The sequence below is a fragment of the Hemiscyllium ocellatum genome, chromosome 19 (assembly GCF_020745735.1).
Source record: "Hemiscyllium ocellatum isolate sHemOce1 chromosome 19, sHemOce1.pat.X.cur, whole genome shotgun sequence".
Classification (NCBI taxonomy): domain Eukaryota; kingdom Metazoa; phylum Chordata; class Chondrichthyes; order Orectolobiformes; family Hemiscylliidae; genus Hemiscyllium; species Hemiscyllium ocellatum.
The window spans coordinates 56,888,874-57,033,052 of NC_083419.1; the positions used below are offsets into that span (position 1 = coordinate 56,888,874).

A 144,179-nucleotide genomic window follows, 5' to 3' on the forward strand; every position below is an offset into this window, starting at 1 on the left:
ATCATAGGTGGCTTCTTATTAAGCTTGTCAAATTGCACCTTCCGCAGGGGATGGGAGGTTTGGATTTCCCGGACTTTAAAAATTATCAATCGAGTTCCTTACTATCCTCTGTGGCTGACTGGGCCTGCCAGAACCTGCGATCAACTTGGTTGGACATTGAGGCCTCCCAGACAAAATGCCCCCTCATCAATTTGTTGTTTATGGACAAGATGAGGACTGTTCTGGACCATTGCAGAAACCTGATTGTCCTTAACACAGTTTAAGCATGGAGAATGATGCAGCAAGGGGAGGGCAACTTACAAAAAATTTCCTCTTTCACACCCGTGGGAATGTTATGATTCTGGCCGGGGTTGATGGACTCTGGCTTTAAGCTCTGGGAGTCTAAAGGAATCTCCTGGGTGGGAAAATTATTTGATGGGGAGGTCATGATGTCTTTCAAGCATCTGAACCAGAAATATGAGCTATCTAGGAAGGACTCTTTCTTTATTTTCAGGTTAGGGACTTTATAAGAAAAGAGACTACATTGTTGATTAGTCCTATAAGTTGGATATGGAGAGGAGTACACTCCGGTCTACAGGGTCTCTCTCAGCCATACCCTTTTTCACTTGTTAAGAAGTAATGTTTTGAAGAACGTTGATCAGCTATAGAGAACCTGGACTCCAGAATTGGAGGTGGACATCTTGTCAGAGGTATGGGAGGATATTTGGGAGAGAGTAAGGAAGATTTTGATCTGTAACAGGACGCAGGCCATGCAACTGAAGTACGCCACAGGGCTCATCTGGCACCAGAGCAGCTTGCAAAGTTTAAATTAGGAGTGTCCCCCATGTAAAACTGATGTTGGTACTCTTACTCATTGTTTGTGGTCATGCCACAAGCTTCATGGGTATTGAGGTGCATGGCAAATATGTTGGAAGAGGTTTTGGGAACGGAGGTTAAGTTGGATCCGGTATCCCGCCTCTTGGGTCTTCCAAATCTCCCCTCTTTGGACTTGCATGGGAAGAAATTGTTCAATATTCTTTCATTCTGATTGAGGAAGAATATTCTAATGAACTGGATATTGGAGAATCCCCTGGAATGTTCAGATTGGCACAGATTAGTAATGGAGCACATACGCTTGGACTTCCTTACAAGTATGGTGCACCAGAAAAACAGAACTGTTTTATAGAACACGGCAGCCCTTTCGGAATGATATAGATGAAGAATTATCAGCTATATTAGTCAGGGCCTTTATGTAGGCATGAGGACTATATCTAGTGCTCCAGCGGGGAAAGAATCCTGAACAAATACGGTTTGCTTACTAGTGCTCCCCCTGGCAGAGAGTATAGTAACTTATGTGAATATGACTTGTTACCTTAGTTTTTTTTCTCAGTTATTTATTGAAGGAGTAGAGTAGTAGTTTGTTTCTGTTATTGTCATTATATTATAAAGTTGATTAGATTCCCTACAGTATGGAATCAGGCCTGTCGACCCAACAAGTCCACACCAACCCTCCAAAGAGCAACCCACCCAGACCCATTCTCCTATCTTCACCCTTGAATAATATGCCTACATTTGCCCCTTCACCAAACACTATGGGCAATTAACATGGCCAATTCACCAAACCTGCACATTTTTGGACTGTGGGAGGAAACCTATGTAGACACAGGGAAATGTACAAACTGCACACAGACAATTGCCTGAGGCGGGAATTGAACTGGGGTCCCTGGCGCTGTGAGGTAGCGGTGCTAACCCTTGGAGTAATTTTTTTAAAAATTCAAACTTTTTTTTATACAAATACTTTTATTGAGAAAAAAAAGTATTTACAAAAATAAAAGGTACCTGAGAGTACTTAACGTCATCACACTCAAGTCTACAGGCCTAGCATTGGAAAGCGAGACTAGTGTTGATGGGCCAAAGGACCTCTTGTGATTCTAAAGTATTTGTCTTCTGGCATTTGCAATTCTACTTTTATAAAAATGATATTCAATTACTGACTTATAATTAGATGTTACTTTTGAGAAAAGTACCACACAGCAGCAGTAGCCATCTCAGTAAGTAGGTACAATGTGAATCACTTTGAATTACACACAGCAACCAGAAAGTTAAAATCATTTAATACCATCATTAACAATTTATTTCACTATCTGAGTTTTAAGCAAATTCTGGTGGTCAATTAGCATTTCCATGATGCAAATAAGTTTGGAGTTGGAGAAAACCCAGGCAGAAAAGACTGTCAATGAAGTTTGCTATCAATGAAAAGCTGACGTTAGCCTTGTGTATCGAATCCAGGGGAATTTAGCCCCAGAAAAGAAAAAAAAATGGTGCAGTTACTGATCAAAGCATAACAAGTAATAAGGAATTGTGATACCTTGTAGGTTTGTTAACCCATCATGTCAGAAATTGTAGTATGTCTTAATTATATTAGTGAGTGTGGTACTGATCAGGCTGTTCCCCATGAACCACATGTAATTCAGGTTGTTAGAATAATTGTACATATATTATGGTCTAATGTACATTAAAGATTATTGCTTTTTCAAAACCATGTAACCTTGGGACTTCATTCTCCAACTTTTCTGAATCTTACATTTGAATTCCTAGCTAGATCATAACAATTTGAGAAAACTGATTTTCTTTAAAGTTGGTCACAGATGAAATACAATGATAGTCAGATGTTTTATGATGCATTGGCTCAGTGTTCACTTTAATAACTCAGGATTACATAGCACTGGCGTTATGGCAGCAACTTCTAGACCAGCTGCATATACAGTTAAATTTAGAAGGTTAGATTATCAAGTTGCCCAGAGGGCTATGAAAGATAGTTCTCAGGAAGGAGGAGAGGAAATTTTGATGGTGATACATAAACTTACAAAGCAAAAAGGATATAGGGACATTACAGCAACAATTTGATAATGATAGCCAGAGTGGAACAGGAAGGAATAGAACTTAGAAACAGCAGCATCGATAGTCAAAGGAATGGTGGGTGGATGGGAGAAGGGAGGTGAAATTAAAGCTCTTTACTGAAATATGCTAAACATTTGGAACATGATAAATGTATTAATGGGTATGCCCCTATAGCCAATATGGAGACATGGTTACAGGGAGATCATCAAAGCTGGGAGTTAAATGTTCAAGAGTAAAGGACAGCAGACAGTCAGGGATGTGGAGTAGTTTTGTCAGTACAAGAAAATAAAAAAGTGTAATAGCAAGAAATAACTTGGATTGGAAGATGTAGAATCATGTGGACAGAGGTAAGAAATAACAAGACAACAAAACTAATAGGGGTAGTCTATAGATCCATAACAGAAACTTTTCTGAGAATAAACTAGAAGATAGCAAGGGGATATCAAAAATACATTAATCACAGGTGATTTTAATCTTCATATAGGTTGGGTAAATCAAATTAGTAGATATCCATAAGGAAGAGTGCATTTGGGACAGTTTCCTGTAATGATATGCTTAATGGTGAAGGATCAAAGTTAAAAATCACACAACACAGGTTTATTTGGAAGTACTAGTTTTCGGAACACTGGTCGAAAACCACATGAAGGAACAGCGCTCCAAAAGCCAGTGCTTCCAATTAAACTTGTTTGACTATAACCTGGTGTTGTGTGATTTTTAAAAACTTTGTACACCCCAGTCCAACACTGGGGTCTCCAAATGGGGAGGGATCAGGTTATTTGAATCTAGTATTGCATATGGGAGGCAGTTTTAATAAATGTTCTCAGAATACAAAGATTCCCAGGGCAACAGTGGCCACAACATGGTAGTATTTAGCATTCAGTTTGAGACTGAGCAACATGGGTCAGACACAACTGTGTTAAATTTAAGTAAAGACAATTACATAGGGATGAGGGCAGAGTTGTCGTCATGTGGATTGGAAAAGGAGTTTCTCAGAAAAAATGAGAAACAAAGGAAGGGGCTTAAGAAAATAGCTCATGACTGATAGTAATTGAAGGAGGAGGATACTAGCATAACTACAGTTAACGGAGTAATTTAAGGATTGTCATCAAATCACCAATCAGCTATTAGTAAGTCAGATTCGTCATGTGTTCTGTGGTCCTTGTATGATATGAGCCAAATCTCGAACCACACGTGGCAGGAATTTCCAGGAGGTAGAATTGGTCCTCCGTTTTCTCGAGTTCTTTTTTATACTTATTCTTACTGATGGATGTTCTCAATTAATTATATCCTCTCACACAGAAGTTTCTTCAAAGCTGATTTGTTCTGAATGAGGGTCTCCCATGCATTGATATATACATTGCTTTTCTTGACAGAAACTTTCAGGGAGTCTTTGAAAAGCTTCCTTTGTCCTGCCAATTGAGAGTATTCCTTGAGCTGGGCTATGATGATTTGCTTTGGCAGCCTAAGCATGTGGCTGATCCAGCAAAGTTAGCTTTGGATGATTGCAGCCCCAATGCTGGTATTATTAGCCACTTCAAGGACACTGGTGTTAGCACACCTGATGTGGAGAACATTGATGGCATTTCTCAAGAGTTTTAAGGTGCACATATATAGTTCAAATTTCAAAGCCATATAGGAGAGTCAGAAGGATACAGCCTTACCCTCAAGGATCTTGGTAACAGGACTGATGTTACAGTTTTCAAAGATGCTCATCCTTGTTCAACTGATGTTCACAGATGGTCTACAACGTTTAGCCTTAGGAGGAGAGATAGCTTCCCAGGTAAGGAAAATGTTCCAGGTTTGGAGAATTTCCCCACTGATCTTAATAGTGGTATTGACTAGAACCTGTGACTGGTTCATTAAGGATTTGAGTCATCTTGAAGTGGAGGCTAAGACCAATTATTCGGTGTGCAAGGGCATGAAGCGAGGCTTAAAGATTCTATTCCAAGAGAGCAGCAATGATGGTCATCCACACACTGAAGTTCCACAAGCGAGGTCAGTATTATTTTATTCTTAAATTTCAGCCAGTTGAGGGTTAAAAATTTTCCATTCATCCTATAGACCATTCCCACATCATGGACAAGTTTGTTCTCTCCAAGACAAAGAATGATGACGACAATGGAGAAAAAGGTGGGAGCAATGACACATCCCTGCTTGACCTTAGAGAATTCTTCATATTACAGTCAGTGAGGACTAACACTGGAGGAGGCAGCAGCAGAGGATGGCAATGTATATTCAAGACAACCAGTTGTCTAATCAGGACATGGCGAAAAAGGGAATGGAAGTTGAGTTGAGGATTATTAGATCAGCCATGATCTTGCTGGATGGCAGAGCAGACTCAATAAGCCAAATGGCCTACTTCTGCAACTAAATCTTATGGTCTTCAGCTTTGCCACACTTGTATTGGATTTCATTGCTGAATCTGTTAGCAATGAGGCAAGTACTTGATGTCTACCCATTTAACACTAGAAAAAGTTGGTTGCTGGTGCGTTACCTACTGCCCAAATCTCTGCCATTGAAAATTTAATTTTACAAGTGTGAAACACAGAGAAATCTCGATTACCCGGCATTCAATTATGCAAGTTTCAGATTACCTGAACAAGATCGCAATGCTTGGCTAAACTGTTATCCAGCATTCGATTAACTGAACAAAATACTCTTTGCCAGTGTCCTTCGGATAATTGAGGTTCCTCTGTACTACATATTCAGATCAGGACCTAATTAGGTGTACATTAGAAATCTGAGAAGCTACGGAAATGATTGCTGGGTTATTTGTATCATCTATAGTCACAGGTGAGGTGCTGGAAGACTGGAGATTGGCTAACATGGTACCACTACTTAGGAAGGGTGGTAAGGACAAGCTAGGGAAATATAGACCCTGGCTTGATGTCAGTGATGGGCAAGTTGTTGGAGGGACAGGATTTACATGTATGAGGAAAGGCAAAGACTGATCAAGGATAGTCAACATGGCTTTGTGCAGGGAAAATTGTGCCTCACAAAATTGAGTTCTTGAAGTAGTAACAATAAGGATTGATGAGGGCAGAGCGGTGGGCATTAACTTGTATGGAATTCAGTAAGGCATCCAACAAGAATCCACATGGGAGACTGGTTAGCAAGGTTAGATCTCATTGAACACGGGGAGAACGAGCCATTTGGATCCAGAACTCGCTCAAAAGGTAGAAGATGGGGGCAATGGCGGAGGGCTGCTTTTCAGACTGGAGGCCTCTGACTACTGGAGTGCCACAAGGATTGGTGCTGGGTCCACTACTTTTCATCATTTATATAAATGATTTGGATGGGAGCATAAAAGAGGTATAGTTAGTAAGTTTGCAGGTGACACCAAAATTTGAGGTGTAGTGGACAGTGAAGAAGGTCACCTCAGATTACAATGGGATCTTGATCAAATTGGCCAATGGGCTGAGGAGTGGTAGATGGAGTTTAATTTACATAAATGTGAGGTGCTGCATCGTGGGAAAGCAAATCTTAGCAGGAATTATACACTTAATGGTAAGGTCCCAGGGAGTGTTGCTGAACAAAGACCTTGGAGTGCAGGTTCATAGCTCCTTGAAAGTAGAGTCACAGGTAGACAGGAAAGTGAAAGCAGCATTTGGTATGCTTCCCTTTTTTGGTCAGAGTATTGAGTATAGGAGTTGGCCATGTTGCAGATGTACGGGACATTGGTAAGGCCACTTTTGGAATATTGCGTGCAACTGTGGTCTCCTTCCTATCAGAAAAATATTGCTGAATCCTTTCAAGTTTCACAAAGATTCACACGGGTGTTGCCTGGGTGGAGGATTTGAGTTATAGGGAGAGGTTGAACAGGCTGGGGCTGTTTTCCCTGGAGCAGAGGCTGAGGTTTATAAAACCATGAAGGGTGTGGATGGCGTAAAAACAGCCAAGGTCTTTTTCCTGGGGTGGAGGGAGGCCAGAACTAGAAGGCATAGGTTTAGCAAGGACCGGGTGGGGGAAATAGAAAAAAAGACCCAACGGGCAACGCAGAGGGTGGTGTGTGTATGGAATGAGCTGCCAGAGGAGTGCTGGACTCTAGTACAATTGCTACATTTAAAAGGCATCTGGATAGGTAAATTAATAGGAAGGGTTTGGAGGGATATGGGCTGAGTATTGGCAAGTGGAACTAGATTGAATTGGGATATCTGGTCAACATGGATAAGTTGGACTGAAGGGTCTGTTTCCATGTTGTACATCTCAATGACTTTATAACAAATGATTGGAGATTGTTTCAATTTTATTTTTGGTCTCATTTCTTCAGCTGATCTTACTTTCCATGAATACATTATATGTTGAATATTCTGTTAAGACATGTCAATGCTTACCTTGATCATACACCAAATCCTCTAAGTCAAGCTCCATTGAATGAGATGCCAAACAACAGCCTGTAAAGTTTGCAAGTATTGTGAATGGCAAATGCAACCTGGACAATCCAAATCATTAAGCTTGATTAAAATACATTTAATGTTTCTGCTATCAAAAATATATTTTTCTATTAAATTTTACCTGAATTAAGATGGATGATTTCAGATATTTACAGAACATACTGCCCACACCAAATCAAAATGTAAGTTGGGGTGGTACTAACAGCAACAAAGAATCAGCATTTTTAAACAATAAGATTGTCTAGATAGACTTTAAGGGACAAACAAAATTTATAAGCTTCATCAAAAAATCTTCAGGCTCTTCAGCAATACACAACTGCACACAAATTACAGACGTAGTAACAATGTTTTCTTATCTAAAAGCAGAAAGCATACATGGCTTTTACACAAAACCGTAGAAATTTATTTGAAATTCCTCAGACATAATATACACCATGGAAATCGTAGGAAATCAAAGAGCTCTCTTTCAAAAGAGAGCTATATAGGACAAACTGACAACTCCAAATATAGTATGGAGTAAGACACTAGGGAATTGTACAGCAGTTGTTATATACTAGTGGAAGGGGAAATGCTCAACAGGATTCAAAAGTTGCAACCAATATCCCAACCAAGATTTAAAACTATGGAAAACATGTGTTCACAGAAGCCTACAAGAATTGCTGAAGGATAAGCAAGGAAGTATTTTGTAACATTCCATTTGAAAGCTTTGAAAGGTTCATTCAACCAATACTAAACTACCAACGCAAACCACTCCCAATGAGAGACGTTCCTCAGTCAGGTGATAGTATGTTACTTTGTGAACTAACTCAAATTGTGATCAGCATCTGCTAGTTAATACAATTAAAGATAACAAGGCTTGTAATTAATAGTGCTACAACTCTTGAGGCATGTTGGGCCCACGGAAGAGTCTGAAATGAGACATTAATTAAATATTTGGTTGCTATGCTGGATGTTTTATTCATGGTTATAACTGACATTCACTTCAATTCCTAGACAGCTTCGCCCAATAGTTATTCAGTTTTTGGATTTAGTTGAATCATGAATATTTGCATGACTTTCCAAAATCCATGATATAACTTTGAAATAATTGGCACATTGAAGTCATTCTTCAAAGTTACTTAATGGCAATAATTTATCTTCAAGTATCGACTCAAAATTCACTTCACATGTTAATTTATACATTAATTATTTGTATCTAGAGAGCAAAAGAATTTATTTCAATTTGTCGTATTCCATGCTTGTGTCTTAGAAATGTAAAGCAGCCCAGTTTGGAAACAGAAACTGGCCACGTAAGTCATGAAAACATTAAATAGTAGGTTGAGTATTAAACAAACTTATAGTTTTTTTTTAAAAAACTGTTCCACTGAGTACCTGTCATTTTGCTTTCTCCAACATTTAATGCTCCCTGCCCCCACTGCTCTCGAACATCTGGGAAGTCCACCCCTGATTAAATGATGATCCCAGACTTAGTTTGTTGATATTTCAAAGGAGAAAATATTAACACATTCAAATTTAACAAAACATTTAAAATTAAATCATTATGTCTGTAATTTGTATCATAGTAACATTAATGTTCTTCCTGTTTCACACTTCCCACAGTGGGACAAAAGCAAAATTCATGATATCTGGAAATGGCTTATTTTCATAAATCTTGTCTTAAGTCTTCAAGCCATTTCAGCATAGGTATATGAACCAATATATTCACTTTTCATGTTAAAAAAAAGAAATTCCTATTGCATAGTCTAACAATCTGTTTTACTGTTTAGGTATATTGCTGTAGTAAGGAGTATCAAGAAACACAGTGTCATTGAAATTTGGGGACATGAAACAATGATAGAGCACAGGAAACATACATTTCATCTGTTGTAAACAGCAGTCCCAGGAAATTAATTTTCTACAGAAAACTACAACATGGTGTAATATAGAAATTAAAGGCCTAATCTTTCTTCTATTATAAAATGTATACTTTTATAACCTTCTCCCCTCATAGGAAGAGATGCTAGGTTCATTTCATTCTACTGGGATAACTGTGTCTAATTTTCCCTTCCATTTCCAATTTCCAAATTTCACCGTTACATTGTTGTGGAAACATTTTCTTTTGGAAAAGCTTTCTCAATTTAAATCATGCTAAAGAAAAAAGGTAGAATAAACTTGGTATCTCAAGGAAAGAATTCTTATCAAATTTGGAAATGTGAAATAGAAGGCATAGCTCAATAAGTGCATCAAAATTAATTAATATTCTTGACAAACCACAGTCTTTCAAGAATAAATTCATTTTTGATTGTTCCATTAAACCACAAAGTTAGTTGCGTGATTAGACACCTCTTTCCTCAGTGTTTAATGTTCTATAAAATCCGACATCTTTCAGCACACAACTAGTTCTATAAAAAAGTGCACTATTAACTACCTCGCCTCCCACCCCCCCCCAATTCTAAACACACTTGTGTGCAAAGGCGGCTTTGTTCATCATAATACCAAATGGTTGTACTACTGCCATTACTTTTCATTCCTATTCAGCAAAACTGTCCCTACTTCCAAGCCAGAACAAAGTCTGGAACTATAAAATTGAACCCCCCGTTCATTAAAAGAAAAAAAACCTTAATAGGAAGATCGAAAAGGAGTTTGGAATATGTACACTAAAAATATATATTTAAATTAGTTCCAACATTGGCCAACATTTTCTCTGTGAAGTAGATTATCCAGTTCAAACACATGACCAACATTTGCACATCTTCATAATTTCTTGTTACCACTATTATACCCCACAATTTACATATTACAACACAAGCAGCAGCTGTTCAAAGCAACACAATGTTAAAATTTGTGTACAGCAGGCGTCAGTTAAAAATGCAAACTGCACTTGGATGATCAGGGTATGGGTGGACTTCATTTGCTGTTTTATATGTGACTATTATAAATTTTTTCAACTTCATAGGCAAATTTTAAAATCATATATACATCTGTGCATTGAACCCGCGACAGACTTGACTTCATTGTGTACATATATATATATTTGACATGAATTTGAATTTATTGAAGTTCTCCACATCTACTCATCTTCAGCTGAGCATTTTCCCTCACTTCATCAAAAGTATAAGCCTTTATAACTTTGCCATTCTTGAAAACTGTATGCAGAAGATCCTGTAAAAAAAATGTAAAATCTAAATACAACTGTAACAGATTTAATGTCAAGACAAAAAGCTGACATGGCGCCATTTATTGGACAAATCAATGAACTGCACCCTGCCTTCCTTCTCAGGTGAATGGAAAAGATCACATGACAACTGTATTTTAAACAGCAACTCCAGCCAGTTCTTATCCCTCAAATAACATCTGGAAGACAAATCATCTAGTTATTGTACCATCAACAAGGCGCATTGCAAAATCTAGATGGAAGTGATCATGGACAGCACCTTCCAAATCCATGATCACTTCCATCTAGAAGAAGGGGACCAGATACCTGGGACACTACCACCTACAAGTTCACCTCCAAACCACATACTGACTTGGAAATATATCAGTTCCTGGGTAAAAATCCTAGGATTCCTCGTCAACCTGTAGCAAGTGGACTGCAGGGGTTCAAGGTGGCAGCTCACCACCACCTTCAAGGGCAACTAAGGATGGACAATAAATGCTGGCCAGCCAGCAACATTCACATCCCACAAATTAATTTTTTTAAAAATCTGAATGTGGGAACCTACATTGCTCCTGCTGGCTGCGACATTTCTTATACTATAACAGAGATTGCACTTTAAAGCATTTTATTGCCTGAAAATACTCTGGCACTTCCAATCAGTCCCTTTTCCTTCATTAGAGAATACAGTAACTCAAAACAGACGTTAGCAAAAAGACAGCAAGAGAATAGGAATAGATTGCATGAAGTACAAGGCTTTCGTATCAAATGGATAGCATAACATGGATTGTTTTTTTAAAACAGAAAAGCATTAATGATTAGAACAGCCAGTCTAGATAGACAGCAGATTCACTCAGTCCTGCTTTTCAATAAAGTGCCTTGACTCAAATCACATTAGAGGTAGGTTGTATTTGAACTTTTGCCTCTGATGTTCTCAGTTACAACTATAAGCTTGAAGTTGTCAGTAATTGCATATTTAAAAAGATCTTATTTAAATCCAGAATATTTCTATTATAGTTAGACAAAATCAGAGGCAGAGGCAAAGACAGAGAGAATGTGACAGTTAGGGAGACAAAAGGGATGGATGATTGTCTGCCAAAAAAGAAAAAAAACTGAAATTAGTGGTGGGGACAGCAAGTACGTTAAGTAAACATTTTCATCTACTTATGGTCCCCATTAACAGCTTTTCTTTCTTCCCAGCAGACTCCAATTATTGCTTGCGCTCTCTCTCTCTCTCTCCACCCACCCCCCACCCCCACCCCCCCCACCCTCCCTCCCCTCCCCTCCCCAGCTCTGCCTATCTGCTCATTCCCATCTCTTCCCTACCCCGATACAGTTCAACCTTTTTATTTCACATTTCCTCATCTTTTTCCTGAAAAAGGAGCATTAGCGCAGCAATTCACAAAGCCCCTCTTGCTGCTTTTTCGCAAGCTACTGACTGAGACATTGTTTCCCTTTACTATTTGGGAATCTGTTAAATAATATAGATCCTTAGTACAGCAAGAGCTAGCTACTTCTGCCTTTTTCCACCTCCATTCCCCACCCTTCCCTCACACTTAATGCCAGCAAATGCCTGTAAAGCCAACCCTGTGCCTATACTGAAAGTTAACAAAGTAACACAGCCAATGTAAATATCACGTTCTTTTAAACCTGCTTTTTGCATCACTCCCTCTAACTGTTTTTCTAACCACATTCTCTGCTGCATCATTTGTAACAAGTCATACGTTCCTCACAATGCTGACTGCATATTCACACTTGCATGCACGTAACATAATCTTCACGTGCACAGTGCTCGAGAAATATTATTTTTATTTATACTGCTATTTTGTTGACATATTCTGCTGGAGGAAAATCTATGCTGTTTGATAGAAGAGCTTTGATACAGTTCAAGGTTCAGACATATGCTTTAAAACAAGAACCCAGGGTACAGTACTGGATTGCTTTTCTTGTGGATTAAAACTTTTATTATAATACTGGACTGAGGAGAAAGAGTAAAATTCCACAAATGTTAACACCTTGTTCTAATCAAATGAATTAACATCAGCACTCTATGTTCAACTTTCCATGTTTTTGTGATAATAGAAAAATTAAATTCAAGTTTACTTACAGGACCATTTTCTTCCAGTTCTCCTTTACCCTCTTCAAGTGTGACATAATGCCCTGCAGGAGTACAATGCAAAGATAGACGTCCTTTCTTGGATCGCTTGTTTGGATCCATGACTGGATCTTTGAAAACATTTACCTGAAAATGAGAAAGGTCAATCTATATGTGTACAAATTGCAATTCTTAACATGAACGAAAAAGCATCTGTTATCATGAAAGCACCCACACAAATATCAAGAGATAAATTCATGATGTCAAGCCACATTAGGAGTAGCAAAGTTCCAGGTTCATAAATGCCAACCGATGATTACCAGTGGAAAGTGCATTGATAAATAACAGTTTGCCAGCACTCAGTGTCTGTTCTCATATTGAAGAAAGGCAATGTACTGATGCCATTTTAATCATAATACGCAAGCATTAGCTTTGGAGCACAGCAGTGAATCCATAAAAAGAATTAGAAAGTTTCTTCAAAAAGGGGAATATTAAAAAGGACATGTAAAGTGGGGAACGGTTAACTTATATTAGGAGTCACATAGAACAATACAGCACAGAACTGGCCCTTCGGCCCACGATGTTGTGCCGAACATCTATCCTAGATTAAGCACCCATCCATGTACCTATCCAATTGCCGCTTAAAGGTCGCCAATGATTGTGACTCTACCACTCCCACGGGCAGCGCATTCCATGCCCCCACCACTCTCTAGGTAAAGAACCCACCCCTGACATCTCCCCTATACCTTCCACCCTTCACCTTAAATTTATGTCCCCTTGTAACACTGTTGTACCCAGGGAAAAAGTTTCTGACTGTCTACTCTATCTATTCCTCTGATCATCTTATAAACCTCTATCAAGTCACCCCTCATCCTTCGCTGTTCCAACGAGAAAAGGCAGAGAACTCTCAACCTATCCTCATACGACCTAGTCTCCATTCCAGGCAACATCCTGGTAAATCTTCTTTGCACTCTCTCCAAAGCTTCCACATCTTTCCTAAAGTGAGGCGACCAGAACTGCACACAGTACTCCAAATGTGGCCTAACCAAAGTCCTGTACAGCTGCAACATCACTTCACGACTCTTGAATTCAATCCCTCTGCTAATGAACGCTAATACACCATAGGCCTTCTTACAAGCTCTATCCACCTGAGTGGCAACTTTCACAGATCTATGTAAATAGAACCCAAGATCCCTCTGTTCCTCCACCTGACTGAGAACCCTACCGTTAACCCTGTATTCCGCATTCTTATTTGTTCTTCCAAAATGGACAACCTCACACTTGGCAGGGTTGAACTCCATCTGCCACTCCTCAGCCCAGCTCTGCATCATATCTAAGTCCCTCCTCACTGTCCACAACTCCACCAATCTTCGTATCATCTGCAAATTTACTGACCCACCCGACTCCCTCATCCAAGTCATTAATAAAGATTACAAACAGCAGAGGACCCAGAACTGATCCCTGCGGAACTCCACTTGTAACTGGGCTCCAGGCTGAATATTTACCATCTACCACCACACTCTGACTTCGACCGGTTAGCCAGTTTTCTATCCAATTGGCCAAATTTCCCTCTATCCCATGCCTCCTGACTTTCACATAAGCCTACCATGGGGAACCTTATCAAATGCCTTACTAAAATCCATGTACACTACATCCACTGCTCTACCCTCATCCACATGCTTGGTCACCTCCTCAAAGAATTCAATAAGACTTGTAAGGCAAGACCTACCCTTCACAAATCCATGCTGGCTGTCCCTAATCAAGCAATGTCTTTCCAGATACTCATAAATCCTATCCCTCAGTACCCTTCCCATTACTTTGCCTACCACAGAAGTAAGACTAACTGGCCTGTAATTCCCAGGGTTATCCCTATTCCCTTTTTTGAAGGTAAGATAAGATAAAACTGGCAGAAATGTCTATGTATGGTTACACAAGACATATCTAGTTATACTGTTGCTCGTCAATAGAAATGTGTAAAATCTAAAGTTTCATACTATAATTGCACAATCCTTTATCAGAAATGCTCGGGACCAACTGGTTTTCAGAATTCAGAATTTTTCGAATTTCAGAATAAGTGAGTTTGATCGTGAAATTTAAAAAAAAAAATCTCTCTGAAGGATTAGAGTTATGAGTAAAACAGGGCCTTGAAACAGAATCAAGGCCTGCCAGTGCTGGGCCATGCCCCACACATCGTATCCAAGTGACACACACCGAGTGGGTGTGACTGGGTTAATTGTTACACACCAAACAACCTTGTTAATGAGAAAGAAAAACTTCACAAAAACCTTTGTACTTGAGCTTTTTGGATTTCGGATAAAGGGTTGTCTACCTGTACAGGATTGAAGTATGTGATCTGAGCTGAGAACTCAAAGATTTGGAGGCCAAAATGAACATTAAAAATACTGGCCTACTTAAAATTATTCAGGAATTCAGCTCAAACAAGTTTATACATTCATGCCCTTAGTTAATCATTTACATATTGGATACTGAGACATAACATTCAATATCAAACCTAAAGTCATTTCTCTGCCCAAACCTAGAATGATTTCATGTACAATTCAACAAAACATTACATACCCCAAGTCCATTGGTTACAACATAACTACATTTGAATGAACAGTTCAGGAGGTCTCTGGTCATTTTCTGCAACAAAGCACCACCAGATCCAAAGGTAATGTTCTCAATGCTCCACTTATGTGCTTGCATTCCCTGTACGATCTGAAAAACAACATACACTACTTCTTGAATTGCTCACGGATAGCCCCATAAATGTAGCTACTGATGAAGTCTGCATGTCTTAGTTCATTTTTCAGTAACAATCCTCCACTGACTCCACAGATAGATCCAGCCAAGGACAGAAATTTTGTGTTGCAGTGGTAGTGTTCCTACCTCTGAGCCAAGAGGCACAAATTGAAATCCCACCTACTCCAGATTTATGCCATAACATCTGAACAGGTTGATCACAGATATCTGGATGCATCTAGTTTTTTGTTTACAACTAAGCAGACTTCCTTTCCAATTTAATCAAAAACACTCCGATTTAAGACAGACATTCTTCAAAATACCTTTACCGTTTGAACTCGTGTCAGAGTGTCTCATTTCTATGGTTTAACTCTGGATTTATTATTTCAGTACTATATGCAATTCATATCTAGAACAGCCACAATGCCAGCACTTTAATATCTACCCACTACAACCACCAAAACTGGACATGGTATTCGAGGCATATCCAGACCAATTCACTGCATAGTTTAATCTACGTTTATTTTGATTTAGAGTTTGTTTTGAATTTGTACAGCCACTGGCATATCACAATTTTCTTGTCCAGGGAATAACTTTATTTAAATTGTACAAAAATAGTGGAGAACACACAGAAATTGAACAGAAACAGAGCAGGAGTGGGTCAGCCACCTTTTGAGCCTGGCCTGCATTCAATAGGATCATGGCTGATCATCCAACTCAGAACCTTGCTCCCACTTTTCTCCCGATACTATTTGACTCCTTTGGTCCCAACAACTGTATTTAACCCATTCATGAAAACCCATTCAATATCTTGGTCTCAACCAATTCTTGTAACAGAAAATTCCTAAATTGATAGATAAATACAATAAAGTGTTGAAGAGGAGTTTAAAAACTTTCACTAAGTTCAATGCACCGATCATTACTTGCCAGCTTATATTGGCTCCTAGCCTCGGTTTAAGAGGAGTGTTTAAAGTTATTCAATGGCTTCACTCAAGTGTAATTATAACTGTTGCAGTTAAGTGCAACAAATTCTGTTCTACTAACTCAGATGCCTTCCACAATGCTAGCTATAAATTCTCTCCAGTTTCGTCTCAAGGTTCTCCTTAAAACCATTCCAGCTTTTTGGTCATCCCTTCTAACATTTATGTGTGAAAAAGACATGCTATTGTAGTTCACTTAGCTTTAAATGGTGATTTTTCAATCATGCAAGCAGTTTAGGTCAGAACAGTCAGTCATCAAGGCATTTTGAGAGAGAAAAAAAATCTAGTGCTAGCAGTTATTTTGCTAGACTGTGGACTCTTACCTCTTGTAGAGTGTTTATATCCACACCATCTCCCTGAATAATTCTCAAGAAAGGAGGAAGCACCTTATAACCTTTAGAGTTCTCTGTTGGTGGAAATTTCTTTCCCAGGATTTCAAGAACCTGTTCATCAGAGCATGGACATTTTAATAATTCTGCAACATAAAGTCAAGGCTTACTTCTCCCCAATACAGCTTGAACAAGGCAGAGTCCAAACAGATCAGAGAGAAAATTTGCATCTGAGATAGAATCCAGCAAAGAATAATGACACTCAAAAAGCTCTCCTAGTCTGCTAACACTGTCTGACACAACTCAATCCAGATCAGCGTTGGCAAGCTAGCTAACATGACTGCCAACACCTGACAGCATTCATCGCTAGTCTCAACATAAACAATTCTCATGAAGGGTACATATCCAGTGGCAGAATTGTTTTTGAAAAATCACAGTGCGAAAAGGAGACCATTTGGCTGATCATGTCTACATGAACTCTCCAAATGAGCATCATGCATTAGGGCCATTCTCTCATGCTTTCCCTGTAATACTGCAAATGATGTCAATTTATAATTGAAAGCCCTCGACTCACTTCCAGGCAGTAGATTCCAGACCTGAATCACTTGTTCCACGAGAAGGTTCTAGTCTCACATTTAGTCTTTTGCAAATCACTTCTAATTTTGTCCTCCCGATCTAGTCTAACGTTACTCCACATGGTTTTGAGCAGCTCTATCAAGTCTACACTCAGCTTTTTCCTCAGCTAGAATAGAGTCAGAACTGAAGTCTCTCATTCCTGGAACCATTCTTGTATATCACTTCTGCACTCTCCCCAATGCATTCACAAAAGGTTTAGAGGGATATGGGCCAGATGTAGGTAAGCGGGTTGGCATGAATGTGTTGATTGGAAGGGTCTGTCTCTGGGCTGTATGACTAATTGTGCATGACACTCCAGCGGAGGTCCACTAGTGTCTCATACAAGTTCAGCAAAACTTATCAATCATAGCATAGAATACAAGAGTTGAGAAAGTCCAGAATACTGCATGGTTTGTTGCCTGCTCTCTCCATCTATCCAGCCACTTTTATGTGCATATGCACATATATACCCAGATTACTCTGCTCCAGCATCTCTTGAAGAATCCTACCCTTTATGTTGTATTGAATATTCATGTACTACCTACCATAATGTATTATGTCACTTCTTCACAATGAACTTCATTTGCCATCTAACTGCCCAGCCTATCAACTTGCCAAGTAATTTTGAACTCCACTGTCCTTCTTCCAGTTTGAAAAATTTCCTAGTCCCACCTTCACATTGGAGAATATTCTTTATTGCATTGCATGGTATTATCACCATGCTAAATGGGACAAGGCTTCAAACAGACCTAGCAACTCAAGACTGTGTGCCATCAACAGAATGATCCTCCAACACAACCTGCAACCACACGGCTTGGCACATCTCCCACTCAATCATTACCATCAAGCCAGGGCATCAACCCTGGTTTAATGGAGTGTAGAATGGCATGCCAGGAGCATCACCACACACACCTAAAAATGAGATGTCAACCTGGCGAAGCTACCATACAGGACTAACCTAAGGCAAGCAACATAAGCAGCAACTGATAAACTGAACTAAGTGATCTCACAGCTAATGTATCAAATTCAGGTTCTGCAGTCCTGCCATATCTCCTAGTGAACAGCAGTGGACAATTAAATAGCTCACTGGAGGAAGCAGCTACACAAATATCTGCATCTTCAATGATGGGGGAGTTGAACACATCAGTGCAAACTTTAACTGAAAACAACCAATATTGGAGATCACAGGAGGTCAAGTAGCATCCATGGAGAGACAGCAAGATAACAGAGTCTAGATGACTCTTCACCAGAGATAAAATGAAGCTTTTTGGGGGGGGGTTAGGGAGCTGATGGTGAAAAGATGTTGTTAACAGTTTACACTAAGTGGTCAAGATGTGAGAACAGTAGAAGTTAAAGCTGAAGCATTCATCTTGGCCTCCTCCAATGGCTCCCAGCATCACATATCAGTCTTCAGAAAAGTTGATTCACTCCATGTGATATCAAGTAGTGGTTAGCCTTTGCAGTATTCAGTGCAACTATGAGCCCTGACAACATTCTAGCAATACTACTGACAATTTGTTTGAGCTTGCGGTTACAGTTATAATACTGGCATCTACCCACATGGAAAACTGGACTGGTATGTTCTGTACACCGAGCAGGTCAAATTCAATTACCAGTTCGTCAGTCAGTAAAGTGATGGAAGACGTCATAAGTGCTATCAAGCAGCACCACTCATCATTAATCTACTCATTGGTAGTCAGTTTGGATTCAACCAGAGCCACTTATCTCCTTACAGCCTTTGTTCAAACATAGACAAAAAAGATGAATTCCAGATACAAGGAGAGAGTGACAGCCCTCAACATCAAGGCTGCATTTGATGGAGCCCAAACAAATTCATATTTGAGGCAAATGGCAATCTTTGAAACAAATAGTCAGGAATATTGTCCACTGGTTGGAGTCATATTTGGCACATAAGATGATGGAAGTCAGTCATCTCAGCTCCAAGAAATCTCTGCAGGAGTTCCTCTGGTTAGTGTCTAAGGCCCAACCATCCTCAGCTATTTCAATGACCTTCCTGCCATAAAGTCAGAAGTGGGGATGCTTGCCAATGATTGCACAATGTTCAGTACCATTCATGACTCCTCAGATACTGAAGCAGTCCATGTTCAAATGCAAAAGATTTGGATAATATCCAGGCTTGGGCTGACAAGTGACATTTGCACCACTAGGCTATGACCTTCACCCATAATAGACGATTTAAGCACAGACTCTCAACATTTAATTGTGCACTGACAGTCCTGGGGGGGGGGGGGGGGAGAAAACAGGCGGCGTCATGGCATCATCATCTAGAAACATCCACTCTCTCCACACTGCTGTTACTATTATCTACAAGGTTACAAGGTGGTGAATTTCTGCAAAGATCTTAGAGATAGGCAATAACTGTTGCAGAGCCAGTGACACTCCCATCCCACAAGTGAATAGAATAAAAACAAAGCTACCAACTGGCTTCTGCAAATTTCCACCACAAGCCTTCAGCCATGTGAAGATTCATGAACCATTGCACTTGAGACTACCATTCAATTTTGTATGTCACTGCCCCTTCTTTTCTAAGCTAAGCTATAATCACCTTTATTGTTGTGGTTCTGTTCACCGAGCTGGGAATTTGCATTGCAGACGTTTCGTCCACTGTCTAGGTGACATCCTCAGTGCTTGGGAGCCTCCTGTGAAGCACTTCTGTGATCTTTCCTCCGGCATTTATAGTGGTTCATCTCTGCCGCTTCCGGTTGTCAGTTCCAGCTGTTTGCTGCAGTGGCCGGTATATTGGGTCCAAGTCGATGTGTTTGTTGATAGAATTTGTGGATGAGTGCCATGCCTCTAGGAATTCCCTGGCTGTTCTGTTTGGTTTGTCCTATAATAGTGTTGTTCCAGTCAAACTCACATTGCTTGTCATCTGCATGTGTGGCTACTAAAGATAGCTGGTCATGCCGTTTCGTGGCTAGCTGGTGTTCATGGATACGGATCATTAGCTATCTTCCTGTTTGTTTTATGTAGTGTTTTGTGCAGTCCTTACATGGGATTTTGTACACTACGTTGGTTTTGCTCATGCTGGATATCGGGTCCTTTGTCCTGGTGAGATGTTGTCTGAGAGTGGCTGTTGGTTTGTGTGCTGTTATGAGTCCTAGTGGTCGCAGTAGTCTGGCTGTCAGTTCAGAAATGTTCTTGATATATGCCAACGTGGCTAGTCCTTTGGCTTGTGGCATGTCCTCATTCTGTTGTCTTTCCCTTAAGCATCTGTTGATGAAATTGCAGGGTATCCGTTTTTGGCGAGTACATTGTAGAGGTGTTCTTCCTCTTTTTGCAGTTCTGGTGTGCTGCAGTGTGTTGTGGCCCTTTTGAACAGTATCTTGATGCAACTTCTTTTGTGTGTTGGGATGTTTCATAGTTCAGGACTTGGTCTGTGTGTGATTTTCCTGTAGCACTGAGGATGTCACCAAGACAGGGGGCGAAACATCTGCAACACAGATTCCTGCGGCGGCGGTGACGACTACAACAACAACCACTCGAGCTACAAATCTTCTCACAAAACTTGAATAATCACCTTCAGCAAACCACTGTTCACAGAATCCCTCATTCAGCCTATAGAGTCTGCACTGACTCAGATTCCACAGACAGTTGCCCAAGGCTGGAATCAAACCTGAGTCCTTGATGCTGTGAGACAGCAGTGCCACTGTGCCACCCCACCTACAGCTTTTTAAGTTTGCTCAAAAGAACTTCAACACACTAGTTACACATGATTTACTCTCATTAAAAACCAAAGCAGTCTCTTCTCAATTATTTCAAAATTTATCCAACTGGCCATTACTTTTATCCCAAATTGCTATTTTTAGACCCTTTGCAGAGTTCCACATTAACTACTGGGCTTGTCTTTAAAAAGAATGCAATGTTTGCAATTCTGCACCTCTCTGACACCAGCCCCATGTCTCAGGAAGACAAGGATCATTGCCGGTATCTCTACAATTTCCAATCTCACTTTCTTCAATAAACTCTAACCACCAATAACTTATCCAATACTTCCTCACGAATTTTGAACTGAGTACTTTGTTTTCTACTGTCCCATAGCCTTGATAACATCTGCATTTTTGGTAAAGACAGATAAAAGATATGCATTTAGCCGAGAGGTGGCTTAGTGGGATGTCCCCCAGTAAGAAGGGATTGTCTGATGAGCAAAGGTTAAACAGGTTGTGAATTTAGAAGAATGATAGGTGGTCTCATTGAAACACAAGATTTTTTTTAAGGGCTTGATAGGATAAATTTTTCAGAGGATGTTTCCTCTCATTGGAGACTCTCGGGCATAGTCTCAGAATTAAAAACCACCAATTTAAGACGGAGATAGGAATACATTTCTTCTCTCGGAGAGTAGTGCTTCTTTGGAACTCTGCATCAGAGGGCTGCAGAAGCAGAGCCCTTGTGTGTATGGAGATAGACTGATTCTTGATCAGTAGGGGAATCAAGGTTATGGGAAATGCAGGAAAGTGGATGCGAGGAATGTCCAATCAGCCACTGAATGGGACAACAGCTTGAGGGTCAAATGGCCTACTCCTATTCCTATTCCTCATGATCTTACCTTAGCCGTGCCTTCTACATTAAGTAAAATTTTGATCCCAACTTTTCCTTTTAACTACCTGTTCACTTTACCTGCCGACAGAAAACTCCGAAATTCCTCTATTTTAGAGATTTTTTTTCTCCCCTCTCTCTTCACGCTCCCCCACCCCCTTCCCAATTATTTTGTAGGTTTGCTTCTGAACACTTGCTAAGAGTTGGTGGCATGTGGACCATACAAAGCAAAGTAACTGCATTCTTGTCTGCAAACTCGATCCAAAATGGATTCAGTCCTTGAACTCAAGAGTCACCCTTTCTCCAGCACTGCAATATTCTCCTTAACGACGGTCATCACTCGTCCTCCTCCTTTCCTACCTTTTTGATATTTTCACTATTTGGTGCTTTCCATTCAAACCTCACATGGAGTCTGTAAATGTGTCCTTCTAAGTTAGTCTAGTAAAGCTTTGCAAATAATGTTATTACGCTTCACTACGTAGGGAAGATCTGTACAAGCATGGAAGACAACTGGTAGACTATCAGCTTGAATTTGGGTTGCAATTCGGCGGGTTGGTGTGGACTTGTTGGGCCGAAGAGCTTGTTTCCACACTAAGTAATCTAATCTAGATATTTAGTTTAGAACGTTTAGCTTTCAAAATCAGTTGCAATTGGAACTACACAGTTGGAAGGATCAGGTCATCTGAGCTGCTGAAAACTTGATTTAATTCTTTGAAAATAAGCACCAAATATAAGCTATGAATTTCTTTCACCAGTCTAAATGTATTAAACTTGGACATGCACATCAACAACTCTGTTGTCAGGGGAGATGATAAATGGCGCTCTATACTTTTAAAGGAGAACGAACAGTATACCTGTAAAACTGTATCAAGTGGATTTCCTGAATCTGGTCGTATAATAAGTGGAGCTTCAGGACTCCGTAACTCTATCAAACTTCTCAGGTCCTCACCCCAGATTTTTTCACAAGCATTATAAATGTCGTAACTGTCACTGACGATTGATACTGGCACGGTGGAAAACTTCTTCATAATGTGTTCAAAGGCATCTTTTTCACAGTCTTTTCCCCAAGCTGTAATTGTACTGCTCAAAAAAAAAATGAAATTAAGAAACTATTCAAGTAGTAATTCAAATGACAAGTCAAAATAAAATTGCAAACTGCTATAATTGTACAAAAGCTCTAAGTTCAAAACTATCAGAATTAAGTCAACAAAGCTCGTCAAAACTATATGGAAAACAAAATAAGAACCAAAAGAACGGTAGATGCTGTAAATCAGAAAGAAAAATATAAGTTGTTGGAAAAGCTCAGCAGGTCTGGCAGCATTTGTGAAAAGAAATCAAATTAAACATTTTGGATCTGGTGACCCTTCCTCAGAGGTGATAATAGCTAGGAAAATGTTGGTTTATGAGGGTAGGGTGGAGGAGGGGGGGTAAGGAATAAAAGATAGGGGAGGATAGAGCCCAAACAGAGACAAGAACAGTTGGACAGGCAAAGTAGTCGATAACAATGTGGCTGGGGGAGGGGGAGAACAACTAGCTGTTAATGGAGACTGTTAGTGGCTAACAATAGGTAGTGTGTAATGGCAGACTGTCAGGTAACAAGGCCTAGTGAGTGTGGGGTCAGGGATTATGACATGGAGGAGTTCAGGCCCTAAAGTTATTGAACTTAATATGGAGGAGTCCAGAAGCAGAGCAGATTGCCAATTGTAGAGATGACATTGTGAGCAGTGAATGCATTGTACACTTCTCACAATCTAGTCAAAGTGCTACAACGCCAATGTTCAATATCCTCAAACATGCATTCCAAAACAAAAGGCGGAGTTAAAATCATATTTTATTTTGCAGAGAAGTAAAACAAACCTTATTCTATCAGAATGTAAAATGAGAACCAAGAACAGGAGTCTTTAATCTTTAAACCATTCTTTAAACTAAAAATAAACATTAAGTAAAAAGGAGACTTAATAGGCGAGTGATATTTAAAGATTCAATTGATGAGGTAAGTGTCCACAAGTGATCACAATACTTGATTTATGCATCAAATTAAGTGGAGGGCAAGATCTTAGCACTCCTCTTACTTTAGGGTGTTCCTCAGACCATGTGGCTGAAATTTGCTGCTTTACAATTAGAAACTTACATTTCAAAACTCTGAAGTTAAACTAGGAAAGCACTCACCTGTGTTCTGCTGCTGGTACTGAAAACCCTGGCACAGGATCTTTCGTTCCATAATATTTCTTGATGACTGTGATTCCTGCAACTGTGTCTGTTCCTTTGAAGTTTACTAGATGGGAAGATGCCCCTATTCCTGCCGTCTAAAGGAGATCTTAAATTATGACATGCAGGTGATTAAATTGAGCTGAATAAAATTGTCAGTTTTGTTATATTTGCAAATGTGTTGCTGGTCAAAGCACAGCAGGTCAGGCAGCATCTCAGGAATAGAGAATTCGACGTTTCGAGCATAAGCCCTTCATCAGGAGGAGCGCCTCATCTTCCGCCTGGGAACCCTCCAACCACAAGGTATGAATTCAGATTTCTCCAGCTTCCTCATTTCCCCTCCCCCCGCCTTGTCTCAGTCGGTTCCCTCAACTCAGCACCGCCCTCCTAACCTGCAATCCTCTTCCTGACCTCTCCGCCCCCACCCCACTCCGGCCTATCACCCTCACCTTGACCTCCTTCCACCTATCCCACCTCCATCGCCCCTCCCCCTAGTCCCTCCTCCCTACCTTTTATCTCAGCCGGCTTGGCTCTCTCTCTCTTATTCCTGATGAAGGGCTTATGCTCGAAACGTCGAATTCTCTAAAATTCCTGAGATGCTGCCTGACCTGCTGTGCTTTGACCAGCAACACATTTGCAGCTGTGATCTCCAGCATCTGCAGACCTCATTTTTTACTCGAAGTTTTGTTATATTTATCTATTTACAAAAATAGATTATTGCATCATAGTTTAATATATTATAGGAACCATTATACTTAATTCAGTAAAGTTAACCCTTATCCCCAAAGTGCACGTCTTGGTCATGCAATCTTTCCAACAGTAGTAAGGTAGGAAATTATAATTTCCTCCTGGAAAAGACTTTTGATCACAACCATGCACCTTCTTATGCCAACATACTAGACATAATCTGGGATTGAAAGCAAATGTGTAAACAAGACTGCACCTACTTCACCAATCCACTTTCTTGGGGAGAAGAAATACATTTTCTTGCACTTAATACCTTTATTTGCTAATATGGCTTACAACTTAGCCAAGTCATTGTGTTTTCTCCAGTTAAACATCAACTGGTAAAAACACATGATTGTAACTGCACACAGTCCTTACCTCTTGCGATGAGACCCCTCTGTAACCAAAGTCATGAAGCTTGTATTCCAGACCATTTAAATTACCAGCAGTCTCCATCAGGTACTTAGCTAAAATTTTCTTTTGCTCTCTGGAATTTGTGGCCACAGAGATTGGATACCAAGTCTGAACAAGGCTGGTCTGGAAAGCAAAATAAGAAAAAAAAAAGTAATTCCAATGTGATTATTTACCCCCACATTACTACAACATGAACATGTCAAAATCGCAGGATATGTTTGGGGAGATTGCATAAAATGTGACGAGATAGAATATTCTGCACATATTTACCTACACTCCAAGCAGACAAAAGTATATACATACCTCAACCCAGTTGGTTAGCCAATAGCACTCTGGATCTGTATTTTCAACCGTAAAGAGAACATTTCCCCGAGGAATGACACTTCCTTCAGGAACAGCTTTTATTTCTATTGGAAGGTGACCATCATGTTGCTAGAGTGGAGAATCAAAGTTCAAAAATTGTAATTAAAAAATGCTGACTTAAGAAACAGGACATTAACATATTTGAGTTTTTCATATGAAAAATAGAAACTATCCAAATTCTCCCACTATCCACATCTGCTTTACTGTATCAAGGCCTCCAACTCATTTGCTGATCTAGGGAAGGCAAGTAACAAATCTTTATAGTCAAATATTCTAAATTTCACAACATTCAAAAGGGCAGGGTAAAAAAAAACTTCTGATACAAGACTTCAGTCCTAGTCAGAAGAAATGATATTAATAGGTCCTGCAGCAATGTAAAAAACTTTAACTGGCCTATATCATCAAGACATCTGTGTATTTTTCAAAAGGAGCGTGAGGGTAGAAAGAAAGCAAAGCAAAATCATTTTAAGTATTAACATTATGCAAAATATCACACTGCAGAAGGCAAAGGTTCTAAGACAAGAGAATGTTCACCCCAAACATGTGCTCAATAAAGTAATGTTTTTTAAGAAAAAGTTTCCTGTTGTTATAAATGCCAAGATTTACAAAATTTTTTTTTGGCTGGGTCTCACCATTGCTATTTTGGTCAGTGTCCCAAAAGAAGCTGGCCCAATCTTTGTCAGATATGGCATTTTCAAATTATGAATATTTCAACCTTGCTATTTAAAAAGGGCACACTAATCTTCAGCATCTCTTTGAAAGGAAAGGAATGCAAGGTAACCAAGCTTGGGTGGAGGTGGGGATGGTGGGTTTAGAAAGTTGTTTTAGAATGATTGCTGCCCACTTCACTTTTTGGTATGTCTCTCTGTGGAATTTTATATTGAAAATCAAGACTGCAACATAAAAAGTGCTCCTTTTTTTTAATATCAGAAAAAAGGTTTTGTACACTTTCTTCATGGGGATATTTTCTTTCAACTTCTCACAAACTCAAGGGGTGCTGATAGATGCAGTTAACTCTGGAGCATTTACTGATCAATACAACTCTTAAAATGATTGACCTCGTAGTCTGTGGCCAGGTGTTCTCGATTCACAACCTACACTTTACCATGCCTTCACAACCTTGTATATTTCAATTAGATTTCCTCTCATTCTAAATTCCAATGAACAGCTGTCCAATTTACTCAGCCTTCCTTAATAAGGCAACCTTGTCAACCTAGAGCCCAAATCGAAGGAACTGTTGTTGTACCACCAACAATACGGTTACACTCTTCCTTAAATATGGACACCAAAATTCCAAATGTGGTCTTAGCAAAACTTTGTACAATACAATCATGCCTTTCTTTATCTGGTCCTTTATTGCAAGGGGACTGGAGTGCATGCATTTCCTTCCCCTGTTGTATGCTGTACCTTTATGCTCAAGTTGTGCTCCTTGTACAAGTACACTTAAGTCTCTCAACATCCAAAAGTATTACATCATTTAAAGATGCTTTTCTAACACTATCAAAATTGAATAACAATACATTTCCACAACAGTAGGCTCCAACAGGCACCTTTGTTAACCATTCACTTTACCTAACTCCATCGCGGCACGGTGGCACAGTGGTTGGGGCGGCACGGTGGCACAGTGGTTAGCACTGCTGCCTCACAGCGCCTGTAGACCCGGGTTCAATTCCCGACTCAGGCGACTGACTGTGTGGAGTTTGCACGTTCTCCCCGTGTCTGCGTGGGTTTCCTCCGGGTGCTCCGGTTTCCTCCCACAGTCACAAAGATGTGCGGGTCAGGTGAATTGGCCAAGCAAAATTGCCCGTAGTGTTAGGTAAGGGGTAAATGTAGGGGTATGGGTGGGTTGCGCTTCGGCGGGTCGGTGTGGACTTGTTGGGCTGAAGGGCCTGTTTCCACACTAAGTCTAATCTAATCTAAAATCTCGCGCAAGCATCAGGCTTGACCTCCTTATAGCTTACAAGTCAGCATTGGTAAGTAAACAAGACATAGTAACATGTCTACATGATTAATATGGATAAGATCAACACTGGGATCTTGCTAGCACCACACTCCTAAATTCCTTATCCATGTTAATCTATTACACAACTTCAGAAACTCCATTTTGCATGCCTGCCTTTTGGGTAGCACTTTATCAAATGCCTTTTGAATATCCAAGAATATGACATTTACCTGCTTACCTTGATCTTGCCCTACGAAACATGTCCTCAAAGACATTTTTATAAATTGCAAAACAGAAAACGATATTAACTTTGCCTGACCGTAGAATGATGTTCTAAGTGCAGTGTTAAGATTTTCAGATTCCAATAATTACCTGACATTTGCCCTGTAGTTCCGAGCTAGACTAGCTATATTTGCCAAGTTACCATTTTACCAAGCCCTTGGACGTAGGCTATCAGGCCCTAGGAATTAGTGGAATTTTAGAGTCCCTCAAGATCCTCGAATAACCTTTTTGCTGCTGTTATCGCTCTTTTTATTATCTGAAGTCCCTAATCTTTTAAGCCATTGGTAAACCTATATTTCTGGATTTCTCTATTTCATTTCTTCTCTTCCATTATGAAGACAAAATATTTGTCCCAAGCGCTACAGTCAAGGGACAGGGAGACATCCAATTTTTAAAATTTTTCTCCTCTTCTATTCATAAAGATGGTTCTTTTCCTTTTTTTCTTATTCCTTGTTCCTTTTAAAATAAGCTGTGGTGCATTTCCCTCATATCCTTTGTTAGTGAAGTCCAATTTTTGGATGAGCCACAATAAACAGAAAAAAAGTTTATTCATGTATTCAAACCACAGGGGTGGTTCTTGCCATATATACAGACACTTAAGTTTGTAAGGAAGAAGAAAAATAGTTAGAAAAGGTATTTAGCTTACAGGCAAGCTTATCAAAAAAAACCAAAAATTCTGGTCTGCTACAGTGTCGCCATTAAGTTTCTTAGTAGATTGACTCCATGTTAATAGCAGTTTGTTTCTTATCAGACTTCAGCAGGGTGGTTCAGAAATTGCAGTAGGGTTCGGGTCTATTGTAAAAATGCTAACATTTTGGTCATGTGACAGGATTCAGAGTTGCATCATTTAAGTCAACAAGGTACTTTCTATGCAATAACTGACTGCTCTTCTGGTCAAGAACATTACTTGTTTTTAGGAGATCATTGATGAGCCATTAGTACCACCTCTTGTTAATGAGTTTCATTACCTCCCCTTTGTTCAGAGCTAGTTAGGCGATGCATCTCATCTGCTAAGCATTTTGTTTTTGTGTTCTAGAAGGTCTAGGCATTCCAGACGGATGAGTTCTGTCCTGGTAAGTGATGATTAGAATCCTTACAGGAATTGTGAACAATTTGAAAGATAAAATTGGTGCCAACCATGTTCTGGTCCAGCAAAGTTAGTTTTAAAACAAGTTATGATCCTTCACACCTTGTGAAGATAGGATTCCTCGGTCATGCAGAAAAAAAAGGAATCCTCTACATTTTTTCCTAGTAAAAGACAAAAAGAGGTCTCCACTCATTCACTCTTGAAAATCAACCACACTAGTATCAGATCCATGCTGTACTTGAGTCAAGGCAATGGTGAGGATGTTGTTCTTTCCTGCAATGAGTGCAATATTTTCGTGAGATTTAAAGGCTACAGAGGCAAACTCAAGCATGACAATCTGGAACTGTTGCTGTGCAAATTTTCTTGGAATTTCTAAAGGCTGACATCTGCATAGCAGAGTGCCTTACAATTTTGTACCCTATCTGTCCATATCAGCGATGATTTTTTAAATAATTAGGCAAACTATTAATCATGCAAGAACATCTGACTGCCCCACCTAATCTAAATAATCCTGTGAGAGAGACTGCATCAGAGTCCTTCCTGATCACTACACTTCCATGCCAGTAGTAATTGGGGAGGTGTTTTGATCTGTCCAGCTTAGAGTCAATGAAATGGGTGCTCCAGCTGCTATGGCTAGGCTCAACTATTTTGTGGTCCAGCTTGTGCTGGACTTCATGTGTGACCTGTGCCAGTTTGTTAGGATTCAGATGGTCAAGTTTTTCATTTACTGGTGAAGATTCTCCCACATTTACATCAAGAGCAGGATGGACACATGCCCTTTGGCCAGAGTGCTAAATGGGCATTCATGTCCAAAATTCCAGATTCTATCAATCCTGGGTTAATCTGAGGAAACCTTCACATACTCTTTAGCAGTCGACTCCTCCTGGCTACCCCGAGGTGTCCACCCTCTGGAATGCATTTTACTCGTTGACAGTGTTGTACTTTATTTTATCTGCATCTGAACCCCACGCAGCGGTCACAAAAACTGCTTCATAACTTCAGGGTTACTAAACTTCCTTGTTGTTACCTTGCAAACAGTTTGATCTCCAACTTGTCCCCTCCAGGGATATTATTGCCCTCAGATCACTGACCAGCTCTTGCTGTACTGCCCTGCCACTCTTCTCTGCCCTGCTAGCTCAGCATCACCATGTCTAAATTGGAATTTTCTTATTCTCCCATTTCCAAAAGCAGGAAAGTGGGCATTAGATAGCCAGACCTCCTGCTCATTTAGTGCAGGTACAGGTTCCTTTTTCTTAAGTCTGGCACAGTTATTTTTCTAAATAACTGTATAATTTCAGAATTTCCTTTGTCTGCTCCTAAAATTGAAAAGACGGTTTCAGTTAACCAGATACCCTGCTTAGTTAGCAGGCCCCCTTTCTTTCTCATTTCCCAGTCTGCCTGGACACCTTTTCTGTGCTGCTATCTATTCCTGGGAAGGAGGAAGCATCTCTTTCTATTTGTGCTACTCATTTTGGCACTTTGCTTCCATCTGGCCCCACAAATAATTACTGCATGTAATTTGGCAAGTCTGGGAGTTATGGCCAGCACTTGACTGCTTTTGCGTGGTTGCAAGTGCTGTCTTACTTACAGGATAATGATTTTCCCAATTCAGCTACTGTGGGGGTGGACTGATCCCCATTTTATCTCATGTCCTTTGGGATAGCTTTGATCAACTGAACAGGCAAGCTTCTACTGTCTTGCCATGTCACTCTTTGACTGTGTGAGGCTTTTCTCACCAGTTGATCTACACTTAAATTGTGCTAGTCCTAAATTCAGCAATATCTGCCATTTGATTTCTCATTCATTCTTTCAGTTCTGAAGTCTGCATTTCATGACACTTTTCAGGATCCCTTCTGTTTTTGCAGTCTCCTTCTATAGCTGAGTAGTAACTGAGGCTTACCAAACCATTTCCCAGAAAAAGAGTTAATTCTATCTGTCATATTTGTACTTTTAATTCTATGTCCTGCATCCTTTGTTCTTCCTTGAAAGTTTAGCCATACAGTCCTCTTTTCCAGATTAATCAGTGGTTGTGTTTAGCTTGAGGGGATGAATCCCCCAATAACTTTTAGGTCCTCACTTTTAGCTATTCCAAAACTTGGCCAATATCTAAATGCTTGAGAAGCACTTCATTTTTTTTTGTCTCACTTGGTACTTTCATCTGTATTCTCTTAGCTAAAATCGTAACAGTCCAATGTTTTGGGCGGCACGGTGGTTAGCACTTCTGCCTCACAGCGCCTGAGACCCGGGTTCAATTCCCGACTCAGGCGACTGTGTGTGGAGTTTGCACGTTCTCCCCGTGTCTGCGTGGGTTTCCTCCGGGTGCTCCGGTTTCCTCCCACAGTCCAAAGATGTGCGGGTCAGGTGAATTGGCCATGCTAAATTGCCCCTAGTGTTAGGTAAGGGGTAAATGTAAGGGTATGGGTGGGTTTCGCTTCGGCGGGTCGGTGTGGACTTGTTGGGCCGAAGGGCCTGTTTCTACACTGTAAGTCTAATCTAATGTTCAGAAAGGCCAGTGTTTCAGCAATGAAGTTTTCCTTTCCTACACACATCCTTGCACATATGAAATTCCTAATCACTATTAGAATTAAATTTGTTCACTTTAAAAATTTCAGCCACCGATTTTCCTTCTTGGCTTCCAATATGTTTACGTACCAGATTTCGATTCTTTTTTAAACTTGGACTCTGGTCAAATTTGACTTATTTTAGTGGATTAATCCTAAACTCAAGACCCCAAGTTGTGTTACAGATAGGAGGCAGGGAGGTAAAATTGAACCACTTTATTGGTCTCTTCTTCTGCCTGTAAGAGTATTTTTTTTCTTGTTTCTTTTCCATTTTGAAACAGGCTGTCATGTATTGCCCTAAATCCTCATTGAAAGTCAATTATTCAATAACTCACAACAAACTAGCTCTAGCTTTATTCATACAGAGACACTCTTCCAAGACTGGAAAAAAAGTGGCATGATTAAGAATAATTCAGAATTTTTCTGACTAAATCCAGAAAGTCAGTGCCTAGTGAATGTCTCCTCCCATAGATGTTCAAGATCATGTGGTTGAAGTCAAGAATTGTTTAAAGATTTTCCACTGCTCATTTACCTCCATCCCTTTTAATCAATTTACCCAACCAACTTTAACCAGCTGCATCCTCATACCTATGCAACCAGCTTTGAGTTGGAGATTCTTGTTCAAGATAGCAGATTACTGATCAACCCTGCTTCATTGTACAATACTAGGTCTAAAACAGCTTTATCCCAAGTTGAATCATAATGCATCATTCTAGAAAATATTGTAAAAGCATTTCAAACTCAACCTCCAAACTATCCTTGCCAAATTTTTGTCCAGACTAAGATTATATCCCTCTGCCAGCCACCCCCCCCCCCCAACAATAACTGCATTACTTCAGTCACAACCATGGATTACTTTTGAAGGCTTTGTCCAATGGGGTGACTGTTGCTTCAGGGCCCAAAAACTATTTCCAATGTTTTCTGACCTTTTCACTAATCCCCCCCACCTGTTTGATTTCCTGATTTTCTGAGCCAAGATCCTTGCTCACAAATGTGTGTTGTCCTTTAACATGGACCAATCTCCTCCATTTCCACTCACCTGTCTTTTCACAATGCTATGTGTCCCTCGTTACAAATGTAGCCACATCCATACGTGGTGACTGGATCGAAAAACTATTCGTTTTAATTTATGCTGTTACTTCATCTGAATGTCCAAAGCATTCAAAGTGCTTTCAATGGTGTAATTATTTTTGTTTGAACTTCAGTCACCAATACCTTAAAGTTCAGTCTTTCCGAACAAATTAACTTGAATAATTGTTAGTATACTGTAACCAACTTAGCCATCCATCAAGTCTGACTATATTCAAAGCGCTCTACTGGGCCCAATTCTAAAATTGTCAAATGTCAATATTCCCAGAGAGCAAAGATAAGCCAGCGTTTTTCCTCCATCATCACCTGTATCTTTAAGTCCCTTTCACTCTCTCTGCCTTTTTAACAAATGTAAAGAATTCAAGGATTTCTGTCACCAAGTTAGGGAGCATCCATTCAGCTCTTCATCTTACCCTTTCACAAACAAAAACTACCTCCATTCTACTCTGAACTTCCATCTCTTGTTTCTCTCCCATCTGACATCCTTTTAGACGTAACTAATACATGGGATATGCTTGTCGATCCATTCTAACAAATCAAGTTCCATTCTTGGCCCCTGCAGAAACTGACATGTATCATTCAAATCTCCACAACTAAGTTCAGCTCCCCTTCAGAAAATGAACATTTCCAGCCCTTCAATATTTACAAATTGCTGCACCATTTTCAAGTTCCATTTCTTAAAATATTGCTGCACCTTCAAGACTCTCCTTAAAAGTTACCTCTTTAACCAAATCTTATGATTATCTTTCCAAATGTCTCTTTTGATTCAACATCTTTTTAAATACCTGGCTGATTTGAATATTTTCAAATCTTAAAAGGCAAGACATATATGCAAGATGTCTTTGTATTAAGGAATATACATAAGTTCATTATTCAAATTCTTTTCATATGGGCATTTTGTGCTAAACTCATAATAAACACACAGCAACTCTACTTTAGCAAGTGAATTTTACTAAATGCCTGCAACAACTCGGAGGTAAACAAGTTAGCTGAGCAGAGAAACATATGTGCTTGAACTTGGCAGTTGAGCTGACAATACTCCTGAACTCAAGACTCAGTGGATTTGAGTTTCCATCAATAACAACAAAGAAATCTAACTTGTCCCAAAATGGTGAATGAGGTGCTATTATTCAATTTCTCACACAAACTGAACAACTGCTCAAGTCTCCCCCCTCAGGTATTTTTTAAAAAGATACATTATTTGCCAATGTAGATTATATTCAGAATGGGCACATTAATTCAAATATTTCATTTAAATTCCCAGGTGTCCCATATATTCTCTGACTGACTGGTGTTCAACTGGGGGAATGCCAATCATCTTGTGAACATAAAACATTTCAGAATCGACCATAGTGCACTTTGCTTTTCCACTCAACAATTATGGGAAAGTAAGCTTCTAAACCTTATCACTGTACAACAAATTGCTTATTAGGGACATGGAGGTATGAAGATGCGGTATCAAAAAGGAAAATTAGCCAGAACCCAGCTACCCAGAAACCATATTCAGAAATACAAGTACAACAGGAAAAACTTTGTTGGAATGTGAAATCTCGTGGTCAAAAAGCCCACTATATGCATCAAGGCTCATACATTATGACAACTGAAACCATATCCTAGCAGTAATTACATACTATGCCAGGGGCTTGGAAAGTAAAGCCAAAATGGCTAGTTCAGGGGAATAAACTTGATACTTCCAATTCCTGGAGAAGGCAAAATCTTAAATCTCCTACCTCAAGAATATAATTCCAACCACTCTCATTAAATACATCATGTTGAAAATGTTCTCTGTAGACCTCTTTGGCCTCTTGAATTTTCTCCTTTGTTACTACTTTGCCTGTTTAAAATTTAAGAGGAAGCAATTTTCATTCAGAGATTAAACAATTCATCCAAGTTTGAGATTTTTCATCAAGTTCTTGTGACAAATCTATTCAAAAGAATAGCAATTGCATTTATTTCCTAAAAGACTATTTTGTAAAAGCTTATTCAGAACCTAGTTGACCATTTCTAATGGTCAAGGAATTATATCATACCAATTTTCCACTTTAGAGGTATATCATGATCATCAGATCCCCAAACTTCCGGAAATGAAGAGGTAACCAAATAATTCCCTTCATCCAAATGAAGACAGTAATTTGTCCAGGTCAGAACAAAACAACATTTAAATTCAATCAGTATCTCTTCTTGGGTAGTGAGATGAAAGTTTCTAGATGACATTAAGAAAGAAGATTCAGAGGTAGTAGCCAAGATATGAAAGACCTCACATTGGGCCTGAACATTTAACAATGATCAACCAAGTGACAGTATTCCAGACTAAAGGAGGCATTTGTATTCTAAGGGCAAGAAACAATTTATAGTAAATTTCAATCAAATGAGTTCACACACTGCTCAGGCTGCGTCGGCTGCACTCTGTATAATTCTGGCCACTGTAATATTCATGGAACATTTGGGCAATTGACGGGATACAGAGTCGACAACTTAGTTGCATTCCAGTGTCAGAGGCAACAGGTACTGGATAAGCTATTTATCCTCAAAAATTTCTAACGGGATAGAAAAACCAAACCGGAACTTTCATTTATCATCAAGTATATAATTTAAAACATTAAATTTAAGATGGATGTCAATAAGAGAATGACAAGAACAGTGACACAGATTTTCAGAGCACAATGGAGAGGCTATTACTGTTCATTATTGTAGTGGAGTAAAACAGATAACTGCTTCCAACATCCAAAAATGCATCACTAAAAACCATAAATTACATTGATGATGTCAAAAACACCCTGCTCTATGGGATGCATTGTAAGTTATCACTGACCAACATGCCATTGAAGTCAATGCAATGGAGAGATTTGTGGTATGTACTCAGCATTAGTCTACAGAGGTGCCAGGAAAATGTCTCTCATCAGGTATATAGATGCCCCATTAGAGCTGCATCACACCCAACTAGAGCAAGTTACTGCTGTAATTTTTGATTGGAAAGTTGCCAGAAGGATATGCAGCAACCACTATTTCTTTGATACTGACAACAAATTCTGGGGCAAATTTCATGAAAAGTTAATGTATATATACAACCTGCTTCATACACACATCTTTCCTAAATGTCAAGAAACAAAATCCTGTTACTGGATATACAGTTGAAATTTGCATTAAAGAACATTACATAAATGTTTTCAATGTCCGAATGAACCCACATTACTATACACATCTACATACTATAGTTCACATTAATAAAAAAATGAATGAGCTGGATTACACCTTAGAATGGGCATTAGTAAATCTTAAATAAATATAATTTTGCAGTAGAGATATAGTGATCCAAACACCAGCTTTTAAAATTTGATTCATATGCACACCAGAAAATGTTCAAAAAGTCACCTGCTAAATATTTCTTGAGTATGTACTGTAAACCATAGAACACAGTCTCATCATATTGCACCTTCCTGGATTTGATATCTTCCTTCCTCTTCTCACGACATTCAAAATAAGAATATACCTTGCTTGTATTAGGTGGATACTGCAGGTAGTGAGTTACCTTCATAAATAGAGAAAGTGCAACAGTAAATACAGTAAAAGGATTAATTGAAAACCAATTTTAAAATACATTGAGGTACACAATTAAATGCAGTCAGAGATGTACAGCATGGAAACAGATGCTTTGGTCCACAGTCAGGTCAATAAAACATCAAAAATTGCTGGCAGATAACAGTATTTCAGCTCAATACATTGTACATCCTCCAGACGGAGGACACAAAACTCAGTTAGCAATTTCCCACTCTGCAAGCATCACTGAGGTTTCATAAAAAGGACAAAAGCAAGTCTGAAATCACCAGTCTTGAGGAGAGTATTAATCAGATCAAAATTGTATGCAAAGGTAAAGTTGCTATAGACCTGAAGGACTATCGGGCTGCTCCGAGTTAACTGATGCAGAATTTAGATGGTAAAAACAATGACTGCAGATGCTGGAAACCAGATTCTGGATCAGTGGTGCTGGAAGAGCAGCATCCAACGAACAGCGAAATCGACGCCTCATCTTCCGCCTCGGAACACTTCAACCCCAGGGCATCAATGTGGACTTCAACAGCTTCCTCATTTCCCCTTCCCCCACCTCATCCTAGTTTCAAAACTTCCAGCCCAGCACTGTCCCCATGACTGGTCTGACCTGCCTAGCTCCTTTTCCACCTATCCACTCCACCCTCCTCCCTGACCTATCACCTTCATCTCCTCCCCCACTCACCCATTGAACTCTATGCTACTCTCTCCCCACCCCCACCCTCCCCAAGCTTCTCTCTCCACGCTTCAGGCTCACTGCCTTTATTCCTGATGAAGGGCTTTTGCCCGAAACGTCGATTTCACTGCTTGTTGGATGCTGCCTGAACTGGTGCAGAATTTAACCTGATGGCCATGTTTAAGGGGCAAGGCCGAGAGGACAGTCCTTTAAAGTGCTTCACTAATACTGACTTCAGTGGTCACATCTGACATCTTGAAAAAGAATTGCAGTGTTACATTTTAAAAGAGGTGCACCATTACATTTTCTCCCCCTACACGATATGGGGCTTTATTGGCTAAGCCAGCATTCGTTGCTCATCTCTAATAGTTCTCAAGTTGGTTCTTCTTGAAATATTGGGTATAGTTATTTATACCAAATAAACTGCAGAGTACTATTAGGTAGGGGGTTTCATGATTTTGGACTAGCAACAGTGATGGAAAAGCAAAATAGCTCTAAGTCAGTATGCCGTGAGACTTGGAGGAGAACTTGCTGGTAGTGATCCCCATGTATTTGCTGCCATTACAATTATTATAGTAACCTTAGCCAGTGTGGGGAATTTTTGGCATCACTGCACCACATGCCAGCTACCCAGCTCAATAAGCTACCTGGCTTCGAGGTAAAATAACCATGTACCATTACCAGATTAAGGACTTATTTTTAAAGAGTTGTCTTTATTTAACAACACATGGCTTGTGAAACAGTAACTTAAAACTGGGGTAGTGAATAACAACAGTTATGATTGAAATATTTAGTTCTGAATAGAAACGGTCATAAGAAACGAGTGCCTACATGGGGACCATCACCTGCTGAGCTCAAACCATAGCAAAACAAAATATTTAAACATGGTTGGCACATACTGATAACCATGCTCTTTGCATTTTTTCAATATGCTTGGGACATCAAGAACTTTGCAACTTCCACTATTTGCTGCACTTTAAGAGCATCCATTTGATAAAATACAATTTTAAACCTATGAGATTTCACAAATCAATAGCAATAAACCAAGCACATTTTTTGATATAGTCACATCTTGGTTATGATGAACTTTTCCTTTGACCAATTTATCAACAATTGTAAGGGTCCTTTTGGGCTAATACACATTACTAAGAAGTAAACTCAAACAATTTTGATAAAAAGGTGCTACAGATAGTTATCACCAAATCCAATAGGCATTACGTATGTAGGGCAAGATAAATGGATGATCTACAGATCCAAAGATTAATAAAGCAATTTAATAGACTCTTGTGAAGGTTATACATATCTGTCATCCTACAAAGTCCAAAAAGCGAATTGTGAGCAAGTTGAGGAAGAGAATCATGATGTTGGGAAAAACAGTGAATAGGGGATTCCGTTTATACAAACAATATTTTCTTCCAGCAGTACAGAAAATAACCAATAAAATCATGTTTTAACCTAGCATTGGATGCTTAAGGTACAAGTAAATTATACAAAGCAGAGCATTTTTCACTTATAACAAACACGTAGTGCAGTTTCTGATTTTATACAAGATTGCAGAGTTATTAATTGCAAGATACAATCAAGTGTGCCCAACTTTTGATTCTAATGGGACTAAAACAGTGCTCCTGGCAAATGCCAACTTGGTTTGTGCAATCCTTTTAGAACATCTAAGAAAAACTAGCAAGAATTTATATCAATAACAGTTAAGATTATGACTCATTCACTAGTCAAAATGGTTTTCCTCCTTGAATAAAGTTCACAGATACAAATACTTGACTCTGTCTAGCCGACATCCATTCGCAGGGATAATCCTACAAGATGCAAAAGTCACAAAAGAGTAATGAGGATCACATTTGAAGATAAAAAGCAGTGACAATTTGTCTTAAGCTGGAACTATGTCCTTTGGATAGAGCGCCAATCTTATCAGCAGGTTTCTTTGCCAAAATTTCCAACTAGAGAGCTAACCTAAACAGTCAGTATCACACGAGTTTGATTCCAGACTTTGGAATCAGACACCTAGAATACCAAAGTGACTAACAGAAGATTCTCAATGCTAGCATTTGCAAATACATATATCAATCCAATGGTGGTGGGAAGGCAATTTGGGAGAACCAATGAAAAATATTATCAGAAGATAAGTTATAAGTCTGTTCTCAAAAAGCTGGATTTATTTCTCACGTGGGAAGAACAGCATAAACTGCAAGTTTCACACAAATTGTGGAAATTACAACAAAATTTGAAGAATCCAAAGACAGGACAATGATTTTCCACGATTCTGGTGTGCTGCTCACCATGCCAATCAAAGGAGTCCTGGTACTTAATGTCCATTAACAAGAATCCATATCCATTTGTCAAATCAACCTGAAGGCTGAAATTGAAATTTGCCACCACAGTATCTATAAAATACCTGACAAGGATTTCAAACAGACAGTAGAAATGAAACTGTTGGAAATACTCAGCAAATCTGGCAGCATCTGTGGAAAGAAAGATACAGGGATCATTTCAAAGGTGATGACCTTTTGAGCAACTATTTGACAAAAATAACCCTGAAATGTCAGCTGTGTCTGTCTCTACGAATCAGACTACCAGGTCTAATAGATATTCCCACTTTCTTTGTTTCAGTTTCAAATTTGCAGCAGTATTTGCTTTTGTCTCAAAGTTAACACTCCCAGGAAAGTGTATGTCTAATATCTCAGGGAGAAGTCCTATCCTCTACTGATGCTCAAGGATTTTAGCCTTTAAATGAAACCTCCAGGAATAAAGCTTTGGTTTTGGACAAATTTCTCATGTTCTCTACTCAAACCTCATTGATAACCTGAGAACTCCAACTCTCTTACTCTATCAACAGATGCTGAATTCTCTGCAGTTACCCCCCTCCTGCTCTGCTAGAAACTATTTATATACTTTTGAAGTGGCTAACTTGAAGAACATGGCAATCAGATTCAACCGATCTTGTGTTTGAAATGACATGCATGACCTCATTCTAAGAAACACCAAATAAAAATTAGGAACAGGTATAAGAGTCATTCAGTTCTCTTTTAACAACCACACAGATGTTACGGTTGCATTAATTTTAAAAGAACAATTTTATTTAGGTTAGTTGTTATTTGAATAGACAAACAGTTAAGGCACTCATGACAAAATGAAAGTCAGTCCCATAAGTTCCTGGAATGATAAAACAGTTCTGGTTACAGGGGAATCTTGGACACATAACTGGTGAGTAATTTAAATGTATTTTTCCCTCCAGTTTTGGGTGCAAGAAAAGCAAGGAATTTCAATATCAGCTAGATGCTTCCAGACCTGCAGGGTTTTTCCAGTCATTTCTGATTTCGTTAAACATAATACAAAAAAATTCATTAAATATAATTTGCACTTTTTTTTGTCTGAATGCTTCACCTCGCCCTCTCTTATTATAACCGATGGAATGTCAATCAATTTCCTCTGTGGATGAAATGAGGCATTTCCAGTCAAACACTGCCTCCTGTCGGTTGAATGAATCGGAATTTCGGTTAGAAGAACTGAAGCAGAAATAAATTTAAAACCCGAGCAATGCTAGCTAGCACTCAAAACAGGTTGATAAAACGAGAGGAAAACCCAGTCAGTCACAGGGAAAAATAAAGAACACTATCGAGGAGTTATTACATTTCAATTCGCCAATTGCACCTAACCCGGACTTAGGTTTAATAAGCCGTGAACTTCGATAGGTGTAGCACGTAAGAAATGGAAAGCTGCCCAGTTATGAACAGCAGCAACCAAGGATAACCAGAAGTCACGCTGTGTCATTAGAAAGTCAGAGCAGAAAATACTCGTACGCCTATCCAAACTAACCCAAATAACATTACATTCATTTTCAATGATTATGCAGCCTTGACATTTGGAACAAAAAGACGTCTCTTTTTCTGAAAAAGAATCTTTCAAAAGAAATGTCAAGTGTGCAAGTGGCGAGAAACTGGAGTCGCATCATTGAAAAGTATCTACAGAAAATCCCCACCAACCACCCTCCTTCAGTTTCATTTCCTTGACCAGAAAAAAAACGAGAGGAATCGAAAAGAGTAGAAATGCTTTCGATTTCGTCTGAGCTGAAGCGAAATGGTTAAAACCTCGGGATGGACAGCTCTCTGGGGGAGGGTAGACAGAAACCGGAGAGGAGGGAAGGGAGACGGTGATTACAGGTGCGTTTTACAGGTGGAAAGACTGACTCTCAGGCTCTGCTGGAAGGTGGGGGGGTGGTGGTGGGGAGTAAATTTCCTGCACTCACCCACTGCCGTGTCCAAAATAGGACGCGCTGAAAGGGTCGGTGACAAGAGCCGGGGTTTCCCACCATCACCACCTCGGACAGCGGCCCTCCCACATCCCCCCTCACTGCCTGCACCAACCCCTCCACACGCCCCCTCTCTGGTCTACATCACTGAGAAACCCCAGGCTCACTCACCCGGGCTGTGGGGGCCGGCCGTGCAGGGGAAGGAGGGGGGCAGTCTGGCCTGGATCTCCCTCCCTCCCAGGGGAATGCACCCGTGTATAAATAGCGCCTGGATGGCCGTTTAACCTTTACCAGGACCGCGGCCTACGGCGGGAGTTGAATGAGCACCGCGCCGTGGAGGTGATCACCGGGAGTTGACGGTGGGGAGCGGCCGCTTTACCTTGTAAGAATCAGTGCCCAACAGGATATTGAAATCGCCGTTGCGACTGTCCATCGTATGCCACTAACGTTCCCCTCTTTCCCGAGGTGGGGTGGGGGGGAGGGGGGCGCGGTTGACCAGGAGCCCGAACAGCGATCCGACTCCACCTCGTCGTCGCACCCTCCCACCGCCGCTGCTGCCGAATGGCCCACTAGCGGCGCGCGTGCCCCTTTTTTTTCCCTGGCGCCCGGGGCAGCGCGGCAGCACGAGTAAGTCTCGCGAGACAAGGGAGGCGGGGTTAACGTCCGCGCGGCCCCCGGCACCCGTCACACTGGGGCCGTGATGACGCGCCGTAGGATCACGTGATGTGGAGGTGGCCCGGCCCACCCCACCCCTGCGCGTGGGCCGAGATTTCGTTGGTGTGGGGCTTTTTGGCGGCGGCCGTTGAATTCCTGGAGTGGGACTGGAACCCGGTCCTTCTGATCCAGCGGGCGTGACACTACCACTGCGCCGTAGGACTGTTAATGCGAATGTGATCGTAGAGAGGCAGCAAAGCCTTGCATCTGGTTGCGAATGCAAATAACGACGGTCTCAGCGCCGGCATCTTTCAGGTACCTCGGAAATTTACTCCCCATTTGCCACAAGAGAGGGCAAAGTAGGAGCAGATGAAATACAGAATGGAGGCGAAGACTATTATCTAAAGGCATTGTGGAGGTGCTGGTGTTGGATTAGGGTGGACAACGTTAAAAAAAATCACACGCCACCAGACTCACCGACTTAAAGGGCATTTAAATGGTCATTGGATAAACATACGGATGGTAATGGAACAGTGTGGGTTGGCTGGGCTTCTGGTTAGTTTCACAGGTCGGCGCAACATTGAGAGCCTGTACTGCGCTGTGTCATGCTCCAACAGGTTTATTTGGAAGCACTAGCTTTTGGAGTGCAGCTCCTTTGTCAGGTGGCTGGTGGGGCAGGATCATAGGACACAGAATGTGTAGCACAAGCTCATCATGTCACACAACTGATGTGACATATTGGACAAACCTAGATTACTGTTAAGACTTTCGTCTTTTAGAATGGGTTTGCAGGTTTCAAATCATTAGTATGTAAACCCAGAACTTCTTCCCAAGATAACTTAAGGCTTTATTTTAAAAATGTGACGTCTCAGCTCAGACAATGCATTAAAGGTGTGAGTTGGAGTCTCTATGTATTCCAGTCTTGAGTCAGACTGGTTCAGTTTCCAAAGTAGGAATTTATAAAATGTTACATGAATTGACTGCCAACAGATTGTGTGCTTTTTGAACAAATGCAGTTCTTCCCATAGACTTGTGTCTATGCATGCATGTGAGGCAGGGAGTGTGTATGTGCATGTTAGAGTGTGTGCGTGAGTGTGACGGAGTATGTGCCTTTGAGAGGATCTGCGTGTGTATGTATGTGTACTTGTGTCTGAGTATGTGTGTGAGAATGTATGGTGTAATGGTGTTAAAATACAGATTTGAGATGGCCCAGGGAATCCCTTGTGGACTCAACCTGTAAGACACTGTTGGTTCGTTTCGGAGATCGTACTCTTTGGTAATCTGGAATAAAAGACCTCTTACAGATGGCTTAGTTTAATTTTATTCATCCCCTTTATTTACCAATAGCATCACTGTTACAACATAACACTAATACCTATAAGCTAAACTAACTAGGTTCTAAAAACCCAGGAGAGTAGGATATCGCTCTTCCTTTAAGAGCCCTCATGGGCTACTCTGTCTTACTGTCACAAACAGGCTTCCTCTATACAAAATGATTACAAAAAACACTGCAAGTTCTTAATTAAACAGATAACAGTGAAAGACAATAATTCGTAAGGAAGAGAAGTTAATTGACAGATCTGTATGGGTTTGACTGATCACTCCTACGGGCCTTGAGCTACCCATTCGGTGGGAAAGCAAAATCTACCGAGTTAGGCGTCTGCTGGTGAGATAAGTTCCTATAAAGAAATACAGTCTAAATTAAGTGGGAGATGTCATAAGATAACTTTGCACAGCTCACATGTCTGATACCTTTGTTTTACGAAATGGCTTATTAGCAAGGAGGGCAAACTTTTAACCGTAAAATGGCTTCCCGACTATTGGAGAAATTTGCCCAATAGGTAAGAGATCACAAAGCACAGCTTGAAGTGAAATTGACAAACAGTTTATTGCAAGCCATATTGCTGGAAGAGAAACTCACGAGGCTGACACAGAACTGCCAATCTGTACAGGTAGATCAGAATTTCTCTTCCCAGAGCTGAGGATGAGACCAGTTTTATTATAATGCTGCACAATAAGGCTGATTAAGAAATGGGGTAACTACAGTATATCTGGAAATGGAGTAATCTAGTTAGAAGGATGCTAATTGGAAAACAGTTATCGGATGAATGTCCTGTTCCTTCACACATTGCAACATCCTAAGAGTATCGCTGGTTCCTTTCCTCTTCACAGGTAGATGTTAATGTCTTCTCTGAAGTGGTGAGGTGTTTCCATTGTCTTGTTCTTGGAGCATGTCCTTGCTGGTGCCTCTCTATCTGACCTGCTCTTTGTGTGGCTTTGGTATTGCTCTTGGGGCTTTGAATTATCTGTGGTGCTCTGTCATTGTTAGCAAGCTTGAAGTGTACTCCCTTTTCTGTGTGAGCTGTCTGATCTGGCTTGTGAGCCTGCTTAGGAAATCTGGGTGGTTTTTGGTACAGTTTAGCCAATTTTGTTTTTGTGGGCCTATCGTGGTTTGGCAGGGTGGCAGATCTTTACTCACAATGACAGATTATGTCAGAATCTCTTCGATGTCAGGTTTAGAATAATTTTAAATTTTGAGCAGACTCCTGCTTTTTATCTTGAGCACAGAATCATTCTGTATCTGAGGCTGAAATGTTACCGTAAGGTTGCATTTAAACTGATTCATTAGTCTCAAATTAAACATGCTTTCTTTGCAGAGTTGTGATTCAAATTCAAATAAGACATAAGATCTGATTAGTTAGAATTGTCAGTGGGGCGGTCTGTAGAAACAGCAAGTAAGTTAAAGCTTCATCAATATTACTTTTTATAGACTTTGCATTTCATAACCAGTAATGGCTAGTCAAAATCATCATAAAATCTCAAAATGCAATTAAATTCAATCCATAGCAAGTAAGCACAAAGTTAATTTTCTACTGGCTTCGGCAGTCTTAGCACTAAAATGGTCTCTGTCTCTCTTTCTTTGTCTGTCTGTCTGTCTGTCTGTCTCTCTCTCTCTCTCTCTCTCTCTCTCTCTCGTGTTCTTTTTGAACTCTCAAGTTAGGGACTTGTAACAGAAAAAATGTTTTTCCTTCTGTATCTGCCTAGCTTGCAAGGGGTAATAACAATCCATTATAATTGATAGGACCTGACTGTCAATTACAAGGCTTTTGATCGGACCGAGTTTCGTTTCGAGGTCGGAATCAAACACTGTCATTAGTTTAGACAGTAGACAATAGATGCAGGAGTAGGCCATTCTGCCCTTCGAGCCTGGGAATGGCCATGAATTTTATCACTCTGTGTCCTGTTTACACAGATGTTCTTAATTGTCTTAAAGCATCCTGTTAATTACTTGGTGAGAATAGATGTCTTTGTCTTCTGCATAACTTGAGTTCCCCTTTTTTTTTGTAGCCTGACCCTCCCTGCCTGTCTGTTTTCTAGTGTGCAGAAAATGTCATAGATAGAGTCATAGAGATGTATAGTGTATATCCCCCATTTTCTGTGGCTCCACACAAAGGCCACCTTGCTGATCTTTGAGGGGCCCTATTCTATCCCTAGTTACCCTTTTGTCCTTAATATATTTGTAAAAACCCTTTGGAAATTTCCTTAATTCTATTTGCCAATGCTATTTCATGTCCCCGTTTTGCCCTCCTGGTTTCCCTCTTAAGTATACTCCTACTTCCTTTATACTCTTCTAAGGATTCACTCGATCTATCCTGTCTTGACATATGCTTCCTTCTTTTTCTTAACTAAACCCTCAATTTCTTTAGTCCTCCAGCATTCCCTATACCTACCAGCCTTCCCTTTCACCCTGACAGGAATGTGCTTTCCCTGGATTCTTGTTAACTCATTTCTGACATCACATTTTGGTCTAAATGTTTAAGGACAAGTTTTAAGGCTATAGACTTTCTCATTCCCTCCTTTTGTCATTTCATGACAACTACATAGCTTATATAAATGTAATTAGTCCATTCTGTTGATTTGTAATCTCAATAAGTCAGCGCCTCCTCAGGCGAGTCATCGTTCGGAGGAGCAGGGTCTGAAAGATACTGGATTTCTGCATGGAAGTTCGGGCATGGGGGTACAGGGGTAGACAAGGGTCGATTAACTAGAATTCCTCTTTGGCTTAGGTGAAAAGTCCATTTTAAGCATAAGCGGACGACAGTGTATGAGACCAAGGATTATCAGTACGTCCCACACAGCGCCTGTATTCAGCAAGTAAGCAAGCAAGCATAGCCAGCAAGGAACACTCCATCCACATGAATTGGATGATGGTGGGGCAGGTATCTTCCCTGCATCTTGACCCATTTTGTTGATAATATCTGTGTCGTCCAAAATGTCTTTTGAGAAGTCATCAACGTAGGTGCAACATTGCAGGTCAATGATTGAACAAGCGCCTCCTTCTTTAGCAAGGAGGAAACCTAGCACGAGCTGATTCTGAAACGTCATCATCCGGGTCTCCTGTAACTCTTTGTTCACCAGCTTCAAAGCGTGGCAGTTGAGTTGGCAAGTTTTTGATGTCCTACGCAAGGTCACTTATCTGACCTAGATTTGGAGACGCCGGTGTTGGACTGGGGTGTATACAGATAAAAATCATATAACACCAGATTATAGTCCATCAGGTTATTTGGAAGTACTAGCTTTCAGACCGCTGCTCCTTCATCAGCCCACAACCACCTGATGAAGGAGCAGCGCTCTGAAAGCTAGTGCTTCCAAATAAACCTGTTGGACTATACTGTGATGTTGTGTGACTTTTAAATTTCTATCTAATCTCGGGCCATCTCAACACCCCAGCCAGGAATAAGGCCTCCCAGCAACCTGGACCACCAGGTTTGTTTTTGGAAGAAATTGTGTAAGTGCCGTTTTGTTTTTCCTCTACTTTTTGTTTCGTACTGATTCACATGTTGGGTGGGGTTCCATTCATCATCTACTTCAGGTACTTCATGGTGGAGGGTGAAAAGTGGTAAGGTGTGTACTAGGGCACAACATCCATACCATCATTGGGTAAATATGGGTAGGCTTTGTTTTCGCATAGCCAATGAAGACTAATAGGAGTTCCGAGGGTGCACTTCTGTGAGTGAATGATGACTCCACTCAGAGTGAGAGCTGAATCCTGTAAACAGTGGGTGTTATCAAACGTTCGGTTGTCCAAGTATATTAATGGATGAAGTGCAAGAGTACTACCAGTGTCTTTGATAATATTTTTGCACAGTTTTTGCTTTACTTGCCCATGTCGTGGGTACTTTCAATGCACATTCTAACAGTGGAACAACGTTAACATTGAATCCTTCCGGTTTGCTGGCGCACTTCACAGGGTGACGCGCTACTTCTACTGAATGGGTTTTTCCACCACAAATGAGGGATTGCATAACTGGGTGAGTCCTATTTATACACTGTACATTAGAATGATGGGAGAGTGAGCAGATAACACATGGATCGGGGGCTTAACTTGAATAAAAAAACCATTAGGAACAGAAGGAGAATTGGAAGTGCGTAGTGTTTTTGGTCCTTCTTCGTCTTTCCAGATTGTCTTGTTAATTACAGCAGCTACTGAATACAGGGTACGTGTAAAGGTATTTCTGTCAGTCGGATAGGAGAGGATTCCATCATGAAGGTATAGGTGGTCAGTCTGATGGCAGTAGGTGCCTTAGGATTTGGTGATTTCAGTACTATGTGCTCAATACTGCAATCTGTACAGTTCGTTTTGAGAGGGGAACAGACAAACATTTCAAAGTAACAGCTTTCGGTTGACAGAGAGGATCAGGTTATGGAATTGTGCCATCCATCTCGTGATGACTGGCATAGAAGTGTTGCAAGGGTGACAATAAAGTTAAGAGTGATGTTTGGATAGACAATGTGAGTAGCTTAAATGAGGTTCAGCTGGGCAGCTGCATTCATAACTTACAATGGTTTTAATAAAGGTTTCATTTATACAGTTACATTGGAGTTTTAGCTCGTCTGAGATATCACAACTGGGTTGGTTATGTCCGGGCGCACATACTTTGGTTGGGTTTTCGTCGGATGCCTGCATCAGAACTAACTCTAGGATTGTGAAGGGGATACAAGCTTGCAATGTCTTTCTACCTTTACTGCAGTTTCCGTTGTCAGAAGAACTTGAGAAAGGACCTTTCCAGCGAGGGCCCAATATTTCACGCTTAAAGTCTTTCAATAGTTTGTAGTCACCAGGGTCTTTAAATGTTGGAGCTCTTTCTTCTTCCTTCCCTCGTATTTGATAGGTTTCTTTGTCCTGTTAATGATAAGACTGCGGTGCTTTGCTTAGCTTAATCAGCTATCTGTGCATTTCTTCTGCCATGATGTGCACATTAACAGGGTGTTGGGTAATTAATGGTGCAGACCGCTGAGTCCTCAGGGGCTTTCCATATATCAGTTCATCTGCCAAGAATCCTGTCTTTTTCTATGTCATGGTTCTCATATTAAAAAGGGCAGTTGGGAGTACTTGCAGCCAATTAAGGCTGTTTCTTCTACCAACTTGCTTAGCTGACCTTTTAAGGTACCATTGGCTCTTTCTACGATTTCTGCTGCTTGGGGATCGTTGGCAAAACAGAATTTTAAATTGTATTAGTGGATAGTGTAGTGGAATCACCTGTAGTATGACATGATGGTAAAAACAATGACTGCAGATGCTGGAAACCATATTCTGGATTAGTGGTGCTGGAAGAGCACAGTAGTTCAGGCAGCATCCGAGGAGCAGTAAAATCGATGTTTCGGGCAAAAACCCTTCATCAGGAATAAAGGCAGAGAGCTGAAGCGTGGAGAGATAAGCTAGAGGAGGGTGGGGGTGGGGAGAAAGTAGCGTAGAGTACAATAGGTGAGTGGGGGAGAGGATGAAGGTAATAGGTCAGGGAGGAGGGTGGAGTGGATAGGTGGAAAAGAAGATAGGCAGGTAGGACAAGTCATGGGGACAGTGCTGAGCTGGAAGTTTGGAACTAGGGTGAGGTGGGGGAAGGAGAAGTGAGGAAACTGTTGAAGTCCACGTTGATGCCCTGGGTTTGAAGTGTTCCAAGGTGGAAGATGAGGCATTCTTCCTCCAGGCGCCTGGTGGTGAGGGAGTGGCGGTGAAGGAGGCCCAGGACCTCCACGTCCTCGGCAGAGTGGGAGGGGGAGTTGAAATGTTGGAGAAGTTCGTTCAAGCACTCTGCTAGGAGGTGTCCAGTCTCCCCAATGTACAGGAGACCGCATCGGGAGCAACGGATACAATAAATGATTGTAGTATGTAGTATGACATGAACCTAAGGTCCCGGTTAAGGCCATCCTCACATGTATTGAACTTAGCTATCAGCCTCTGCTCAGCCACTTTATTGTTCTTTATCCCAAAGTCCGCCTTGGAGGACGGTCACCCGAAGATCCAAGGCCAAATGTTCTTGACTGCTGTGAAGTGTTCTTCAACTGGGAGGGAACATTTCTTTCTAGCGATTGTTGCGCGATATCCATTCATCTGTTGTCGTAGCATCTGCTTGGTCTCGCCAAGCTACCATACCTTGGGACAATCTTGTCTGCAGCGTATGAAATAGACAACGTTGGCTGAGTCACATGAGTACCTGCTGCATATGTGGTGGGTGGTGTCTTGAGCACAAAGGGACTTTTTGGGAGTTCTTGTTCAGAATTCTCTTAAGGTTAAAAAACAGTTTCACTTGGCAGTTAGGCAGGCAAATCAGGGATGTGCTGCTGAGGTTGTATAAGGCACTGATCAGACTGCACTTGGAATATTGTGAGCATTTTTGGGCCCTGTATCTAAGGACAGATGTCCTGGCATTGGAGGAGATCCAGAAGAGGTTTACAAGAAAGACACCGGGGATGAATGGGGGAGGCATTTGGCAGGTTGATAACTGTAATGAGTTACACTAATGAACAACCGTCTGTTTTCATGGGAAAAAAAAACAAAGATCTGCAGATGCTGGAAATCAGAAACAAAAACAAAAAATTGCTAGAGAATCTTAACAGATCTGGCACCTTCTGTGCAGAGAAAGGAGGGTCAACACTTCAGGTCCAGTGACCTTTCCTACAGACCTGACATTTTAAGTAGGCACCCAGATACTCCTTTAATGTTGCAAGTGTACTTGCCTCCACCACCCTCTCAGGCAGTGCTTTCCCTATTTCTACCATCCTCTGGTTGGAGAGAAAAAAAAAGTTTCTTGGATCTCCTCTTAAACCACTTACTCTTCACTTTAAATTTAAGCCCCCAGTTCTTAGACAAGTCTGCCATGGGGAAGACACTTTCACAATCTAACTTGACTATGCATCTCAATCAGATCCTTCCTCAGCTCTAAAGTAAAAGAAAACCGAGCTCATCCAAACTCTTTTCATAACTGAGACTTTTCATCCTAGGCAACATCCTGGGGAATCTTCAAGTGCAAGTACATCCTTCTGATAGTTTGGTGATCAGAACTGTACATAGTATTGCATCTGTGGTCCAACCAATGTTTTATAAAGCTGTAACAAGACTTCCTTGCTTCTATATTCTTTGTTTGGTGAATGAAGGGAAGCGTCCCGTAAGCTGCCTTTACTACCTTGTCTTCCTATGCTGACACCTTCAGGGATCTATGGCCTTGTACAACAAAGCCCTTTCATTCCTCAGTACACCCTTGGTGTCTACTATTCATTGTGTTTATCCTTCCTTTGTACCTCCCTTTGTATACACATCTGGTGCCAATTCATCTGTGACTAACCTTCTTCCACTAGCTAAACAAACACCACATAAAATATGTGTTTGTATCTTGTTTTTAATAAGTGCAACAATTCCTTCCACATTCCTTGCTTTTTAAAATAGTCCTTTTTCCATTTCAGTCCACAATCAGAATTATAGAACCATAAAGATATTAGCCTTTACAAAAAGCAAACTATCATTTAAAAAATATTGCGTGACATTTTGTAATAAATGATTTAGTTCAGAGGGACACAAGCAATTGCCATAAAGTGGAAGCAAAACCCAATGGTAAAATGACAAACACTAAATTCAGAGCAATTACTTTTTAAAAAGTCCAATACCATTCAAAATGCACCTCCTCACACTTATTAATGCATTGCTCTACTCAGTTTTCCAGCTGATGAATACCAGACTGTAGCATGAGACCATCCTCCTCAAGATGGTCCCATCTCAATCAACACCAACAATTTTTCTGTCATCTGCAAATATGCTAATTATACTTTCCAAATTCATATCCATGTCATTAATGTGCATAACAAACAGCGAGGGTTCCGACAGTGATTTTTCTGGTATACCACTGATCACAGGCTTCCAATTGAAAAACTAACCCTTCACCATCACCCTTTGCCTCCCAATTGTACTCCAAGTTTGGATCTATTTTGCCAACTTGCCTTGGATTCCATAGTCTCTTACCTTTTGGCCTGGCCTTGCATGTGGTACTTTGCCAGATGCTTTACTATAGACCATGTAAACCACATCAGTTGCACTACCTGCATCAATGTATTTAGTCAATTAACTTAGCCAGGATCTCCCTCTAATAATCCATGCTGATCATCACTGATTAATCCCTCCCTTTATAAAAATTGATTAATCCTGTCCTTCAGAATTTTCAAGACAGATTTTTCTCCAGGAGGTGCAGTATTTGGAGTTAGATTACAGATCAGCCATCATCTCATAAATTAGACATTAGGAGTTGACTTATTTATGACTGTCTGTATAATCAAAACAAACAATGACAATGTAGAGTATAATGGCATAATTATGTATCATTAAATCATGGTATCATGGATACCAATTTTTGCCTCTGTACCCTGCAGTGCCTCGAAGTCTGCAAGACCATTTGTCTCAACTGAATGACTAAGCATGATTACCCTCATGTCATAGTTGGGAAATCAATTGTAAAAGTGCCCTATTGTGGGGAATCCAGAATGCATAATTTAAAAATAAGATCTGATTTGAACAAAGTCCAAATGATAGTTGTTCTGCAGCTTTGCTCTCACTTTGGGAATGCATAGTCGGGACAATTCCTGGCTCTGTGAACTGGACTGGGAAATTGACCTGAAAATTTGGTATTCATTCAGGAGGAGGTGAAGTTGTGAAATAAAAACAGAAATTGCTAGAATACATGGCAGTCAAAAAGTGTGGTGCTGGAAAAGCACAGCTGGTCAGGCAGCATCTGAGCAGGAGAGTCAATGTTTCAAGCCTAAGCTCTTCATCAGGAATGAGGGGGTGGCCCAAGGGGGCTGAGAGATAAACGGGAGGGAGGTGGGGCTGGGGGGAAGGTAGCTGGGAATGTGATAGGTAGATGAAGGCGGGGGTGAAAGTGATAGGTTGGAGAGGAAGATGGACTGGATGGGGGGGAAGGAAGATGGACAGGTAAGACAGTTCAAGAGAGCGGTGCCACGTTGGAAAGTTGGATCTGGGTTAAAATGGAGGGGGGTGGGAGGGGGGGGGAATGAGGAAACTGGTGAAATCCACATTGATCCCGTGTAGTTGGAGGATCCCAAGGTGACTTAATGAAATAAGATCCCATGGTGTTGGAGGTAATATATGAATATGGACCTAGAACTGGTTAACAAACGACAGAGTTGAAATAAGGGGCAATTTTCAGGATGCAACCTGTAACTGGTCGAGTACTGCAAGGATCAAAGCTAGGTCATAATTATTTACAATATCAATGATTTGGAAGAGGAAATTGAAGGTATTAAAGCCAGGTTTGCAGATGAGACCAAAATATTAGGGAAGGTACAGAGTAAGGGTGACATTAAAACATCTGCAGAGGGATATAGATAGTTGAAACAAATGGGCAAAAACATGGCAGTTGGAATATAATGTGGGAAAATATGCACTTGGAATGTGAAGTGAACAGAGGAGTGAATGTGACTTAAATGGAGAAAAACTGCAGAAAGCTGCAGGACAGTGATTTGTGATTCCTCATGCATAACTTGTATATGAGATTTTTATTATTTAATTAGATAAAAGGGAAGGCAAATAGAATGTTGGCCTTGATCTCAAAGGGCATGGAGTATAAAAATAGGAAGTCTTGTTAAAACTATACAAGGTTGTAGTCAGATCACAGTTGGAATACTGTAAACAGGTTTGGGTCCCTTATGTAAAGAAAGATTTACTAATATTGGAGGTAGTCCGGAGAAGGTTCATTAGGCTGATCCTCGGTTTTAAGGGACTGTCTTATGAGGAGAGATTGAATGGGTTGGGCCTTTATTCATTGGTCTTTCGAAGAATAATGGCAATCTTGTTGAGGGATATAAGATTCTTGAGGGACTTGAGAGGGTATGTGAAGGAAAGTTGTTTCCCCTTGTGTGAAAGTCTAGATCCAAAATGCATAAAGTCAAGATTAAAGGATTTTAAGGACAAGTCCTTAGCATCGGTGAATCCCTGTGAACAGGACACTAAGTGATAACATTCACGTCCGATCCCTTGTGAAATTAATGACAGTGTTTGATTCTGACCCTGAAACAAAACTCAGTACTATCAAAAGACGGTCAGATCCTGTCAATTGTAATGGATTCTTATTACCCCTTGCAAGCAAGGTAGACACAGAGAGAAAAACATCTTTGCTGTTACAAAACCCTGACTTGAGAGTTCAAAAGGACATTAGAGAGAGACCACTATAGTGCTGCAGGCCAGTAGAAAATTAACTCTTAGTGCTTACCTGCTATGTTTGAACTTAATTGCATTTTGAGACTTTTTGATGATACTGAGTAGCCATTACCGGGTATTAAATACAAACTCTGTAAAAGGTAATATGATGAAGCTTTAAATTACTTGCTGTTCTCGCAGATCACTCTCCAGACCTGACAGACTGTCCCACTATCAATTTTAACAAATTAGATCTTGTGTCTTATTTGAATTTAAATCACAGTCCTGAAAAGAAAGCATGTTTAGTTTGAAGACTAATGAATCAGATTAAATGTAATCTTACAGTATCATCTCAGCCTCAGGTACAGAATGATTCAGTGCTGAAAAAGTAGGAGTCTCCTTTTAGCTTAGAAATTATTCTCGGCCTTTCATTGAAGAGATTCTGGCACAATGTGTTGGAAAGCCATTTCATGGTCAACAGTTTACCCTTCTTGAAGCCATTTTGTAAAACAATTGCGTCTGACATGTGTGCTATGCAAGGTTACCTTATGAACTCTCCTATTAGCTCAGGCTGGTGGGTCTTTATGATAGTTTATCTCACTAGCAGGCGCCTAACTCGGCTGGGTATGTTTTTCCCACCTGACGAATGGCTTAGGGGGCCTGTAGGAGTGATTAGTCAAGCTTACACAGACCTGTCAATTAACTTTTCTTCCTTACGAATTATTGTCTTTCACTGTTGTCAGTCTAATTAAGAACATGCAATGTTTTTGTAAACTTTTGTATAAAGGAAGCCACTTTGTATCAGTACATCAGAGTAGCCTGCTGGGGCACTTGAAGAGCTGGTACCCTACTCTCCTAGGTTATTAGAACCTAGTTAGTTTGGCTTAAAGGTATCAGTGTTATGTTGTAACAGTGATGCTACTGGTAAATAAAGGGGATGACTAAAAATAAGTTAATCTGTCTGTAAGAGGTTTTTTATTCCAAACTTCCAAAGAGTACGATCTCTGGGACGAACCAAGACAGAGGCTTACAGGTCTGAGTCATCCATAAGGGATTCCCTGGGCCATCTCAAACCTGGACTTTAACAGGATCACCCTTTTAAAACAGAGATTAAAGGAATTTTTTTTCTCTTAGAGGGTAGTGAATTTATGGAATTCTTTATCACAGTAGGCTAATGAGGTTGGGTTGTTAAGGCTGAGATTGACAGACTTTTCATCAGTAAAGCCGTCAAGAGTTATGTGGAAAAGGCAGGAAAATGAAGTTGAGGATTATAAGTCAGATTAGTTGTGATTTTATTGAATGGTGGAACACACTTGAGGAGCTGAATGGCCTCCTGTTGCTTCTACTTGGAAGTACACGCACCAGAAAAAAGAATAGAGGGCATATTATTACAACCTGTGCTACTAGCTAGAGTGCATGTGTGCAGTCACATGGAAAGAAAAACAAATGGGTCTTGGCATAGGAAGTTTGGAGCTGCACCCTGACAAGCATCTGTGCCTTCCAAGAAGAAGTGGTGAGCAGTCACAGAAAAGTGGATATTGTCTGTAACTGATGATTAATGCAGAAATGATGGATTCTTAAATGACTCAAAAATTTCAAATAACATCATAAATGTCACAAACTTTCAATGATTCAGATCTGTCACAGTGAATGTTAAAGTACTCGGTAATACTTTCTGTTTTGATCGTCCGATCAAATAGAAGTGAAATAGTGCCAACATATGCTCTGATCTGAGCCAGACATTTTTTCTTTCTTAGTTTTACTTGATGCTATGTCAGTGTAATTGACTTTCAGTCAGACACATGGGGAGATGATGGTGTCATGGTTATACTACTACTAACTGATAATTTAGAGGCCCATACTTCTGTGGTAGACATTTATAAAATCTGTACTTGAAAGCTAGTCTCAGTAAACTATGAAATTATTGTAGTTTATCATAGAAAGACTATCTAGTTCACCAATGGCCTTTAGGAAAGAAAATCTGTCATCTTACATGTTCTGAACCAATCGCAAAACAACTCTAAACTGGTCTCTAAAGTGATCCACTCTGATCAGGGATATTTGGAATGGACAAAGTCTCATCCACATCCCATGACATTAAAAAAAACAGCCAGAACCAACTTGTTTACTCTTGAGTGTTGTGGTAAGCACTGACAGGTTCATTGGACTTTGCAATGATGTTTATATTAGGATATAGAAAATCACATGCAGTGAACAGCATGTACTCTTGTTTCTGTGTCGTCTTGGGCAGCAGCAAGTCGAGATTCGGAAGCTATCATATATGGCAGGTATGGTGATATTGACAGAATTGTGTACATCATTCCAAAGCAAACCCTGATAGTAACACTCAACAACTAAAAAAAATTGTTTAAACTCACTGGATTTATTGATACCGGTCCTATATCTTTTACTCTTCTTTTAAAAGTTCTTTATATGTAACAGAACCAACAATCTCAAATTACAAAACATTGAAAGATAGCACCAGAGGAAACACAGAAAACTATATTCAAAGAAAAGCAACTGTTCGGGGGAGCTGAGCAGTAATTTTCAATGCAGAGGAGGCAGCAGCAGGACTGAGGTGACAAGCCAGGGGAATCCAAGCTGACATTCTCTCAAGCACAGTAAAGTGAATCAGCATGAGAGAAGTCTTCAGGAGGTTGCCAGGTGATCTCATAGAAGTTTTAAAATCATGAGGGGTATAGATGGGGTTAATGGTAGGTGTCTTTTCCCTTCAGTTGGGAAATTTCAAGATTGGGGGCACAATTCTAAGGTGAGCGTAGAGAGATTTAAAAGAAAAAGGGGACAATTTTTTTTCTGCAGAAGGTGGTTTGCAAGTGGAATGAACTTGCTGAGGAAGCAGTGGATATGGGTTACAATGTTTAAAAGACATTTGAATAAGTACATGAATAGGAAAGGTTTTGAGGGATATGGGCGAGGATCTGGCAGGTGGGACGGGTTTAGTTTGGGATTATGTTTGGCATGGACTGGTTGGACCAAAGGGTCTCTTTCTGTGTTATATGACTGAGTGTAACTGAAATCAAATCTTGTCTTTTCACTTCAATGTGTGTTGAGCAGGTTCATAATTGAAAACAGGAGATCTCACTGATCAATTCTCCCTGATATTGTTGGGGTTGCTGAAGTCAATTATTTTCCCCACAGATACTCAGTGCAAATCTGTAGGGGATTCTTGACTCTCTACTTCTGCATCAGTTACAGTCATTGAGCCAATTTGCCAATTTGGCTAGGAGCAGGAGTGGGTCATTTGGTCCTTTTGAGTCGAATCCACTATTCAATACAGTAGTCCCCTCGTACCTGCGGGGGATACGTTCCAGGACCAACCACGGAAGGCCAAAACTGCGGATAGGAGCGAACCCATTCATTTAAATGGGAAACGTACCTTCCCTGGTCCCTGGTCTGGAATGTTCCCTTTTATATGTTCGGGCCATGGGTAACTGAAACTGCAGAAAATGATTTCATGATACAGGGATGCTCTGTATGATAGCTATTCCTCAATGCCATACTCCTATTTTCTCCCCACATTTCTTGATGCCTTTAACATCTAAAATAGATTATCAGTCTCTTTCTTGAGTCTATTCAATGATTTGGATTCCACAGCCTTTTGTAGTAGAGAGTACACAACAATAGGAAACTTGTTTTGTCACATGTCGACTACATTGAAGTTGAAGTTATTTTTATGCTTTTGTTTCAGATGCAATCTGTTGAAGATCCAGAGCCAAAAGGAATGTTTGAATGCAGTTTGTGCAGGCTTAAAGCTCCATACAGCTACTATGGACAGAAACCACCAAATGCACGATCTCTTGTGTTAGTAAAATTTTAATGTTTGTAACAACATGATTTCCGTCAGCAGACTGTACGGATTCCCAAGTACCTATTTATAGAATCACTGAAACTTGGTGACCACATGGTTCATTTGCTCACTTTTTAAAGGAGCAGTCACGCTTAATTCCAATGTCTGTATTTAAAGTATATTCTGACTGTTTCAACTTGATGGCCTGAGATTTCCGTGCATTTACACCCAGATGTACTTGTAATCTGGTTACAATTTACGTAGATATAGTGTTTATAACAAGGTCAGTCAGGTTGACCTCCTAGAATATGAGTTCCCTAATTGGGACTGTTAATTTAGTCCAATCAGGGTGCCCTGGCTGGCATAAAAGAATAGAGTGTCAGCCATCCTGTTAACTCTAAGGACTGGCTTTGAGGAAGTTGGATCAGTATCAAGTGCTCTCCATGTGTAAATAAAAGGTGATGAGATATTGGTTTCTGTAGTGTTATTTCAGTGGTGACCAGATAAAAGCACCCTCCTGAAGAATCTCACAACAGTCGTCTTTGAGGGGGTGGGATGGGGTGATGGTAAACATTTCTTGAATCATGCTGTTGGGAAGCTTGACTTGTTTGATCCTGCCATCGAAGTCTGGGTCCAGTATGTGGAAAGAAAAATGTTATTTTTCCCAGGCAAATGACCAGGGCAGATAGGGAACAATGAGATTTCTTCTGACTGCTTTGTCATTTATTAGGAACTTAACTTGCCCAGAGACACCAGATATTAAAACTTTTCAAGTGTTGACAGATTTAGTTAAGGAATATTGTGACCCCAAGACTCCTCTAATTTTGAGAAGTAATCAGTTTCTCGACAATTCGAGAACCAGGGGAATCCATATTGGAATATGTGACTAGATTAAGATGACTGGCAGAGGCATGTGACTTTGGCTTAACCCTTAATGAATTTCTGAGAGACTGTTTGTTTGGTATATGGGATTACCGATGTAAGCATACAAAAACAACTACTGGCTGAAGCCCAACTAGTCTTCAAACAGGCACTACAACTGGCTTTATCGTTGAAAAATGTGGCAAGTGGAGCATATGAGTTACAGAGTATTCTGATGGAAGTAGACACCCTCACCAGTCCAACTGAGCTTGGGGAACACCACTTGAGTGATGGCAATTGTATAGCCTCACTCAGGATACATCCTGAACCGAGGGACTCTTGGTCAGCCCTCAGCAAAACACCAAAACAAAGCCAGATCTTAGTCATATGTTTAAAATTTTCTTCAGGATCCGGGCCAACAAGCCGTGTCATTACTCCCACCAGCAGGATTCAAGATAGCAAAAGGGTCCCATAAGACCTAAGTTGAGTAAGAGAACTCAAATGCCGGTATCCAGGAGAGTGCACATCTTGGAAAGTCTACCTGCATTTGGTTTGTAACAATATATTTGGATCCACAACAATATTCACCTAGTCCAAGACATGATCCATTATTGCCAAAGTGCTGGTCTCGAGCGCCTTTCTCTCCCTTGATCAGGAAAAGATATTCAACAGAGTGGATCACAAGTATCAGTGAGGGACTCTGTGAGATTTCAGGTTTGGGACACACTTTGTCGCCCAGATCCGACTGCTGTAAGCCACCACGGAGTTTCTAATGAAGGTTAGCGGGTCGCTGATGGCACCTCTACGCTTTGGGACAGAAGTGTCAGGGTTTTTCCCATCCAGCTAGTTTTATTCTCTGTGTGCAGCTGTTCCTATACTACTTGCTTCAGCAGCTGTTGGGTTTGGGTCTGCGTGGACACAGGGCTGGAGGTGGTCCAATCTATTTCAAGTCAGGAAATTCCACTGAAACCTTTACAGGCATAAATTTGTAATAATGAATGGACCACAAACCCAAACTAGATCTACTTGAAGACAACAAGGATGTGCAGCCCATAGTTTCAGGACGAATTCAGCAGTGACTCTAATACGAAGTGTATAAAATTACAACTTGGAACACTGTCCAGGAGGCCAAGTAGCAAATGCAGCTGCACTGAGGTGCCTCCTACTGGCAGATACATCACCGGTGGTACTGCCACTGGAAGAGTCTAATGGTTTTAAATTTTCTGGACACTATGCAGTCCGCTGACAATATTAGACTTTGGTAGAAAAATCTAGTTGTAGCAAAACTAAAACAGTTGGCCGTGATGGGATAACCAAAGGGCTATCACAAGCAGAACTGAAATCATTTTGGATCCAGAGAGTCCATATCACAGTAGAGGATGGCATATTATCTAGGAGAGCAGGAGTGATTGTCCTGAGTAAAGGTTGCCACCAGATATTGGCTGAGCCCAACCAGTTCATGCAGGGGTTTCCAAAATGAAGATGTTAGAGAGAAGTTATGCGTAGTGGCCAGGGTTAGATGCAGCCGTGTTGGTTGGGCAGTGCCCAGAGTGCCGATAAGAACAAAAATTACTGCTGGCAGCTCTCCCACAGTTGTGACAATTGCTGGATAAACTCAGGTCTCTGTTACATATCAACTATCCAGGGGTCAATGTTCTTAGGCATTGTGGACACACACACACACACACACACCCGCCCGCTGCTCAAAGTGGCTGGATGTGCATAGAGGGACAATGATAGAAAAACTGCGTGCATCTTTTGCAACACACACTCTCAGGAACATTGGTCACAGATAAAGGGTCATTGTTTACAAGCAGGGAATTTGAGTATTTCCTAGAGTTGAATGGTATTTGACAGATAAGGACAGTTCCCTACCATCCATCATCCAGTGGTCTGACAGAAAGAGTAGTTCAAACTTTGAAAGCAGTTTTAAAGAAACAGCTTCACTCGATGTCCAAGTTCCTATTTAATTATAGGATTACCCCTCATGTAACTGGGATAGCTCCAGCAGAGTTGCTAATGGGGAGAATATTCTGCACCTGGGTAAATCTGACCTCCCAAACCTAGGGGAGGGTGAAACGCCATCAGGAATGCCAGCGCTGACCACTTGCCTCCTCTGAGTGAGACAGTTTACTTCAGGGAATGAAGCTTGGTGCCAGAACCATGGAAGTAGCCCTGCATGGGTAAGAGGCATGGTTGATGCAAGGTGAGGTCCAGTGAGTTATGAAGTTCAATTGGGTGTGACAGTTCTGAACCTGCATGTGGACCATATGAAAGCTGCAAACTTGCAGTGTGGGAGAAAATGTGCCTGTCTCCTCAGCAGCCTCTCTGACTGTTCTGTGGGTTCTGTCTTTCCATCAACTGTTGGAGATACCTCAGAATCTGAGATGTACACCACAGATGTTGCTGCCTTAATGCCTTCGCCGCATGAAAAAGACAATTTCTTCTGACACGCTATGGTCGCAAGAGGCAAGCTACTGTGCATTACACACCATCTGTACCAGAGGCAGAGTTGGAGGAACCTGACCTGGTATTATAAAACACCAGCAGGTGATACGAGAAAAGAACTAGCCTATGTCCTTGGAAGGGATGTGGTGATTGTAACAAGATTATCCAGGTAGACCCCTCACACAAAATGGGTTCCCTGATTGGGGTTGTTAATCTAGTCTAATCAGGGACCCTCGGCTGACAGATACCACTGTTAGGTGGTCGTGTGGGGGAGAAAGAAAAGAAAAAGAAACTTGGTCACTGGCAGTTTAACAACATGGTGACTGGACTGGTCACTGGTCCGAGACTGGGATTGTTCACCCTGGATACATGGCAAGAACTACACCAAAATAAACCACCTCTCACTGAACAGCGACGGAAATTCCAGCAAGCCAGAACAGTCTCAAAAAAAAGACAATCAAGAAAAGAAAAGGTGTTTTAAGGGCCCACTTGTGGTACAGTGGTAGTGTCCCTATCCCTAGCCAGGAGACCTGGGTTCAAGTCCCACCTGCTCCAGATGTGTATCATAATGTCTCTGAACCGATTGATTAGAAAATTATATCGGTTTATCAGACTATTTTTATGTGATTATGTTTACTATTTCCTTTTTGATTGATGTAAGGTGGGATTTGAGGTTTGTCCTTTCCCTGTGAACTGATTGTACAGTGGGGTTTAGGGTCTGGTTTGCTGTCTCTTTCCCCTGTAAATTGCTGTTTCTTGTATACGGCTGTTAATGTTATATATTTGTTTGTATTTTGTACTGGTTAATAAATATGTTTTTTAAAAAAGGGTCAGAGGTTCTGTTCACTCTGAGAGCTGGTTATGTTTAGTCAAGGACTCTCTATAGGTAAATAAAGAGTGATAGGATACCAGGCTGTCTCGAGTTATTTCAATTGGGGCCTAAAAGTTTATGAAAGTTTGGGCGTATGCAGGTAACCCATATAATTAGAATAAGCCCCGAGTTGTCTTGCTCTTTTATGTCTATCCATCAAACCCTCTGTTTGATCACAAACTTCACCCACCAAATTGGGCATATCCCCAACTCTTAAATGGGAGTATCTTTACTGCATTTGTTCAGTGGGGTCTCACCACTTTTATGTGAATCAATAAACAAAGTTAATTTCAGGTCTTTTAATTGTGACCTTGATTTTTTTCACAGAAGCCCCTCAATGGATTAGCTTTATATTCATTTTAAGTTCTATACTACTCCTAATGATATTGGGCAGGATGATTTGGTGTATCTTAACGGGAAAACTGAGGGAGAAATTATGTACATTTTCAGGGCTGACTTGGGTGTTTTTAGTTCAGGAAGAAGCTTCAGACCTTAAACTAGAATGATATCTAGTCACCAAGGATTAAATTACAGAGAAAGATTTCACGGGGAAGGATTATATTTCCTGCAATTTTGAAAATACGGGTAATTTGATCAAAACATTTAAGATATTAAGGGACGAAAACAGGTTGCTGGAAAAGCTCAGCAAGTCTGGCAGCATCTGTAAAGAGAAGTCAAAGTTAGCATTTTGTGTCCGGTGACCCTTCTCCAGTTCTGAGGAAGGGTCACCAGACCCAAAACGTTAACTTTGATCTCTCTTCGTGGGTGCTGGTAGACCTGCTGAGCTTTTCCAGCAACCTTTTTTTTAATGACATGTTATGGGAAACTGACAACTTTCTCTATATTTCTTATGTTTTTAGGAGTCTTGGACTAGATTAAAGATTAATGTCACCGGTTTTTTAGGAGTGAATCAAGTGTACACTTTTACATGGAAAAGGTGGGAGAGGTTTGAACCCTGTTCCACAAATAGTAATTGATGCTAAACCAATTGTTAATTTTAATCTGCAGTAGGTAGATTTTTGTTAACCAAAGGTATTGAGGCATATGAGGCAATTGAGTTAGTTTAGCGATCCACTGTAAATTTAGTGAATGATGAACTGTTTCTCTATTGAATCATAAATGTAGAAATAAAAGAGCATTGTTCCATCTCTGATAATGTTTCTACAAAAGTCCCTGGACCACTCACAATCCAAAGATATTACATCAGACTGCCAGGAAAAGTTCATGCCACTTCTAATAGTTACTTGGCTCTGTAATGGAATTGACAGAAATCTCGGAATATTTAATTTGCCCTGCTTTCTTGGTGTGTTATGATGGCAAATAAATAAGTCGATAATCTATATAGAGTGATAAACACTTTTTTTGGGGAAAAAGCAATCTGACAGACTTATCACATTTAAGAAAAGGTCCTTTCAAGAATTATAAGTATCTTTGTACTTAACATCTAAATGATCTTATTGATTTTACAGAAGGATAGTCAAAATCTTAGTTAGTTTTAGGCAGGTATAGTCCTTCAGATATTTGCCTTTACTTAATTTTATCATCAATGCTTCAGTTATATCTGATTGATAGATGTTTTACTCCAAGACTGTTTTTGTACACTCCCAGGGCCCTGAGTCTTCCAATTTTATTCAGTTAATTCAGCATTCATTGCATGAAAAACTAATCTTGCAGTACTCCATTTTGATTTTATTAGGGTCTCAAAAATGGTTGAAACTCCTATTCCCGCACCCTTGATAGAAAATACACCCCTCATTATCATGTTCCCTACCTTGAAAGCCTCGAGCCAGCTAAATTAAAAATAAATTATTACTGTTGAAGAAAGTGGAAAGTGTTTCTGTGCAAGGGACACTTAGTCCATGGACAATGTATATACGATGTCAACCTGGATCAAATACAAACACGCGGTTTGTAATTTTTAATTTATTTTTAGAGTACTGTTGGAATTACCTCAATTCAAGATAACGTTAGCAGATTAAGCCAATTAAATGTTAAGATTTTCAAACCATTGAATGTAACAAATATGAAGAGTCTGGTGTTAGCACTAGCTAAATATATAAAAGCAGAACTGCTATTGGAGATCAACTTTGAAATGAATAAGAAATTATGACTTTGTGAGAATGGAGGCTGGCGTTTACCTATCCATTCTATACTATTTGTTTAATGAACTTTCTTTTCACAGACTCTTAGAAGAATGCTATACCATGAATGATCCATTCACCCCTCAAAGGGACACATTTCTGATTCTTGGCTCCCACTGTTGTCTGTGCAACACTGTTGTGTGTGTTGGTCAGGTATGTGTACCACATAATTGTTCATATAACAGTACTTTTGGGGGAAGAAAGAACTTTGATCAGAAACAAAGTAGGCCTCAGTTTGCCCTGTATCTTTCTCACTCCTGGTTCTGATGCTGAGGCAGGTCAAACTGAAATCATTCCTTCTCATTTCCTCCTTTCCCTGTTCTGTACAACCTTGCTCAGGTGTGCCAAAGAGCCACTCACAATTTGCCCTGCTGCCACTCCATAACTTTGCTTTAGATCCCTAAGTTGTGTTCATTGTGACACACACACACTCTCTCTCTCTTCTCCCCCCCCAATGCTTTGCTTTGACTTATTCTTTGCCATACTTTGCCTTCCAGACCCTTGCACTGGGACTTCATAGAATCATGATAGAATCCCTACAGTGTGGAAACAGGCGCTACGGTCCAACAGGTCCACACCGATCCTGTAAATAGTAATCCACCCAAACTCATTCCCCAAACCTATTACTCTACATTTAACCCTAATTAATGCACCTAACCTCTACATCCCTAACACTACGGACAATTTAGCATGGCCAATTCACTTAACCTGCACATCTTTGGATTGTGGGAGGAGACCGGGGCACCTGGAGGAAACCCACATAGACACGGAGAGAATGTACAAACTCTACACAGACAGTCACCCCGGATGAGATGTTAAAGGGTTAATTTGTTCTGCTGACATGTAAGAAATTGGATGTCGTGGGGGTGTGTTTTTCTGTCTTGTAGGCAGGATGTGACAATCTAATCATACTCTGTAAATACTGTTTTAAGGAATAACCTAATCTCACATTGTTTCTGGAAATAATCTAATCATTTTACTTTGTTTTTGGGGTGGCATGTGACTATGTGGAAGAGGCAAGAGGTTGTGTCTTGCATGCATGACTGACTATGACATAAAACCCTGTATAAAGGGAGGATAGTTCCTTTGTTCAGAGAGCCTCGCTTGACATGCTGTGCAAGCATCACAGAGAGTGTTAGGTAATCCTCCAAAAACTTGTACTTGCTGAAATAAATCGTGGCCGTTCACAGATGTTGGCATATTGCAGTTGCATCATGCATGTAAACATCTCAAGAAGGGAACCTAACACAAGGCTGGAATCAAACTCGGGTCCCTGGTGCTGTGAGGCAGCAGTGCTAACCGCTGAGCCACCGTTCTGCTTTCTCTCCCCCCCACCCCCCCCACCTTTAGTTACACAGTTAAACTTATACAGTTTTGCCATGCTATCTCTTGTTGATGCATTGCTCATCTTTTTTATCCTAATTGCTGACTCTATTCTGTGTTTCTGTGATCTTACGTGATATTACCCTCCATTATCTTTCTTTGGTTGCTGTCCCCACTGGACCTCCCCTCTCTCATCTTACCTTGATTTGGTTTGGACTCGCAGCCCTCCTCCTTTGTCCATTTCTCCATGAGAGCTGACATTGAATCAGTATACCCCTGCACCCTTTTAAATACCTCTGCTTCTCAAAATCTTAACTTTAACTCCTTTAATTCTTTCTGATACATTGTAAAGTATGAGTTGCAATTTGGAGCATTGAGAAGAATGGTTGGCATTTGGCATCAAGGAACAATAGTTGAGGAAGTTTGCAGAGTAATATAGAGAAAACTAAATTCCCTGAAAGGAAATAGACTTTTGATGGAAATGGTGTTGGAGTGGAGCTTCAGATGACAAACATACCTATACATTTCAAAAACATCTTTTCACTAATGTTTTTCTTCCCTTTTTTGTTTAATAATGATCTTAGGAATGCAGTCTTTTTTATACAAAGCGATTCTGCATTCCCTGTGTGAAGAAGCATATAGATGAATTTCCTGAAGAAATTCAGCAGGACCTGCAGAAGAAAAAGCAGTAACAAACCTCAAGCCTTATGTGAACAGAGCAAAGAGGCAGCTTTAAGAAGAAAATATGGGGGTTAAATATTCACAGCAACCTGGACACTTGAAAGAGGTTTCCTTTCTATAAGTGAAGAGCAGTAGTTTATTCATAATTGAACTGTCTGCCACTTCTTTTGTAAAAACTTGCTATAACAGGAGAAAGCCCAGCAACATACTCCATTTAAGAAACAATATATTGGCATCATCTGCAGAAATAATGTTTTACGTGTCTGAGTTGGAGGGCTAATAGCCCTGCAATGATTACCAACTGACATATTGATCTACAAGAGGAGAAAAGATGATTGTGTTCCTCAGTCACCTTATCAGAGGAATGGGAAAATTTTGTCAATTGTTGAAATATTTCACAATATCAAAAACTCTTCTGCTTGTTGTCCCTTCCCTACACTACTCATCACCAGACGAGAATTAGAAACACCCCATTTACTAATTTCCATCTTTATATTGACAATACCCATTGCTTTTATTATTTATCTTCTTGACTGCACTGCTCTTATTCGGGACTCTATGTATAGTAATGTCTTTGTGAGTACTATTGATAATGCTATGGCAAAAGCATGTTGGAGAAACGATATTACTTTAGATAAGTACATCGCATATTTGCAACATCTGAGCTAGTAGGAAAATTGATAAAGCTGGCAACACTGAAAATTATATATTTGTTTGATAATAATTATGTGTTGGTATCTGAAAATGTGGTATCTGAAGCTTTGAAGCTATGAGCAGTGCTTGACCTCATGCTATTTACTGGTCTTATTCTCTCCATCGTTTCTGAGATCCTTTTGGGGTTCAAATAAAAGGGTATATTACAACAAGAACAACTTGCATTTTGTGAAACAAATTTAAGGTAGTAGAAGTTCCTTTGCACTCACTTCACAGAACTATTCACTGACATCGGAAATAAGGTAACAACAGCTTGGATAAAGAGTTTTAAAATGTTTTGAGGAACATGAGATAGAGGGACAGGAGTTTAGGGAGGTTATTTGAGGTGAGGCCCTAAGTGAAGTCACATCCCCTTTCTTCACCTTAAGATGCTCTGATATTTCAGGGGTGAAAATGGGCGAATATTCTGATGGATGGATTAATGTCCTCAAGTCCAACACTGAAGCTGTGAAAAATTTCAAGTTTTCTGTTGCTAATTAATTAACTTCCTCTTGCTTGGTTTCTTTTTGAGTTAACTTGTCTAAAATACTTACTTATTTCTAAATCTTGGTTTTCATTTTCTTGAATTCTGCATTCACTACTCTTTATTTCTTTCCACACCTCCCATTGCACCATATCTTCCCCACCTCCATCATTTGAAGATTCATCACTTTTAGAAGTGAAAATATATTTAACACAAGAATGGATGCAATAATCAAGCCTCTTAAAGGTTTAGCCGGTTCAGAAGTTTTATATATTTATGAATTCCTCTGTTTATGGCCAGATTTATCCAGCATTTAAACTGCTCCATTAATTACTTTGCTTTAGCAGTAACTTGTAATTGCTTTAAAATTTCAGGAAACGCACTTTCTGCTGAGCATTTTAGGCTTGATATTGAACAACTTCAGGTTTAACATAGCTTTTTATTTAGGTAATAGTTCGACTAATATGAATTGTCTCATAGCTGCAAGTTGAAGTATGGTCAATAGCAACTCAGTTTAAACCATCATTCTTAGGTTTACAGTATTCCAGAGATTGTGATTCAAGTCTTAATTGCAAATAGTCCAATTCCTTTTTCACTGACAATTCTTCAAACAGCTTGTTCACTATCTGCTATTTGCAAGACATTTACTTTTTAGCATGGCTTAGCTGAAACATTTCAGATCCTGCTATTCATTTCAGCAAGTTAAAATTTCCTGTCAATCATAAAATATAAGTGGAACTAATTATAATGGAGCTCCGGTAATAAAAGAAAAACATTGTCAAAAATTTGAAACAAAAACCAAGTGACAGAGAAACTTTGCAGGTCTGCCAGCATCTGTGGAGAGGGTTCATTTTTATGACTGTTCAGAACTGGGCTTTGGTAATGTTGTTTGATTGTCCAGATTTGCTACTTTCCATTTGTATTGGCTTGGGTTGGTGCTACATTGAAGCAATCAGTTGCTCCATATAGTAGAGTATTGGTAGAATGCAGGAAGTGAGGCAAGTTCTATATATCTATTCAATGAAGCTAAGACAGGTGCAAAGTCCAGTATTGGTTTCCAGAATTAATAATTAGCAAGTGAGAAGCAGTGATACCAGAGGCAATTAAAGGAAGGACTATTGATCAATCGAGAAGTCTACTAAGAGAACGACAAAAGTCTATAGCAATCCCAGGGAGTTAGTTAAGAAAGTGGAATAGTCAATATGATACCTCAAAAGAACAAAAGAGTTAATGGGTGCTTCCCTCTTCACATTCTTATCGAACTTCTGTAATTCAGTGCCATCAGAAATGAATAATATATGAAGAGCCATCTCAGACTTGAAACATTAACTTTGTTTCTCTCTTCACAGAAACCTAATGAGCTTCTCCAACATTTTGTTTTCATTCTATATGTGTTAAAGGATGATTGTAGCTTAAGAATGGCACCCATATCATGGGCACCATGAATGTTCAATGGATAAAACTGATCAAATAATAAATCCATAAGTTAAATTAAAATTTTGCATACAGAATCTCAATTGAGCTGTATAGGTACCAGATAAATCCCGCCTCCCCGCCCCTTATGTGCACAATCAGAGAATTGGGCTGTAACTTTTCCATTTGTAATTTTCTTCTGTCTTACGCTCTCCCCCCCCCCTTCTGGGATCTCCAGTAATCTCCCCATACCAGCTGTTATTTTAATGAAACAATCTGACAATTGTTGACTTCCGGCAACCTCTTCAATCCTGAGAAATTTCCTGTCTCTGCAAAGTTTGGTTCACGTTGGTAAGTTCAATCCTCCTCCGTTTCTCAGGAACACACTTAATAACGTGCAACATTCTCAATACCGGTGTAACATTCAGTCAATGGTTAGAATTCCTCGAAAATGTTCTTTGACAAATGCATTGCTCCCACGACTGGTCGTAGGTCCACAGATAAAATGCTTTTAACAGCTTTTTTTTTTATTTCCCTGACTTCCCAGGATACAGAATTTCTCCCACTGGAAATAATTTGCCCTGAAAAACGTCCAGCAGGAAAGTGATTATGGAGCTATCAGTAAAAATGTCTCATTTGGGTCATTCTAGGGTAAAAATGGAAGAACATGCAGATAAAGCAACAGCCAGAAAATGGGAAGCCTTCAAAAATGAGATAATAAAAGAGTACAGAGACAGTATGTTCTAGTTAGGGTGAACGGAAAGGCTGGTAGTTGTAGGGAATGCTAGATGACTAAAGATATCCAGAGTTTGGTTAAGAAAAAGAAGGAAGCATATGTCAGGTATAGACAGGATAGATCGAGTGAATACCTGTACTTGGAAGTGTGTAAAGGCAGTAGGAGTATACTCAAGAGGGAAATCAGGAGGGCAAAAAGGAGACCTGAAATAGCTTTGGCAAATAAGAGTTAAGGAGAATCCAAAGGGTTTTTACAAATACATTAAGGACAAAAGGGTAACGAGGGACAGAATAGATCAGCAAGCCATCCTACGTGTGGAGCCACAGGAGATGGAGGAGATAATAAATATGTTGCATCAGTTTACATGGAAGATATAGAATGTGGGAAAAGAGATAATGACTCCTTGAAAAATGTCCATATTACAGAGGAGGAAGTGCTGGATGTTTTGAAACCCATAAAAGTGGATAAATCCCCAGGACTTGATCAGGTGTACCTGAGAACTCTGTGAGAAGCTAGGCAAGTGATTGTTGGGACCCTTGCTGAGATACTTGTATCATTGATAGTCATAGGTAAGGTGCCAGAAGACTGGAGGTTGGCTAACGTGGTGCCCCTGTTTAAGGAAGGTGCTAAGGGCAAGCCAGGGAACTATAGACTGGTGAGCCTGATTTCGGTGGTGGACAAATTGTTGGAGGAAATTCTTGAGGAACTGGATGGACATGTATTTGGAAAGGCAAGGACTATTAGGGATTGTCAACATGGTTTTGCGTGTGGGAAATCATATCTCACAAACTGGACTGAGTTTTTTGAAGAAGTAACAAAGAGGATTGATGAGGGAAGAGCCATAGATGTGATCTATATGGACTTCAGTAAGGCGTTCGACAAGGTTCCCCATGGGAGACTGGTTAGCAAGGTTAGATCTCATAGAATACAGGGACAACTAGCCATTTGGATACAGAATTGGCTCAAAGGTAGAAGATAGAGTATGGTGGTGGAGGGTTGTATTTTCAGACTGGAGGCCTGTGACCAGTGGGGTGCCACAAGGATCGGTTCTGGGTCCACAACTTTTCATCATTTATATAAATGATTTGGATGAGGCACAGTTAGTAAGTTTACAGATGACACCAAAATTGGATATGTAGTGGACAGCGAAGAAGGTTACTGCCGATTACAATGGGATCTTGACCAGATGGGCCAATGGGCTGAGAAGTGGTACTTGGAGTTTCATTTAGATAGATGCAAGGTGCTGCATTTTGGGAAAGCAAATCTTAGCAGGACTTATACACGTAATGGTAAGGCCCCAGGGAGTGTTGCTGAGCAGAGACCTTGGAGTGCAGGTTCATAGCTCTTTGAAAGTAGAGTCACAGGCAGATAAGATAGTGAAGAAGGCGTTTGGTATGCTTGTTTTTATTGGTCAGAATATTGAGTGTCGGAGTTAGTAGGTCATGTTGCGAATATACAGGACATTGTTTAGGCCACTTTTGGAATATTGCGTGCAATTCTGGTCTCCTTCCTATTGGAAGGATGTTGTGAAATTTGAAAGGGTTCAGAACAGATTTACAAGGATGTTGCCAGGTTTGGAGGATTTGAGCTATAGGGAGAGGTTGAATAGGCTGGGGCCATTATTGGATTCTGAGGTAGAAATTATAGAATCCCTACAGGGTGTAAGCAGGCCATTATGCCCACTAATTCCACACCAACCCTCCGAACAGCATCCCACTCAGACCCACAATGTTTTCCCTGAAGCATTGGAGGCTGAGGGGTGATCTTATGGAGGTTTATAAAATCATGCAGGGCATGGCTAAGAGAAATAGACGAGGTCTTTTCCCTGGGGTTAGGGAGTCCAGAACTAGAGGGCATAGGTTCAGGGTGAGAGGGGAAAGATATAGATTAGATTACTTACAGTGTGGAAACAGGCCCTTCGGCCCAACAAGTCCACACCGACCCGCCGAAGCACGACCCATTCTCCTACATTTACCCCTTCACCTAACACTACCCCTTCACCTGGCCAATTCACCTAACCTGCACGTTTTTGGATTGTGGGAGGAAACCGGAGCACCCAGAGGAAACCCACGCAAACACGGGGAGAATGTGCAAACTCCACACAGTCAGTCACCTGAGGCGGGAATTGAACCCGGGTCTCTGGCGCTGTGAGGCAGCAGTGCTAACCACCGTGCCACCCATGCATATAAAAGAGATCTAAACGGCAACATTTTCATGCAGAGGGTGGTACATGTATGGAATGAACTGCCAGAGGAAGTGGTGGAGGCTGGTACAATTGCAACATTTAAAAGGCATCTGGATGGATATATGAATAGGAAGGGTTTGGAGGGATATGGGCTGGGTGCTGGCAGATGGGACTAGATTGGGTTGAGATATCTGATTGGCATGGACGGGTTGGACCGAAGGGTCTGTTTCCGTGCTGTACATCTCTGTGACTCGATGGCTCTAAGATGTGTTACATAACTTCATTTTGGAACATCTTGCATATTTCAAGTCTATATTGATAGCTATCAAACCAAATGAGTCAGTACAGGGAGTATATATGACTTAACAAGTTGCATTTCCTTTCCTGTAGCCAAAACTCAAAGATAAAGTACAATGCATCAGTGAATCATATTCCAATTAAAATTTTGACTATAATTAATAACATTTCAAAGTGAAGCTTTAAAGAGTGCATGAAGAAATAATGTTGAAATTTTCATTGACAAAGACATAGTTTACATGTTCCAGAGTACGAGTTGAGAGTGTGGTGCTGGAAAAGCACAACAGGTCAAGCAGCATCCAAGGAGCAGGAGAATCGACGTTTCAGGCATAAGCCCTTCATCAGGTTCCAGAGAATTAGCAGGGTTTTGTTGAACAGCAATGTAATAGTTATGTGCCTTGAAAGATTAAATGCTGTTAGGAAAGGTTGTTTACTGGTTTGCTTTCAGTGTGATGGTGATACGTTCCTAGTACTTACACTGTTCCTCTATTAATACCAGACAAAAAGGCCCTTGTCCTTTTCTTTATTTGGCCTTTGAACATTGAGCAGTTTTGCTACTTTTGGTGCTTCCTCTTGGGGCTACTAGTACATTGTAAACAGAAATTTTTATCTGCTGCTTTAGCCAGCTTCTCATCTTTACCTAATCTGGTATGTGTAAATCTACCTGTATTATTGAAATGCTGTTTTAGCAATGATACAGTGTTTAAACACTGTCATCTAACAGATGTAATGGACTTTACAAATTCTGTTAAGTTAAGCACTAAATCTTTCAATATTTACTCCCGACCATCTACTAATATGACATGCCCATAAAGTTATTCAATGTGAAGTTTCCAACATTACTAAAAGAAATTCTAAAATAAAGTTCTGCTTTTGAGTGGACAAAATATGCTTTGACTTTTAAATAATGAACCAAGTTCCACTTATGGGGGGGATTATTTTTGTCATCAAATGAGGTGATAAATCACATTGATTCATTGCAAGCTGCCATTCAGTGACACAAGTCAGAACTATAATAGCAGGATTAGCTATTGAATATTAAATTCACTACTTCTTCCCTGTATAATCAATCAAAACTAACATGCCTCTTCTGTTGCCATAGGATCTAGAGGTTTGAGGTCGATCATGACTGTGCAAAAGTGAAAAAGGAGATATCATGAGTCAAAGTTGATGGTACAGTTCTCCTGAGTTTGATATCAGTGGAAGTATAAATCAGGCATAATGTAAAACAAGGTGGAATTATTATCACCTCTTTTACATTATTGCACAAAATAAACATCTGCTTGTTTGTGTTTACTCAAGACCAAAAGCAAACCACGCACCTTTTTTGCTGATTGTCTTTGTTCAGTTTGCAAGCATGACTCTGCACTTTCTGTCACTAATTATTTTTATTCTCCACCTTGACCCTTGTTCTGACCTTTCTGTCCTTGGTCTGTCTCACTGTTCCAGTGAAGTTCAACACAAGATAAAGGAATAGCACTTCTTCTTTTGACTTGGAATTCTACAGCTTTTGCCACATGAGTCCAACAATTTTAGATCATAACTTCTACCTCCATCTTGTTGTTTTTTTCCTTTTTGTTGCTTTAATTTCTCTCAATCTGCACTAACAGCTGCTATCTAGCATTTCACACTTCATCTAGACAAATCTTTGGTTACTTTACCCTGTGCTATTTCATTTAGCTTTTATTTTACCATGAAAGCCTTTGTTATTCACTCTCTCCTGTCTTCCACTCTATCATAGATTTACCTTTAGCTTTACTCCACTGTAATGCCACCCCCCCCCCCCCCCTTTTACTTGCCTATTATGTTTCTATCTTTCCTCCATTCTGATAACAAGTCACAGACTTGAAGACAGAAGCAGAGTGGAGGAATTCGCCAAAAATGCTGGTGAAAGTGACATTTCAATTCAAGGTGCAATTTCCTGGGCTGGCAGTAATCATCAAAAAAAGGACAGGGTAGGAATCCTGTAATCTCCAATGAACTTACTAAAACTGGTTTTAAAGCTCAGCTCAGAGTTTATTGAAAGGAGAAAATTGAATTTTTAAAAAAGCACACCAGTTCAGAAAATTTAGAGTTTCTAAGCAGCTGAGGGAAGGTGGCTACACAATGGCAAAACAATTATGGCTGCCTCAGGATATCACCTAAATTCCAGTAGAGTCTGAAGGGAACTCAACATTTTGCTAAGGAGATCTCCTTGGTGCTGCAAAGGTGGCAGGTAAAATGGGCATTCAGAACCCACATTTCAAACCAAGTCAGTATATTGCTAGCATTATCGGATGCATCCATTTGAGGGCTAGAAAGCCACATGTTCAAAAGGAAAGCTTTAGCTTGCAACTAAGGCACAACTGACAGATTTGGGGTTTAAGAGGAAACTAAGAAGAACATCAGGAGGACATCAGAGAGAAGAATAGGACACATATGCAATACAAGATTAGTCACTAAAGATAGATCTGCCTGTCAATGAACTGGAAGCAGTGATGCAGGAATTTGCAGCTCATCAAGCAAATTATCAGAACATCTGTTACCTCACTTCCAAAGACCTTGCATCTTGTAGGTTGGTTGCTGTGTTGTATGGATCCTGTCAAAATCACTTTGGCCTTGAACCTTTTCACTTGACACCTTTCAAAAATCAAATGTGAACATTAGTGGCACCTTACAAATGGCTGCATGTCACTGCATTCTGGTCACTGATGTCTTCTTTGCCAGAGCTGTCCAGTAGATTCATTTAATAGAACAGACAGCATTTGCAGGGATGTTAGCCATTGGGGATCACCTCCATGACTAGATTCTGAGGTAGAAATCGTAGAATTTCTACAGGGTGGAAGCAGCTGCAAATGTGTTGCTGGTCAAAGCACAGCAGGTTAGGCAGCATCTCAGGAATAGAGAATTCGACGTTTCGAGCATAAGCCCTTCATCAGGAATAAGAGAGAGAGAGCCAAGCCGGCTGAGATAAAAGGTAGGGAGGAGGGACTAGGGGGAGGGGCGATGGAGATGTGATAGGTGGAAGGAGGTCAAGGTGAGGGTGATAGGCCGGAGTGGGGTGGGGGCGGAGAGGTCAGGAAGAGGATTGCAGGTTAGGAGGGCGGTGCTGAGTTGAGGGAACCGACTGAGACAAGGTGGGGGGAGGGGAAATGAGGAAGCTGGAGAAATCTGAATTCATACCTTGTGGTTGGAGGGTTCCCAGGCGGAAGATGAGGCGCTCCTCCTCCAGCCGTCGTGTAGTTGTGTTCTGCCGGTGGAGGAGTCCAAGGACCTGCATGTCCTCGGTGGAGTGGGAGGGGGAGTTAAAGTGTTGAGCCACGGGGTGATTGGGTTGGTTGGTTCGGGCGGCCCAGAGGTGTTCTCTGAAGCGTTCCGCAAGTAAGCGGCCTGTCTCACCAATATAGAGGAGGCCACATCGGGTGCAGCGGATGCAATAGATGATGTGTGTGGAGGTACAGGTGAACTTGTGGCGGATATGGAAGGATCCCTTGGGGCCTTGGAGGGAAGTGAGTGTGGAGGTGTGGGCGCAAGTTTTACATTTCCTGCGGTTGCAGGGGAAGGTGCCGGGGGTGGAGGTTGGGTTGGTGGGGGGTGTGGATCTGACAGGGTGGAAGCAGGCCATTTGGCCTACTAAGTCCACACCCAACCCTCTGAACAATATCCGACCTAGACCCATCCCCTATCTGTGTAACCCTGTGTTTTACCATGGTTAATCCACCTAGCCTGCGCATCCCTCAACACTATGGGCAATCTTTAGCATGGCCAGTGCACCTAATCTGCACATCTTTGAACTGTGACGGAAGCCAGACCACCCAGAGAAACCCCAAGCAGATATGGGAGAATGTGCAAGCTCCACTCAGATAATCGTCTAAGGAATCAAACCTGGATCCCTGCTACTGTGAGGCAGCTGTACTAACCACTGTGCCATCCTGTATACTGAGCATTATCAATTGCACAGATGTGCCTTCAACACAACAATAACTGGCTAATGAGATCCATTAGCAGGAAGATCTCATACTCATGCAATGTCCATGTGCAAGAGTATTCTCCATACGTGTAATTTTCCTACCAGCTGCCATAACTCCCTCTGCCATCCAGACTGCTTCAGATTTTCAATCTGATCCTGAAAAGGTGCAGAAAGATCTGAGTAGGATGAGCATTGAGCAGAACATCAGGCTTCTGAAGATGTGATTCTAGGGCCTTGAATAATCAAGTGGTGCTCTCCAGTACCCTTCTGCAAGGGTCTCGGTCATTGTGGTCCTTTTCCGTGCTCTTCTTAACATTGCCTTTCAGACAAGTGTGCACCTTGAGGACTGAGAGTGGTTTCAGGGAGACAACCCATCAGGCGATGCAACAGGACCAGGAAGTAAGAGGACATGGAGTTGGTAGTACAGGGGTGAATCTCTCTCTCTCTCTCTCTCTCTCTCCTACCCACACTCACTCACATATACACACACATTCTCTGACATTAGATACAGGTCAACATCAATAAACAAGAGCAGTTCTGCCTCGCACGCCCAGCTGCTGGTTCTCCTGCAATTAGGTTACTTACAGTGTGGAAACAGGCCCTTCGGCCCAACAAGTCCACACTGACCTGCCGAAGCGCAATCCACCCAGACCCATTCCCCTACATTTACCCATTCACCCAACACTACAGGCAATTCAGCATGGCCAATTCACCTAACCTGTGTATTTTTGGACTGTGGGAGGAAACCTGAGCACCCGGAGGAAACCCACAGGGAGAATGTGCCACCGTGCCACCCATGCTTTGATCTGGTGTGGTGGATGACTTTGACACAAGCCATACCTCTCTCCCTCCAGCCAACCAGCAGCCTTAGGGGTGACTGCAGTGAAGAATCAAAATGAGTCCTGCATCTCATCTGACCCAACTGCCTCTTAAGTAGATAAGAAACCCATCTCCACCCCAATTAGGAACACACCCTATGAACGTTTTAACTTTAATCATAACCTACAAAAGCAAGGCTTTTGTGACCAAACTTGGTTCTATTTTATGCCTCAGTCATCAAAATCCAACCTGTGTTTTTAAAACTATTACTCAGTAAATAAGACAATGTTTTCCAAATATGAAACTGCAGGGCAACAGTGCCCTTGTGCTTATTTGGAACCAAGCACAGTTCCGACACCCCATGCTGTTGCATCATGTGCAATGTGTGCACTGCGTAAGTGCACAAAACAACAGTGATATTGAAAAATCACCTGCAGGATCTGTTAGGGTTGGGGGTTATCACTGGAGAGGGAAACTGGAGAGACTCAGATAGCAGTGGATGAAATCGAAAGGGCTCCTCCTATTCTCCCCTACCCCTCCACCTAGTCCCCACTCCTCTGGGTCTCCTAATGCCAAAAGCCCTCCCTCCTGAATTCTGATCACTTCCTCCTGATCTTACTCCCTCTTTCCAAGTCAGCAAACAGTCCAATTTTAAACTGTAAGATGTAATTGCAGTGCATACCATTAGGTGGCAGCAATGCCACTCCATATTCAGCATCTTATCTACTTGGGGACCCTACAACTTTCAAGACTCGATATCGAATTCAACAATTTTACATCCTGAACACCTTCCTCTATGTCCTTTACCAATCCCTACACCCTAGGTCCTGTTATGACGCGGGCTGCTTTTGGCACAATCAATCCCTTTTTGCTTAACTTTGAGTCCCCATTTTCTTTCCCCTGAATTACCTTTAGTCATCTCTTTGCTTATCTCTCTCGTTCTCTGGGTTCTGCCTCCACCGATTCTTTTGCTCCTTTTCCCCCTCATCCCAACCCCTTGCTTCGGGCATTTAAACCATCTTTTCCTAGCTACTGTCAGTTTTGCTGCAGTTATACAGGACCCTGTTGAGGTCACAGCTTGAATATTGTGCGCAATTTTGGTGTCCTAGTCTGAGGAAAGACATTCTTGCTTTTGAGGGAGTCCAGCAAAGGTTCACCAGACTGATTCCCGGTAGGACTGACATATGAGAAAAGACCGGATCGACTGGAATTTAGAAGAACGAGTGACATCGCATCGAAACATATAAAATCCGTATAGGACTGGACAGGCTATACACAGGAAGAATAGTCCAAATGTTAGGAAGTCCAGAACACGGGGTCACAGTCTAAGAACAAAGGGAAGACCATTCAGAACTGAGATGAGGAAGAATTCCTTCACTCAGAGTTGAGAACCTGTGGAATTCTCTCCCACAGGAAGCTGTTGGAACCAATCCATTAGTTATATTCAAGAGGGAGCTGCACGTGGCCTTTATGAATAAAGGGATCAAGGGGTATGGGGACAGGGCAAGAACAGGGTACTGATTGTAGATGATCAGCCATGATTGTATTGAATGTTGATGCAGGCTCAAAGGGCCAAATGGCCTACTCCTGTACCTATTTTCTATATTTCTCTGTTTTCGATGTTTTCTGAAGGTCACTGGATTCAAAACATTAACTTCTCCACAGATGCTGTCAGATCTGCTGAATTTCTCCAGCAATGTCTGTTTTTACTTCAGATTTTTCAGCAGCCGCAGTTTTATTTCCATGTTTTTATTGTTTGATTTCCCCATAATGGTCACCAATTCAGAACGGGGTGGCACGGTGGCTCAGTGGTTAGCACAGCTGCCTCACAGCACCAGGGTCCCAGGTTTGATCCAGCCTCAGGCAACTGTCTGTGTGGAGTTTGCACATTCTCCCCGTGTCTGCGTGGGTTTCCTCCTGGTGCTCCAGTTTCCTCCCACAGTCCAAAGATGTGCAGGTCTGGTGAATTGGCCATGTTAAATTGCCCATAGTGTTGGGTATATTAGTCAGAGGGAAATGGGACCAGGTGGGTTACTCTTTGGAGGGTCAGTGTGGACTTGTTGGGCCGAAGTGCCTGTTTCCACACTGTAGAAAATCTAATCTAGTACTTAGAGTGGGAGTGAAGTCCTTCAAAGCTACTCTAGAACTGAAAATAACATGCAGTTGTGCCAGGAAATAGCTTGCTACATGACACCTTGAATACTTTGTAAAAATTGAAAATTTTATATTTACTCACAGTATTACCTTTGCTAACAAAGCAGGTATTTAATGCCAATTACCCAGAACAGTTTGTCACATCTTGATTACTTAGGCAGACATTTAAAAAAGCAAGAGAGTTAACTATTTTGGCTTGAACTGAAAGTTCTGAAGAAGAATCCTTTCAGACTCAAAATGTTAACAATGTTTCTCTACAGATGGTGCCAGACTTGCTGAGTTTCTCCAACATTCTCTGTTTGTTTTAACATCAGTTGATCAATGACCTTGCCTCAAAATAAGGTCAGAAGTGGGGATGTTCACTGTTGTTTACATTATGTTCAGTACTATTTGAACTCCCGAGATATGGAAGTCGGTTGTGCCCATATGCAGTATGACCCACGTAACATCTAGGCTTGAGTTGATAAGTGACCAAGTAACATTCACACTACACAATTCCCAAATAATGATTCTCTCTAACAAGAAAGAGTCTAACCGTCTCCTCTCAACATTCAGCCATTGCTGAATTTCCCCATCCTTTCAACATCCTGGGGCTTACCATTGACCAGAAATTGAACTGGGCCATATGCATGCTGTGACGGATCAGAGGCTTGATAATTGTATTGTAGGTAACTCACCTCAGGTGTCTTCAAAGCCTGTAACTATCTTTAAGGAATAACTTAGGAGTGTAATGGAATACTCTCCACTTGCCAGAATGAATGCAACAGTACTTAAGAAGCTTGACACTGGGATTAAACAGCCAAATAGGATTGGCATCCCATCCACCCATTTCAACCCTCCATTGATGCAAAGTTTTAACAGGGTGTACCATTTATAAGAGTACTATACTAACTCACTGAGGCTCCAATAATCTTCATTCTAGACCAACTAGAAGAAAAGGACAGCTAATACATGAGAACACTACCACCTGCAAGTTGACCTTCCAGCCACAAACCATCCTAACTTGGAATTGCATAGATGTTCCTTAATGTTGCTGGGTCAAAATGCTAAAACCCTCTTCCTAATGGCACTGTGGGTGTACTGACAACAGGGTTCACCACCACTTCCACTAAGTTCAGTTAGGGATGGGGAATAAATGCTGGCCCCGTTGGCAATGTCCAAGTGCACTCAATGAATAAAGAAAACTGACTTACCTAATATGAATGTCAGCTTCCTCGAATTCTTGAAGGAATGGAAACAGTTTAATGCATAATTATAAAGTAAACTAGCTTTTTTTCTACTGCTTTTCATAATTAGTAACTGATCCAAGTATATTTGTAACATACATCCTTTTGATCTCTCATAATTTTATCAGATTTTAAATGTTAAAAATTTGAATATTGGATAAGCTCTGCTGAAGAATAGAATCAATGGAATCCACGACTAAGATTAAATTTTGATTGGGAATTGCGATAACTTAAATGTTTCAATATCCCTGATAATTATCAAGGTGATTCTAGTAGCAGTGTAAATCTGTGCACTGCAGTGCAACCTGTACATCAAAGTAGTTATTTTTTTGGAAGACAAAACACCTGAGTGGCCAGTGACAAGCAGTGCCCTTAGAAGTGGTTATATTTATACACCATCCTCATTATCCCATATGGTCCCAAAGTGCTTTAAGCTAATGAGGTACTTTTTGAACTGCAAATGTTGAAAAGGAAGTAGAGATGGTGGTTAATTTGCACACAGTAGTTGTCCACCAATAGCAATATGACAAACCTAGGTAATTTGTTCTGTTGATATTAGGTAAATATTCATCAGAAAGTTTCATTTAGGTAACAGTTTTAATAGATTGATACCACAACAAGCAATAAATTAAGTGTGTTAGAATCATGTCAGTTCTTGGTCCATGATAAATTCACCCTCTGAACATGCCTTAACCTGTCCTGCATGTACCAGAACACAGGAAACTTCAATCAAATAGAGAACCCTTGTTTACCCTGTTCCATTGTACTTGCTGTTTGTTCCTTAATCCAGGAGATAAATACAACCAAAACTGGCACCGATGGAAGTATTTACCAGAATTATTGCACAGCAGAAAAAGTTATGTACAGGTGGAGATTTATTTTTCTGCTTTATAATATTATGGTGGATTTCCTGTACTGAAACTCAATTTGAAATGGGCCTTTTGTCCTTGTCATATATGGCAATTTGTTACCAGAGACTTTCGCCACCACACGTAACACCGCCCCCACGCTGATTTCCGTCACGACGCATGACCCCGCCCCCACGCTTGACTCCGCCCCCACATCGAGCAACGTCACCACGTCTAACTCCACCCCACGTCGATCTCTGTCCCCGCCCCCAGCCCCAGCTCCAGTCCCACACCAGGTCCTAGCTCCCAACCATGCCGGATTTTCACCATCCCTCCAGATCTCCCCCTCTCTGAGGATGAAAGATCAGTCCTCAGCAGGGGCCTCACCTTCATTCCCCTACGCCCTCGGATTAATGAGTTCAACACGCGCCGAGATATTGAACAATTCTTCCGCCGCCTTCGCCTCCGTGCCTACTTTCACAACCAAGACTCCTGCCCACCCTCTGACGACCCCTTCTCCCGCCTCCAACACACCCCATCCACCTGGACACCCCGTGCTTGCCTCCTACCCGCCCTTGACTTCTTTATAGCCAACTGCCGCCGTGACATTAACCGACTCAACCTGTCCATCCCTCTCACCCACTCCAACCTCTCACCCTCAGAACGTGCAGCCCTCCACTCCCTCCGCTCCAATCCCAACCTCACCATCAAACCCGCAGACAAGGGAGGTGCGGTAGTAGTTTGGCGCACCGACCTTTATACCGCTGAGGCCAAACGCCAACTCGCGGACACCTCCTCTTATCGCCCCCTCGACCACGACCCCACCACCCACCACCAAACCATCATCTCTCAGACCATCCAGGACCTCATCACCTCAGGGGATCTCCCATCCACCGCCTCCAACCTCACAGTCCCACAACCCCGCACCGCCCGTTTCTACCTCCTGCCCAAAATCCACAAACCTGCCTGCCCCGGCCGACCCATTGTCTCAGCCTGCTCCTGCCCCACCGAACTCATCTCCCAATACCTCGACACGGTCCTGTCCCCTTTAGTCCAAGAACTCCCCACCTACGTTCGGGACACCACCCACGCCCTCCACCTCCTCCAGGATTTTCGCTTCCCCGGTCCCCAACGCCTTATTTTCACTATGGACATCCAGTCCCTGTACACCTCCATTCCCCATCACGAAGGACTCAAAGCCCTCCGCTTCTTCATTTCCCGCCGCACCAATCAGTACCCTTCCACTGACACCCTCCTTCGACTGACTGAACTGGTCCTCACCCTGAATAACTTCTCTTTTCAATCCTCCCACTTCCTCCAAACTAAAGGAGTTGCCATGGGCACCCGCATGGGCCCCAGCTATGCCTGCCTCTTCGTAGGATATGTGGAACAGTCCATCTTCCGCAACTACACTGGCACCACCCCCCACCTTTTCCTCCGCTACATCGATGACTGTATCGGCGCTGCCTCGTGCTCCCACGAGGAGGTTGAACAGTTCATCAACTTTACTAACACCTTCCATCCCGACCTTAAATTCACCTGGACTGTCTCAGACTCCTCCCTCCCCTTCCTAGACCTTTCCATCTCTATCTCGGGCGACCGACTCAACACAGACATCTACTATAAACCGACTGACTCCCACAGCTACCTGGACTACACCTCCTCCCACCCTGCCCCCTACAAAAACTCCATCCCATATTCCCAATTCCTTCGTCTCCGCCGCATCTGCTCCCAGGAGGACCAGTTCCAACACCGCACAGCCCAGATGGCCTCCTTCTTCAAGGACCGCAGATTCCCCCCAGACGTGATCGACAATGCCCTCCACCGCATCTCCTCCACTTCCCGCTCCTCCGCCCTTGAGCCCCGCTCCTCCAACCGCCACCAAGACAGAACCTCACTCACCTACCACCCCACCAACCTCCGCATACAACGTATCATCCGCCGTCATTTCCGCCACCTCCAAACGGACCCCACCACCAAGGATATATTTCCCTCCCCTCCCCTATCAGCGTTCCGCAAGGACCACTCCCTTCGTGACTCCCTCGTCAGATCCACACCCCCCCACCAACCCAACCTCCACCCCCGGCACTTTCCCCTGCAACCGCAGGAAATGTAAAACTTGCGCCCACACCTCCACACTCACTTCCCTCCAAGGCCCCAAGGGATCCTTCCATATCCGCCACAAGTTCACCTGTACCTCCACACACATCATCTATTGCATCCGCTGCACCCGATGTGGCCTCCTCTATATTGGGGAGACAGGCCGCTTACTTGCGGAACGCTTCAGAGAACATCTCTGGGCCGCCCGGACCAACCAACCCAACCACCCCGTGGCTCAACACTTCAACTCTCCCTCCCACTCCACCGAGGACATGCAGGTCCTTGGACTCCTCCACCGGCAGAACATAACAACACGACGGCTGGAGGAGGAGCACCTCATCTTCCGCCTGGGAACCCTCCAACCACAAGGGATGAATTCAGATTTCTCCAGTTTCCTCATTTCCCCTCCCCCCACCTTGTCTCAGTCGGTTCCCTCAACTCAGCACCGCCCTCCTAACCTGCAATCTCCTTCCTGACCTCTCCGCCCCCACCCCACTCCGGCCTATCACCCTCACCTTGACCTCCTTCCACCTATCCCACCTCCATCGCCCCTCCCCCAAGTCCCTCCTCCCTACCTTTTATCTTAGCCTGCTTGGCTACTCTCTCTCATTCCTGATGAAGGGCTTATGCTCGAAACGTCGAATTCCCTATTCCTGAGATGCTGCCTGGCCTGCTATGCTTTGACCAGCAACACATTTTCAGCTGTGATCTCCAGCATCTGCAGACCTCATTTTTTACCCTTTTGATCAGCATCCAATGTGACAGCTTCAGGCTGACTGCTAATTTGGTGAAAGTTTAAAAACCTCCAAATTTCTTCAAGATGTTACAGAAAAAAGGACAAGAAATTAGTTTCATTTTCAGATCTGGTGGAGTTGTCATCAAACATATTTTACAAAATTTTGTAAAGGTGTCAAATAAAAAGGATAGTTAACTTCAAATGGGACATTTTTTTTTGTTAATCAAAAGATAGTAACAGACATTTGGTACACAGATTAACCTTGAACTCGTTGAATGGTGGAACAAGTCTGAGGTGTTAAATTGCCTACTTCTACACCTACTTTTGCCAATTGGGGAATCCACAATATTTTACATAGTTCGTGACCAATCACTGCAGGAGATTTGCACTTACCCAGACTTTGACTGGGAAGTTGTTAGTCATAATGACAAATGTTCTGTATTCAATCACAGATAAATAGAGACAATTTGTTCTGTGCCAGAAATATATTGTATGTGTTCTGGAAGAAATATGTAGTCACATCAAACTAATGTTTCCTTATGGTAAGAGAAAATATCTGCAGAAGAGAAGTAAAAGCTATTGTTAAAAAAAAAAGATAAAGACTTCAATTATGTCAATAAAATGTTGACTGATTTTTGACCCTGAAAACAGGAAATTCAATATTTAGCTATAACCAAGTGGAAACAAGTGGATTTCAGCCATTCATATCCCATAGTGATGAGTAAACTCACAATATACTGTCCAATGTCACTGGGCAATATAATGTTTGCAGAAACATAGATAAGGAGGAATTCAAATAATGCAACCACAGTATGTGGGAGAACCATATCAAAGCAAACTGTTTCTTTGTGATCAGGTTGATTTTCCAATGTCAGGGGTGATCCAGTAGTGCCATTTGAAATATTTACTCAGATCTTGAGCTTGCAGCACTAACTCGAAACAACATGTCAAGTGACCACTCACACTCATTCTCCTACAGCTGGCAGTGTGCGTGCAAAGATTAACCACGTTACGGTGCTCAAATTCATGATGCACACCTTTCATATGGATTGTGGTAATATCGATTGTAATGTCACCTATCCCTTTGCCTCTCATTGCAATACAAGATAACTGGCAGCGGTATAATAACAGCCTCAAGAACACAATACAGTTGGTTGGGTACAAGGGTGTAAAGGTTTGAAAGAGTTAATACTGAGGAGTGCTTTAAGCACTACCCATTAGGTTGGTGTCATTTTACTTGAGTCACAGAGAAATGAGACCAAACAATTCAGGTCCTCCTTGGTCTCTGTAATGATGTCTATCATATCAATGTAACATGGAACTAGTTACAAACATGCAATAAACTATTTGTTCAATACAAAAGCATCTTCAAGGGAGACTAATAAATAGTGTCTGCTACCAAACAGACTTTGTAGATTTCTATAGTTAAAAGAGGAAGGTGGCAGCAAACCTATCACATAGTGAGGTGCAGATTCACTTTATATAACATGGCGAGCAATGTATACTTCCCTTTTAGCTGCCTCATACCACACGCTAGCAGCTGTGGGTGTGTACAAATTTTCCAGTATCTTGTGACTCTGCTTTAAGTCACCTCCTCCTGGCATCAACACCAGGAAAGAGCTGCACCTTAAAGAACTCTACTGTACAAATTTCCATGGCAAAGTTTGATTGGAAAGGAATTTGGACAATGGTAAAGACCTGGTAAGAGGCAGGAGAGGAGAGTTCAGAGCTGCCTTAAAGGAAAATTAATTACTCCAAAACAGAAAGAGAATGCATAGTGTGGGAGCAGTCTCGAGTCATGTTTCAGCCAGAGAATAAATGGACACAGGAGGCTCCAAAATGGAATTAAAATCCTTGATGAGTAAAGAATTTATTTTTAAAAATGGTGCCATCTAGTGAAGCTGCAGGGCAGAATCTTCCATTTTAGCCACAAAATATAGGAAACCTGTTAATACCGCAGCTCTGCTATATCTGCAAAGATTTTTTTAAGCATGGAAAATATCTAATCACATTAGGAAGATAGAACATCAGAAATAATATTGCCAGGAAGAATATTTTAGAGATGGGTTAAATAGAACACAGAATTTGTCATCTTGGAGTAGAACAATTCTTGGTCAGAAGTCAGATGATAACGGGTTTTAGTCCAACAGGTTTATTTGAAATCGGAAGCTTTCAGAGCGCTGCTCCTTCAGGTGAAGTTGTGACTGTGAGAAATGGAGATCCTAGAGTAGCAGCAACCCAGATTATTTCTCCAATCTTGGCGGTGCAAACTAACTTAACACGTGCCATTAATGGGCCTCTTCAGTTGCATTTCCCCAGAAAGAAACACATCCCCAATCAATCAAGTGTTAGAGCAATTCAGAAGTCACACTATATTTTTAAAACATGGAGTCCCATCTAGATCCCTCAATTGCATTCACAGTCTCCAATTAAAAACATTTTTTTATTTATTTCCTGAAGTCGAACCAAAGAAGAATCAAAATATTCCCTCATATACAACTGTTCTGGTAAGTGCTCACCCACCTCCCTTGATTACTATCTGGGTCCTTCTTAGTCAATGATATTACATCCAATGGTCCAAAATATGGGCTTCTACAGGTATGACAAAATATGCTAACTCAACCTAAACATGAGGAGAGCTTGCGGTCCCGAGTTGGAGAGTGGCTTTTTTGTTCAGGCACATATGCAAGTTCCCCTTCAGGCCATCATATCTGATAAACAAACAAAGGTTAGGAAATCAAATAGCATTCATAATTTGAACATGATTTGAATTCTGTGTTGCTGCTCCACTGGCCTGAGAACCACAAATTGTTTGCTACTGGAGGACTGAGATCACCAAACTGTCTCAGACCTAATCCTTGGATTATTTTACGGGGATATAAAAATAATGTACGTAGCCTGTCGCATTCAGTTGGGATCCAAATTCTCATGTGCGTAAGCAGTAGACCTAGTGCCTGTTTCAGTCATCTTCCCTGGAGGATAGCAGGCTGCTCAAATCATATCAGGTATGGACATCTCATTCAGTATTAGACAAACACAGAGAATGCTGGAGAAACATAACCGACCTGGCAGCTTCTGTGGACAGAGAAATAGACTTAATGTTTCAAGTCCAATATAACTCTTCCACAAAACATGGAATATTTGGCTGGCTGATCAGTTTTTTCCAAAAGCAGCACTGCATAAGCTACATTTTCAAGCCAACCAAATAGAAAAGAAATTCTTCAAATCCACAGAGTGGATTTGAAATACCAAAGTAAGCTGGAGATCAAATTTGTTAACATAATTTTACACAACCTTTTCTCAAAATCAGTGTGTTACGTTTTTGCAGGTTGTAGGATAGAGCAGGAGATATCACTGTGTCAATTAAATTTCACTAGCAACCATTAACATAAGAACATCTAAACATTGAAAATGTCCATTTAATCAACAATGTTAAATATCAACAAATAAACCCAGAGTAACACACAATGGCACAGGATGTAAGTTCTGGATAATGTCTAAAAACATATTGGAGATTTTCAATTCCACATACATACTTAATAACATTTGCCAAGTTATTTTGTCCATTTGCACCTTTTTAAGATATTTGGACAGTAAAAGAAAATTTTTATATTTAATATTTCACCAATTTGAAGAGACCAATTTGTGATACAAAATTTAGACAAATCCAATAAGTTTTAGAAATGGTTTATTCTCAGCACCCAACAGTGTAAAACAGCAGGCTCAAGGAAAAATACAGCTTCCAGTTCAGAGGTAACATAATTTGCTATTGAAACCTATTGAAAATCCATTGAGATTGAAAACAGCTAACTCAAAAGTTATAAAAAGCTGAAATGTAAAACTATTCATAACTGAATATATTAGCAAAACCCAAACCAGCAACTGTATTGGATTCCAGCATTTGATGGAATATGTTATAAATGTTATAAATCTTAATGTAAAAGTGGATTTGGAATGGGGCAGGATGGAGTGATGTATCATTTGCATGAAATCAGAAGAAAATTTCAGGTAGCAATGCACAACAGCAAAATGAATTTCCTAATTAGCATTTCCTTCTGGCATCGCACACATCAGTCGCATGATGCGTAGCCATGGGACATAATCTCAACTTGACTACTTAAAGGGCCAATGCAAGGCTGGAGTCTACTGTTAAAGAGGATCAGACGAGCTTCATAAATGGCCGCAGTTCCTCTAATAATGTTAGGAGGCTGCTTAATGTAATTCAAGCATATCAACAACACTCAATACAAGGATTGGTGATTTCTCTAGATGCAGAGAAGGCATTTGACCGAGTTGAGTAGCTGTACCTTTTCTATACTCTGGAATATGTTATAAATGTGGGCTCTAATCTTAATTTAAAAGTGGATTTGGAATGGGGCAGGATGGAGTGGGTGAAGTTTTTATAAGATGGGTAAAGGTTCTTTATAGTGGCCCTCTCATCACCAAAGGGGTACGATCAAGCAATTTTAACATTTTCAGGGGCAGCCGGGAAGGCTGTCCCCTTTCACCACTGCTTTTTACATTGGACCATTGGCAGATTTGAATTTTTCAGCTCCAGAAGTGGGATCAAAATTACATAAGATTTCATTGTATGCAGATGACGTCATAATTCTTTGTCAAATCCAGCCATTTCAGTGCCTCGCCTGATACAGTGCAGCTCCATGTTTGGTGTTTTTTCAGGGCACAAGATTAATTTTGCAAAATCAGAGGCTATACCTATGGATGTCTTACGAAGGAGCTAGGTCTTGAGGGCGAACATCGATTCCCATTCAGGTGGTCACAGGCGTGTTTTGTGTATTTGGACACCTTCATTACTCCAGTTCTGGATTGGCTGTTCAAAGCTAATATTGTTCAATTATTTGACAAAATTAAACAAGACCTTCAAAGATGGGAGGCATTTCCAGTTTCATGGTTGAGTCGGATAGAGCTTATTAAGATGAATATTTTTCCCCGTTTGCTATACCATATATGGATGCTCCCCCTGATTTTCAATAAGCAAATATTCAGAAGACTGTCTGGTTTAGCTCCTTTATTTGGCATCGTAAGTGGCCCCTCATTAAATTAGCTAAACTGCAACTGCCTCACAGATTGGGGGGAAGTGGATCTTCCAGAGTGATTGGGCTTGTGAGGATCCTCTTTCAATATGGTTAGATATCGAAACCTCCCAGGCAAGGTGCCCCCTTGCCAGTTTGCTGTTTCTGGACAAAATGAGGATGGTTGGGGAATATTGCCGTAACCCAATAGTCATCAATACTGTTAAAGCATGGAAGGCAATTTGGCAGAGGGAAGGCAATGCTGGCAAAACATTTTCTTTCACACCTCTAATGGGTATGCCAGGTTTTCAACTGAGGATGATAGATTCGGCTTTAAGCTTTGGGCAGCTAGGGATGTGTCTTGCATGGGCAATTTATTTGACGGAGACGTAATGATGTCCTCCAATCAGTTAGCATGGAAATACGAGCTATCTAATATGGACCTCTTTCATTTTTTTAAGTTAGGGATTTTATTAAAAAAAAACCTACACTTTTGACTGATCCCGACAAATCTGACATGGGGTGGTGGGGGGTGGGGGGTTGCTAAGTGCTAAGAATACATTTTCTGGCAGTACTTTATATCAATTGGGGTGTTTCCACCTCAGATGAGTTTGATCGACTCCGCAGGGTGTGAGAGAGAGAGCTGGGTGTTGAAGTTTCCTCAGAGGCATGGGAAGATATTTGAGGAAAATGGAAGAAAGATATCAATTTGTAATAGGACCCATGGCTTACAGTTGAATATTCTCCGCAGATCCACTTAGCTCCGGACTGTTTGTCAAAATTTAAAATCAGGGGTATCTTCCCAAGTGCAAGGTCTGTACGGGCACTCTTATCCATTGTCTCTGGTCTTGTGGTAGGCTCCAAATATACTGGAGTGCTGTGGCAGATGCAATGGAGAGGTCTTTGGGTGTAGGGGTGGAGAAGGACCTGATTTCTCTTCTGGGCTTGCCCAGTGTGTTCCCTGCAGATACGCATAAGAAAGAACTTTTCAATATCCTCACTTTCTACGTAAGAAAGAATACCTTGCTAGGTTGGGTATCCAAAACGCGGGCGGGTCTGTCGGGTTCACGGAAGATTGTTATGGAGCACATCCCCTTGGATTTTCTCACAAATATGGTACACCACAAAACTGAGAATTTGTATAAGACAATGGCAGCCCTTATGGGAAAACCTGGACACAGATTTATCTGCCACACTAACAAGGGCTTTTATATAGCCGTAACATTTGTGTTTTACGAGTCCGTTATCCAGAGAGGAGGAACTGTGAATGTATGAGTGTCTTGTTTAGCTGAGCTGAGTTATTACTATTTATTAGTTTGTTGTTGGTTACTATTTATTTATTTCGTTAAATGGCCAGTTTGTTTTTTTAATTCTATATTTTTCTATATATGTTTATACATTTGTACATGAGGGTGGGTTGAGTTTTTTTAAAAACTTTTTTTGTACTGTTTTGAATTGTATTGTTTTGTATTTGTAGTTGTAGTAATATTAAAACATATTTTAATTGAAAAAATATTTTTTAAAAAAGGGCCAATGCAAAAATATAATTTCATGAAGCTAGGCTGATTTAGACAGAGACAACAGCAGTGAACAAAGACATATTATTTCAAAATGGAAGAAGAAATTCACTTTTTCCAAAATTAGTGGATGGAAGTAGCCAATGTGACAAACTGCACAATCAGTATTCCCAAGTATTCACAATCAATATTCCCAAGTCTTGGATGACCTATTTTGTAGTAATAGCATGGAGGAGGGTGTTCATGGAATATATTCAATATAGTTTTCTATGTTAACATGTTGAGGAACTAAGTAAGCAATAAGATATTTTACCCCCAGCAACATGCAATGAGAGTGTGTTAATCAATAATAGAGTAAAAGAACCTGCAAGGAAATAGTTAAAACACTATGATATATTTACTTGTGAATCGTTCAGTTAAGATCAAAACCAGGGCTTTAGAAGATGCATATAATGGATGCCTTGGTTTCCCAGAATTCCTTACCTTCTGGAACAGTCCACATGGAGTGGAATGCAGACAAATTCAAGAATATCACCGTACAATGTCATCTTAGGTACAATGTACCAAGGTACAAAATCTTAGTTACAGAAATAGAGAAAGAAATGTTTAAAAGGTTCAGTAGTTAGAACTGCTGCCTCACAGCACCAGGGTCTAAGGTTCGATTCCAGCCTCGGATGACTGTCTGTGTGGAGTTTGCACATTCTCCCTATGTCTGCGTGGATCCCCTCTGGGTGTTCTGGTTTCCTCCCACAGTCACAAAGATGTGCAGGTCAGGTGAATTGGCTATGCTAAATTGCCCATAGTGTTAGGTGAATGAGTCCGAGTGGGTTCCTCTTCGGAGGGTCGTGAGATATTTGTATCATCGATAGTCACAGGTGAGGTGCCAGAAGACTTGAGGTTGGCAAACGTGGTGCCACTGTTTAAGAAGGGTGGTAAGGACAAGCCAGGGAACTATAGACCAGTGAGCCTGACCTCAGTGGTGGGCAAGTTGTTGGAAGGAAACCTGAGGGACAGGATGTACATGTATTTGGAAAAGCAAGGACTGATTTGAGATAGTCAACATGACTGTACATGGGAAATCATGTCTCACAAACTTGATTGAGTTTTGTGAAGAAGTAACAAAGAAGATTGATGAGGGAAGAGCAGTAGATGTGATCTATATGGAATTCAGTAAGACGTTTGACAAGGTTCCCCATGGGAGACTGATTAGCAAGCTTAGATCTCATGGAATACTGGGAGAACTAACCATTTGGATATAGAACTGGCTCAAAGGTAGAAGACAGAGGGTGGTGGCGGAGGGCTGTTTTTCAGACTGGAGGCCTGTGACCAGAGGAGTGCCACAAGGATCAGTGCTGGGCCATCTACTTTTTGTCATTTACATCAATGATTTGGATGTGAGCATAAGAGGCACAGTTAGTAAGTTTGCAGATGACACCAAAATTGGAGGTGTAGTGGACAGCAAAGAGGGTTACCTCAGATTACAACAGGATCTTGACCAGATGGGCCAATGGGCTGAGAAGTGGCAGATGGAGTTTAATTCAGATAAATGCTAGGTGCTGCATTTTGGGAAAGCAAATCTTAGCAGGACGTATACACTTAACGGTAAGGTCCTAGGGAGTGTTGCTGAACAAAGAGATCTTGGAGTGCAGGTTCAAAGCTCCTTGAAAGTGGAGTCGCAGGTAGATAGGATAGTGAAGGCGGCGTTTGGTATGCTTTCCTTTATTGGTCAGAGTATTGAGTACAGGAGTTGGGAGGTCATGTTGCGGCTGTACAGGACATTGGTTAGGCCACTGTTTAAATATTGCGTGCAAATCGGTTCTCCTTCCTATCGGGAAGATGTTGTGAAACTTGAAAGGGTTCAGAAAAGATTTACAAGAATGTTGCTAGGGTTGGAGGATCTGAGCTACAGGGAGAGGCTGAACAGGCTGGGGCTGTTTTCCCTGGAGCGGAGGCTGAGAGGTGACCTTATAGAGATTTACAAAATTATGAGGGGCATGGATAGGATAAATAGGCAAAGTCTGTTCCTGGGGTCGTGGACTCCAGAACTACAGGGCATAGTTTTGGGTCGAGAGGGGAAAGATATAAAAGAGACCTAAGGGGCAGCTTTTTCACGCAGAGGGTGGTATATGTATGGAATGAGCTGCCAGAGGATGTGGTGGAGGCTGGTACAATTGCAACATTTAAAAGGCATCTGGATGGGTATATGAATAGGAAGGGTTTGGAGGGATATGGGCCGGGTGCTGGCAGGTGGGACTAGACTGGGTTGGGATATCTGGTCGGCCTGGACGGGTTGGACCGAAGGGTCTGTTTCCATGTTGTACATCTCTATGACTCTATGACTCTAATGGAGGGAGAGAGAAAATAGAACAAGAGACCAGTTACCTCATCAATATTAGGAAAGTGATCAGATCTATTGTTAATGGTACTGTGACAAGAGTACTTAAAATATCATAATTTGATTAGACAAAGTCAAAATGAATTTAAATAAGAGAGATTATGTTTGACAAATCTATTAGCAGTTAGTGGATACGATACTTAGATTCTCAAAAATACTTCAAAGTTATGACAGAAAACTAGATCTCTTGAATCAAACTGGGATTGCAATTAGATTAGATTCTCTATAGTGTGGAAACAGGCCCTTCAGCCCAACAAGTCCACACCAATCCTCCGAAGAGTAATCCACTCAGACTCATTTCCCTCTGACTAATGTACCTAACACTATGGGCAATTTAGCATGGCCAATTCACCTGACCTGCACATCTTTGGACTGTGGGAGGAAACCAGAGCACCCAGAGGCAACCCACACAGACACAGGAGAAGGTGCAAACTCCACACAGTCATCCAAGGCTGGAATCGAACCTTAGACCCTAGTGCTGTGAGGTAGCAGTTCTAACCACTGAACCACCGTGCCGCTGAACCTTTTAAACATTTCTTTCTCTGTTTCTGTAACTAAGATTTTGTACCTAAGATGACATTGTGTGATGGTATTGTATACTTTTTACTGTACTCTTGTACCCTGTACATGAGTACATGTGACAATAAAATCTGAAACAGTGAGTAGGGATAAATGGTTCAGCTTTGGTTAGGTAAGTGATATAGTACAAGCTTGGGCTTCAGTTACTTATAATCCATCTTTGTGTGAAGAGACCAGGTGTAATTGCAAAAGATTTCTGACAATACAAGTGTCAAAATAAGCTGTGCAGAAGGTGCATGGAAATGCAAAAGGAAGTTGAGTGAGTGGGCAACGCATGCTATATGTAACATTTTACAGGAAAGTGTCAAGATGTATGCTTTGGAAAGAAAGTAGATGGCGATAGACTTAAGGTTGTATAAGGCGAGGATCCAAGACAGGCAGTCAAGAAGTACGCTGCTGCAGTGTTATATGTTGATACTATGGCTTTAAGGGGTATATTTAGTCCTGCTTTTTTTGATGAGATGTTTTAAGACAGAGATGTGGAGCTGTCTATTGACAACTCTAAAAGTAAACAGCCAGTGAGGCCTTGGGGTTCTTTTTGAAATTTATAATAATAGAAGCAGCCTGAATGGGTGTGGTCAAGCTCCCACTGAACTGGAGTGTTTAGTTTTAGCTTTCAGCAATTTGCTGCTGGGGTCTTGAAGAACTGGAAGCCATTTTTTCTCTCTCTAGGTTTCAGCTAAAAGCTGGTCGTTGTTTCACACGCAACTGCAACAACAGGAAGAGAATCTGTTTTCTGAGTTTGCCTTTTACTATATTGGAACATTAGTTAATAATGTATTATTCTGCTGGGTTTTGCAATAGTGCGAAGTATTCAAATTTCTTCTTTCTTTTGTTGTATGTTAACAATAGTGGATGAATAAAGTGTGTTTAGCTTGAAATCCAGTAGTTTGACCAATTGGATCTGGAATGAAACACCATGCACTTGCCTTTAACATAAGGAAGAGTTAAATCCTAGGCTATCTTCTTAGTATATTTTGAGAGGGTCTGCTCTGGTCCACACAGTAAATGTGGAGTTTGGGAAAAAAGGAGAGGAGAAAGCTTTTAAATTATAAAGAGTTAATTTTGAGTAAAATCTGGGAGTGTGTCTCCAATTGAGCAACTCACATCCACCAATAAATCACTTTCCTTCTGAGATAAGAGGATTCAGACCTGTGTGGGAGCGTTAACCAGAATTGCTCAATGGAATATGAAAAAAAAGGGACATCACAGTTACAGTTAATGGCTTGTTGAGCAATAGCTGTTAAGACCTGGTTCGGCCCCAGTAATTTTGAAAAACATAAACTTCTAAACTAGCATGGAGGAGAAAAGAAGTCACAGGCACAGGAGAGCAAGCTGACTTATCCATAAAGACAAAGAATTTCTACTTTCTTACTGAATAAACTGAATGTTCAGAGTGAGGGTGACAGTCAGAGTGAGAGAGACAGAATGAATAATTAGGAAATGAGTTAAAGTGGAAAATCAAGTGGTAGATCTTTTACAAGATTGATTGCAGAGTTAAAATCAAAATTAAACATAGAACCAGTAGCCTTTTAGGAAGCCAAAATAACCTAACTGAAAAGGCAGCTCCCTGGTGGCAGCAGTCATCTAGGTTCGAAACGTTAGCTTCTTTCTCTCCATGGATACTGCCTGACCTGTTGTGATCTCCCAACATTTGTTATTTTCAGCTCTGTTAGGTGGGTACTGCAGGGGTTAGAGTGCATTGTTTCCCCCTCAAACTCCATTTTAGTTTATATGCTTTCCATTTCCATTGCTGCTGCAAAATTAGTGACATGGGTGAATTGGTGATGATTTTAGGGGAAAGAAATGAAAGCTCTTTCAAAGCACCTGGTCAAGTAACCTTTGTGGTCGAAGTGAAGGAGACTTTCCTAACACAGAGTGAGTCACTGGGCATTTGGGTCAAAGTGGGAATTTAGGACAGAAGGGGAAAGACGTGCTGCGGCGAGAGAGAGAGAAAAAAACCCAGATCAAGAGATCTTCCTGTCCTGATACCAATGGCAGTATGATATCATGAATGAAGGGAAAGCAGCTACTGGGAACTATTTCGGTCAGTATTAGTTTGGCAAGTGGCAGTGCTTGGGCCTCAGTTATTTACAATCTATGTTAACGGAACTTACTGTTCAAGTGTCCAGAGTTTTAAATTTTTTTTCCCCCTGAGAATTGACTTAAGCTTATATAAAGTTACCCTTTATTTGTTACATAATACGAGACCTAAAATAGCACATCCTCTAATTAGCTCAACATACTGCTCTCAAAAAAAAATCCCTCGCACATTCCAAAAACTCACCTTCCACAGCTTTAGTGCTCAATTAAAGTCACCTATGGCAAATGGGTTGCCATGTTACATGCTTCTCTTCTGATTAATACCATGCCCCATACTAAGATGGCTATTGTGTGACCTATAAATAACTCCAACAAATGTATGCTGCCTCTGAAGAATGTGTAGACTCCTTTACTAGTCATCAATGAGTGGTAGAACTCTAGGAAGTATGGAGGATCAGAAGGACCCTGGTGTGCATGTACAATGATCCTTGAAGGCAACAAGGCAGATAGAAAAAAGGACATTAAGAGGAGATATGAGGCACTTGCTTTTAGAGTCATTGAATACTAGAGCGAGAAGGTTATCATGGAGCCATATAAAGGTGGCAGTTAGGTCACAGCTGGAGTACTGTGTGCATTATATTACTGTGTTGCTATACTATAGGATGTGATTGCACTAGAGAGAGTGCAGAGAAGATTTGCCACAATGTTACCCAGGCTGGAGTGTTTTAGTAACAGCGAGAGACTAGATCAGCTCAGGATGTTTCCTGGAATAGAGAAGACTGAGGGAGGACTTGATCGAGGTATGCAAAATTATGAAGGGCATTATTAGGATAGATAGGAAGAAAATATTCCCATTAGTGCGGGATTCAATAACCAGGGGCATTGATTTCGGGTAAGGGGCAGGAGGTCAAGAGTGGATTAAAAAGGCGGATTGATCTTTTCCCCCACCCAGAGTGTGGTTGGCATTTGAACTCTCCACCCGAAAGGATGGCAGAGGCAGAAACCTTTAAGAAGCATTTCAGCGAACACTTGAAACAGCAGAACATTAAAGGCTACAAACCAAGTGGTGGAAAATGGAACCAGAGTAGAAGGATAATAGATGACCAGTGCAAATGCAGTGGGCCAAAAGGGCCTCCTTCTGTGGTCTGTGACTCCATAAACTATTACTATTCAAATGGACTGGATTACTTTCATCTATGAATCAGCGAACATAAAAAAAAAAGCAAACAATTAGGAAAGCAAATGTTATATTGGCCTTTTATTCCCCACAAAGAAATTGGAGTAGTAGAGTGAAGAATTCTTACTATAATTACACAAGACTTGGAAAATTGTGTACAACTTTGATTCCCCTTAGCAAAAGAAGGTATCTGGTAAGCTTGGAATGAGTGTACCTCCATTCCGAAAAACACTGTGACTATACCGAACTCCCAGAGAGTTCAGCGTGTTAAGGAGGCAGCTCACCTCCACCTGCTCAACTGAACTTAGTGACAGACAATAGTATTGGCTTATCCACCTCCATCCCCATCTGTCAGTAAATATTTGAAAAAAACAGGGTGCATTAGACTGATTGTTGGAAGGGAGGTATTGTGCTATGATGAGAGACTGGGTTATGCTCCTCAAAATAAAATTTAAAAAATGCAATAAAAAATGTTACCACTTCCTGATTAAGAGTTATTGTGTTCAAAAACAGAATCTCGTTTCAAGGTTCTTGGTTCCCAGAAGACTATGAATGCTCAGTGAGAAGATTGAAGGCCAAGATCAAAGGATTTTTACATACTAAAGAATATGGAGAAAGATGGCGTTGGGATGAGTTCAACTGGAATTCAGGTGAATGGTGAAACAGACTTGAACAACTGAATGGCCCACTCATACTTCTGAGGAGGTTGTCCACTCAATCCTGGCAAATATATTACAAATGTGAAACATCTATTTGTCATCAAAACTTATAAAGTCTTAAAGCTTTTCCTATTGACTCAATATTGATTTGTTTCTCAAAATGACAGCTTTACAATTATTTACCTAATACTAACAGCTGACCATCCTCAACATTATTATCATCAAACACAAACAGTCATTGTAAAGTGTGGCTCAACTTTAAACCGCATTTCTTTAAAGCCAAATTTTACATCGGATTAGGTTTGATTTCAATTTGGTTTGAGGTTACAACATGACTTTAAATATGGCAAGCATTGCTTGAAATTTCAGTGGTCTATGTTTCCTGCCAGCTCATTATTTTATACGAGATAGGACAGTAAACTGAACTCAGTTGGTCAATCATCACTTTCGACCCCATCGGAAATGAGGTTCCATGACTCATTTTATTCCATATGTGTACGGCGTAAGAATTCTTCAGTAACTTCTGAACTTCAGACTTGCTCATGACCTCAAAGTATTTTTTCCAGTCCTGCCAACGAACTGGATAGAATGCTTCAGGAGGTAACATCCTTACACCTTTGCACTGTTGAATCTTGGCTATGCTCTTCTTTTGACACCACTTTTTAAGAACACGGGTTACTAACTGGGGTCCTTGGTGGCCCCAGATCCATCCATTGAAGTGTTCAACAAAATTCTTCAAGCAGTTTCCAATGAAATCATGGCCCCGATCAAAGGACAAAAAAGCCGTATTCAGTAAATACTGTTCTTCTCTGCCAAGGCTGTTGGTGAGATTAAGCAGATTTTTCAGAACAATAATGTCAGTGTCTAAGTAAATCCCACCGTATTTCCACAGAAGGACAAGTCTGCAGGCATCAGCGATAGTTGGTATTAGATAAGGTTGCCACCATTGATGCAGGCTGGAATACCATGAAGACAATGGAGTGTCCACAAAAAGATTTTTCAGATCTAATGGCCTGATCTCAATATTAGGAAAACAGTTCAACAAGGAAATCCCAAAGGTTTTAACTTTTGTAGCAGAAAGACCTTTCATGTAAAAGGCAATCTTGGCCTGGGGATGAGATCTTGCTGCAGATTCCAAAGAACACAAGGACAAAAATGTGGGGTTAGTTCGGTCAGAGACCTCCACAAAGAAAATAGTTGTGTTATCATGAGTTTGGGAGTCACCATCGCTATCGTAATTGAAGTCAATGGATGGACATTTGATGTCATTGGATAACCTGTATTTCACAGTTAGACTTTGGGCACCACCTCTGTAGTACAGCAATAATGTCAATGATATCAACTTTAGTAATATCAAACTACATATCCATAACTTACACCAGCAATTATTCTTTGCTTTATTCTTCAGTACTAAATATCTCTTAATGAAATTTTGCTGCTGCTGCTGTTCTTCATCAGACAACTTTGAATGAAAATGGCTCACTTTTCTAACCATTGCGAAGCGATGTTCAAATTTTCAACTTAGATTCTTCTGCAAACAAAAGACAAATACTATCTTTGCTTTTCCAAGTTATTGCCACTTATATTTTAATCAATACAATAAATCAAATTAACAAAAGCAAATTCAATGATTGACAATTTGCCCAAACTGACAATTATGCTATTAAGAGAAAACAAAGTGAAATTAGAATTACATAATCCATCCTATATATTCAAACAGAACAACATTTAAAAGAATATCACAAGAGCACATTGCTAACTGTATACTGATTATACTTCCTTTGATACAGTTGGTGGACATTAACCGGGGAATCACTTGGGGTCCTATAAATAGGATCAGATTGAAGCGTGATTGGGATTAGGAGTACTTTAGTGACATTTTTTGACCCAGAAGCAATAACAGTAAAGAAATTGTTGATTGCTGTAAAGAGGTTTGATGAATGTGTGGTTTAAAGCTTCTGAAAGTAACTTTTAATGTGTTTAATTGTAAAGGGATCAATCATCATTTTTGAAAAAGATATACTGGTTGGTGTACTTACTACAGCAACACTGGATCAGGGAAGCAGTATCAACAGGAAGCAAGTTCAAGTATAAAAGCTATGTTCTGACAGGCAAAAGGCAAGACAGGAGCTTAAGAAAGAAGGCAGTAGGCCAGCTGAATCAGAGTTGGATTCCTGAGCAGTCGAATATGTTTAGCACAGCTATCCCCAAATGATTCACTCCTAACTGATCAAATGTCCAGAATTCAACCATATGAAATATCAGTTCTGACATTAAGTTACCACACCAATGGAATGTCAGAGTTCAGAACATTCTGGAAAGAGGACTGCCATTGTATGGAAGATTGCATGGGTGGAATCTCATTTTCAAAGTCTTGGTGAAGATTTAGCCAAGTTGTTATGATCTCGGTTGATAGCAATATTGCTGAAAACGTGTTGCTGGAAAAGCGCAGCAGGTCAGGCAGCATCCAAGGAGCAGGAGAATCGACGTTGCAGGCATGAGCCCTTCTTCAGGATGCAATATTGGACAACCCCGAGTGAAATGTGGCTTGATTGATCAAGAGTTTTATTTTGGTAGGTTGGTTACCATGGTGGTTATTCATTGAACTGATTCACACAAGGCTATAGTAACAAATAGACATTAACAATCGCTCTTTATGATGTTTAGGTTCTGGGACTCTAAGATGCTTCAATGCACCATTAAAAATAAAATAGACAAAAGTTCAGCTTGTGGTACCCTATTATGTTAGCTTTTTTTGTAATTTTTGTAGCTCATTTCTTAACTGATAAACTAAGCTCACACAAGTGACTGACATCACAGAAGCCAGTTAAATGATAAAGAGGAAAGGATATCAGTAAGATGACCATGATTCTTAAACCAAAAATATATCACCTTGCAAATCCAAGACTGCTCAGCTGTTGTTCATAAAGTCATACCGCACAGGAACACAGTCTCTTCAGTCCAACCAGTCCATGCTGAACATAATTCCAGATCTTCCTGCTCCTGGCCCATATCCCTCCAAACCTTATGTACTTATCCAAGTATCTTTTAAATGGTTCTAACTGTGCCAACATCCATAACTTCCTCAGCAAGTTCACTCCACATATGAGCTACTCTCTGTACTAAAAAAAAAATCACCCCTCATGTCTTTTTTAAAATCGCTTTTCTCTCACCCTAAAAATATGCTGCCTAGTCTTGAAATCCCCAGTCCTAGGGAAAAGACACCTATCATTAACCCTATCAATACCTCTCGTGATTTTATAAACCTCTGCAAGGTCACCTCTCAACCTTTTACACTGCAGTGAAAAAGTCCCAGCCTTTCTTTATAAACTCAAGCCTTCCATCCTGATGAATTTGTTCTGAACCCTTTCTAGCTTTTAGAGATGCCACTGATCAAGCACAGCTGGAGTGCCCAGTACGGTTAATAAGCAGCAATACTTAGCAGGCACACAAATCCAAAAGAAATGCCCAATGAACTTCAAGTCACCAGCTAGTGCCTTGCTGTTGACTGACTAAATCCACTGCATTGTTCATCATCATTCATGGTAAACTTCATAAATTTTATGAAACATGTAAAATCCCTCACACCCAAAATGGTCTGGAACTTGTCAGGATCTTTTCGGACTGTCTATATACTTTAATTATAAACTTGTATCAATGGCAAGTTGAATTGACAGCCACAGAACTCTCAGTTCTTCGCTATTCTTGGGAGAAGTCTCATGTGAATTTTGATAAATCCAAGAGCAGCCTGGTTCCACGCACTGACACCGAGCAGACTACCTACCAGTGGAGCTTGCTCAACTTGGATTAAAGTCCCAAATTCTACTAGCTGTCATTAGCTGTTTAATTACAAGTGGACAGAGAATAAAGGCTTCATCAAGGGATCGCACTCTAGAGCTTCAGTGAAATAAAGACTGGTGACTCTCATGGTCAGATCCTCATCCTTACACCTAACCATCACTGAGTTTCCTTCAGCTTTAACAGAAAGGGGGAGCTGTTAATATCCAAGTAGGACTTTATCCAGACTCAGCCCAGTTCAAAGCTTACCCGTGTACCACCTGCATGCATCATGTGCAATGATTCAGTGTATCAATTGTGGTTCTGTTCGCCAAGCTGGGAATTTGTGTTGCAGACGTTTCGTCCCTGACTAGGTGACATCTTCAGTGCTTGGGAGCCTCCTGTGAAGCGCTTCTGTCGTTTCCTGCCGGAGGAAACATCACAGAAGTGCTTCACAGGAGGCTCCCAAGCACTGAGGATGTCTCCTGGACAGCTGACGAAACATTTGCAACACAAATTCCCAGCTCGGCGAACAGAACCACAACAACGAGCAGCCGAGCTACAAATCTTCTCACAAACTTTGAACACTGAATCAAGCTGTCACCTCACAATTCAAATCTATTGGATACACACTTCCAGCTTTCACCAATTCTGGAGGAGCAAGGGAAAGAATCAAGTTTAGTAACAGAGTGTGCAACATTTTCCTAATAAAATCTTCACTGCCTTGAAAAAAGATTCTGAAGCAAATATCAGCTCTGGACCCATCCCTCTGAAGATCTTTAGATCATATTCAAATGGAAAGAACAGTGAATAATATCAACAAAATGCTACAAATTACAGAGAGCCATGGACACCACTTTGTTCAGTGGAAACATTAGAAGAGAAGCTCAATGTTATATATGTGTCACCAAATAATGTCGGTATTCAATGGCAGATACCACGCTGTGTAAACATACCATTTTTGACAACTTCTGGTCCCAACCTGTACATAACCTTGTCCATTAAGTTTTCTTTCATAAAGATATTAATCTGGGTCAAAAACAAAAGCAGTTCAAGACCCTGAAGGCAATTTGAGAACAATTGGTTAATCCTGGAAGTTTAATCTTCTTTAAAAGCTGTCATAAGAAAGAAGGACTTTCCCCATTTCCGGTGGAATTAACTACATTTTCTGGTCTTCATGAAAATGGCCAGCCACTTGGGCTGCTCTAATGCACCCACTTATATCATGAGAACGGTCATTGAAGAGTATGATAGTGAATTTTGGACCAGGTCTCAGTGATACTCTATGTACTGAGGCTTCAATTCAGTCAGTCCCTCATTAACTGGCTTTCTTCAGGCTTTGGATGCTTTTTTGCTGCAATGATAGAGACAACATCTTTCTTTCCACAGGTCAAGAAACTTAAGACCATCTCATTCACACCCACAAGCTGCTTTCTACCTGGAAGACAACTATATGGTTGGTGGCAGGCAGAAGGTTTTTCTCATCTGTACTGACAAAACTCATTTTTTTGTACACACTCCTCCTGGAGGCCAGTTCACTTGTAACTAAACCTCAACCACTGGTTGAATAAACACCAGTTTAAAATAGTTATTGCAAGTGCTGGTCACTTGCTTTTAAAAAGTTCAGCAATTTAAAAAGTTTGCAATTGGCACGGTGGCACAGTGGTTAGCACTGCTGCCTCACAGCACCAGAGACCCGGGTTCAATTCCCGACTCAGGCGACTGTGTGGAGTTTGCACGATCTCCCCATGTCTGCTCCAGTTTCCTCCCACAGTCCAAAGATGTGCGGGTCAGGTGAATTGGCTATGCTAAATTGCCCATAGTGTTAGGTAAGGGGTAAACGTAGGGGAATGGGTGGGTTGCGGGTCAGTGTGGACTTGATGGGCCGAAGCACCTGTTTCCACATTGTAAGTAATCTAATCTAATCTATGCCATCTACAATCCAAGGTTTTTGAAAGTCTTTTTCCCCCATTTCAGTTCACAATCAAAAATATACAAAAAATGAAAAACTATGATCTTTACATTCCTTCACCCTAAGAAAACACCATTTCAAAAACACATCACAAAATGTGAATTATAAACATCACAAGGTTTGCACATATTCAGCCTGCTTTCCCCAATACAATCTTAGGATTTCTGAAACATTTAACTCTCACCAATATTTTACACTTGGGACAAAGGATTCTCATCAGGTTCTCGACTCTACGATTGTAAGGGCATACTGGTAGCCTGATTTTGTTTTTAGACAAGTTCCTACACCCTTTAATAATCGAGTAATTGGTTCAAAAACTGATTAGGAGGTATAGGTGTTGGACTGAGATGGACAAAATTAAAAATCAGGCAGCACCAGGCTATAGTCCAACAGGTTTATTTGGAAGTACAAGCTTTCAGAGTGCTGCTCCCTTCATCAGGTAGCTCGTCTGGCAGGATCATAAGACAATTTACAGCACAGTGCCATGCAACCGATACAATATATTGAACAAACCTAGATTGCTGTTAAGTCTTCCATCTTTTAGAATGGGTTGCAGGTTTCAAGTCATTAGTATGTAAATCCTAGAACTGCTTTCAAGTCACATTCCCAAGATAACTTGTAGTTTTATTATAAAAAAGTAACATGTCAATGACAGAGCATTAAAGGTGTGTGGTTAGAGTCTGTATGTATTCTAATCTAGAGTCAAAACTTTTTCTGTTTCCAAACTAGCAGTTTATGAAGGGTCACATTTTTTTTTTATAAAACCTTAAGTTATTTCAGGAATATAACTGGTTAAATTGGCTCTTTTTAAAAGGAAGTTAATTCAGATGAGGCATCAAGAGAAGAGATCAGTTTTAAATTAAGCATGTTGTGACCAGGGCCTGGCTGAATGAAGTGAGTCAGTTAATCCCATCTCATCTGGAAGTTTAGCAATTTTGTGTTCCAACTGAAACTAAAATTTGTGAATGTGGCTGGAATGTGATTGCATTACTTTGTTGAATAGTATGATATTTATCACTGTTCCTGTTATTGACCAATCTTCAGTGTATACTCTGTTGATTGATGACTGGCAATGAATTCTTTTATTATGCACATGCAATCTTGAATTGGTCATAACCATAAACATTAGGTGGGGTTTATCATTCCTGGATGCAAAGCAAATTGTTAAAAATAAAAATGTACTCAAAATACAAATGCTCTCAGGAATAAGAAAGAGACATGGTTTCTTCACTTTCAAAAGTTGCAAAGTTACAGTGGGACATCCAAATCTCAGGAATTTGGTTGTTCTAAATTTGTACATAACCATGCAAAAGAACCAGCCATATTTCCCCAAGCAGCTGTATTTGTCAGCCACAAGTATGAGCGGTCCATTATCTTTTCATAAAAAAGTGATAAGGATTTAAACATTTAAGTAGGTTTTATTCAATATTTTAGATGTGGGACATAAGTTTACAAGCTTACTTAGGAAAAAAAAAATACAAACAACTAATATTATTTGACAGAACAGTCAGTCTCCAGAAGAAGTTACTTGTGAAGAAAACCACATTTGACATGCAGCAGGTTTTTCAGTTCTGTTGACTTAAGTTTTTCCAGTTGATTGTAATCTCCACTGCATTACTGAACTCAGGGAATTGCTCAATTAAAACACACTGTAAAAGAGACATTAAAGATTGCCACAGCTTGGCCATTAAGTATTGGCACAGATCGATTACTCATTTCTTCCTGGAAAGAAAGTGTGACCACTAGGTTTTTGACATCTCTTCAGGTGCAATGCTTGAAAACAAAGTCAACACACGATTCATCTCTATCTTTGTGAGTTTGCCTCAAAGTGTGCAACATGAGATTTAACATTATTCCATTACTTAAAAACACTAATGACTTTGGAATAAAGTCCCCACCCATACCACTGATGGGATAGGGGCTGACGGTGCATTGATGATTGGGAGAATAGCTCTCCTTACACACATTTAGGCTTATTTTTAAATATTGCTCTCCATCCCAATACTTTGCTCATGCATCTGTGTTCCATTGTCTGTATTAAGATGGCAATAAGGTCTAGTCAAGTCCAGGTGCAAACCTGATCCCAGGCTGGACCTTACATCCCAAACAGATGGGGGAAGGAGGTTTGCAATTTTATTCCTGGGCTTCACACATAGCAATTATCCATGTTCAAGTAAATAGCAAATTAAAAAGGATGTCTGAACAAGATTGATGAGCAAGTGGAATATTCTGTTTGACAGAATGGGAATCTTGATCTTCCTCACCACCCCCTCATTGGTACAAACAAGGGCAAGACTTTCATAACTAATGATAGGCCCTTGAGTAGTGTTGGAGAGCAGAGGGACCCAGGGTTTTAGGTACATAATTCTTTGAAGTTTCTGTCACATAGGCTGGTTAAAACTTGTTCCATTTCCAGACTAGCAGTTTATGAAGGGTCACATTTTTTATAAAACCTTAAGTTATTTCAGGAATGTGACTGGTAAAAGTGGCTCTTTTTAAGCATGCTTGCCTTCATTGCTCAGTTCTTTGAGTACAGGAATTGGAAAGATAAAAAGCTGTATTCCTGATGAAGGGCTTTTGCTCGAAATGTCGATTTTACTGCTCCTCTGATGCTGCCTGAACTGCTGTGCTTTTCCAGCACCACTAATCCAGAAACAGGAGTTGGAAAGTCATGTTGAGATTGTACTTGTTGTATCTAGTTTTGATCACCCAGTTATAAGAAGAATATTAAGCTGGAGAGGGTTCAGAAGAGATCTATCATGTTGCTGCCAGGTATTGAAAATTTGAGGTAAAAAGCTGGGATTTTTTTTCACTGGAGTATAGGAGGTTCAGAGGTGACCGTATGAAAAGGTTGATAAGGGAAAAGACACCTACCATTTACCCTTAGATGGAAGATTAAGGCTAGGGAGAAATTTTTATTTAAAGAGGGAGAGGGGAGAGAGATTTATTTTTAAAAAATGAATGAGAGGCAAATTGTTTACACAGAGGGAATGAACTTCCTGAGTAAGTGGTGGACGTGGATAAGTTTAAAAGACACTTAGATAAATAATGAATGGGAAAGGTTTAGAGGAATATGGGCCAGGAGTAGGCAGGTGGGACCGTTTAGTTTGGAATTATGTTTGGCCTGGATTGGTTAGACGAAATGTTTGTGCGCTGTAGGACTATGATGTTAAGTCCAACATGCCAGTACAAAAAACCAATAGTGAAGCATTTACAATTATTTTCAACAAGAAATGTTTAACAGAATTAATTGGAGGCACCTGCTACCAGTCTTTAGATATTTCATCTTTTACCACTAAAATGATTTTAAAAAGGTAGTATATACTATCAAGAGCATGGAAACACACCCTTCAAACCAACTCTATGCCAACCAGATATCCTAAATTAATCTAGTCTTGCCTCTTCCCTTTTAAATCTTTCCACCCTCCACTTCTCACCCCCCACCTTAACATACGCCCTCTAGTCCTGGATTCTCCTAGCCTAGGTAAATAGACAAGGAGTTTTCCCATATCCTTCATGATTTTATAAATCAAAGTCACCCCTTAGCCTCCAATGCTGCAGGGAAAATAGTCCAGCCTATTCAGCCTCTATAGCTCAAACCCTTCAACCCTGGCAACTTTTCTGAACCCTTCCAAGTTGATTGACAGCTTTCCTATTGCAGGGAGACCAGAATTAAGTGTTATAATCTAAAAGTGACTTCCAATGTCCTATGCAACTGCAGTGTGACCTTCCAACTCCTATCCTCAATGTATTGACCAATAAAGGCAGTGTACCAAATGCTTCATCACTACTTTTGTCTACCTGTGACTTCCTTGAAAGTGGAGTCAAGACTGAATGAAACCCAGTGACTGTCTAGAAATATATAGAATACACTGTCTTGAGAGAAGTAATGAAATTTCACAACTAGAAGGATGGCAAGGCACTTAAGAAAATACTTTAAAAAGGAAGAGGTGTAATGCAAAAGGTTCTCAACTATCTCCAACAGACAGGACTTACCTCTGCAATAACCTGCTCTGTTTGAGTTACCAGCTGACTGACCTCCAAGCCTCATTTCAATGTTGATCTAGACATGGACAAAACATAGCCATGGGCTGACAATAACTTCTCTCAATATCAAGGCACCAATTGACTGTACGGTGTCAGAGATCACCAGCAAAACTGAAATCAATGGAAATCTAACTTTGAGTCATTGTCATGAAGGTAAATGACTACAGTTGTTGGGAGTTCCATCATCTCAGCTCTAGGATGCCATACAGGAAGTCTTTGGGGGCAGAAGCCCAGGCTCAACCAACTTCAGCTTCAATGACCTTCCTTCCCCCTCAAGTTCAGAAGTGGGAATCTTCATTGATGATTGCATAATGGATCAGCAACATCCATAAATCCACTGATAATGGAGCACCCTATGCTAGCATGCAGCACAACTGGATGGTTGTGACAAGTTATTCTGTCACTTGTGTGGCATTAAAGTTATCCTCTACAACAGACAGTCTAATCATTTGCCATCCCTCGCTCAGCATAAATACCTTCCCAGTATTACCATTGGTCAGAGACTAAAGCAGCATATAAATAATGTAATTGCATGAGCAGGTCAGAGGCTAAGGATGCTGTGGCAATTAACAACCCATCTTCCCAAAAGCCTTTCTACCCTCCACGAGGCACAAGTGGTGGAATTCACTTCACTTGAATAAAACTCCTTCACCTGTCTGGAAAAAGAAAAAAGGTCCTCCATGCTCAAAGAACTCAACACCATCTAAGACAAAACAGCCCACTTGGCCCATAGACCATCTTTAATCATTTATTCCTCGTGCCACTCGACACTTTGGCAATGTGTACAATATGTAGGTGGTGCTGCAGCAGCAATTCATCAAGCGTCCTTCAACAGCATCTTCCAAACCCATTACTTCTACCATCTACAGGTAGAAAGGCAACTGATGCCCGAAACCTACAAGTTCCTCTCCAAGTCATGCTCCATTCTGACTTGTAGCTATATAGCTGCTCCTAAGTCAAAGTCCTGGAGCCCTCTCCAAAAGCTACACTCTGCCCATGGTCAGCAGTGGTTCAAGCCAGCAGTTCACTACCACTGTCACAAGTGCAATCAGAGATAAGCAACAAATGCTGTCCTTACCAGCAATACCAACATAGCAAGAACTTTATTCATTCTTTAAAATTTTTATCATCCACTTTGCAGAGAATAACCCGAGAACTATAAAGGTACTACATTTCCTTCAAAGGGGAGGAGAAAGGGGGGAAATCACAGGGGCTGGACAATGGGAACAAGGCATACAGGGAAACTACTCAAGGGGGTAGGGAAGGCTGTATTAAGGCGGCAGGGGTAAATTGATGCTGCATGGGGAAACTCAGGTGGTGGCGGCTGCGGATTTCTGAAGAGAAGAGAGGAATTTGCAAGGCAGGTGGAAGTGGAAACTGCAAAGGACAGAACAAAACAGTTGAACCAAAGAAATTCTGAGAACCAGGAAATCAGAGGTAATGAATTCATTGCATACGAATGGTTGTATAAGTTCAGGAGTTACTATATGGGAAAAAGTGATAAAATGGTAATGAACAATTAAATGTAAAAGCTGAGATTGACATCAGAATTGCAAAAGCAAAAATTGGGCATGTCTATCCTGTTAAAATATTTCAGTTGTTTGTATTCTCAGTGGAAACACATTAGCTATGACAATTATCTAAGAGTGCTGCTGCATCCAATTGACTTTGGAATAAAAAGAAATTGTTGCTGTTAACTTTTGACTCATGTTTATCTTGTGCCAATTTCAATACAGTGGTATCCAGGAAACTAATGCCTTCTTTGGGCACAGTCACTAAACTTATTGTACTGGTGACAATTACAGAAGATGTTGATGAACTTTTCCCCCTTCTGCTTGCATGTTATGCAAGTCCGAACACTGCAGGCATGAACATGAATACACAAGCATTGTTATGACATGTCTGCATTGACTGAGGGAATAAAGAAGGCCGTGAGAACATAAGGACCACTCCCCATCCAACAAAAACTGGCTTCTTCTGCCCAAGGTATTCCTAACTAGATTCCTGGAAGAAAAAGAGATACTTAGTTTTCCAGTAAGTGGACTATTGACTAAGTTTATTCTATACTATGGGAGATGATGCACAGGTGGTCTTCCCTCACCACAATACTCCCAAGTTGAGCCCAATAGGGAATCATCTGAAAATAAGCCAAGTTATGAATGAACATCTCACATTAGATTTGATCTTTCTCCACACCTTCTCTGTAGCTGTAACATCAGAATTTCTACAGTGTGGAAACAGGCCTTTTGGTCCAACAAGTCCACACCAACCCTCCAAAGAGTAACCCACCCAGACCCATTCCCCTACCCTATTACCTCTATATTTCCCCTTACTAACTCACCTAACCCACATGCCTGAACACTATGGGCAATTTAGCATAGCCAATTCACTTAACCTGCACAATTGTAGATAATGGAAGGAAACTGTAGCACCCAGAGGAAATCCATTCAAACATGGGGAGAATGTCTGTGTGGAGATTGCGCAGTCACCTGAACCAGGGTCCCTGGCACTAGGAGGCAGCAGTGCTAACCACTGAGCCACCACGCCACCCTTAATGCTGCATTATATTCTGCATTTGGTTCTATTACCCTGATTATACTGGATTCGTCTGGTTAGCACAAAAAATACTTTTCACTGTCTTCAGGTACGTGACATTAATAAATCAAGTCCTGTACATCTACATTGAAAAATTAATTTGGTGTGCAGCCCAAAAAATTAGAAGCAATATTCACAGCAAACTATTCTTCGCAAATTTGCCATCACTACTTTATACAGACATTAACCTGTGTGGATTGGGGCACCTTTTATCATTGAAAGCCTGAGTTTTATAATGTCAGTTGTTCTCAAGTGCAAGAAACAGCAAAAATTAAGTTATAGCATGTTTAGTTAGATATAAACGTAGTAAGTTACCTTTAACGTCGCTCAGAAATACAATGTCAGTTCCAGGTAATGTTCAATGTAATTTCAATATATCTTTGCAGAATTAAGAATCGCTAAACTCCTGTCACAAAGGGTGGCCAAAAAAAACGCAGGGAAGAAATTAAAACGCCTGTGAACGGGACCGATATCTTCGTTCGCATGAAAGGGATGGGTCACATTAACAAAAAAGCAGTTTGGGCGGGACTAGATCTCCGCTAACTGCGGAATCCGAATTTAGATCAAATTCGGGATTTAAAAAAAATCTATATATCCCGACTTTTGTCCCGGGTGGATTCGGACGAACAGATTTGTTTAACCTCGGTCATTTAATACCCAAAACTTCAAACTGCGCCTGTGAAGAGTCCCACATTAAACACCGACTGATAGCTCCTTACAATAGCAGTGAGGGTGCCACTGCAAGCCCTTTGGCTTTACCTGCGAGCGGTTCAACTCCACTGGCAGCTGTTAGAGTGGAGTGAGTTCAGGTCCTCATTTCTCATACACACCCTCAGGTCATGTCCAAGTTTACCTGCTGGGACTGGTCTCCCCCGCGAGTGAAGAGTTACTACTAGGACCGGATTACACTTCTCCGGCGATAGAAAGCCCGCAGCAAGGCAAGCACTATCGGCTAGAAGTCCAAATTCTCTTCATATGAAATGAATGAATAAAAACCACTCCTCCAAATACATCTCCGCCAGTGAGCTGAGGAGAGTTCTGGTGAAAAAAAGAGTAAGCCATCTGCTAAGAATCCTTAACTGTGTATTTCTCCAGCCGCACTGGAGTATTTTCAGCGTTGGCTGTTTAGGTTAATACATTTTCAGGCGTGAGAGCAAGTGCTTAGTATGAAACTCTCCATGGAGACCAGGAGCGGATATGAACTATTCCGCCGAAGCAAAGCTTCTCGTGGCTACAGGGAGCTGTTCAATGTTAATCTAATTGGGAAGCAAACAAGATCAAACCCACATCCAGCCCTTTGCTAAACCAAGGAATCAGACACAGACTGAGGTATTCCAGTATTCTGTGCCCCCCCCCAATGCTGCTTTGATATGGGGTTTAGGGATTTGCCTTTTAATTAATCAATCCGGGCGAGAGTAACAAACCTCCAACCAAGATCCCCTCTGGAATAAGGCCAGGGAGAAAAGAAAATACTCAGCAGGCCACAACTAGAAAATACTGTCGATTAAAATATCTCTTTTTCTCTCTGCAGCTACCCCGCCCACCAGGATCTGATGTGACCGACATCATCTTGGTCAATTAATTGGAACACAAATAACCCTAAAGTTAAGGCTCTAATTGCTAATTGACGAAACTGCAGAAGGTTTTTTCAAGGCTAAAACTTTAACCAAAGTGTTCTGTGACACAGCGGTAGTGCCCTGACCTCTGGGCTAATCTGCCATGGAAATATACTTGGGCTGATTGACTAAATCCCAATTGTGTGGCTGGTGTGCAATCTCCCAATTTAAAATGTGGACATTCCTGAGGCCTCTTCAGTTTTATGTCTAGTTCTGATTATAGGAAAGATATTATTAAGCTGGAGAGGGTTCAGAGAGATTTACCAGGATGTTGCAGAGTATGGGAGGGTTTGAGTTATAAAGAAAGGCTAGATAGGCTAGGAGTTTTTTTTCACTGGAGTGTCCAAAGTCGAGAGGTGACCTTATAGAAGTTTATAGATTTGTGAGCGGTATAGATAGGGTTAATGGGAGTTATCTTTTCCCTTGGATGGTGGATATCAAGCCTAGGGGGTACGTTTTTAAGGTGAGACAAGAAAGATTTAAAAGAGACATGAGGGGCAATTATTTTACACAGAGGGTGGTTTGTGTGTGGAGTGAACTTCCTGAGGAAGTGGTGGATGCAGTATAATTATGTTTAAAAGATATTTGGATAGATACATGAATAGGAAAGGTTTGGAGGGATATGGGCCAGGAGCAGGCAGGTGGGATGAGTTTAGTTTGGGATTATGTTTGGCATAGACTGGTTGGACCAAAGGGTCAGTTTTTGTGCTCTATGACTCTGGAAATTTAGGAGCTCTTGTACAGTAGTAGTGTCTCTACCTCTGAGGCAGGAGGCCCAGGTTAAGGTTACATCTGCTCCAGAGGTGTGCAATAACATTAGAAATATCTTAAGTATACCACTTCAGGAAAAAAAATGGTTCTGATCAGTGCTTAAGTGCCACAGTCTGTCCTAACACATCCAGCAACACTCAAATGTTGATGCCATATGTCCCAAAATTCTTGGCTGAAGCCTGTCTTTGAGCAAGTATACCTGTTTTATCCTTTCACCAGAACGTCAGCTTTTAAACGAACAGAGCTAAGATAAAAGAAGAGGAAGGAGGAAATGGGAAAAGCTGCCATCAGTGGAGGACAACACATGAAACAATATGACAAACACCCGAGGGTATCATTAACATAATAAACCAATTAAATTAAAATGTTCTGTATTTCAATCGAAAAAGAATAATGAAAGTGTAATTATTATTGATGTCCAAACTGGTAGCGGAATCTACTAATGAGGCAAACACCAAAAATTGTCCCTTCCTACATTTCAAGACCCTCCAAACTCAATTGGGGCAGCCATCAAATAGAGACACATAAAGGGATGGGTTCAAAAAAAATCAGTTCTGAGCAAGGGTCACTGGATCAGAAACATTAACTCTGCTTTCTCTCCACAGATGCTGCCAGACTTGCTGACTTTCTTTCAGCAATATCTGACTTTGTTTCTGATTTCCAGCATCTGAAGTTCTTTCAGTTTATTTTTGTAGGAATGGGTTGCCTGGTTACAAAGGCTGAGCTACCAGAACATGGAGTTGCTGGTGACCAGAGGAAAGAAGTGTCTGGTGCCTAATCTGATACTTCTTCAGGATTCGTACTATTGGATATTTTGCATCCAGTCATCCTTACTTCCCCACTGTGGAGGCTTTCTGCATATTGTTTCAAATTCCTTGAAAATGTCAAATTCCCAGTTGTCTGCTTGCATCTACTATACAGTGAGAAGGAAGAGCTTGGTAGTATGGAAATTATTTGTTTATTTTTGAACATCATTAAAAACCAAAAGAACTGCGGATGCTGCAAATCAGAAACAAAAACAGATGTTGCTGGAAAAGCTCAGAAGAAAGAGACACCAGACATTAAATGCAAACTCTGATTTCTCTTCACATGTGCTGCCACACCTTCTCAGCTTTTCAAGCAACTTCTGTTTTTATTGGCAAAAGGTTATTTTGAGTTCATCCTTCCTGTGATATCATGTTACGTTCCTCTTTGGTTTGACTGGATATAACTGCGTTAACTTCTTGTTGGGAAAAGATGTGAAATTAAACCCTGAATAACATATCTACTTGGTAACAGAAGCAGAGCTTGTGCAGTGGAGAAATACCAGGACAGGAACTGATCTGATTTGTTGATAATTGATTCAATTTACCTTGCAACAAATGGAGTGTGGACAAAACACCAAAAAGCATAACCAACAGGGTGAATTTTACAGGGAACAGAGTATCTACCCATCTGCTGGACGGGAGGGACACTATCGGCATCAACAACAGAAACAGTAAATGGACGAGACAAAGATAAATCTTCAAGACTTGAAGGTTTCCACTTTTGATATTAAAAGTAAAAGTGGAAATTGTTGATGCTCTAACTATAATCCTCTGAAACTCTTGATTCAGGAATTGCCCCTTGAGTTGAAAAATTGTAGGAGAGAGAAATTCAGAAATTATCGGTTGATTGGCTCAATATTTGTTTGGACAGTTACTGATTATTAGGAGCAGCCTATCTGAGTAAGTGGGCAAATATGGATTGAACAGAGAGAGGCAGCATGGATCTGTCAATATTTATAGTCAATCTGTTCGGATATGCTGTAACACACCTCTGGACCAGGTGGAATTTGAAGCTAGAGCCACCTAGCTCAGACATAGGGACACTACCACTGTATTACAGGAGCCCTTATCATTTATTGTCATATTTCCATCATGGGACTTGAACCCACAGCTTTCTGACACAAATGTGAGAATGTAACCATTGAGCTGCAGCTAATGGCCTATATTTTTAATCAATCTGTTCAGATATACCTCTGGGGTAGGAAGGAATTAAACTTGAGACATCTTGCCCAAAGGTAGGAACATCACTGCTGCACCACATGGATTTATATCTGGAAAATGACATCATACCTAACTAATCTCTTTGAATTTTTTGAGAAAGTAATTCAAGCTTTACTAACACAGAAATTGCTGAAGAAACTGAGCAGTCTCTTTCTGTGGAGAGAGAAACAGGGTTAATGTTTTGAGTCTTGGACGACTTCTCTTCTGAACAAAAATCGTACTTCCCTATTTTCTCTCTCCTTTGCCCCTCTCCTCCTCTTTGGCTCTGCTCTGCATTTGCTTAGAAACCAATGGGGAATGTTCTGGTGAAAGTATCAAAATCATTAACTTTCTCCACAGATGCAGCCAGACCTGATGAATTTCTGTAACATTTTCTACGCTTGCTTCAGATTTCCAGCATCCACAGCAATTTGCTTTTAATTAATCAAAGACACTGGAGGGAGATAGAAAGATGTGTTCCCAGGATGTAATACATAGAATCATAAAATCCCTACAGTGTGATAGTAAGCCATTCAGCCCATCAAGTCTACACCAACCCTACAAGCACCATCCCAAACAGACCCACCTAGATTCCTGTACCCCTGTGTTTCCCATGGCAAATCCACCTAGCCTTTTCTTGGAACACTGTCAGCAATTTAGCACAGTCAATCCATCTAACCTAAATATTTTTGGACAATGGGAGGACACTCTTGTAGACAGGGGAAGAATGCGCAAACTTGACACAGGCAGTCACCCAAGGGTGGAATCAAATCTAGGTCCCTGGGGCTGTGAGACACAGTCTAAACCACTGAAGCACTGTGTCACCCCAATTACTCATAGCTCATTGTTCTTTTTGATAAAATGTCCAGTCTATCACAATTGACGTTACAGGACTTTTGCCAGAAGGCATGTCGAGTTGTCTTCAAGACGCACACCACTGTTTGTTTAATAGTCCTTCTATTGAATTTGGAAATAGCATTCTTAATGGAATTTCTTAAGTGTTCTTATATTTTGCTGATGCATAGTCTAGGTCTCACTACTGAAGATGAGTATGTGGTGACAACCACTGATTTAAACACTATGATCTATCTTGATTGTGAATGTATTTGTTGTTAAACACATACTGCTGTAAATTTTAGAAGGTTGAGCTATACAGCTGATCTGGTGTTGGATCTCTAATCAATGGTGGCTGCCAAGATATGGGAAGCGTTTGTTATATTTCAGAGTCTCTCCTTCAATATATGGGAGGTGGAATATTTGGCTGACCAGGTGTGTATTAAATTGAGTTTTGTTTTGGCAACATTGAAAACTAGGTCAAGTTTTATTTTGCACGCAGAATGAAAGAGATGGAGAATGATGTGGTAATACAGAACCAAGTGGGCAACAACATCTGTCACCGACAAACTGTAGGTCATCTATATCTATTTAATTTTGACATGGAGGCAACCAAGGTTAAAGAGTTTTTCATCCAGGTCTATAAGATTGACCCTGGAATGCAGTTGATCTTGGGTAAGGTGCAAAGCCATCAGCCATATTGTAAAAAAACATGGGCCTGTTACATCTACTTACTTGAAACCAGTCCAGTTTTTGAAGTATCTAGTCCATTCTTCCAGCCAAGACAGTTTCACTCATATCACCATGAAGGAATTGTAGGTTTGTTGTGAAGCTTTATAGACATGAATGTTTGGAGCAGAATCTGTAAAGCCGTGCAATTTACTTAAAGGGTTTGGTTGGATAGATGAATGCAATGGACAATTTCTAGTGCTGCTGTCAAGACATTTTTCTTTCAATTGTCTGGCAACAAAGATAGTGTCAGAGGTTCCCTGGAAAGGTCTAAAACCAGAAGGCGTCTCTGGGAGAATTTCGCAGCTGCAGAGTGTAGGCAATTCAGGGCAATGTACACCAAGAATTTTCCTGTAGTGGACAGAAATTAAGTACCTTGTTAATTTCCAAATCATGATTTATTCCCCTTCTTGAAGGTATTTGTTGGATTCATAATGTTGGGAATTGGAGTAAGGAGTTCTTTTTCCTCCTAAATCCATTGAATGAGTGCAGGGAAATTTAATGTGAGCAAAGCTCTCCAACATTGCAGTCTTCGGCTCAAATACCATAAGGGCTGCAAGCTTTGCTGCTTTCCATGCATTGGATTACCAGTTGCAGCTGTTCCATCAATGGATATGGCGGGGGTGGACCTGGGAGTGTCAGCTGCCATTATGGATTCACAACTGAGAAACTGTTGAAACTATTCTTTCCAGTGTTGAGAGATGGTCTTATCATTATTAAGAATTGTGAGTGAAAGAACTTTGCCTTGGTCTATAGGTCTGATGTCTTCAAGAAAGCTTCACAAGTCATGATGGTTAGCATATTATTGGATCTCTTAGGATTTCCCTTCAGACAATGTCTCCTTTATCTTCTGGATTTGTCTTCAGGTGTCAGCCTTGAACTGATGGAAAGCTGCTTTCTTGACTTGAAACTTTAGATTGTTCAGACAGGCAATGAAAGCTGTGAATGCAGGTCACCAATTCCATCATTGTTTTCATTGAACCCAGCCTCGGTCATGAGGTCAATTGACAAATCCAATGGTTTAAGCACAGGTTTCTAGTGCAACCAACTTTTATTTGATCCCACTGTTCTGAAATTGTGCTCTACATCTGAAGATATTCCAGATTGGCCATGAGGTATACTTGGAATTCTTGTCTTTAGTCTGCCTGCTTTGGATCTGAACACTAGAAGACCATGAAATATCAGCAGAATTAGGCCATTCAACCAATTGAATCTGCTTTGTCATTTGATCATGACCAATATGTTTCCCAACTCAATTCTTGTCCCTTCTCCCTAAAACCTTTGATCGCCTCACTAATTAAGAAGCTATCATGAATAGAATGCAGAACACTGTATAGTGATGCAGACACAGAGGAGATGCACAGAGAGATCAACTCTAAGAGGTCCTTCAAGAGGACCATTCAGATGTCTGAGAACAGCAAGGAAGAAATTATTCTTGAATTTGTTGGTACATGTTTTCAAACTTTTGTACCATCTGCAAGATGGAAGAGGGTGGAAGAGTGCACAACTGGGGAGGGAGGGGTGTTTGATTATGTTGGCTGCTTTCCTGAGGCAGTGGAAAGTATAGACAGAGTCAATGGATGGAAGGCTGGTTTGCGTGATAGACTGGGCTGTGTTCACAGCTCTCTGTAATTTCCTGTTGTCTTGGGCAGAGCAGTTGCCACTCCAAGCTGTGATGTATCCCGTAGGATGTTTTCTATGGTGCATCTCTAAACATTGGTTAGAGTCGTTTCCTTAACCTTCTGAGGAAGTAGAGACGTTGACGTGCTTTCTTCAAAGTAGCATCGATGTGGATGGACAAGGACATTTTGTTGGTGATATTTACTCCTACAAACCTGAAACTCTCAACCATCTCTACCTCAGTGCCATCAATACAGACAGTGCTCTCCACTCCACTTCCTGAAGTCAATGACCAGCTCCTTCAGTTTGCTGACATTGAGAGAGAGATTGTCATCTTTATACCCTGCCACTAAATTGTCTCTTTCCTGTATGCTGCCTCATTGTTATTTGAGATCTGACCCCCGATAGTGATGTCATCAGCAAATTTGTAAATAAAGTTAGAGCTGAATTTGGCCACTCAGTTGTGGGCGTATAAGGAGTATAGTAAAGGGCTGAGTATCCAGCCTTATGGGGCACCGGTGTTGAGGATTATCCTGTTGTCACCTACCCTTACTGATTGTGACCTGTGGGTCAGGAAGTCAAGGATCCAGTGTAAAGGGGTAAGGAGAGGTTAAAGATGTCTGCAAATACTTCAGCCAACTGGTCCGTGCAGGTCTGCATGCATGGCCTGGAAACTCCATCTGGGCCAGTCGCTTTCCAGGGGTTCACTCTGAAGAAGGCCGATCTGATGTCTGTGGCAGTGACTGTGGGTACAGGTGCACTCAAGGCTGTCGGGGCAGGGGGCATCATTTCACTGAGATTCTGTTCAAAATGAACAGAGAATGCATTGAGCTCCTCGGGGAGGGATCAACTGTTGTCAGCGATTCTACTCAACATTGCTTTGTAGCCAGTTACATTGTGTTGACATATGATCATGTGGTTAGTCTGGGACTCTAGTTTTGCCTGGTTTTGTTTCTTGGCATCCCTGATGGCTTTGCAGAGGTCATACCTTGATTTCCTGTCAGGGTCACTTGACTTGAAAGCCTCAGACCTGGACTTCAGTCGGAAGTGGATCTTCCAGTTCATCCATGGTTTCCAGTTTGGGAACACTCGGATTAATTTCTCTGACAGGCAGTTCTCTACACACTTACCGATGAAGCTTGTGACAGTAGTGGCATATTCATTTAGGTTGCCTGCTGAGTTATTGAATATGGACCAGCCCACCAACTCTAAGAAGTCAAGTAGGAGCTTGTCCGTTACCTCAGACCAACACTGTATGACTTTCTGTACCTTATACTTCAGGTTTTGCCTGTAAGCTGGGAGACGGAGCATAGCCTTACACTCTAATTTACTGTAGTGTGAGTGGAGAATGGAGTGTAGATGTCTTTGGTTGTGCAGCAATGGTTCAAGGAGTTGGCTCCTCTGGTGGGACAGGAGACATGGTGATGGTAGCACAGTCTTGAGGTTGGCTTGGTTGAAGTCACCTGCAATGATGAACAAGGCCATATGTAGTGGTGCATATTTCATCAAGTGCACTTTTCACTTCCGCATGGTGTGGATGTAAACTGCTCTCAGGAAAGCAGAAGTAAACCTCTACAGTTGTAGTAGGGACAAAAAGAAAATCTGCGGAGGCTAGGATCCAAGGTAGACATGCAGGAGGCTGGAAGATCAAACCAAGCCAGGGAGCATCAGGAGATGGAGAAATCAATGTTTCAGTGTAACCCTTCTTCAGGTCAGCACTTCACCATTGGATGTTCTAGATCCAGGGAGCAATGACTCACCAACGTCATCACATCTGAGCACTGAGGTGCTGCTCAGGAGACAGACTCCTCCTTCCCTTGCCTTGCCCAAGGACGCCATGCAGTCCATCTGGTGGACTGAAAAACCATCAGGTTGTAAGGCACAGCATGTTAAGCAGGAGTGAGCCATGTAGCTATAAAATAGATGTATGGCAGCCTCTCAATTCGCTTCAATAGTTTAGCCTAACTTTAAATTCATCTAGGTTGTTTTCAATTGCTTGGACGTCTGCCAGGAGGAGAGACCTGAAATCGCACTGTTTCCGTCTGACCTGCAGCCAGCACACCTCCTATGTTTCCTGGGTAAGTGGCTCCTTCTGTTCAGGACTGGGAGTCTGAGTGGATAGTTTGCCATTCCAGAAGGTAAACATGTCCGATGGGGTCCTGGACTCTGGCCGCGGCCTCGAGCACTTCAGGGGGTCTTGTTCACTGTCGGGTCGGACCTCCACGTGGTTGGTCCACTCCACAGAGTTGGGTCACAAATCAACATCCGGTCAGGCCTCGGAGAAGTCGCTAAGTGTCTGGTTGTTGTCATGGTTGTAGTTCCAGCGTCAGCAGTGAGGCCCTGTCAGTTCACGCAGTTGGGCACTCCGAGAGGTCCTTGTCTTCATCAGGTTAGATCCGATCAATCCATTGGTTGTTTGTGGAGGTTGAAAGACCGCCAGATCTGGAAGTAGATCTAAAAGAACATTGTTAGTAATACTGACAGACTTACAAAGAGTAGAACGATTATAAAGGACGTATGGGGATGATTTGCTTAGGAGAACTCGCAAAGAGTCACCATGCTCCAGTGCCATATTGGACTTATCCTCTGACTTCACTCTGAGATTGTGCCCTTGGGTCCCACTCTTTCCCACTGGTGGAAACATCTTCCCCAGGCCCAGTCTATTCAGGCCTCTCAGTATTCTGTAAGTTTCAATGAGGCTCCCCCCTCATCCTTGTAAACTCCATCGAATACAGAACCAGAGTCCTCAACCACTTCTCATATGACAAGACCTTAATGCCCGGGATCATTCTTGTGAACCTCCTCTGGACCCCCTCCAAGGCCAGCACATCCTTCCAAAATGGGGTCCAAAACTGCTGAACTAGTTTGCCTATGTCCCCTTTGTACTTCAGATTTCCAAAGCCTTTCCTCATTTGGAAAACAGTCTGTGCCTCAAGTCTCTGCATGACCTCCCCTTGACAAATCCATGCTGACTCAGTCTTGTGTTACTATGCACTTCCAAGTCCTCTGCAAACTCATCCTTAATAATAGACATTAAAATCTTACCAACGACTGTAGTCAGGCTAACCAGCCTATAATTTCCAATCTTATGCCTCCCTTCCATCTTAGAAAGGGATGTTACATTAGCCATTTTCCATTTTCCTGGGACCCACCCTAACTCTAGTGATTCCTGAAAGATGACTACCAGTGCCTGCAATATCTCCTCAGCAATGTCCTTCAGAACTCTGGGTGCCATCCATTCAGACCTCCATTGGTCCAAGTGACTTTCTGACCTTTCAGTTTCCCCAGCACCTTTTCCTTGGTGATAGCCACTACACTCACCACTACTCCAACTCTTTTGAACTTCTGATATGCTGCTGGAATTTTTCACCATGAAGACTGATGCAAAGTACGCATTCAGTTCCTCTGCCATCTCTGATTGGAGATGGTCATTAAGTCACAATTGTGCCACAGAAGTGTCAGGCAATTACCATCTCCAATAAGAGACAATTTCATTACTTTTTTGCTGGAGCATAGGAGGTTGAGAAGTGACCTTATAGAGGTTTATAAAATCATGAAGGATGCACATAAGGTGATCTGCAGGTGTCTTTTTTCTAGGGTGAGGAATTTCAAGACAAGGGGGCATATTCTAGATTTCTTTTTCTTTTTAACTACTGTTTTTCTTTTGAACCCTTAGTTGGCCTCAATGCAGGCTCACTGTCCAATTTAAAATGGGAGGCAGTGGAGGTGGACTCTTAAAACATGAGGGCTGAGTCGCGTGTGATTCTGTAGGACTGGATCTGCTGAGACATGGTGGATATGTATGAGAATTTATGTGGAAAGGCATCATCATAATGATCTACAAGCGGAAGGGGACAAGGTAGTGGGGAGACTAGAAATTCAGGACCCAATATACTGCTGAATGTGGATTACAATATTCTGTCCAATGTCATTTTCAATTTCATTCAAGTCTGCTCTAGAGTGAATAACTTAATATTTTTAAGCCTGTTAAGTGTATTACATTTTTGTTGTTTGTTTTGGCTTCAATAAAGGGTGATCTTGGTAATTAGGTAGGGGTGGAATCTAGTTGGGATGGAATCAGTGATTTTCTTTCCTGTTCTTAATGGGGAAGGGGGTTGATAGAAATGTGTCTAGGTCCTGGATGTCTTGATAGATCCTCACTCCTGGAGGGTGAGGCATGTGGACAAGGTCCTCTCGAGTTTGATGGTGGAGGACGACTTTCAAAAATGGTTTTCAGTTAGATGACGGTGAGCATCCCTCCTAGATGTGGGCTGTCGATCCGAAACACTCAATGTTACCTTTTGACCCTCTGATCCCATTTGAATACTTCCTTCCTTTGCTCCTCATAGCTCCTGGACATCAGCGCAATTGACTGTGCCTTGTGATTGCCTGATTGTAGAGTACACAGCAAGTCATCAGGAATCTGCATTCTCCTCTATCCTCCAGTATCTTCAGGTGCTGCTTTCCTGTCTTATCTCCTCCTCCTCCTCCAGACTTGAGAGAACATTGCGTAAGATCCCTGTGACCAGGCACTCCTTTTCTCCTGGTGATTTGTTCAAGGTTTACAATGTGTTGGAATGTTACACACTCTCTCCCTGTGCAGGTGAAGTCCTGGGAAAACTTCCAGGATAAATCTTGATGGGTTGACGATGAAGTCTTGACAATGTGTCCCAGATGTTTCCCGATGTGTCTCAAAAGTCCTCTTCAGACAGTGAAGTTAATTAACCTTCAGCAACAAATAATGCCGGCAGTTTGCATCAGTAGCTTCTTTATATTTGGTCAACTGTTTGCTATTAGCAGGGTTCAGTAACTACAGCACAAAGTTACCAGGCGCTACAGCAAATCTAATCGGTTATTTGACCCTTAATCACCTTTGTGGCAATCCTTCCTGGTACTCACTTCAACTCCTTTATCAATATAGGAATTTTGCAGAAGAGGGTTCAAACAGTCATTGCCAAGTCATCCTGGCCACCTTGGAGGCCCTAGAGCAACAACAGTGTCAGGAGAAGTAGCTCCCAAAGAGGCATTAGTTATATCTTAAAGGAAGTCTTATTTATGGACAGGAAGTGCATTCCCATCTGCAATCGTTTTAATAATTCAAGAATATGACATTACATTCTAATTACTGCAACCGTTGTTCCTTTAAAAAAATAACTGAATCGAAAGTCGAAAGCATAAATATTTCAAAACTCACCCTGCACAACTGTCAAGCTATTAGCATTCATTTAGCCTGCAGCACCATTAAAATAAACCCATAAAGGAAAGTAATACAGCACCAAACCTATTTTTCACCCAATTGAATTGATCCAATTAGTTGGAATGCTATCTGCTCTACTCAGTATGAGTGAATGAGACAATTTTGGGAGCCAAATCATAGCTCAGAAATCTTAATTTAATAATAACTAAATTATTTAATAATTATTATACAAATCAATGAACAGTCAGTTCTGAATTAGTTGTCCTGTTTCTGTGTTGAGATGACTTATATTGAAGAGACCTTTAGGTTTTCCCTGGAACAGGGCCTCCAAATACCACAAACCAAAGAGCATTCCTAGCCTATTGAAACGTAGTAATGCTGTTAAACTTTATGGTATATAATTTGCTGTAGTAGGGCAAGGATAGGCATCTATCTGACAGTTAATCTTGTTCTTGCCCAATCAAAGACTGTTTTGTACAATCTTTAGTCTTCCATTGAGGATTTGACATTGACTGTTAGCATGTCTCTATAAATCATGAAGACACACCAAGCATTCTGGCAGGATCCTCAAACAAGTAGATTTATTGTTTTGACATGACCTGAATTAATGTTAGTTAAACTTCTAAAAATATTTTCTTAATCCGAAAAGGAAGTGCATGACAAGTTTGTAAAAAGCACAGCAAAGAAATGAATTGTTCCTGAAAAGTCAAATGATTGATGATCAGCTGGGCCACATGTGGGAGAACCTTGGTCAGAAGATGAGCCAGATTGCGTAGATGGTTAACCTTTCTGTATAAAGCAAGCACAGCTAGTACACATGAAGCCTTTGCTACCCTCTCAGATCTGATTTCTGCCTCAGACAATAGTCTATGTCGAACAGACACTACTTGCAACTTCTCCCAAATCTCCAGTGTAACTGTAGCCTTGGCACAATAGGCATCCTATCATGAGCAAGTATGAGGTGCAAGAACAGTTAGGATGCTCCTCACTTGCAGAATCCATCTCCTACTCAGACATTTTCACAAATGACCCTCAGGAATGCATGTGATGGACAATGTGAATTTTATAGTTGTTTATTCATTTTCAACTTTTGTATCATTTATTGACATTGATCTAGCTGTCATTATTTGTTTCATAATTTTTCTTGTTACTGCTATTGTATCATTTAGTCCGAAGTCATCTGGAACTGTTGGTAGCTTTCAATGGTATTGACCATGTAATGTTATAACTGTTTCCAAAGTAGAAATTAACTCAATTATTATGTACAGCCAGGCAATAGCTACATTAATGATCGTTTGTTTGCAAATGTCTCAGTTGTTTGCACTGCTTCTGCAATAAAAGCTGCCTGTTTGAATTGCCTCTTTCCATTTGCTTTCGTCGTTGAGAGGAAGGAATCGATTTTATGCCAGCTTCAAGATTGCTCAAATGTAACAGCCACCTTCTGTCCTCGACAGATTGGCTTCTTCAGGAACATCGTGGTGAAATTCACTGTCACCTTAGATCCATCAGGATCTCTGTGTACTTCAGTGAAGGATTCATGATGCTCGAGCGCCTAAGGATGAAGATAGCACAACATTTCTCCCTTCATGGATATTCATGCTTCAAAGTTGGGCATCACTTGAAGCTTATCAGTTGCATGGTTTTGGACCTTCTCCTCTTTTATATATTGGATAAGTGTAACATCAGAGTCTCATGTGTTCTATCATCGGCCTCTTGCAGTCCAAGGAATCTAGCAATCCTATGAACTGTCATTGGATATCTCCTTTTCCATTAATATGGGATTTCACAACTAATCAATGCAGAGTGGAAAATAGCATTCTGAATACAATGACTACAAGGCCTGGTAGCTCTCGGGGTGTAGTTGCACAAGCTACTAGACAGAAAGGAATACAATGGAAAGCTGGATATTCTTCAAGGCTATCACAGAAGTTGGAACGTGGTTGAGATCTTCTTTTAACATTTCACCAAATCTGAAAGTGACCTCATTTATGATGCACCTTCAACATCAACCAGCAAGATGGCCTCTCCTGTGGATTCCGTAAGGTAGCTGATGTTTTACTTGTCATTTTTGCTCATTTTTGATGGCCATCCATGCTGTGCAACACAGGAATACGTGAGAGAGATCATTTTTATCTCTTGTTTGTGCACTTGTGTTGCATTGAAGATTCTGCAAAGAATCTCAGGCGATCAAAAAGCTCTTGTTATTTGAACTGAGGCCTAACTAAACATATGCAAACTTTAAAAGGCTGCTTTGAATGACAGTTCAGAAACACCACTAGCTACATTTTTGAACCAACTGTAAGAATTATTTTATTCATTGCTCTTTTTTCTTGTTGTATTTTTTGTTCTGAGATTCCATTTGATCTCCAGTCATTGATTGTAAGCCTGCGCCTTTCTTTAACTTGCCATTGTATGCTCTTTCTTGAAACTTTTATTATTAGATTTCTTTTCCAGCAGTTTTCTCAACTCATGTTATGAATTAACCTGTGCATTATTGAAACTATCTAAACTCAGCGGTGACAGAATTGTTTGCAGTTTAAGGAACTGTACAGAAAAAAGGACTGGGAGACTATGCAAAGAGATTGAAAAGCATGTTATCAGAACTGAGACATTAGCGCTAATTTGAATGATTCAACAACTTTGGCATTTTTAGTATAAGTGTTTGGAAGAGAACTCGTGAGAGGTTTAAAATGATGTATGGTTTAGACAGAGTAGGTGTGGAAAGAACATTCCTACTTATGGTCAAGTTCAAAACAATGAAACAAAGAATGATTAATAAGTTACTGTTCGATCAAATAGAGAAAGAAAGTGAAAAGATTTTCACACAAGTAAGTGTGGGGAATTTTCTACCACAGGAAATTTAGAAAAATAGCTGAGGCACTTGCAACATCAAAGTGGATGAAATGTAAATGAAAGTATTGGAGATACTCAGCAGGTTAGGTGGAGAGAAACAGAATTAATGTTTGAGATTGAGATGACCTGAAGAATGATGATGAAAGGTAACATTGACCTGAAACACAGGGCTGAATTTTCCAATGTGGGCAGTAGTGATCCACTTAGAAAAGTATGGCACAAATGGAATAATTGAGTGTCTCTGAAGTTTCACCCAAGATTTTAATGGCGAGATGAGAATGGCATAACTGAGTAGCAAGATACCCATTTACATGCATTAATAGCTTATTATTAGCTAATTTTGCTTCATTTGTTTAGAGGTTAGTGAGCAAAATTAGGGCGCATGGTATTGGGGGCAAAGTACTAACTTGGATTGAAAATTGGTTGGCTGACAGGAAACAAAGAGTAGTGATAAATGGCTCCATTTCGGAATGACAGGCAGTGACCAGTGGGATACCGCAGGGATCAGTGCTGGGACCGCAGCTTTTTACAATATATATTAATGATATAGAAGATGGTATTAGTAATAACATTAGCAAATTTGCTGATGATACAAAGCTGGGTGGCATGGTGAAATGTGAGGAGGATGTTAGGAGATTACAGGGTGACCTGGACAGCTTAGGTGAGTGGTCAGATGCATGGCAGATGCAGTTTAATGTGGATAAATGTATGGTTATCCACTTTGGTGGCAAGAACAGGAAAGCAGATTACTACCTCAATGGAATTAATTTAGGTAAAGGGGCAGTACAAAGAGATCTGGGTGTTCTTGTACACCAGTCAATGAAGGCAAGCATGCAGGTACAGCAGGTAGTGAAGAAGGCTAATAGCATGCTGGCCTTCATAACAAGAGGGATTGAGTATAGAAGCAAAGAGGTTCTTCTGCAGCTGTACAGGGCCCTGGTGAGATCACACCTGGAGTATTGTGTGCAGTTCTGGTCTCCAAATTTGAGGAAAGACATTCTGGCTATTGAGGGAGTGCAGCGTAGGTTCACGAGGTCAATTCCTGAAATGGTGGGACTACCTTACACTGAAAGACTGGAGCAACTGGGCTTATATACCCTTGAGTTTAGAAGACTGAGAGGGGATCTGATTGAGACATATAAGATTATTAAAGGATTGGACACTCTGGAGGCAGGAAACATGTTTCCGCTGATGGGTGAGTGCTGAACCAGAGGACACAGCTTAAAAATACGGGGTAGACCATTTAGGACAGAAATGAGGAGAAACTTCTTCACCCAGAGAGTGGTGGCTGTGTAGAATGCTCTGCCCCAGAGGGCAGTGGAGGCCCAGTTTCTGGATTCATTTAAGAAAGAATTGGATAGAGCTCTCAAGGATAGTGGAATCAAGGGTTATGGAGATAAGGCAGGCACAGGATACTGATTAACGATGATCAGCCATGATCATATTGAATGGTGGTGCAGGCTCGAAGGGCAGAATGACCTACTCCTGCATCTATTGTCTATTGTCTATTGTCATAGAGTCATAGAGCACAGAAACAGACCCTTCAGTCCAACCAATCCATGCCAAACAGAATCCCAAACTAAACTAGTCCCACCTGTCTGTTCCTGGCCCATATCCCTCTAGACCTTTTCTATTGATGTACTTATCTAAGTATCTCTGAAACATTGTAAATGTGTCCACATCCACCACATCCTCGGGACGTTCATTCCACGTGTGAACCACCCTCTCTGTAAAAAAATCCCCCTGGTGTCTTCTTTAAATCTCTCTCCTCTCACCTTAAAAATATGCCCCCGAGTCTTGAAATATCTCATCCTAGGGAAAAGACACCTACCATTAACTCTACCCATACCCCTCATGATTTTATAAACCTCTATATGGTCACTTGAGAGCCTCCTATGCTCCAGTGAAGAAGTCCCAGCCTATCCAGGCTTATACAAGTTCATATTTTCTCAGACAGTGGACAGTAACTGGATTGAGACAATTCCTGTCATGAAAGTCTGTGAGGGATCTGGTGGCTGCAAATGCCAGTGTCTACTCTAGTGTAATGAGCACGTCTTTTTATCTTAATGCTTTTGGACTGAAATAGGAAAGAACTTTTTAAAAAAAAACTAGATGTTTAGAAGGATGGCTGCATGTTTTGAAAGTAAGGAATTTGATACCTTTTGTGAATCCTGTCTGTGTCGCTGTGGATGGCAGCAATATACAGATGAACTGGAGCCAAGGGGTTGTCCACAAGTGGAGCTGATTGGTGAGGATTAATCCATGAGAAAGGTCCTCTACCTCACCAACAAACATTTTACTGGTTGTCAGCTTGGGCTGAATAACAATGTTACCGATTCCAGCATATTTGCATAAGACAAAAAAAAATTCTCTCTCTCTGTCTCTCAGTTGTTTGCTTTAACCTGAGAAAACTCACATATCTTTTCTTCAGTAGATATTTGAAGTCGCATAAATCAGAGACCTTTCATAAGCCAACCAGCCATCCCGTGCTTCTTGTAAACCAGTGGAAGTATTCAGTAAAAGGAGGATAGAGGAGAAACTGTCTACAAGAACCAACCAGAGTCTTGTGAACAAAGACCATGGAGCTTTTTTTCCAGTTTTCCATCTGGCCATTTTTTTTAAACCCATGCATAAGTTTGTCTATCTCTGTGTCTGGAAGGAGTTGTATATAAAGGTTTTAATTTGTAAAATTTATGTATTTAATTTAAATATCTATCTGTAGCTAGAATCTAATGGCCTATCATAATTAGAGATTGAATCATTAGAGTCCCTACAGTGTGGAAGCAGACTATTTGGTCCATCAAATCCACACTGACCCTCTTAAGAGAATTCAACCCAGACCCCAACTTTATCCTTGGAACTGTATTCTCCATGGTTAATCCACCTGGACACGATGGGCAATTTATCATGGCCAATCTACCTAACCCGTACATCTTTGGACTGTGGGAGAAAACCAGAGGAAACACACACAGACACAAGGAGAATGTGCAAACTCTATACAGCCAGTCCCCGAAGAGGGAATCGAACCCAGGTCCCCAGTACAGTGAAACAGCAGTGCTAACCACTGAGCCACAGTACAAAAAACTGGTCTGTGACTTCTATTAACTTAGAAACATAGAAGACAGGGGCAGGAGGAGGCCATTCAGCCCTTTCAGCCTGCTCCATCATTCAGCACCATCATGGCTGATCATCCAACTGATGAAGGGTTTTTGCCTGTAACGTCGATTTTCCTGCTCCTCGGATGCTGCCTGACCTGCTGTCCTTTTCCAGCACCACTCTAATCTTGACTCTCAAACCCACTCAACAGCATAATCTTGCTGTCTCTCCATAACCTTTGATCCCATTCACCCCAAGTGCTATATCTGGCCACCCTTTGAATACATTCAATGTTTTGGCATCACCTCCTTCCTGTGGCAATGAATTCCACAGGCTCACCACTCTTTGGGTGAAGAAATGACTCTTCATCTCCATCCTAAATGGTCCAGCAAAATCCTCAGACTGTGACCCTGGTTCTGGACACACCCACTATCAGGAACATCCTCCCAGTCTAGTCCTGTTAGGTCTGTATGAGATCCCCCCCTCACTCGTCTGAACTCCTACGAAACCAATCCTAACTTGGTCAATTTCTCTTCACCTTGGATCTGAAAATCAGGTTGTTTTGGGATTTTGCATATTTCTTTTAAAAATCTTTAACTTTTGTGATAACTCCAAGGACAGTGGAGCATGGTTTCCAGGATGCTATGCCAGTGAGCCATGACACGTTGTCTTCATCCTGACCCACATTCCCTAAGACCTCAGGGTACGTTGCATTCGCCGTGACTGCCTATATTCTTCATTCAAGGAGTTTGGCACTGGCAAAGCAACAGCCCACCATACCATCATGGCACACTTGAAACTCATTTTTAAGACAGTAGATCAATTATGCACTTTGGAGCTCACTGACACCTTACACTGCAAAGCGTTTGCCAGCTGGATTTGTATCCTGCAACAGCTACCCATTACATGAATTGGGGCAGGGCTCTTAGCTTGCTTTCAGGGCTCTTAGCTAGCTTTCCTAGCCCCAGAGGCACTGTGCTATAAAAGCCCACTGCACAATATTAGTAGAATAATCCTCCTATTAATTACAATTGATCACGAGCATTCTTCTATGAGTAGCATTTGTTCCAAATAATTTTTCTTTATCACGTTCAGAAAGGTCATGCCTGCCTGAATCAAAATAATTTAATGTATAATTGAAAAGCTACATATGTCTGAATTATGAAACTGGTGACAACAATATGTATCTTCTCTGAATGCTAACGTAATATGAAACATTGTATTGCAAAACTAATTTGAGAAATGCTGAAGTTGATATCTTATAAAGTGGAACATCACTCAGTTATGCCCAACTTCCAAAAAAAACAGGATAACTGTAATCCCGCTGATTGTCTCTTTATTAATCTGCACCTATTTATCAGTCAAATGAATGAGGATTGAGCCAACAGGTTCTGACAGTTCCATCTACTCAGCCTTGGACCCATCTACCTTCTCAGGTGAACATACCAGATCCCACAACATTATTAAAGAGGAGCAGGAGTGTTCTTCCGTCCACCCTCTAGTTTAGATTAGCTTCTAGCTCCTGATAATCCTTGCTAGCTCTTCCAGGAAGAAAACACATTCTAACTGACCTGGTTGAAAAAGCTGCCAATTGTTTTACAACAACAGTTGAAAACACGAGTTGGGCAGTTGGCTGGTGCTAATTATGAACAGTTAGCACTTGTTGCTGGCCAGATGGTAGGTGCCAATTGCAAACAATTGATCCCAGTTACCAGATCGTTGAAAACAACTGGGTGCTAGCTGATTGGCAATTACAAGTTGGAGATAGCAATTATTATACAATATAATACAGTACAGTACTGATACAGGCCCTTCAGCCCACCAAACCTGTGCCGATTCCTAATAGATTGTCATGCTACTTATTGTCATGCATAGTATTGATCTCTCTGTTTGCTTCACATTCATGTGTCTATCAAGATATGCTTTGAATGTTGAGAACATGCCTGCTTCCAGCACCTCCACTGGCAAGGTATTCCAGGTACCCATAACCGTCCGTATGAAAAGTTTTCTCCACACTTCTCCCCTAAGCTTTCCTCCTCTCACTTTGAACCTGTGCTCTCTTGTAGTTGACCTTTCCATCCTGTGAAGAAGCCTCAGGCGACTGACTGTGTGGAGTTTGCACATTCTCCCCGTGTCTGCGTGGGTTTCCTCCGGGTGCTCCGGTTTCCTCCCACAGTCCAAAGATGTGCAGGTCAGGTGAATTGGCCATGCTAAATTGTCCGTAGTGTTAGGTAATAGGGGTATGGGTGGGTTGCGCTTCGGCGGGTCGGTGTGGACTTGTTGGGCCGAAGGGCCTGTTTCCACACTGTAAGTAATCTAAAAAAAAAACCCATGCTGCCTATTACTAACAAGTCAATTTGCTTCCAAATGTGAATAAATACTTTCTCAGAGTATCTTTTCCAGCAGCTTTCCCACCACTGATGTGAGGCCCACAAGCCTAACATTACCTGGATTATCACTGTTTCCCGTCTTAAACAAAGGACCAACATCAAACCTCACCTTGGGGCCAAAAAGGATGCAAAGATATCTGTTAAGACTCCAGTTATTTTCTCCCTTGCCTCCCATAGTATCCTGGGATAGATTCCATCTGGCCTTGAAGACTTGTCTAGCTTAATGTATTTCAAGACAGCCAACACAATCCTTCGTTGGGTTGCCCTACCTGAGGGTATTCACACACCTTTCTCTAACCTCAACATCCTTCATGTCTTCCTCTTTGGTGAATACTGATGTAAAGTACTCATTAAGGATCACAGCCATTTCCTTTAGCTCCACACATAACCTCCCTCCATTATCCTTGAGTGGGCCTACTATTTCCCTGGTTACTCTCTTGCTCTTTATATATACAAAATGCCTTGAGATCTCCTTAACCTTGCTGGCCAAGGACATTTCAGAATCCCATTTAGCACTCCTAATTCCCTGCTTCAGCTCTTTCCTACGTTCTCTAAATTCTTAAATGACTTCATCTGTTTTCAATTGCCTAGACCTCAGGAATGCCTCCTTCTTTTTGACTAGGCTTAAATGATCATTTTTCCTGTTATCCAAAGTTTCCAAATCCTGCCATTCCTGACTTTTATTTTCACATGAATATGTCCGTCCTTTACTCTAATCAACTGATCTTTAAAAGACTCCTACATATCTGGTATGGACCTTCCCTCAAACAGCCACTCCCAATCCACATTCTCCAATTCTTTCCCAACTTCTCCCAATTTAGCACCTTTATCCGAGGTCCACTCTTATCCTTTTCCATATATTCAAAAACCTATGGAATTATGGCCACTAGTCTGAAAATGCTGCCTCACTGATAATTTGAAGACCTGGTAGGGCTCATTTCCCAATACTAAGCCCCCTCCCTCATTGGACTGTCCACATACGTTTCAAAGACATACCTAACAAATTGCTCCCCATCCAAAACCTCAGCACTAAGGAGGAAATTAAAATCACCTCCCACAACAACCCTGTTATTTTCACACCTTTCCAGAAACTGACTACATATTGTTTCCTCTATCTCCTGCTGGCATCTGGAAGGTCTGTACTACAATCCCAGCATTGTGATTGCACCCTTCCTATTCCTGAACTCTGCCCATAATGCTTTGCTGCCAGATCCCTCCAAGGTGTTCTCCCTCAGTATAGCTGTGATATGCTCCCCAAACAGTAATGCAACTCGCCCACCGCTTTTGCTTCCTCCTTGGTCTCGTTTAAAGCATTGATATCCTTGAACGTTATGTTGCCATTCATGTCCCTCTTTCAACCATGTCTCGGTGATAGCAACAACATCATAACTGTTATGCATTAATCCAGGCTTCAGGTTCATCCATTTTACCTGTTATACTTCTTGTATTAAAGCAAATACAATCCAAGCCTCCAGTTCCACTGGGCTCAGCAACCTCTCGCTGACTGCTCTTTCTCTTAGCTATATTTGTCTTAAACTCAAGCTCTCCCCCAGTCTCTGTACTTAGTAACCTGCTGCACTGGTTCCCACCCCGTGCTACATTAGTTTAAACCCACCGAGTGATGCTATGAAACCTTCCTACCAGGATATTGGTGCAACCCATCATTCTTGTACAGATCCCACCTTCCCTGGAATACATCCCAATGATCCAAACAGCTGAAGCCCTCTCATCTTCACCAGCACTTTAGCCACATGTTCGATGATATTCTGCCTCTGTTCATAGCCCCACTGGCATGTGGCATAGGGACTCATCCTGGGATTACAAGACTAGAGATTCTGCTTTTTAGTTTCACAACCTATCCCCCTAAATTGTTGTCGAGGACTTTGTCTAGCAGGCAGAACACTGGCGAACGTTTTCTAGCTAACAAAACAGTTATCATATTTTGTTGTTTGCTTATCTCAGTTGAACTTAACTGATATACACAAAAAGGAAAATACGGAACACTTCTGCAAGATATTAAATCCTTGCATCAGCCTGATGATGTGTGTAATCTGAAAACTATTGAAGAAGGGGACACTGTTGCTGTGAAAACCCAATTCAATTAACGGTTACATCAATAATAAAGCAATTCATTTTCCGGAGAGCTGGTTTCTTGTTAGCATCTTGTATTTTATCAGCAATTAATGTTTCAATTTCTTTACATCTTTTGTCAAATTCTCTGCACGTAGACATGTTATCGAGACGGTGGATCATATATGTTGCTGGGTGGAGAGAAGGAAAGCAATTAAGTGAGGTTCTCATGAATTTGCCCAGCAAGGTAAGATGATGTTCTAATAAACTTACAGAACAATCTCAAAGCAGAAGCTTATTTGTCTTCAAAATTAACTACTCTTAATAACATCCATCTCAATTTTCTATAAAGAAAATCCAAATAAATTTTTTAACTGCTCAACAGCGACGTAACTCTGGTGCTTTATGGCTTATTCACTAAGGGTTGGAATCTTTATCTTTTTCCAAAAGTCGCCAAAGTGCATTTGAATGTTTTCTCAGATTCAAACTGACCACCCCATCTGAGAACCAATCCCAAGGGGCAAAAAGCTTTCAGTTTCATTAAGTGTCAGCAGCCTGGGTTCAAGTCCTACCAGCTCCAGAGGTGTGCCGTAACATCTCTGAACAGATTGATTAGAAAATATCTCCAAAAAGGGCAGAACCTCTGATTTCGTGCTGAGGAATGGAATCAGGAATACGTGTCAAATGGCATTGAGTTAATAAGATTCCCCAGATTGGGAACTACTTCTGATGTGGTTACTTCTGAAGGTGGTTGTTGTTTGTGGTTGCATGATCAAGTTTGGAGGTGTGACCTGATTCCTTTCATTGTCCCACTCTGTCATTGGTCAGAACAGAATTTACAAAAACTAGTGATATTGCCATTTTATAAGTATCAGATTGTATGTGTTAGTATCAGAAACAAGCCTGATCTTTTTACTTAGCAAATAAGAACTAGTTTATTCCAAACAAACTTACCAAAACGGCAGGATCATTTTAAAAAATATTTAAACTACTCTGGTTACAAACATAAACACACAAACGAATAAACACTTCTAAGTCTGAGAACCAATATAGAACTCTGCACAGTCTTATTTTAAAATCAATTTGGCCAAGTGATTGTTAAACTCGAGAGAAAAGGATTATTCATGGCATGTCAAAAACATTGTTCTGTAGCTAAAGTCACTATGCACACACAAGGTGCTGGCAATGGAATATCTTTCTGGATTAGCTATGGTTGGTTGAATTCTCTTTGCTGGAGATAGTGAGGTAGACTGTGAAATCTCATTTAGGAATCTCATTTGTAAGTAGTGTAGAGACTTCTTTGGCACTTCAGTTGGCACATTCTGAAGAGTTTTAGAGAAAGTGTGAGAGGGAGAAGAGCTATTTCACCTTGGAGAAGCTGTTTCAAACTCTGTCAATGCTGAAAGGTCAGTAGCTTTATTACACTCACAAACCAGGTAAGTGACCTCTCCTTGAATCTATGCAGACTCAGTGATTTCAGTTGAGCAGCTATTGTACTTGGTATATTGAGTATTTATTTCCAATGTAGAAACACGCTTTGCTTTGTAAAGTAATTCTTTCCAAATAGTTCTATACATATTTACATATATATATATAATTGTTGATATTATAAATTATTTTAGATAACATAACCTCATTATATCACCACATTTGAAGGCTTACAATGATTTGAAAATATAAGATGTTCCTATCATCATAAACTTCTCAGAAGTAAACCTTTACATACTGAACTGATAATATTTTTCATTTATATGCTTATATATATTGTATTAGTGTAACTATGAAAACCTAACTTGAACAAAAGCAAGTACATGTAACAAGAAAGATTACCACAGTTTAAACATCATAGCATTAACATCATTCAAACTCCTGCGGTTTTTCTAACTTCCTTCCTTTAGCTCTGCAAAAAAAAATTGCAGTTAAGTCCAGAACTGTAGTGTTGCTCTTTTATTCAACTGTCAGCATTGTTCTATCTTTAAGTTTCTTTTACTTTTACAGTTTGTAAATTCTCATTTTTTGTAAATATATTCATTAGCAATTTTTTTTAACTTTATAAACACATAAAAATACAATCAATAACAAAGACCAGTATGATAAAAAGAAAAAAACACAAATTACAATACAATTACTGTCTACGAACTACTAACCTACTCTATAATACAAAACAAACCCTAACACTATGCAAAGCAACACCAATAAATAAATAAATAACTAATAGATCAAAAAAAGAAAGAAAAGCATAAAAAACACGGAATACAGAACAGCCATGCTCCGCGCAAAGCTCCCAAACAAAGGAACGGGAGCATTGTGTATATACCCGTATTAACTCAGGAGGCCCCCCTCCAGTGCCCAGGGCTCAACAAAGCTAACCATCCTGGTTAAACAAATGCCCTAGTTAAGATAGCTGACAACTCCATGTCCAAATGACTCACGTAGGGCTGCCATGTCTTATAGTTATGGTCTGTTGTGTGGTGCACCATGTTTGTAAAAAAGTCCAAGGGAATGTGCTCCGTAATTAATTTCTGCCATCCCAGCAAGCCCGGCGGGTTCTCAGACACCCAGTTCATCAGAATATTCTTCCGTGCACAGTACGCAAGAATATTAAATAGTTTCTTCCCATGCTCGTCTAAAGATGGTAAATTCTGTACACCTAAGAGGAGAGATATTGTCTACTTTGACTTCAGTCCTTAATACCCTCCCTTTCTCTCCCACTATAGCACCTCAGTAAACATGGAGCCTGTGGCATGTCTAGAAGCAATGGGGTAAGAGTACCTACACTTGTTTTACATTTGGGGCACACTGAAGATATCCCTTTTTTAAACTCCACCAGGCAGTCTGGTGCCAGATGAACCCTGTGCAGAACTTTTAACTGCGTAGCGCATGTCGTATTACAGATTGAGACCTTTCGAGCATTCTCTCATATGTTGTCCCATGTTTCAGAAGAGATTTCCACTCCTAGGTCTTGTTCCCAGACCTCACATACTCGGTTAATATCCTGCCAGGCCCTGCTACCCAGCAGGCGATACAGGGCACTAACCGAAAGGGTGCTTGTGGAGCATAGCAACAACATCTCTGTATCGGGCTTATAGGGTTCAGTGAGAAGTGTAGTCGTCTTCTGGATGAAATCCTTAACCCGAAAAAAATGGCAATGATCTCTGCTGGGCAACCCGTATTTGCGGCTCAGTTGCTCGAAAGACATCATAAGCTCCCCCTCAAACCAGTCTCCCAAACAAGAAAGTCTTCTCGCTGCCCATAGTTTGAACCCTGAGTCGACCATCCCTGGTCAGAACCCTGGCATGCCAGCTATAAGTGTAAGTGGCAAAGTTTTGGATAAACAACCCTCACTCTGACGCATCGTCCTCCGTGCCTTGACTGTACTACTGACAATGGGGTTCCAGCAGTGATCCATAACTGTCCTCACCTTATCCATGGGAGGCCTCAATATCCAACCATATTGAGTTCGGATCGTTACCTACCCAATCGCAGACAAAGTTCAGCAGGGAACACAATTGATACCTCTTCTTATCTGGGAAATCAACTCCTCTCCCTCCTTGAGGCAACTACAATTTAGTAAGCTTGATGAGCGGCCACCCACGATGCCAGACAAAGATAAGATTAGATTCCCTACAGTGTGGAAACAGGCCCTTCGGCCCAACCAGTCCACACCAAACCTCCGAAGAGTAACCCACCCAGACCCATTTCCCTCTGAATAATGCATCTAACACTATGGGCAATTTAGCATGGCCAATTCACCTGACCTGCATATCTTTGGACTGTGGGAGAAAACCAGAGCACCCAGACACAGGGAGAATGTGCAAACTCTACACAGACAGTCACCCAAGGCTGGAATTGAACCTGGGACCCTGGTGCTGTGAGGCAGCAGTGCTAACCACTGAGCTACTGTGCTGCCAAGGGAACCAAACCATCCCATAAGCTTCCGCAGCGTTGACCTGGGAAACATTATATGGAGCACACGCATGGGATAAAGCAAACGAGAAAGAACATTCATCTTAATGAGAGATATTCAGCGTAAATTCTAATTTTTAGTTAGGATGGCTTCTTGGTTTGCTAAAAATTAATTGCTGTTCCAATCAAAATCTCTTTTGGCTGTATTTGGGGGATTTTTCATGATCCAATGCTTTTCGTGTTCAAATAAAATTACTGCATTCCTGTTGACTATTGGATCACTGAATGCTTTGAGATTTTTTTACTTCTTCCTGATCCCATTCTAAACCTGCCTTGTTTAATTCTTCTGAGCTATGCTACTTTCTTCTTATTCTGAACTTTTGTTTTCCATCCCAGCACGTTCGGTTTTTCATGTATTTCACAAACAACATCCTTCCAAACCTTTCTGGGCTTTTCCTTACTCTTTGTCTTCATTGATAGAAACACACTTTTAATCAGTCCTTAAAATTTGTTTGGAAAGTATATGTGTCTGATTGATAATTAGCTTTAAAATGATTTTCCTTAATCAATTTGTTTATTTTGTTGCTCCATTGTTTTGATTCACACGAGATAAAGAAACATGCACCAAGGGGATTTTGGTCTCTTTCCTCAAGACACAACTGAGTTCATCTGAAAACTGTGCCACAAGCTTTACATACATTGTTCCCACTGCCTTTTCAAAAGTGGAGTCCTCATTTCTACTTCTTTCACAGTTTCTTCCAAATATTTGCTTTCTCTCTTATTTCCCAATTCATTTTCAAGTTTGCTCATTCAGCTTAGTCACTTCAGTGTCCTTTGCTTTACAGTCATCTTTAGAACCCTTCACAAGACCACTTCACACAAGCATTCTGTTCATTTCAGAACTTACCGTCCATGGTTAATGACTGCTTCTTAATCTGTTCCTTCCAAGTCTCTTTAGCTGCTTTGAAAGTCTCGATCTTTTCTTCCATATTGCGTATTTACCTTCTTTGTTCTCCAGATTCCATAGGACTGTTAACCTTCCATTGCTCTTTTCACGGGACAGTTCCAACAGCTTGGCTCGGCTTTAAATTCTGCAGCCAACCAACTGTTCTTATTTCTCAGATTATTTCTCTGTTTCAAGTTATTTTTCACAATACTTAATTGAGGCATCTGAGACTTCCCTTAAATTCCCTACAAGTGTGGAAACAGGCCCTTTGGCCCAGCAAGTCCACACCGACCCTCCGAAGAGTAACCCACCCTGACCCACTCCCTTATTTCTCTACATTTCCCCTATCATTACAAGCAATTTCCCATGGCCAATCCAACTAACCTGCACATCTTTGGATTGTGGGAGGAAACTGCAGCACCCAAGGAGAACATGCAAACTCCACACAGACAGTTGCCCGAGGTAGGAATCAAACCCAGGTCGCTGGTGCTGTGAGGCTGCAGTGCTGAACACTTATACACCATGTCGCCCAAAACTTGTAGTTTATCAAATTTAAATCTTTATTGAACTTGCTTCCAAAAATTTGTCATTCATATGTTTTAAAGTCTTCATTCAAGTGATTTATTGCTCTGATTCAAATGTTCTCAACAGCTCTATTACAAATTCTCTATTCATGTGCAAACGTTAGCTGTCCACGTTGACCATTTTCCTTCAGTTGCTCAGGATTGCCAATAAGCTTCTTATATTTGGCCACAGTAATTGTGGAGAGCTTGGTAAGATCAACTTGATCAGTTGTCATTGTGTTACAAAATCATTTTCCAATGTAAAATCTATTTCTTCAATAAATAACATGGCAATTTTTCCCACAGTAACAACTCCACTTACTAAGTAACCTTGTAACTCAACTTTATGAAAGGGAAAAGATTCAAAAACCCTACTATTAATAATTTTTCTCAACAAACAATATGGAACACAAATTCTACCATTACCAGTGACCAAACTGCACCCAAGAGTCTCAGAATATTAATTTGTTTACTTATAGAACATAGAACATAGAAAAATACAGCGCAGTACAGGCCCTTTGGCCCTCGATGTTGTATCGATCCAAGCCCACCTAACCTACACTAGCCCACTATCCTCCATATGTCTATCCAATGCCTGTTTAAATGCCCATAAAGAGGGAGAGTCCACCACTGCTACTGACAGAGCATTCCATGAACTCACGATTCGCTGAGTAAAGAATCTACCCCTAACATCTGCCCTATTCCTACCATCCCTTAATTTAAAGCTATGCCCCCTCGTAATAGCTGACTCCATATGTGGAAAAAGGTTCTCATGGTCAACCCTATCAAAACCCCTAATCATCTTGTACACCTCTATCAAGTCACCCCTAAACCTTCTTTTCTCCAATGAAAACAGCCCCAAGTACCTTAGCCTTTCCTCATTCAATCTTCCTACCATACCAGGCAAAATCCTAGTAAACCTCCTCTGCACCCGTTCCAGTGTCTCCACATCCTTTCTATAGTATGGCGACCAAAACTGCACACAATACTCCAGATGCGGCCGCATCAGTGTCTTATACAACTGCAACATAACCTCAGGACTCCGGAACTCAATTCCTCTACCAATAAAAGCCAGTACGCCATATGCCTTCTTCACAGCACTATTTACCTGTGTGGCAACTTTCAGGGATCTGTGCACATGGACACCAAGATCCCTCTGCTCATCCACACTACCAAGTATCCGACCATTAGCCCAGTACCCCATCTTCTTGTTACTCTTACCAAAGTGAATCACTTCACACTTACCTACATTGAACTCCATTTGCCAACTTTCTGCCCAGCTCTGCAGCTTATCTATATCCCGCTGTAACCTGCCACATCCTTCCTCACTGTCAACAACTCCACCGACTTTCGTTTCATCCGCAAAGTTGCTCACCCAACCTTCTAGCCCCTCCTCCAGGTCATTTATAAAAATGACAAACAACAATGGTCCCAAAACAGATCCTTGCGGAATACCGCTAGTAACTGCACTCCAAGATGAACCTTTACCATCAACTACTACCCTCTGTCTTCTTCCAGCCAACGAGTTCCTAATCCAAACCTCCAATGCACCCTCAATGCCATACCTCCATATTTTTTGCAGTAGCCTACCATGGGGAACCTTATCAAATGCCTTACTAAAATCCATATACACCACATCTACTGCTTTACCTTCATCCACCTCCTTAGTCACCTTCTCAAAGAATTCAATAAGGTTTGTGAGGCATGACCTACCCTTCACAAAACCATGCTGACTATCTTTGATCACATTATTCCTATCCAGATGTTCATAAATCCTATCCTTTACAATTCTCTCTAAGACTTTGCCCACAACAGAAGTGAGAATCACCGGCCTATAGTTACTACGATTATCCCTACTCCCCTTCTTGAACAAGGGAACCACATTTGCTATCCTCCAGTCTTCTGGCACTATTCCTATAGACAACGAGGACATAAAAATCAAGGCCAATGGCTCTGCAATCTCCTCCCTTGCTTCCCAGAGAATCCTAGGATAAATGCTATCAGGCCCAGGGGGCTTATCTATTTTCACCCTTTCCAGAATTTCCTACACCTCTTCCCTACATACCTCAAAGCCATCCATTTTAGTTAATTGTGACTCAATATTCACATTGGTTGGATGAGTAAAGGAATACTTTTTCCTTTGAAATACATGATTCTCGTTTCCCTGCTATAGGAAAGATATTGTAAAACTTGAAAGGGTGCCAAAAAAATTTACAAGGATGTTGCCAAAGTTGAAGGGTTTGAGTTATAGGGAGAGGCTGAATAGGCTGGGACTGTTTTTTCTGGAGCATTGGAAGCTGAGGGGTGACCTTATAGAAGTTTATAACATTGTGAGGGGCATGGTTAGGATGAATAATCAAAGTCTTTCCCCCAAGGTAGGGGAGTCCGAAACTAGGGGGCATAGGTTTAATCAGTGAGGGGAATGATTTAAAAGGGACTTGAAAAGCAACTTTTTTCACACAAGTGGGTGGTGTGTATATGAAATGAGCTGCCGACGGAGGCTGGTACAATTACAACAGGAAAAAGGCATGTGGATGGACACATGAATAGGAAAGGTTTAGAGGGATATGAGACAAATGCTGGTAAATAGGACCAGATTAACTTAGGAAAACTGGTTGGCACTGATGAGTTGGACTGAAGTATCTCTTTCCATGCTGTCCAGCTCTATGACAAACTTGATATTTTCCAGTAATCTGACTCACTTTGGTGAAATTCAAGGATGCCTTCCCTTTATTATCTTGAGCTATAATCCCTACGTTAGTAGGTCTTGAGAGGACAGGTTTCATTGAGACCATTGCCGCTGATTTCCCTTTCTGCTTCCAAGAATCAGTGTGAAGGTACCCTGAGTGGTTTCAATGGGAATATTTGACTTCTGAGCATCACCCCAATGCTCAGCCTTTTGACCTGAGGAGGTAGCCCTCTGCATTCCCAGGTGACCCCCTGACCTTCAACCTCTCTCGAATGTGTGAGAGGTTTTGAAGGAAAAACAGGTCCCCCTAAGATTACAGCTTGTGGACAAGCCTGGAATCATGAGTCACCTCAGCTACCTATTCAGATTTTGAAAGCTTTCCATTCTCTATGTGTATCCTTGCAGAGGTAAGGACTGAATTTTTAAAATCTTTAAACAGAATTACTTCCCTGATGCCTCATGTTATAATCCATGTCCAATATTCAAAGAAATATTGTCTTACCCTCTCAAACTCCTTGTCCATTTGTTTGGGCAACAACTGGAGCTTTCAATATTTCTACTTAAAAGCTTCAGGATACAACTTATAAGTATTGAAAGTGGCTTTTTGGGAAACATGGCCTAAACTTCGTGAGTTTTGGCAGTAAATGGACTTTGCATGAACAGCAGCCAGCTTTCTGTGGGCCACTTCACTTATTTTACAACGTTTTCAAATGAAACGAAGGAAGTGCCTCTATGTCCCTTTCTCTAACTTGTCGGACCGTCTGTTAAATTTCGACAGCCCTGCACTTGTGCCTGGAACTTCTATTGGATTCAAGGGAACCCCTTTCCTCTTGGTTGAAGCTTCTCAAATTAAATTCCCATTCTTTCTTCTCTCTTTCCTATTCAAAATGTTCTTTAGCATTCCTTTTCTACTCTCAGAATTTTTTTTCTCTTTTCTTTCTCCCTCTGAGTGTATTAGAGACTTCATGATTCCAGTCAAGCAGCTTGTGTAGGTTGCAAAAGCAACTTTATTTTCTGCTGTGGCCTCTATTTTGCAAAGTGTTCTCGACAGAATGTTCTCTCTCTATACATATATGTATGCGCCCATAACTATGATCAAATAAGTGTCAAATGTCAAACTGTTAATATTACCCAGCATTCCCCTTGCTCAGCTGAGAGTTTTTTTTTCTGTCTCCCTCTCCTCTTTGATTTATTCTCAGCCTATCAGCTTGAAGCTCCACTCCAACCTGAAGGCTCACATTCTCTTTCCATCTCCAGCAGTGTCAGCCTTCTCTCTGGTCTGGCCACCCTTCTGGCTGTCACCCAAACCCCCCAGTTTTTATGCCATGCCTCCTGGTTCTCACCACTCCCTAAGTTCTCTTCCCGTTCCCCTCAACCTGTGGCCAACACCGCCCCAGACACGAATAAAGTAGCCTATTCGGTCCCTTGAGTCTGATTCATTATTCCAGATCCATCATCCTCCTCAGTGCCATATTCCTGCACTGTCTCCATAGTCCATCATGCTATTAGTAATTAGAAATCTATCAATCTCTAGCTTGAGCCTGGCTGTTTTGAGTAGGGAATTCCAAATATTCCCCACCCCTTGAGTTAAAAGGTTCTTTCTCATCTCAGTCTAAATAGCTTATCCCTATTCTGAGACTGTGGCCAATTGTTATAGACCCCACAGCCAAGTGTCTTCACTTGCCTTGGCATGTCACCCTGCTCCTCCCAGCACTCTCCCTGTTCCCGCCTGGTCTCAGTCCATTCACCATCCCCAGCTCTTGGCCCCCTCTCCCCCACCCCACCACCAACTCTCCCTGCTTTCCTAACTCCCTTTTTGCTTCCCTCCATCTCCGAGTTCTCACTCCTCAGGACCATCTGACTGTCAATCACTCGGCCACTGTTCAGGACTGTCTCTGGGTCTCTCTATCACTGCCCTCCTTGTGTGAGTGAAGATGAGTTAGGCTGAGTGAGAGGGTAAGGGTGTGAAGGTGGGTGGATGAGGTTGTGGTGGTGATTCAGTGAAGGTGGATGAGTGAGTAGTGAGGATGAGTGAAGGCTCCCAGGTTTATCGGGTTCATCAAGGTGAATTTTCTCTGGGTAATTTTCTGTCCCCTGTTGTTCACAGTCAAGCTAAGGCTCTTGCATTCTGCTCTGACATCTCTGCTCCACACTCTCCATTCACCGTATCCTGATTTTCTATAATCACCAGCTTTCAATAACATGGGCTATATAAAGTCAGGTAGTCATGCTTCAACAGATTCTGCTATAAATCCTGCTGTAGCCCACATCGATCAGAGCCTTATAAACTTTCACCCATGGAAAATTTATGATGCAGAAGAAGGCCATTGAACCAAAGTTTGCACATTCTCCCTGTGTCTGCGTGGGTTTCCTCCCATAGTCCAAAGGTGTGCAGGTTAGGTGAATTGGACATGCTAAATTGACCATAGTGTTAGGTGTAGGGGAATGGGTCTGGCTGGGTTGCTCTTCAGAGGGTCGGTGTGGACTTGTTGGGCCGAAGGGCCTGTTTCCACACTGTAAGTAATCTAATCTAATCTAAAAAACCCATCAGCTGCAAGCCATTTGGCCCAACAAGTCCACACAAACCCTCCAAAGGGTAACCCACTCAGAACCATTCCCCTACCTTATTCACATTTCCCCTGACAAATGCACTTAACCTGCACATCCCTGAATACAGTGGGCAATTTAGCAGGGCCAATTCACCTCACTTTCACATCTTTGGACTGTGGGAGGAAACTGGGGCACCCAGAGGAAACCCAAGTAGACACGGGGAGAATGTGCAAACTCCACACAGACAGTTGCCTGAGGTTGGAATCGAACCTGGGTCCCTGGCACAGTGAGGCAGCAGTGCAGTTGTTTACCTTGTTATGAATGCTATGCCGATTCAGATACAAAGACTTTAATTTTGTTAACTTTATAATACATAGTCTTGATTGTTGGAGTATTCTTAGGTTTCTTGTGTCTGCCTATTTCTGCCATTCTCTGACTCTGATTTATCATATTACTGTTGTCCTGTCTTACCTCTAATCTTTGATTATATCACAACTTTCTGCATTTGATCTCTTGCCCCCATTATTTAGTTTAAAACCCTCTCTACTTCCCTAGTTGTGCAGTTTTCAAAAACACTGGATCCAGCATGGTTCAGGTGTAGACTGTCCTAATGACCCCCACTATTGGTGCCAAGTGACTGGAGAGCACTCTGTTCAGGCAGTGAGAGCATGGCAGGTGTGATTATATGTTATTATCGTCAATTATGTTCAAATGTGACTGAGTGTCAGTGGTAGATGAACAAATGGAGACATAAAGAAGTGAGTGCATGGAGATAAATGAGTGCAACTGAAAGGTATTGGTGTGTGGAGTGAAGTGCTGGAGTGGTTTTAACAAACTGAAGTGAGGAGGTTGAGGTGATACCCACATCAGGTTTGTAAATGTGCCACCTCTTTACTGGATTCCTGCTTTGCTGAGCACACAAAGCTGCTTTCGCTGTTGGGTCCAGGCATGTGGCACCACACTCCTGTCACTGACTTCCTCTGCTATCTCAGGCCATGCCTCCTTGGTTTCACTGGCAATCTGTCAGGAACAATCTTGCCCTTCATGACATGCAGGAAGGCATTTCTAAAGCACGGAAACTCCAATCAGTCTGCCCCAAGCTCCAGAATCTATTAGATGATAATTTCACGTTATCCCTTTAAATGAATGAAATTAACAGATTCAGGTTGTTATGATGTTCAGTCACCCCAGTTAAAAGCAGCCCTCAGATCCAAACGAGATGGCAGTGGCTTGGTTAAAAAGGTACTGACAAATCCTTGCAATTACCTCTCAATTTCAAGCATACCACCTGTACCTATCCCCTCCCCCAGCAACGTAAAATCTAGCCCAGGCTTCTGGCTGATGACATCACAATATAGTAAAATGGAACAGGAAATACAAAGAAAGAAATTGTATGGGAGGGGAATGGTTGCCAGCAGAACATGTCGATCCCTTTATATTATACAGTAAGCAGACATGTGTGTTGAAGGAATAGCTGGCTTTAAATGAACAAGCTGTTTGGTTACTTAGCCTCAATACACAAAAAGACAAAGGCGTAAAAGGCTGAGTGGAGCTAACAGTTAAAATTCAGAGCACAAAAAAGAAATGAGAGGCAGTAAAAGAGAGTGAGAGAGACTCTTAATAAAGAGACACAGTCAGTAAGTCACACGATCCCAAAAGGAATAGTGAAATATTTTCAGAGTCAGACACAAATTGTGAGGGAGAAATCAATTGTGAATCAGGCAACCCAGTGAGAAGCAGATTAAATTTGGAAATTGTCAAAT

The 144,179-nt window shown here is 41.1% G+C and overlaps 3 protein-coding genes across 4 annotated transcripts; 1 reads left to right on the top strand and 2 right to left on the bottom strand.

The window, feature by feature from the left end:
- Positions 1-10,142: 10,142 nt before the first annotated feature.
- Positions 10,143-41,486, bottom strand: nampt1 (nicotinamide phosphoribosyltransferase 1). The gene is made up of 11 exons (XM_060839941.1): positions 41,257-41,486; positions 35,767-35,923; positions 34,125-34,228; positions 25,374-25,502; positions 25,035-25,193; positions 23,892-24,028; positions 22,577-22,802; positions 16,548-16,667; positions 15,080-15,220; positions 12,515-12,649; positions 10,143-10,415 (listed from the first exon to the last, which is right to left on the bottom strand). The coding sequence occupies exons 1-11, from the start codon at positions 41,308-41,310 to the stop codon at positions 10,305-10,307; spliced, it is 1,473 nt and encodes a 490-aa protein (XP_060695924.1). The 5' UTR covers positions 41,311-41,486; the 3' UTR covers positions 10,143-10,304.
- Positions 40,728-67,820, top strand: cdpf1 (cysteine rich DPF motif domain containing 1). Of its 2 annotated transcripts, none has more exons than XM_060839943.1 (4): positions 40,728-40,788; positions 56,723-56,835; positions 63,184-63,295; positions 65,050-67,820. In XM_060839943.1, exons 2-4 carry the CDS (start codon positions 56,723-56,725, stop codon positions 65,155-65,157), a joined length of 333 nt encoding a protein of 110 aa, XP_060695926.1. In that variant the 5' UTR covers positions 40,728-40,788; the 3' UTR covers positions 65,158-67,820. The 2 variants fall into 2 exon arrangements, with proteins under 2 accessions (XP_060695926.1, XP_060695925.1); XM_060839942.1 differs by lacking the exon at positions 40,728-40,788 and adding an exon at positions 41,581-41,846.
- A 28,742-nt stretch (positions 67,821-96,562) lies between these two features.
- LOC132824809 (lactosylceramide 4-alpha-galactosyltransferase-like) lies at positions 96,563-97,684 on the bottom strand. Its single transcript, XM_060839552.1, has one exon. The coding sequence runs from the start codon at positions 97,682-97,684 to the stop codon at positions 96,563-96,565; it is 1,122 nt and encodes a 373-aa protein (XP_060695535.1).
- Between the last annotated feature and the right edge of the window lie 46,495 nt (positions 97,685-144,179).

Excerpts from the sequence above, each read along its gene's own strand:
- nampt1 (XM_060839941.1), bottom strand. The coding sequence starts at position 41,310 with ATGGACAGTCGCAACGGCGATTTCAATATCCTGTTGGGCACTGATTCT. Across the intron at positions 16,668-22,576 it reads CACTTGATACAGTTTTACAG|GTTCTTGAAATCCTGGGAAA; the intron begins GTATACTGTTCG and ends TCTGATGAACAG. Across the intron at positions 12,650-15,079 it reads TTGTAACCAATGGACTTGGG|GTAAATGTTTTCAAAGATCC; the intron begins GTATGTAATGTT and ends TCTCATTTTCAG.
- LOC132824809 (XM_060839552.1), bottom strand. The coding sequence starts at position 97,684 with ATGGTTAGAAAAGTGAGCCATTTTCATTCAAAGTTGTCTGATGAAGAA.
- cdpf1 (XM_060839943.1), top strand. The coding sequence starts at position 56,723 with ATGCAATCTGTTGAAGATCCAGAGCCAAAAGGAATGTTTGAATGCAGT. Across the intron at positions 56,836-63,183 it reads CCAAATGCACGATCTCTTGT|ACTCTTAGAAGAATGCTATA; the intron begins GTTAGTAAAATT and ends TTCTTTTCACAG. Across the intron at positions 63,296-65,049 it reads CTGTTGTGTGTGTTGGTCAG|GAATGCAGTCTTTTTTATAC; the intron begins GTATGTGTACCA and ends TAATGATCTTAG.